We start from the raw sequence: 144,179 nt of genomic DNA on the forward strand, positions 1-144,179 counted from the left end.
GGCTTAGGCTGATGTATACACTGGGGCTGGCTGTAGCTGGGCTGATGTATGTATATACAGGGGCTGGGGGGCTGGCTGGGCTGATATATGTACAGGGGCTGTGGCTGTGCTGATGTATACAGGGGCTGGGGCTGGCTGGGCTGATGTATACAGGGGCTGGGGGCTGGCTGGACTGATGTATACAGGGGGTGGGGGCTGGCTGGGCTGATGTATATACAGGGGTTTTGAGTCTGGCTGTGGCTGATGTATATACAGAGGCTGGGGGTTGGCTGTGGCTTATGTATACAGGGGTTGGGGGCTGGCTGGGCTGATGTATATGCAGGGGCTGGGGACTGGCTGTGGTTGATGTATATACAGGTATGGGGCTCATTATACTGTGTGGAGTATTATTCAACCTGAATGACCATGGCTTGCCCCCCCTTGCTTTGATCCTGGGTACGCCCATGTATAGGGGACTCATAATGTATGTAAGGGGCTATGTGGGGGCTCATGCTTTATATAGGAGCTTATGTAGGGGCTTAAATTGTATGTGGGGTGTTACTTCTGGGCTCATACTCTATATAGGGGGACTCTAGGGGATTATACTGTGTATAGGGGGATATGTGCAGGCTTATTCTATATAGAGAGGGGCTGTGTGGGGCTCATACAGAATATAAAGAGACTGTGTGTGGGGGTCATACTTTATGTAGGGAGGCTATGTGGGGGCTTATTCTGTATGTAGAGGAGCTGTGGGAGGGCTCATACTGTATATAAAGGGGCTGTGGGGGGCCTCATAGTGTATATAAGGAGGCTGAGTGAGGCTCATGATGTATATAGGGAGGGTATGTGGGGAAACCCTTAAAAAATAGGTTTTAATTATTAATGTTTAAAACTATATTAATACAGTGCCTTGCGAAAGTATTCACTCCCTGGAACTTTTCAACCTTTTCCCACATATCATGCTTCAAATATAAAGATACCAATTGTAAATTTTGGTGAAGATGAAGAATCAACAAAAAGTGGAACACAATTGTGAAGTTGAACGAAATTTATTGGTCATTTTAAATTTTTGTGGAAATTCAAAAACTGAAAAGTGGGGCGTGCAATATTATTCGGCCCCTTTACTTTCAGTGCAGCAAACTCACTCCAGAAGTTCATTGTGGTTCTCTGAATGATCCAATGTCGTACTAAATGACTAATGATGATAAATATAATCCACCTGTGTGTAATCAAATCTTCGTATAAATGCACCTGCTCTGTGATAGTCTCAAGGTTCTGTTTGAAGCACCGAAGAGCATCATGAAGACCAAGGAACACAACAGGCAGGTCCGTGATACTGTTGTGGAGAAGTTTAAAGCCGGATTTGGATGCAAAATGATTTCCAAAACTTTAAACATCCCATCTGTGCACGCAATCATATTGAAATGGAAAGAGTATCATACCACTGCAAATCAACCAAGACAGGCCGCCCGTCTAAACTTTCATCTCAAACAAGGAGAAGACTGATCAGAGATGCAGCCAAGAGGCCCATGATCATTCTGGAAGGCTAGAGGCCGAAACGCGCGTTGGGGAGGGGTGACTATCCCTAGGCGATCAGAAATCTCAACCTTTTCTCCTTTTGTTTGCTTTTACCATAGAGGAAGAAGAAGAAAAGGTCAGCACTGTACTCGGAGAATTCCCTGCAAATTGGACTAGAACGAATCAGGCCATAGTGGTACCAGTTTTGACCTTTCCCCAACTGGTAGTGCAAGAAGAAGTGACTCAAGACCACCCTGAAAACCAGCAAGTAAAAGCAGCGGATGCCACACCAGCAGTGGAGCAAGAGAATCCTCGCCCTGCCAGTCGTGAATCTGTCATGCCCACGGTGAGTAGAAGTGGTCCTAGGAAATCTAGTATTCCTGTGCTATGCAGAACCACAAGTAGTGTAGCCAGTACAACACACACTACACCAGTAGTAGCTAACACAAGGCATCCAGTAAGGTACCCAACAACACCAGTGCTACGTAGGTATGTCTGCAGTACCCAAGGTATACCACCCCTAAGGTTTCGTATATAAATAAGTTTTGTGAATGGTAAACTGTAAATATGCAACTTTTCAAGCTTATGTGCCTACAGAGACTCTGTAAGAATGTTTTGAACAATCTCAGTTTGTTTTTGATGGACAATTGGGCCACTGGACTATGTGTGGCCAAAACTATCTTGTATACAGTTACCAACTGCTCAGGAAATGGACCATGGACATTGACGCATGGACTAATCGTCACAAGGACTCTTTTTGAGCTTTGGTTGTTGTAATTTTTCATTTTTGAAATCTTGTAACAGTTACAATTGTCCATTTGTTAATATGTTTTGCACATTTTCTTCAGTCCGGGAGTACTGAATTGCACTAGGGGGGAATGCATCCATTAGCCCTCTGTGTCTGTACTGTTACACACTTAACATTATGGCTGGTCCATACAATCAGAGCAACTGTTACCACCCACCTTTCGTGTCTACCTCTTTCCTCATAGACTGTAAGCTTGCGAGCAGGGCCCTCATTCCTCTTGGTATTTGTTATAATCTATTGTATGTGATTATTGTTATGCTGTAATGTCTATTGTCTGTACAAATCCCCTCTGAAATGTAAAGTGCTGCGGAATATGTCGGCGCTATAAAAATAAAATGTATTATTATTATTATTATTATTCTGGATGAACTGCAGAGATCTACAGCTGAGGTGGGACAGTCTGTCCATAGGACAACAATCAGTCGTGCACTGCACAAATCTGGCCTTTATGGAAAAGTGGCAAGAAGAAAGCCATTTCTCAAAGATATCCATAAAAAGTGTCGTTTAAAGTTTGCAACAAGCCACCTGGGAGACACACCAAACATGTGGAAGAAGGTGCTCTGGTCAGATGAAACTAAAATCAAACTTTTTGGCAACAATGCCAAACGATATGTTTGGCGTAAAGGCAACACAGCTCATCATCCTGAACACACCATCCCCATTGTCAAACATGGTGGTGGCAGCATCATGGTTTGGGCCTGCTTTTCTTCAGCAGGGACAGGGACAATGGTTAAAATTGATGGGAAGATGGATGGAGCCAAATACAGGACCATTCTTGAAGAAAATCTGTTGGAGTCTGCAAAAGACCTGAGACTAGGACGGAGATTTGTCTTCCAACAAGACAACGGTCCCAAACATAAAGAAAAATCTACAATGGAATGGTTCACAAATAAACTTATCCAGGTGTTAGAATGCCCAAGTCAAAGTCCAGACCTGAATCAAATCGAGAATCTGTCGAAAGAGCTGAAAACTGCTGTTCACAAACGATCTCCATCAAACCTCCCTGAGCTCGAGCTGTTTGCCAAGGAAGAATGGGCAAGAATTTCAGTCTCTCGATGTACAAAACTGATAGAAACATACCCCAAGCGACTTGCAGCTGTAATCGCAGCAAAAGGTGGCGCAACAAAGTATTAAGTTAAAGGGGCCGAATAATATTGCACGCCCCACTTTTCAGTTTTTGAATTTCCACAAAAATTTAAAATAACCAATAAATTTCGTTCAGCTTCATAATTGTGTCCCACTTGTTGATTCTTCACCAAAAATTTACATTTAGTATCTTTATGTTTGAAGCATGATATGTGGGAAAAGGTTGAAAAGTTCCACTGGGCCGAATACTTTCGCAAGGCACTGTATATATAATACTCTTATGATTCGGAAAACCATGCTGGGACAAAAGGATAAGGCATCTAACTCTGAAGAATCTTTCTTGAGATAAGTAATATCTAGGGGGATTTCTTTACATATGGTGGGTAACTTCCAGGAAGGGGTGCACCTTAGAGAATGCTTTTAGAGACCTCACATTTAATACGTATGTCATGTACTGTATATGTACTAGGAGCTGCTTATTGTATGACATTACAGTTTGTGCTATTTTTGCACGTTCATCAATATTTTTATGTGTGACTCCCAGTAGGATGGTATGCATCTACAGTATATACTTTGTATATACAGTAGCTATTGTCTAGCACAAGTGACATTAGAGCCTTCCAGGGACTGCAACATTGAGTAGGTACGCCATGTTGACTATTTAGGGTGCCAACCTCCACGGTTAGGTAGGCTAAAAGTTTTCTAGGGCCAACTAGGGTCTGTTAGCCATATAACTGGTTATCCCTGTACACACCGTTTATTGTTTAGCATTTTTGTGCATACAAATATAATTTTAAACAGTAATCATTAAAAGTTATTTTTTAGAAGTTTTTCTTTTTGGTATTTAATCTTGTGGTACCCAACATTATACAGCTCTGGCAAAAATTAAGAGACCACCACATCAAAACCCTGTCATGGGCAGCCCATTCTCCAGACCTGAACCCCATTCAAAACCTCTGGAATGTAATCAAGAGGAAGATCGATAGTCACAAGCCATCAACCAAAGAAGAACTGCTTAAATTTTTGCACCAGAAGCAGTGTGAAAGACTGGAGGCAAGCATGCCAAGACACATGAAAGCTGTGATTAAACATCATGGTTATTGCACAAAATATTGATTTCTGAACTCTTCCTGAGTTAAAACATTAGTATTGTTGTTTCTAAATGATTATGAACTTGTTTTCTTTGCATTATTTGAGGTCTGAAAGCACTTGTTTTTTTTCTTTGAGGCTATGTAGTACTCATTCTGTATATAGGGAGGCTGTGTGAGGGCTCATGATATATAGGGAGGCTTTCAGAGGGCTCATGATGCATATAGGGAGGCTTTGTAGGGCTCATGCTGTATATAGTGAGACTTTCAGAGGGCTCATGCTACATATAGGGAGGCTTTGTGGGGCTCATGCTATATATAGGGAGGCTGTGTGGGGGCTCATGCTATATAGAGGGGCTGTGTGGGGCTCATACTGTATATAAGGAGGCTTTCTGAGGGCTCATGCTGTATATAGAGAGGCTGTGTGGGGCTCATGCTGTCTAAAAGGAGGCTTTGTGGGGCTCATACTGAATATAGGAAGGCTTTGTGAGGACTCATGCTGTCTATATGAAGCTATGTGGGGCTCATACTGTATATAGGAAGGCTGTGTGGAGCTCATGCTGTATATAGGAAGGCTGTGTGGGGCTCATACTGTATATACGGAGGCTGTATGGGGCTCATGCTGTATATAGGGAGGCTGTGTGGGACTCATGCTGTATATAGGGAGGCTGTGTGGGACTCATGGTGTATATAGGGAGGCTGTGTGGGACTCATGCTGTATATAGGGAGGCTGTGTGGGACTCATGCTGTATATAGAGAGGCTGTGTGTGGACTCATACTGAATATGTGGGGATGTTGGGTTCATACGGTATATAGGGGATGTCGACATACTTATTTTGTCTCAACTTTAAGTGATGCAATTAATATAAGTATAAAATAATAATTATAGTTAATATTAATATTGAGCAGAATTCATTTCAGCCTATTGGTTTGGTTCTCCACAACAGTCACGGTTTCTCATGTGGCCCCTCAAGAAAATAAATTTCCCACTCCTACTCTAAACGGTAAAAAGTGAGAATGTGAGTAGCCAGAAGGTTTTCAGTAGGTGATATAACATAAGGAGTTTCTTACCAGTAAGACTTTCATCTGTATGTCTTGCTGTATATTTTGTGGTTGACAGATTAACCACATTGTTAAACAAGAAATAAAAAGGCAAAGCATTTTTTGGATTTGTCATCTTTAAGATGAGCAGAAAAGGAGTCAAATATTCTACAAATTCAGTGTACTTCAGAGTTTGTGCTCAGAAGATTCTGGTTCCAATCACTGGGATAGATGTGATCTTTTTTTCCCATGGATGAGAGGATCATTTTGAAGACTATTAAGAGTCCATGTTATGACTTGTAAAGGAGTGCTTGCATGAGAAGAAATAAATAACCCCTCACAATGTTTGTAGACATAAAGCAGAACTGATTGGACGTGACAGCACTGAGGAAACCTAAGAGCAGCGTGGAAGAATTGGACCAAGAGCTTATAGCTTCTGATAATAGACCAAGAACCAATGCTGTATTCCTAGGATAAGTGCAAAAAAGAATGGTAACACATAAAAAAAAACATCCTCAAATCGGATCGGGGGAATGCGTACAGGGGTTCATTGGTAATAGTTGAAAATGGATCCTGGTTCCTACGGGGAACCAGAAGGCACCAGAATGGACGCAATCAAACTGCCATAAAAATCGGAAATAGATCCGAGTGCAATTCTAGTACTGGCTGGTGGATCTCCTGACCTAAGTGTGACAGCTTCATGCATTTCTATGCAGCTCTGACGCTTGGGTCGAGAGAGCCACCTCAGTTCGTGCACTGCGTTCTGAACTTGCTCCAATTTATGCGGCCGTCGGACTGCGCCCAAACTGTAATGAGCTTTCAAGTTAAGGTGCTCACAGGCTTTAGTTAATGATAATTGATCATATCAATCAAAGTGAACATTCATCAGGTAAAGAATGAGGACGAAGAATTGCTGTAGCCAACTGGTTACTGACTATTTTTATTTGAAACGAAGTTGGGCATCTTTGATTTTTTTTTTTTGGCAAAAAGTCAAATGAAAGATCTTCCATTCATGGATGATCTTTTGTTGAAAGAATATTCTCAGAAAGATTATTTATTCATTGTCTGGTGTCATTGAACAAGGACTAAAATGTTGACCGCATCAACATAACAATTGATAACTAAACAAACGTTTATTCTATGATTGTTGAACCATCAAATTTCTTTGATAATTTATATGGCCACCTCTCCATCTCTGCAATTCAGTGTCATCCCACTGACTGTTGCTCTTGTCTATTAAGGCTTTTTTGCTTGGTGGTGCTGTAAGGAGGTGGCGGGAAACCTCAGTTGCCTTCCCTACACATTAAACTCATATGGCACCCTAATGGTTCCCTCAAGTTTTATGTGTAATGTATGTTTTATGTGTAATGTTTTATGTGTAATGTGTTTTACATAGTTACTTCATGGCTAGAAGGAGATAAAAAAAAAGGGGGCCGGTACAACAGGCTGACAGGGAAGGAATTTCCTGTTTCTGCAGCAGAGCCCAGGCAGGCTTGCCCAAGGCAGGACCTCTTCACTGCCAGGAGCAGAGGGTGCCCTGGTTAGGGGAAACAAGCTGCCATGGACTGTCAGGCAGTGTGGACGGGCCCTGGCATTGTGGATCGACCCCAAAAGGACTTTTGTGGTTCCCAGCCTGGATGGGAGCGGATGGGAGCTGTTGATACTATGCCATCTCAAGAAGTTGCAGGGACAGAGCAGGACGCATTATATTGATATAGTAAAGTTTTCCCATTGGAACAGAACAGTGTCTTCCTGAGAGTCCAAGTTGCTAGATTAAGCGTGTGATGGAGGTAAATGACTGTACCGCAGGACTGGGACTTATTTTGTTTGTTTGTGTGCAAGGGGCCGGGGTGCTCACTGACTGTGTTTTAGTAAACCACCCTGTGCCACCTTGCTACAGTGCTACATTTCCATGTTTTATGGAGTCAAAATAGACCGCTATATGGCACACCTGTGCCCTAATATGACTCTGATTTGATGCAAAACAATACAGAGATTTTTCTGTTAGATTCAGCAGAACAACATGATTCTGTTAAATGCTTAAAACATTAATGGGTTGTTCAGTTTTTTTTATTGAACGTGGGAATTAAAGGAATGTGATAAAGTGACAAAACACATTGTTATACTCACTCACCTCCCTAATTGTTCGAACACTGATGCTCTGCTAATCTTGGTGGTCTTTGTTAACTGTCCTGAAGTGATGATGTGTGGAGCTGCAGCTAATTCTTGTCCTCAGTGGTAATGCATGCGTATATATGAAACAAGACCACTGAGGATAGTGATTGGCTGCAGTAGTCATGAGTGCATGTGAGGATTTACCAGGTGAGTGTAAGTTATTTTGTTATTTCATCATATTCTCTGCTTTGACGATTTTTTTTTTTAAATCCCGGACAGCCTCTTCAAGGCAAGTTTCAAATGGCTAAATGTAACCACATTTTAGGGTCCATATTACAGTCACCTGGACCCCACATGGCTCCACTAAAACTTATACTAAACTACATTCTGCATTCAGTTCAATTGAATTCTGGTTGGTTGTTAAGTTAAAAAAAAATTTGTTTGTACTATGCTCAAATGCAGCACAAAGTTGTCACCCTTGCATTTTATAAAGTGAAATCAAGTGCAAATCCAGAATAAATCTGTAAAAGATAACATATGCCTTCTCAGCTGTGCATCTTTATTCCTACATCTCAATGGGACTCTGTAAAAACCCAGCTTACATGCATTGTACTATACTGCAGATCTGAGACAAATATGTAGTAGCAAATAAGTCTTAATTGTACATAAATTACATAGATGCTGCTTCCTGCGTTGGACAGGCCCACCAGAGGACTATATCATAGAATGGTAGAGTTGGAACGGGCCTCCAGGGTCATCGTGTCCAACCCCTACTCAATGCAGGATTCACTAAATCATCTCAGACAGATGTCTGTCCATCCTCTGAAGACTTCCATTGAAGGAGAACTCACCACATCTTATGGCAGCCTGTTCCATTCATTGATCACTCTGTCATAAAGTTTTTTTCTAATATCTAATCTGTATCTTCTCCCTTTCAGTTTCATCCCATTGCTTTTCGTGTTTCCATGTGCAAATGAGAATAAGGATGATCCCTCTACACTGTGACATCCCATCAGATATTTATAGATGGCTATTAAGTCTCCTCTTAGTCTTCTTTTTGTTATCTGAACATTCTCAGATCCTTTAATTGTTCCTCGTAGGACATACTTTGCAATCCGCTCACTATCCTGGTCGCTCTTCTCTGAACTTGCTCCAGTTTTTCAATGTCTTTTTTAATATGCCTGATTATTGATGTTTAAAGAGGCTGATAAGTTGGTTAGAACTTATAAAGGCCCCAAGATATGGCTCCCAGTTAGAGTGTGGTGTAATGATGGACACAGAGACTGACGGCAGAGTTACTTTTATATAGCTGATGAAGCAGGCAAGAATAGGAGTTAAAGTCACTGGACTAACTCAACATTATAGGTGAAGGGTTTTCTCCAAGTGGTTGGGAAAATGTTTCTTGGTTCACCCCTACCAGACCGGCCATAATAGTGCTAATTAGTTCTGGCGGTGAAGAGTATCATCTAGGTCAGGCACTGGACTGGATCTGTTAGTCAATTTGATTCAATGCACAATGATATACAGTAGGTTTACCATGTAGATAATAGTGGTCATGAGCTGGTTTGTTTAGCTAGAGGATGGAACCTCAGTACAACATTAAGCGCTTGCTGATAGATTGTTGTTTTTTTTGCCACGCGTTTTTCCCACAGAATAAAAAAGGAGCAATCTACAGTACCAGCTAAGTGAATGGATTTCTGAAGTCATATGCACACACTGCTTACTTTTTCCTCGCATAAGTGAACCTTCAAAGCATTTTTTCAAATCTGCAGCATGCCAATTATTTCAGCGTTTTTCACCCAGTCAAATAAATAGGAAGAAAACGCAAATAAAGATGCACCAAAAACAAATGCAGAAATGCAGTATTTTACAATGTTTTTCCTGACAAAACTCAGTTTTTTGCATCAGAAAGATCCACTGCAAGTACTAAATGTGTGCAAATACCCTTAGAGGTTAACATACTTAGTCCAAAAACATGAAACATTGGATTAATTTAATTCAACCTCTGTTATAAAGAAACACAACTGAGTTTTACTGTAGAATATGAACAGGTGCACACTATTAATACCACACCTACAAAGAAGAGATTACAAGTTTTTCATTAGATGTCAGTAGACTCACAAATAGTCTGCTAATGGTATTCATATGTTCACACATAAAACCCTGCGGAGCGTCCAATCCAAGCCGGAAAACTCTTCTTTACATTTCTATTAGAATTCTATTAAAATTTTTCAGATGCTTTTGCAGAGAAAACACACTTTCAGGCCAGTTCTCATAGTCAGGGCCATGATGTAAGCTTTTGTGGCTTGATACGTGACCAGATGCAGTTACTTAGAATTTTTCTGGTTCCTAAAAATAGGAGAGGATGTACACCGAAAGTGTGGAGGGGACTGAGGAGTACACAGAAGTCCATTAATTCACATAAATCTGTTATGATTTTTTTGTCTCTTGAGAACATTTGTTTATTGTAAGGTTTTATTTAGAAACAGTTATTTTTATCAGATAATTGATTCTGGGACATGATGGGGAACATACTCTACTCAAGTCATTTTGCAACACAAATCTTTCCAGTATGTAATCAAAATATACAAAGAGATTAAAAAATATAAGACTATGGTATTTCCTTTCCATTAACTTTCCATTGCAGTCTAAATTTCATGTGTGTGTGTGTGCTTGTGCCAGCTTTGACAATTTTTTTTTAAAAAAATGGATTCAATGTAAATGGTATATGCTGCAAAGCACATGCATATAACACTCTGAGGTCTCCTAGGACTGTATGCAACGCCTTTGAAGATCTTTTAAGCAAAAACAAAGCCTTAGTTTTGTCACAAGTGACCTCACTACCGAAACGGATGGTAAGTAACCTGTAGTAACCAAAAGCTTGTGTAATAACACAGTGCACCATCAATTGGATAACAGTCTAAAAATTATCCCTCTTAGTTTTTTGTGATCAGGTATGCTTTTCTGTTGCTGCCTGTAAATTCAGGTGAATGACTGAAACTTTCATCTACACTAAACCTAGTTTGACCTTGAATTTTACAAATGATGTACACAGGGGCCAGGACATAAGGAGGACCATCCATTTTTGTCTCACTGTCCCTGTCCATTCTATCAACTTTTAATGTTGTTTATTATGTCTACCATGGTGTACAGACCACAGGAAACATTGAGTCCTGATTCGATTCCTGGTTCTTTTACCCTCTCCAACCATATGATTTAATGATGAAAAATAACACCACAGCCTTTCTCAGATGCTTCATCGAGGGACACAGGAACCATGGTTTATATGCTGCCACCTGGTGCCTAACACTATGAATACATCTTAGAAGAAAAAAAGTTGATTCCTCCTCAACAGCCGGCACCCAACTATTCAGTTTAGCTTAGGCCTCTTTCATATTTCTGTTTTTTGACGTCAGTCAAAATCCGCCAATTTGTGAAAAAAGCCCCTTTTTTGGCGGATCCGCATAATTTTTCCCATAGACTTACATTAGCGGTGGATTTTGACTGACGGTCGTCCATTGCATCCGTTTTTGGACGGATCTGTTTGAATTTTAGCGTCTTCCAGATGGACCAGACGGACTCTGAAACGTTTTTTGGTAGCGGAGGACCGCTATTTGCAAATGCGCATGCCCGGAAGATTACCTCAGAGGAGCATTTTAACCCCGAATACCGTTCTGGAAGCGGCTGTAAAAAAGTCTCTCTCTCTCTCCAAACCGCGGTTCCTTTAAATTTCTGGAACTTTGCAACTTCGGCGGATCCGTCCTAAAAAGTGGTCCGCTGACATCCGTATGTTACAAAACGGAAGCGGATCCGTTTTTTAAACCTTTGGCGGATTTCAACTGACCTCAACCAACGGAAATGTGAACCAGGCCTTAGTATCACATTGGAGGTAGACACAGGTCTGTATTTCAGGCTGATTTTTGCCTATGGTTTATTTTCCTGCAAAAACTAACCTTTCTCTCTTATCCTTTAGGTTTGGTAAGAGAGCGGCATGGTGGTACTTTATTTCACCCCACTAAGCAACAAAGAGTACAGCCTGAAGTGGTCAGTCTGTATCCTCTTTTATCAAGGTGTCGGGGCTATTGTACCTTGTAGTAGTCATCAATCAAGTACCCAGCCAGATGGTCTTTTGATGGTCCTTTGCCTTCATCCAATCACATTTGGTTCCGACCTTCCTATAAATATAGGCTTTACCAAGTTATTAGCCAGAGGTAAGTGTTCACACTAGACAGTTAGGTTAGGGACCCATCCGATCCATGAGATTACCTTGACATTGGTGGATGGGCTCACATTTTTTTGGCCAAATTTTGTGCTAAGCATCTCATGTGTTTTTCCTAAATTTCAAAAGCCATTATACTATTCATACTTCATGTATTTCACATTGACATGCCTTAATGTTAATGCAATTGAGTGCAACTATTTCCTTATTTTGATATGTAAGCTGTTTTTTGGTATGCACTTGTTCAGATTAGTTCTTGATGTGCCGTCAGATTTTAATTATTTGTATGCTATTCTGACTGAGCACTCCGCCCTTCACCATGCTGTGGTTTTAATTACAGCCAATCACATTTGGTTCCGACCTATAATGCTGTAGATAAGCCCCCGGACCGACCTGCAAGAAAAGAAAAATAAGTTTTATTATACTCACCCGGGAGGGGGCAGTCCGGTGTGGTCCGGTCCGATGGGTGTCGCAAGTCCTGGTCCTGCTTCTCCCATCTTCTTGCGACGCCGTCCTCCTGATTGATTCATAGCTCCCTGGCATCGTGCTCCTGCACAGGGATACTTATCTGCCATGTTGAGGGCAGATCAAAGTACTGCATTGCGCAGGCGCTGGGAAAGGTGAGAGAGACCCAGCGCCTGCGCACTGCAGGAATCTGCTCTGCCCTCAAGAGGACAGAGAAGTACTCCTGAGCAGGAGCTCGATTCCGGGGAGCCATGAAGCAAGCAGGAGGGCGTCGTCGCAAGAAGATAGGAGGCACTGGACTGCACCGGACCGCCCCCCTAGGTGAGTATAACAAAACTTATTTTTCTTATCTTGCAGGTCAGATCAGGGGCTTATCTACAGCATTATAGAATGCTGTAGATAAGCCTTGAAATTCAGTGGCCACATCTTATAAAACAGCTGACAGGTTCCCTTTAAGTAGGTCCCTTGCTTTGGTTCTGTGTTGAGCTGGCTTTCCTTTCAGCTGCTCCTTCTATGTCCTTCTCATGGTGTTTTTTGTGTGGTCCAATGGTGGACAAGCACCCCTGGGTATGTTGTTCTATTGAGCACATCCCAACATCTCCAGGGCATTCCCTTCAGATCTCTGGGTTCTCTTTGGACCTTCATGGTTTGGAAGCTGCACTGCTTTTTTTTCTGGTCAATCCGGTGGAGCCGTGGCTCCCCTGGGTCTCTGGCGGGATTGGGTCTCTAATTTACTCCTCAGCTTCATTACAGCTTACCTGGCTCCCGGCAGACCACACTCTCCTTACCCCTCGGCCAAGCAGGCTCACGATGGCCTATCTCTCGCCTACTGGGTAGGCTCTACCCCTCCATCGCTGGCTGCACCATGCAGCTGTTAGGCCGCACTTCAACAAATTGAGGGCACCTCGCTGCCGGCATCTCCATAGTCGCTGTCTGGCCTATTCACAATCAATATCATGGCCTATCCGCGGACACCATGGTCGCCTATGTGTGGGCACCATTGTGATCAATCCTTAGGTACTGTGTGGCATCACCAGGAAGGCAGCGTTCCAGCCCAACCAAGAAGACAGCCAGCCTCACTATGCTGCAGCTTGGCCTCGCCACACCGCCGCCTGGACTCAGTTTGGTCTCCAGACCATCATCTAGCCTCAGATCACAATTTCTCTTTACAATGGTACACCAACACTGGCCATCTGTAGCTAGGCAAAGTCACTTTTCAGGACTAAGTAAGCTGTTGATCTGCTGGGTGACCAAAACTAGCGGTGCCCTAGCAGCTCTATCTCATCTGTCTTTATCGCTCCCATTGTTTCCTAACCTAACAAAGATCATGTTCACCAGCCGGCCCTTGTTACCCTCATGTAAATGCAGTTTTCCACCGGTTTAATCTCTGGCAACTTACACTACTGACACCCACTCACCCTTTGTCAATGCCCGCTCAGGAGCTGCCTACGGTCGAGAGCATACTGACCTCCTAAATGGCCAGTAGATCTGTGTCAGTTGGCAACCAAATTTTACACGATGACATTATCCTTGGTTACAGTCGTGAAGCATCTAACAATTTCTTTTCTAGTCCTGGTTTTCAGGCCACCTTCCAGAGTAAGTCATACGCACCAACTGAGGACGTACCGTTGGGCGAAGGTCGCAGAGAACTCTGCAACCCAGTTGCTACTCTGACTACCTCCTTGAGTGAGTCACACGTAAAAGCTGAGCCTTTTCAACCGGGCAAATCCTGGAAAAGTGCCTTGAAAAACGATTCATACCCTGTGAACTTTTTCACATTTTTTCACATTACACCCACAAAAATGTATTTCACTGGGATTTTATGTAATATACCAACACAAAGTAGTAAGTAATGAAGTGTAAAGGAAATGATAAATGCTTTCTAAATACTTAAATAATATAAACTTAAAAATTGTGTCGTGCATTTGTATTCAGCCCACCTGAGTCAATACTTTGTTTAACCACCTTACCTGCAATTACCGCTGCAAGTTTTTTGTGGTATGTCTCTACCAGCTTTGCACATCTAGAGGCTGAAAGTTTTGCCTATTCTTCTTAGCTAACTAGCTATAGCTCATTGAGATTGGATGGAGATGTCTGTGAACAGCAATTTTCAAGTCTTGTCACAGATTCTTAATGTGATTTAGGTTTGAACTTTGATTGGGCCATTCACACACATGAATATCCTTTGATCTAAACCATTCCATTGTAGATCTGGCAGTATGCTAAGGCTCATTTTATGGCGGGGATGGTGTTTTTAGGGTGATGTGCAGTGTTAGTTTTCCACCACACAATGTTTTGAATTTAGCCCAGAAAGTCCTACTTTGGTCTCATCTGACCAGAACACCTTCTTCCACCTGCTAACTGAGTCTTTTACATGGCTTTTTGAAAACTGCAAATGGGACTTCTTAAGGTTTGCTTTCAAAAATGGCTTTCTTTTTTGGCATGCTTCTATAAAGGCCAGATTTGTTGAGTACACGACTAATAGTTGTTCTGTGGATAGTTTCTCTCACATGAGCTGTAGATCTTTGCAGCTCCTCCAGAGTGACCATGCGCATGTTGGCTGCTTTTCTAATTAGTATACTCCTTGTTTAGGATGCCACTTTAGGTAGACATAGTCAGGTCATATCCTCTTAACACTCTGATCTTCTTGCCAGTGGGCTTCATTTTTTCAGGGCATCACACTAGACACATTGAATGACTATTGAAGCCTCCCCTAGTTTAGTACTTTGGTTTATTCCATATGCTATCTCGGTCTCCAAGGTGGTTTCCATCTTATTTTAGTCTTTTTTGTCTACAAGTTTTGATGGCTGGGTTAGAGAATACTAGGCATGTTTCCATCTTGTTACCTCCTATAGGAGTGATGACAAGGTTAATCTCTTTCGAGGCTTAAGGCATTTTGTCAGACAGATTGACTTTTTGTTCTGTTGCCTGCAGGGAGTTTGAAGATTTTATGTTTCTGATGGTCTCCCAAGAAACCTACCTCATCCACTAGAGTTTTCATGAGTAGGTGACAAGTTAACAGTCTCCTCTGAAGAAGGAAACCAAGGACAAGGACTGGTGGATCGCATCAGCTCTCGTGGACTGTATGACGGTACACACTGCTGTGGTTGCATTGCCTTGTTTTTGCTTTCAGGGTGGGCTGCCTGTTCACTACATTGCCGTTCTACTTTATTTTTTATTTTTACAAGGACCTCTGTACACCCGCCGAGTGCGGCTTTTCTTCCAAGTGGATGCAACTAAGAACTTTCCTGGACTGTGTAGGGGTCCGGATGGCAGGCTGGGGTGGTGGGTAGCGTGCTGTGGGTATTTAGGAGATGTGGCTGGTAGGCGGCGGAGGTGTGCTGTACTCACAGGGATGGGGGGGTGACCCGCTTCTTGGCGTCGACAGGCACGAGACAGAGACAGGAGATGTATTCAACAGGTTTTTCTTTTATTGGCCACCCATATGACGACCAGCACAATGCATGACAAATATTGCACACTGTTCTCCTCTTGCAGAACGGCCCGAGTACCTTCACTTATTTACTTCTTCAGCAGGCATATTTCATGGCTCTATCCACCGTGGCTGCCCTAGGCCAATCCACCACAGCGTTTCACCTTTCAAAGTCCACCGTACACCAGGCCCTCACAGGCCGTCTCTACCTGTGACCAATGTGCTGTCGGGTCACCCCCCGTGACCGTTTTCTACCGTCAGAAAGTCTCTGAGGGGTCTCCTCTGTGTGACAGACCCTGCTTCTTTGTGAGCTCCGCCTGCTGACTGAAGCTTCTAGAAGCTTACCTCAGTATTAATTCAGCCAGTCCAGGTAGCCCCACCCTCTGTCACCTGACGTCACTTTCGCCCAATCAGAGTCACCTTGACCTCTGGTAGTTATGTAACCTTCATATGACAGTTACTTAACCATTGCCATCGGTGCTCTCCAGTGACCTCTGATGGCGGACTGCCAAATGACACCTACTGTCAATCACTCTGTCTCCTATTACAGACAGAACCGTACCCAGCTCAACCTCCCCACAACTGCATATTGGTGAAAGGGAGCAATCGCCCTGATGAAGGGGAACTGAGCATTCCCTAAAGCGAGGCATCCGTGCCCTGTGACAGCACGCACCTTTCCAGTGCAGCCGTCCATCTTTCTTTTTGGTATCCAAGGACGCTGCTGGCCGGAGCGCCCCTGGCTCTACGCACACGACTTCTATCCTCCTTTCTGGTCTTGCTGCTTTGTCGTCAGCCTGCGGCTGCACCTCTCTTCGGATTCACGGACACAACTATCTCCTCAACGTCATTCATTTATGCAGTAGCAAAGTTATCTTACTGCTAATGTAATTCTGCATCACCAATGAAGAAAAGACAACACCTATACCAACAGTTACCTAGTGAAAGCGGCTAATACCACTTTCAATTTGTTCCTGGCAAGGAATACGGAGACAGTATATGCCATGGCTGTAAACACCTAGACTGACATTTTTTAAAAAAGATGTTAACCTCTGTTTACTGTCAAACTGACGTTTATTTCATAAATTATCAGCATGATTTTATTACGAAAAACTAAAAGACTGTTCATCCAGCTTTGTGTATACTAGTTATTTCCATATGGTACATGTGTTTGTATATATATATATATATATATATGGCTCTATTTGTTTTAGTGTTTAGCGTAACAGATTTTTTATTACCGTAAGTTCTTTAAGCTCGGTTCACAGAGTTTTGCACAGGTCTGTATATCTGTTTTGTTGCTTTACCACTTTTTGGGGGGCTATTGTATCTAATTCCATGTCTCCATTTTGGCTTTCCTGCAGGGTTATTTTTTTTTACTCTTAGTGATCTCTTACATCAGGTGAAGCTCTGAGTGGTGAATCTCACCAGTCACTCTCCTTCTCCTGCAAACAATGGTCTTGTGTTCAGCACCCTAGGACATTATTGCAAGAAAGCTTGCCTGATTGAGTAGATTACACAAGAAGGAAGACACGCAGCAAGTCAGCAGGATCTAAGAGCAACATGGCAGATGTGACAACCTACATGGTGAGCTGCAACATGTGCTACATGTTCACAGATCGACCAGAAGAAGAATCCAACTTCACCTGCCAGAAGTGTAGACTACTGGCCCTTTTAGAAGAAAAGGTGCGTGGTCTGGAAAAAAGAATTGCAACTTTGAAACTCATCAAAGAAAATGAAGACTTCCTAGACAGAACAGAAGCATCTCTACTGGTCACAGAAGGTGAAGAAAGTGTCAGAGAACCTCCAAAAGCAGACGAGTGGAAGCATGTGACCAAAAGAAGCAAGAAGACCATAGAGACATCACCAACCACACAACTGACAAACCGATACCAAGGCCTTACAGAGGATAATGATGGTACACTTAAGGATGAGGCACAACCAGCTAGCAAAGAAGAAAAGGGCACACAGCAACACCCAGAAGTGACAACAAAAAGTACAGCTAAGAAGCGAAGAAGAGTGGTAGTGGTGGGAGACTCACTACTGAGAGGCACAGAAGCAGCCATCTGCAGACCCGATATAACCGCAAGAGACTTATGCTGCCTCCCAGGTGCGAAGATCAAGGATGTGACTGATAGGATACCAAAGCTCATCAGTTCCAAGGACGTCCAACCATTTCTTCTGATACATGTTGGCACCAATGACACGGCAAGGAAGGACTTACCGACAATCTGCAAGGACTTTGAAGAGTTGAGGAAGAAAGTAAAGGAACTGGATGCACAGGTAGTTTTTTCTTCTATCCTTCCAGTAGACGGGCATGGCACCAGGAGATGGAACAGGATCCTTGATGCGAACAACTGGCTAAGACAATGGTGCAGACAACAAGGATTCGGATTCCTGGAATTACCTGGACTCCTCGCCAGAGACGGACTACACCTCAACAAACCTGGGAAACACATTCGCCGGAAGACTCGCTACACTCATCAGGAGAGCGTTAAACTAGAAGAAGAGGGAATGGGAAGAAAAACGTTAGACACGAACATGAAACCAGATATTATACTGATGAATGATATGAGGTGTGGCAAAGAAGATCCAAGACAACATACTCAGAAGGGAGGGAAGAACATTTCTAAAACAATCAACAGGGAGGAGATTGGAGCAAAGCAAAATTCTCTAAAATGCATGCTCGCAAACGCCAGAAGCCTGACAAACAAGATGGAAGAACTAGAAGCAGAAATATCTACAGGTAACTATGACATATTGGGAATAACCGAGACATGGTTAGATGAAAGCTATGACTGGGCAGTTAACTTACAGGGTTAAGGGCCTGTCACACTAAGCGATATCGCTAGCAATATCGCTATAACTTGTGACGTTATAGTGATATTGCTAGCGATATCGCTGTGTGTGATACTTACCTATGACCCGCTCCCCCGCTGGTTATCGCTGATCGCGCGAGAACATCCAGGACTGTTTTTCGTCATCAGCTTCCTGCGGCGCTTCCTGTGGAGAGACGAGCGATGAGCGTGGAGCCGGGCGGGAGGACGTCAGGATCGCCTGGTGTGACAGGTAAGTAGCGACCCCGGACCGCTGCGATGTCGCTAGTGCGATCTGCCTGTGTGGCAGCTCACTAGCGGCCACTTTAGCGATGCACCAGCGATCCTGACCAGGTTGTATCGCTGGTCAGGATCGCTGGTGCATCGCTAAGTGTAACAGTACCTTTACAGTCTGTTTAGAAAGGATCGTAAAAATTGGAGTGGAGGAGGGGTTTGTCTTTATGTAAAGTCTTGTCTAAAGTCCACTTTAAGGGAAGATATTAGCGAAGGGAATGAGGATGTCGAGTCCATATGGGTCGAAATACATGGAGGGAAAAATAGTAACAAAATTCTCTTTGGGGTCTGTTACAAACCCCCAAATATAACAGAAATCATGGAAAGTTTACTACTAAGGCAGAGAGATGAAGCTGCAACCCATAATGAGGTCCTTGTTATGGGGGACTTTAACTACCCGGATATTAACTGGGAAACAGAGACCTGCGAAACCCATAAAGGCAACAGGTTTCTGCTAATAGCCAAGAATAATTATCTTTCACAAATGGTGCAGAATCCAACCAGAGGAGCAGCACTTTTAGACCTAATACTATCTAACAGACCTGACAGAATAACAAATCTACAGGTTGTTGGGCATCTAGGAAATAGCGACCACAATATTGTACAGTTTCACTTGTCTTTTGCTAGGGGAACATGTCAGTGAGTCACAAAAACACTGAACTTTAGGAAGTCAAAGTTTGACCAGCTTAGAGATGCCCTTAATCTGGTTGACTGGGACAATGTCCTCAGAAATAAGAATACATAAAATAAATGGGAAATGTTTAAGAACATCCTTAATAGGCACTGTAAGCGGTTTATACCTGGTGGGAATAAAAGGACAAGAAATAGGAAAAACTCAATGTGGCTAAACAAAAAAGTAAGAGGGGAAATTAACAGTAAAAAGAAAGCATTTAAACTACTAAAGCAGGATGGCACCGTTGAAGCTCTAAAAAACTATAAGGAGAAAAATTCTTTATCTAAAAAAATAATTAAAGATGCCAAAAAGGAAACAGAGAATCACATTGCTAAGGAGAGTAAAACTAATCCCAAGCTGTTCTTCAACTATATCAATAGTAAAAGAATCAAAAGTGAAAGTGTAGGCCCATTAAAAAATTGTGCGGAAAGTGTGGTTGTAGATGATGAGGAAAAAGCTAATATATTAAACACCTTCTTCTCCACAGTATTCACGGTGGAAAATGAAACGCTAGGTGAAATGCCGAGAGACAAAGAAAACCCTATATTAAGGGTCACCAATCTAACCCAAGAAGAGGTGCAAAACCGGCTAAATAAGATTAAAATAGATAAATCTCCGGGTCCGGATGGCATACACCCACGAGTACTAAGAGAACTAAGTAATGTAATAGACAAACCATTATTTCTTATATTTAGAGACTCTATAGGGACGGGGTCTGTTCCACAGGACTGGCGCATATCAAATGTGGTGCCAATATTCAAAAAGGGCTCTAAAAGTGAACCTGGAAATTATAGGCCAGTAAGTCTAACCTCTATTGTTGGTAAAATATTTGAAGGGTTTCTGGGGGATGTTATTCTGGATTATCTCAATGAGAATAACTGTTTAACGCCATATCAGCATGGGTTTATGAGGAATCGCTCCTGTCAAACCAATCTAATCAGTTTTTATGAAGAGGTAAGCTATAGACTGGACCAAGGTGAGTCATTGGATGTGGTATATCTTGATTTTTCCAAAGCGTTTGATAACGTGCCACACAAGAGGTTGGTACACAAAATGAGAATGCTGGGTCTGGGGGAAAATGTGTGTAAATGGGTAAGTAACTTGCTTAGTGATAGAAAGCAGAGGGTGGTTATAAATGGTATATTCTCCAACTGGATCGCTGTGACCAGTGGGGTACCGCAGGGGTCGGTGTTGGGACCTATTCTCTTCAACATATTTATTAACGATCTGGTAGAAGGTTTGCACAGTAAAATATCGATATTTGCAGATGATACAAAACTATGTAAAGCAGTCAATACAAGAGAAGATAGTATTCTGCTACAGATGGATCTGGATAAGTTGGGAACTTGGGCCGAAAGGTGGCAGATGCAGTTTAACAGTGATAAATGTAAGGTTATACACATGGAAAGAAGGAATCAATATCACCATTACACACTGAACGGTAAACCACTGGGTAAATCTGACATGGAGAAGGACTTGGGGATCCTTGTTAATGATAAACTTACCTGGAGCAGCCAGTGCCAGGCAGCGGCTGCCAAGGCAAACAGGATCATGGGGTGCATTAAAAGAGGTCTGGATACACATGATGAGAGCATTATACTGCCTCTGTACAAATCTCTAGTTAGACCGCACATGGAGTACTGTGTACAGTTTTGGGCATCGGTGCTCGGGAAGGATATAATGGAACTAGAGTGGGTACAAAGGAGGGCAACAAAATTATTAAAGGGGATGGGGGAACTACAATACCCAGAGAGATTAGCAAAATTAGGATTATTTAGTCTAGAAAAAAGACGACTGAGGGGCGATCTAATAACCATGTATAAGTATATAAGGGGACAATACAAATTTCTCTCCGAGGATTTGTTTATACCAAGGAAGGTGAGGGTCACAAGGGGGCATTCTCTGCGCCTGGAGGAGAAAAGGTTTTTCCACCAACATAGAAGAGGATTCTTTACTGTTAGGGCAGTGAGAATCTGGAATTCCCTGCCTGAGGAGGTGGAGATGGCGAACTCAGTCGAAGGGTTCAAGAGAGGCCTGGATGTCTTCCTGGAGCGTAGCAATATTGTATCTTACAGTTATTGTTAGGTTCTTTAGAAGGACGTAGATCTGGGGATTTATTCTGACAGAATTTTATAGGCTGAACTGGATGGACTAATGTCTTTTTTCGGCCTTACTAACTATGTTACTATGTTACCCTCTTTTCTCCCTAGCATGTTCTCTGCCTTCCACCTTAATGAGGAGGTTACAATCCTTCTCTTAGGGTACCGTTACACTAAGCGATGCACCAGCGATCCTGACAATGATACAACCTGGTAAGGATCGCTGGTGCATCACTAAATGGTCGCTAGTAAGCTGTCAAACAGACAGATCTACTCACCGATGCAGCAGCGATCCATATAACGACCTCGGTGGTTGTTGGTATCTTGTCACACAGCGGCTATTCAGACGACTGCCACCTGCGTCCATGAGTTCTGCGTCGCCAACGAGGTCGCTCATTGGCGTCAAACACTGCGATACGCGCTGGCCAGCGGGACACCAGCGATCAAAAAGTGGCCTAGGCCATTCGAGCATGATCAGTGAGATCGCAGCGGGGGGCCCGGTCGCCGCTGCGTGTCACATGTAGCGAGATCGCTGTTGCGTCACAAAATCAGTGACGCTGCAGTGATCTCGCCATGTGAGACGGGGCCTTTAGGCACTTCACCTCTTATCTCCATGAGAGATTTTTACACAATCTGACCTAGTAAGAGATGTGTAGCTCTGTCTGTCTCTCACAGCTTCATTCAGAGTGACCTCGAAGGACACTGCGCACCATGAGGTGGTGGTACGTGTCTTGAAGTCAGGATATTGCGACCCTTCAACATGCCGTCATCAGTGAGGCCTAGACATGACCAGAAGTCCTGGGCTATAGTAAAGATGCCATAAATGCAGCGCGCTACTGTGGAAAAAAGAGGACTATATGGCAAGCAGCTGGGAGGCTGGAGAGGTACTTGTTTTTTACCAATGCTCACCTCATCACTCAACTCTCCGGGCTGCCTGGCTTCTTATCTATCATTTCTCTGCATAATCTCATATGGGACTCAAGACTTACCATCATGCCTTTTGATGAATCTGATATCTCATGGGGGAAACAGGTCAAGGCAGTAACATGGTTTTACAAACATGTACTCTTTTTTATCTTATAGAGGTATATTCTATTATTATATACTGTTTGTTATTACAATAGCTTTATCAAGCTATTAGTTTGCCTTTTCAAGCCTTAAGATGACTTATTAGAAAATAATAGGGCGTAACCTGCATTGAGTGGGGTCACCATTATGTAATTTTAGGGTGCTAACCTTTGCGAGTCAGGGAGGGGCAACTAGTATTAGGGTCTTATAGGCATAAAGTAGGTGCCCTTTCCCATTCCTACCCTATTGTTTTTTTAAGGGCATCTTCTTGCTCCCCGTCTTTATATGTATAGTTTTGTGGTGTTATTTGGTTGTTTTTAATGCGTCAATCTAATAAAGATCTGCAAATTTTTAAAGAAGTAATTTTTCTATTTCTATATATTTGGGGATTTTTAGATACCCTTATGTAGTTTATCCTATTTGCTCTGTGAATATATAGTTAAAGACCCCAAAAATTCCCATAAAGCAAATGTTTCAGAAGGTTTTCTGTGCATTACACTTGGTGTGGCCTGAAAAAGAGACATGACAATGTAATGAAGACTTACTGCATTATGGATTTTCTTGCAAGGGCAGCTTCCAAAAGTTGGCAATGATTGTACACTCTGTTCCACATGGATCATTGGGAAGGGAATATCTTCCTTCTATTGTACCCAGCACACAGAGCCGTTTTCAATCTACCGTATGTTGCATAAGACTGATTCATATAAATACAAATTAATTGTAAGCAGATTTATGGAAATATTGCAGTAGAAGTGAAGAGAGATGGCTAGCCAGATGCTAACTGTTACAGAGGAGAGAGGACCTTGTCCTTGAGGACTTTCATTCTGCGGGAGAATGGGAAAGAGACAGAAGGTGGGGGGTGCGGCAAATCGGGTGGTGGAGAGGCGGCAGCTCATGTTGTGGTGTAGAAGTCACATCTCCAACCACCACGCTCTCCAATTGACATCTCTTGAAATGCAACCGAAACGTCAAAATCTCTATCTTCAGTTCTAGACAATGCATGGGCTCCTTTTAAACGTCAGCAGCCAACCAGTTAAGTATTAGTAGATGAGGGCTTGCCAGAATCCTGCCCAGGAACACCAGGCTTGAGTTGTTGCGAGTCCTGTCCCCGTGAACTTCCACATAATCTTGCTCTGGCTCTTCTAGTCATGATTTCATCACAAAGATTTTGCCTTCGTAATACAGAGACAGAACACAAGACAGAGTACAACAGTGCCTAAGCGATCACTCTCTGCTACTCAGACTTTCTATCTGCACAGTGACTGTCTCTAGGTGGAAGATGATGATGGGTGGTAGTAGTTGGAGCATTTATCACAGTCATGAAGCTGCCATAACAACTTTAAACAAAATTCTTTTTACCGACACCCCCACTGTAAAATATGGCCCGTTAAAAAAAAAAAAAGCAACAGAGTGTTGTATATAACTCAAGTAACAGACAGGAAAACACTGGAATACCGGCCTAAAATCCCCAAACTTTAATCACACGGACGTATGAGGCGTGTCACAGATAAACCACACTGTAAAATATTTTTTTTATTGGATGCAAAAGAGTGCTGGCTATAACAAGAGTGACAGACTGGCTAAAAAAGGGAATTTAGGCCAAAAATGCCTCAATTTTTGAGACATGGATGTATGAGGTGTGTCACAGATATACCCCACTGTAAAATGTGGGCTGTTTTTTAAAATAATGCATCATAGTGCTGTATATAAGTCCAGTGACACCCTGGACCAAAAAAGAAAACAGCCGTAAACTGGCCAAACTTTGAGCACACACAGATATGAGCTGGCACGCAGTTATCACACCGAAAATGCGTGGTCTGTATTTTTATAATTTTTTTGCTAAATACTGCAGTGACATCTCCTGACAAAAAAATGAATCAGCCGTAAACTGGACAAACTTTGAGCATGCACATACATGAGCTGCACGGAGATACCACTACGGCAATTTTTTTTTAATTTTTCGGGGTAAATACTGCTGCATATAAGTCCAGTGACACCCTGGACCAAAAAACAAAACGGCCGTAAACTGGCCAAACTTTGAGCACACACAGATATGAGCTGGCATGCAGATACCACACCCAAAAATGTGTGGCCTGTTTTTTTTTTTACATTTTTTGGCATAATAGTGCTGTATATATATACAGTGCCAGACAGCAAAAAAAATGAATTTAGGCCTAAGAAGACCAAAATTTTAAGCAGATGGATGGATGAGGCGTGTCACAGATATAAAACACTGTAAAATATGTGGCCTGTCTGTATTTTTTGGGGGAGTTCAGCAAAATAGTGTCAAGAAATTGTGTAAGACACTCAAACAAAAAAAAATACTCAACCGTACCACATAAAAAAATAAATATTTCTCTACACACTCAAAAGGGATGTTTGGGACCCCTTTAAAATTTCTGTGCTAGGAAAAGGATCTGGCTGTATTGTGCAGTGTCAAAAAGCAAATGGAGGGGGGAAAAAAAAAGAACAGGGCTCTGGATTGCTTTGCAATAAAAAAATCTCTATTAGCTCTGGCCCAAAAAATTTTCAAAGTCAACTGCACCTGAGGCAAGGTATATAAGGCCAATATATCCCACAGGTAGCAGCAGCAGCACCAGAACACAGGACCCTCTTGATATATGCAATGATATGTATATACTGTACACACATACAGTGCCTGCAGGCCTTGCACTGATTTGTTTACAGCGACGTACACTACCCTGCCTGCCTAACACTGGAACCTATATACTCCGGAATTAGTCCTTAGATGGACTGTTGCTTTAGCTGGATGAGAGTATTTAGGATGGTAGACCCCACACTCACTAATAAATCCCCAATTCTGTCCCTATCAAGGCAGCAGCTTTCCCTACAGTATCTCAATCCGGAGCTGAATGCGGCAAGCAGGGCGGCGTCCGGTCTCTTATACCCCTGATGATGCTGTGCGGCCAGCCAATCACTGCACGACCACAACAAAGATGGCTGCAATGTTTCATTGCCTGGCAGACAATCCCTGCATCGTGATTGGTTCTGTAAAGTCTGCCAAAAAAGCTGGGTGAAGACCCGAGTTCCTGCCTAGTAATACCAGAAATGCTCGGTGCTCGCCGAGTACACAGAGTACAGTGATACTTAGGCGAGTAACGAGTAGTGGCGAACACGTTCGCTCATCACTATTAACCACCTTTCTTGAATCCAGTCTTTGCTTCACTCACCCCGGTCCTATAATCTCTGCTGTTTTCCACATTCAGCTTTGCAGATGGCCCAGCGTGATCCCATGGGATCATCTGCCTGGACCTATATAAGGCTCACCAAGACTCACACTTGTGTATTGATATTAAGACTTTTAGTTAGTTTGTACACAGTTCTCTGTCTGTGGTATCCAGGATGTCTCCTGGCTGCCTGTAGCTTCCAGTATCTCAGCTGCCTGTCTGCCTGTGGCTTCCAGTACCTCAGCTGTCTGCTTGTGGTTTCCAGTACCTCAGCTACCTACATGCCTGACTCTTCCAGTACTTCAGTTACCTGTCTGCCTGCAGCTCTCAGTACCTCAACTACTTGTCTGCCTGTAGGTTTCGGTAGCCCAGCTTCCTGTCTGTCTGTGGCTTCCATACCTCTGCTATCTGTCTGCGACTTCCAGTATCTCTACTACCCACGTCCCAAAAGCTTAACCTGCCTACTGCACTGATGCCCATGGCCGTGCACCCACCAGGACCTTGTGCTTGGAGAATTCACCTTTCCAGATGAACATAACAGGAATTCTAAAGTTTTGACTATTTTTTTTTTGCCGATTGTCTTTAATAGATGTATATAGCACTGTAAGATCTCACAGGGCTGTATCCAATCCCTTTAAAGCTTTTTAATGCAAATATAGCCTTAATAATATCAAAGTGACCTCAACATGTCTATGGGTAAACAGATGGTAACCTTTCCTCACTACTGTGCTGTCACACATTATCTGTCCCATTTCATCCAATGTTTTATGGCCTTTTCTCTTTCTTTCTCTATAGGTAAGCTGTGAGCTGTAACATCCTCTCACTATCCCTACTGCAATATCCTCCTCTGTGGCCTCCCTGATAACACACTTGCACATCTCCAATCCATCCTTAACTCTGCTGCACAACTAATCCACCTCTTTCCTACCTTCTCCTCCACTTCTCCCTGCTGCAAATCTCTTCACTGGCTCCCAATTCTCCAGTGTATCCAGTTCAAACTGCTAATACTGACCTACAAAGCCATACATAATCAATCTCCTCCACATATCTCTAAACTAATCTCCTGATGTCTCCCAACACGTCCTCCCAAGACGTCCTTCTCTCCTCCACACTTATATGTCCCTCGCTCAATTGCCTCCAAAACATCATTCCAATATCCCCCATCCCCTGGAATTCTATGCCCCAACACATCTGATTATCCAGCACATTCAGAACTTTCAGACGGAAAAAGTGACTGTACAAGAAAACTAACTGCTCCAGTAGCCCTCACCAACACCAGAGCTGCCGGAAACCCCCCAACCTACTGTCTCCTTCCCCATTACCCGGTAGAATGTAAGGACACAAGGACAGGGCCCTCTTCTCTCTATACCAGTCTGTCATTGTTAGTGTGTTTGCTGTAATTTATATTTGTATTTTGCATGTGACCCTTTCTCATGTGGAGCACCATGGAACCAATAGTCCTCTAAAAAAATACAGTGTGTCCATAAAGTCATGGTGCACTTTTGACCAGTCACTGGAAAGCAACAAAAAATGATAGAAATGTGAAATCTGCTCCACATAAAAGAAAAACTCTCCCAGTTTCATACCTATTCAGTGCAGTTCGATGTGGACTCCATTTGTTGCCCTACACACATCCAAACGATAGTGAAGTTCTTGCCACACACGGGTAAGGACCTCTGGTGTAACAGAGTGAATAGCGTCTGTGATTCTCTGATTTAAGTGATTAATGTCATTGATATGTTCAATGTACACATGTTGTTTCACATAAGCCCAAAAGTAAAAGTCTAAGGACGTCAGATCCGGGGATTGTGGTGGCCATGGCTGCAGACTTTCCTGTGACTGGTCAAAAGTGCACCATGACTTTATGGAAACACTGTATAAATAATAATATTCAGATTCAATCCAAAATGGCCTACACATTCCCTGCCTCAGCTTTTATATAGGATTTTATACTGTCTCCTGATAGGCTATCCTATACTATATGATGTTAGAATTGCAGGAGGAAGCCTGTCTGGCCACGTCCAATGTCATGTGAGCCTTCTCTGGTTGATGCAATCTTGTGCTGTCTGTAAAATGGCTGACACATCGGGTTCAGTGAATTTCTAAAAATTCTACACAAATGTTATTCTCATCTCAATTAATTTCCACAATACTCGAATTGTACCTAGTTCTCCAGTTATTCCCAACTATGTAGAAGTGTTTTTACTTTCAGGATACAATCCCAGAAAGGAAGACGACAATACAGGACGTATTTGTTGGTCCTCCTGAATGTATCATTTGTTGTCACATTATTGATTGTTTCCCAACATATTTATTCTGTTCAAAAGCAGAATTTAGAGGAAATGCCATTGTTTACTTGTTACACTTACAATGGCTATTCCCACGTGAAAGAAAAGCGCAGTTGTGGGACCCCAATTTAGGATCATGAGGGAGGAAACTGCTTTACAGGTTCCCAACCACAACTTGTCTGCCTGTCCGAATACTATTCCTGCTGTGCTAAAAACCACCCGTGGGTACCAGTCTCTTCCATTGTAGCAGATTGACCCCATTATTGCACAGACCAGTTGCCTATTGTGTACAGAATAATGGAGAACTGATAGAAAAAGTAAAACAGGAAAACATCACTTTTAATAACAATCATCCAAATTTAATCTTTTTTTTAAGAAATCCAGGTTACAAAAACAAAAAAAAATCATATCCAATCCACAGACACGTGCAAAAATAAGAATATTCTATAAATTGTTAATACAATTTTCAATATTAATTAAAATGCCACCTTAAAAATATGAAAAATATATACAATATACATAGGATATGCTACCACGGAATAACAAGATATTGTATTGCAATAAAGAGACCCTGAAATAAGTATATTTAACATAGAACAGTGTTAACGTATATTGACGGTTATCACTCTATAAATAAGTCATTTCTGACATCGGACATTAAATAAGTTATATATTGACCTTTGAGTTTATATGAAATGAATATACACAACTGTATTAAGTTAATGGAAAGTTTCCTTCCAGTTCACAGTGTAAGCTTCATGGGTCGATAATGTTGCCTGTTTAATTAGATCGTGAAAAATGGCCGCCCTCAAAACTACTAGTGATTGAATTCACTTCTATTTCAAGTAAGTAAAGGACAGAAAGCCAAAATTTGGAATTAGACAGGTAAAAAGTAGTCATCTAATTCGTGTGTTCCCACTATCATTGAGCTTGTCCAGGACTCCAAAAATATGGCTTGTTTTTCTTTATATTCAGCTGTAATTCCAAACAGAGCCTATGGCCAAGAGAGGCGTTGTTTATGGAAAAAAAAATTCTAATACTGGATAACATTTTCCCGGATCAGTATCAAATGGAAAGTTTATGAACCCTATTGTACTTTAATAAGGTTAGGATCTGTTGCCCAAAAAAATCTATTCATAACTAGAGGAACTGTACCAATTTAGCAAGTTGTCACCAATTTGCAGAATAACTTGCTGATTGATGAAGGTCCCATCACTGGACCCTCATCAATCTCAAGTATGAAGCTTTGAAGTGCCCCTTTTTAAAGTAGCGTTGACCACGCATTAACGCCACCGCTCCATTCTTTCTCCATTAAACTGCCAGAGATAGACAACCCCCAGCCATCAGAAAGTTATTACTTGAAAAAAACTTGCTAAATTGAGAGAAACCCTTTAATCTGTATTAGTTTAGTACAATAGCATTAATTTGATCCCTTTACTTCATTAGTGTTTTTCTTGTACCACTAATGGGGCTTGTCAGCTCTGTCTTGTGACTCATAAAGAAATATTAGTCTGACCATGAACAATCTAATCCACACAAATGGAAGGTTATGTGCTACAACACATTCCTGCAATTTCATGTTTTCCTTCTAGTAGAGCAAGGCAAGTGTCTGTAACAAAAAAAAGATAAGGAAAGCCATGAAAAGCCATTATTCATATTATTAAACCATTAAATCGACCCAAAATACTTAATCTATTTCAGACAGCAGATTACTAGGCTCGGGTCTAAGGACCTTTCGGCCTGAAATGCGTCAAATTGTGCTTAAAATGTTATGGCAACAAAAAAGTCCCCTTAGTGGTCATTTTTTCTCATAATGAAACTCTACAATTTAATTGTAAAAAGTGATTGTTACTTCTGATTGTTCATTGTCTGGTTCATAAAATCCATTCCAAATAGGAAACTCTGAATTGAAAGGAAAAGGGCTCTCCTGATCCAGATTCTCTAAAGCAAAGCGCAGCTTCAAAGAGTTTCTCTATCTCTGGAGGACCCACCATGTGCATACATTATGTGGGCAGCCCATTGTTTTAGTTCAGAACTCTGTAATGCTTAATTTCTCCTCCAGAGGTGCTGCAGGCAAATTAAACACAAGCTGCCATGCGTTTCCCATAGATTACAGCTGATTGCAAATAGTCCTAGAAGTGGGAAATCAACTTCCAATCAAGGGATCCTTCTAAAGGGGCAAAAACATATTTAAGCAAAGTTGGCAACCACCAACTTTTTTCTGGACCAACCAATTATCTTATGAGTTTAAGGTCCTTCTAACTGTTCCCCAACAAAAGATGTTGAGGGATAGAGCACTGAAACATGTAAAATTTCAATTCATAATCATTTGAGGTGTCTTACGCATCTCTCCACATTAGGAACACATATGCTCACCTGTACAGAGCATCCATATCTATGGTGGAGTTGGATCAGCCATGATTGTTCTGCTAATATTTATTCAAAGCATATGGGCGCCCTACTAGAAATGGATTGTTCAAAGTGGATGAGTCCCAAAACTATGGGCAGGGCACCCAACATATAATCATGTGTGGCTAGCCTTACTTTATTTAAGAGCCCTAAGCTTTTTACTAAAGCCATCTCAGATAGTCACCATGTGTATTTTTTTTTTCTTAAATCGGCAATATCCAGTACTTCCATCTTGAAATGGCACAAAAAACTCCATGTTGTCTCTATAGGTCACACATTCGGTGGAATCTCACCCACCTCTAGATACTACATTATCGCCACCCGAACATCACATTATGAGATCCATAGATCCTAGAGGTCTCCATTCTTGTGTTATACACCAGACCTCGAATGTTAGCGGTACAAACTTGAACTGATCGGGTACAGATCAGGGTCTTTCACTTCCAAAACCTACGTGCCCCATATTCAAACTTTCACAAGATTCCGCACATTTTTTTTAAGAGCTGGATGACAAAGTAGTTTATTTTAAGAAATGGGAAAAACATTAAGTCATGTCCCAAGTCTACAGATTTCTGAAGAATTCCATCTTGTGTGTCTACTCTGTTTCTGTTTTCTGTCAATCCCATTCTTCCTGTCCTCTTTTCCACAAATATTCTATTTAAGGATTTGTTTATTTTGGATAAGTGCCTTAACGAAATGAATCCGAAAACAAGCTCCGTGCAAGATATTTATAGGCTCCGCACCGTTCAGACAGCTCGGAAGCCTTAGCTCTCTTAAAGAAGATCTGTCAGAAATTGCTTTGATATCGGTATAGTGATGTCATCGCCTTCTTTAGTCCATGAAAATACAGAGAGGGAAAAACAAAGGATTAGGGCTGCATGGTAACTGACCAAACTGAGGTCTGTAAATTAGAGAACGATAATGGCGCATATCCTTTGAAAGTAGGAGACATTTTAGGCATGCGTTTACTTGTTTTCCATAAACATCTCCACTCTCATCCAAAGGCCGTGCCTAGAATAACATCTTAGTCCTATTTGGATGAAGTCCCTAACCAAACACAGCTTTTGGGCAAAAGTGGCACTGACCGTTTCCTAATATCTATCACTTCTTTAAACCTTTATCTATGCTTTAAATTTTGCGCAAACACATTAGATGAACATCGTCTGAATCCTCTTTTTTTTGGGACCTGCCGACCTTGTTATCTGACCCCTAAGAAGTGGAATGAAGGGTTTAGCATGCTGGATTTTAACATTCTTGATCCTTTCGCTATGATGGAAGATAAGCTACTCCCAGAGATGGGTGGCAGTGGTTTACTCCAAACATGCTTGCTTGTTTGAACTGAGCATTCATGAGTCTGGAAGAATCAGAAGGAATAGTTGCCAGCTAAGGCTGGGTTCATATGGGCAACACTCAACGTCCCAGTACAGATAGGTCCTGGTTCTCCTGACTTAAGTCAAACACTCGTTCAGGCTGGTTTTACAAGTCTGGACGGCCGTAGGTCTACTGACTTAATAGCCTTCTGTTTCAGTAGACCCACGGCCAGTCCGGGCAGGTGAAACTAGAAAAAATGTTTTTTATTGCCCACACAGCTAATGTGCCTATTATATTGTGTATGGCCACATTAAGAGACCACACGTGAAATGTTGGTCCAAAGTGACAAGTCCCATTAATTAAGCCCTAAATAATGCATTTCCATAATACAATATTTATGCGGGGGACATATATATGTGTGATTAGTCAATAATTTTATAGAGGGCCAGCCCTGATTGATAAAAAATAAAGTCAGGAAGGGAAAAGTTTTTTTCTTGTTTTTGGGAGGTTAAGAATATTGGGAAATAAGTCCAGAACTTTATTATTTTGGACCCAATTTTATTCTCTAGAATATAGAAACTCAGGAAAAAAAAGTTAAAAAGCAAAATCTTGCCTGAAGATATTTGTAGGCGTGCCATCATACTACAGTAAGGCTGAGTTCCCATGTCCAATAGTCATCGGTTTCAGTCAACTGATAAAAACAAAAAACTGTATACGTTTCAAACTGATTCAAAACCGATGCCTTAAAAACTGATCTGTTCACATTGAATTCAATGATTTAACAAACGTGTCCTACAGCAATCATTTCATCTAGGCAGGACAAAAAAAAAGATTGGTGATAAAAAATCAGTGGAAATAAATGAACGGATCAGTTTTGAGTGCGTCAGTTTCAAACCAATCAGTTTTTTTTTTCGTTCGTTTGTTTTTTGTTTTCGAGAGAATCGGGCCAATTATACAAATTCCACTCTAATCAAACTCTGATTAGAGTCCGATTAAAGTGTGATCTGAATGGATATGTGCACGGCCCCATAGAATAACATTGGTCCCAGTGCGATCCAATGTTTTGTCAGGTCACACTCGAACCGAAAGTAGGGCCATGTGCACGAGGACTTTACCTGATAATTACTGGACACGTGAGCTCAGCAGAAGAAGTTAGTCACACCTTTTATCTTCAGTGTATTACTCAGTGCATTGCCAAATATTTACTTTTAATTACATTTTATATTAAAATATTAATGACATTATGTACAATCATCTAAAATAAAAAAACATACAAAAGTATAGGTTATCCTTAAATATTTGCTGGCTTTTTACAATATAATAGTTCTCAGATACGACTACAGAGAATGCATATATGTACACTATAGACAGGCTTTTCAATCTGGAAATAACTATCGCCATTGAGGGGGGAAGAAAATTAAAAATCTCCTCTGAGTGGAGTTTGAGATATCGTCCACAGCATCCAAAGTATTGTCACAAATTGATTTGTTCCTTAGATGATCCAACCGAACAACTTTAGAAGAGTTTTTACCAATAACTTTGCCCTGTATGTAAAGATTCGAAGCGGTACATATGTACATTATACAAGTCTGCTGTTAGTATTTGGTGCATTGTTCCCGGTTGATCATTGTTCTATTGTGTCTCAAACGAAAGACGAGTAGAATAAGTTAATAATTCGATAAACGACAAATGTAGTTGCCGTCCAGGCTGAAGATCGCAGTTTTCTTACTTATGTGCTATATGCCATAATTATTTCCAGTATTGAATGGTTAGTGAATAAGCACCATTTACCAAGTTCAGCACCACTACACCATCTCAAACCCCAACTAAAGAAAAGTCCACCTAAATAAAGCCGTGATGCACACAACAAAAACAATGGTGGACTTCTGGTGACCTGTAGCTACATGTGGCCACCAAGTAGGTCTCCTATGACCACCTGATAAATAATCTTACAGAGCTGTCTTCCTTGGTGTCTGCCCAGTGATTGATCACATGGCCAACACCTTGTATGGGGTCCTAGGACATGAGACTCTAAACAGCATGATCAACCAACAGGAGATCAGCTGCTGCTTCCCAGTAAAATCCTTCACTTTTGAAGCCATACAAATATATACTATGATGCCAATATCTTATATGTATTTATACACAATCCCGGAAGACAACATGAAATCCTTTAATAAATATACCTTTTATACCCATACATTATAAACACTGTGATCCATTAACATCTTCTGGAGATCCGATTGACATTTCATAACCAGATGTGTTGCATTAGGGTCTGATGGAAGTTCTCCTGCCATGGTTTTGAGTGTCTGAACAATATATGCTGCCATGTATTTTAAAGCATTGAATAATTTAATAATATAGCTACGATTGCATAGAAATAATTGGCCAAATCCTCTCTAAATACACCACACCCATGACTTAATATTTCATTCAGATATCTATTTGCTGCCAGTTGAAAAATGAAAAAAAAAAAAATATATATATATATAACAATATGACCGGGTCCATAGCCTAAAAAAGGGTTCCATAATCCTACAATGGCTTCCATTCATCATAAGTGGTTCACCTTCAATTCTGGATCGTCTTCCTATACATAGCACTCCAAAGCAGATCCTCCTGACACTGTAATATAGCAGCTCAATCAGTAAGGTGCATTATAGCTACCAGGCAATCGACAATTCAATATTAATTCATATGGAAACCAAGATATTCAAAGTTGAAAAATTGTTCCATTGTTGTTTTTTTTACTTCGTATATTCCCATTAAATCATTAGAATTTTTCCATTTTCCAAACCTGAGATTTCAATTACATTTTTGGTACATGACGTCTGTCTTCAGACAAAATAAAGTAAAAGTAACCCTAACCCTTACAAAATGTGCCACAGATCTGGCCTAGGTTGACTAGACATGCTATGTTCCTCCTCAGTACTATATTCTACACTTGTGTACTGGAGTAAATCTGCTGAATAATCTTTGAACGTTATCTCTATCTTCCATATTTGGACTGTTTTTCTTTTTCCAAAAATATAAATGGCTTCCGATACAGTAGAGAATGATAAGAATGTGGTCTGCACTGGCGTGTAGCCACTGCTCCATACATCCGCAGCCATTTCTCCAGTCCTTCCAGGAAGTATATTCAGTACCTTTGATTTTCAATCACAATCTTTCAGAACAATGGGTTTGAGTCATTTTTTTATTGGGCTGTGCTACTTTCTGTTATATAATTTTCTTTTCTGTTTAGAGGTCCGTGATAAGTGACTTTTCCTACTACTATGTTCTCCTTTGATGGTAACGTCTTTGCTCTGAGACATGACGTCCCCGGTGAAGGTGTTGGTCGCTCTACACTCGTAGATTCCTGAGTCGGTTCGTGTCGCGTTCTGGATGACCGCGGTTAGAATCGTAGAATACTCAGTTGTGACTGCATTTCGGTGCTTACTGATGCTGTGGTTTACTGTTCGATTTCCGACTCTACTGCGTAAAATCCAACTGATGTTTGTGTAAAGATATTTGCTGACGGAACATGTTAGGGTCATGTTTTCACCTTCTTTTGCCAACCTGTCGGCGCTTATATGGAATCCATTGGGGACATCTGTAAGAGTTAAAAAAATGTATACATAAAACCCATGCAACATTCCGGTCAAATTTAATTAGTCGGCAATTTCTGCAGAATATGACATTAATACATGGTGGAGTATACAGGCAAATTTTACATCTGGCAATCTGCATTTGGTTTGGATTCAATTTCCTTGGATGAGTGTATATACTGTAATTTCAAGAGCAAAACAAGTCCCACAAAATCTGTGTTAAGAAGTCAATAGTCCTTTAAACGCTTTTGGCTGTACAGTTATACCTCCCAAACCCCTTTCCCTCAGACACATGTAGGTCCACTGAATGTTCTATGGGTAGAAGGGAATATGCAGCTGCAAGACCCCGATTTCTCCCATTTTGGTTGCAGGTTCAAGACCTTTGTGTTTCATGCTCAGTATATTTCTCCTCACTGATGCTGAACCGAGCTCAAAGCATATGGACAGACACATGGGCCTGTGTGAATCTTTTACTAAGGGCTATTTGGTTATTATGGGTAGAAAAGTCAGATTTTAAGTTGTCTTACACTTCCAATTAAAGGGGTTTTCTTATTTAAATTTTGTGTAGTCAATAAATTTGTATACTGATAAAATAATAAACTGAGCAGCATATATGAGGCACTGGCTGAAAGAACCTAGCCAGGTATGTTTGACTCTGAAACGCTGCGGCATCTCAGAGAAAAAACATACTATAAAGGAGTTGTCCGCTACTAGGACATCCCTTTCTTAAAGTAAATACTCAACTTTGTTTTTCAATACTCAACTCCCGTCCTGGTGCAGTTCCAGTGGTGCCAGCACTCGCTCTCCCCGAGGCTGCGATGCGGTGTTGTGATACGTGATGCCCGGCGCCCAATCGGTGCTGGCGTTATTGTCTCTGTCTTTGGAAAAACTGAACATGAAGAGGAAGTCTGGACTGCAGCTGATCCTCAGCTCCTCTTCATGTTCAGTTTGTCCGAAGGCGGAGACAATAACGCCAGCGTTGACTGGGTGCCAGGCATCATGTGTCACAACACCACATCGCAGCTCAGGGGAGAGTGAGTGCCAACACCGCAAGAATGGAGCTGGCACTGGAGTATAAGCTTTATTATTTTATCGGGGCCAAACATTTAGTTTAAGAAGGGGTTGTCCTGGTAGTGGAATACCCTTTTAAAAGCCGCCGGGGACCAAAATTGTGCTGTAAACTAGTCGGACAGGTGGTCCTGGATGCTTTTCTCTGCTGTCCTGGATTGACAGGTCTCTGCCATAGGCAGGGGACGGGAGGCAAAAGCTGCCGGAGACCCTCCTGTCGGGTGGCTCATGAAGACTGTTTTCCTCTGAAGCACTGTAGCATTTCAGAGTCAAACATACCTGGCTGGGTTCATACAGTCAGGGCCTAATACATGCTGCCCACGGATTGGGCAGCATGTATCTGCTCTCAGATTCACTTTAAAGCTCAGTTTGCTCGTTTATCCGTCTGTAAGCTAATGGTTTACAAAAGATTGAAACAAGACAACTCCTTTACCGTATCTATACTGCACCTTTGCATGGTTTCAGCCTTGGTATCTTTTCGTTCTGGCATTACATGCTTGGTAAATCTGATTTTTACATGCAAACCGCAAATGGTACACAACTTGCAAGTTTAGGAGCCAAAGTCTCTTAAGAGTATTGACCAAAGATGAAACACAATTGAACTGATTGTGAATGACACATCTACATAGGTGACTGGTCACCAGGAGACTTCATACACAATCTTTAGAATTTTCAAGTCTCGTGACCAGTGTTACTGTGTAGTCTTAGCCTTAAAGAGACCAGATCAAAAGTGGCCAATTGTTGCTCTTATATTATTCCCGCTGCTCCCGCATTGTCATTCTTTTTTTTTTTTTTTTTTTTAATCTGGCATATGATTCCAGATTTATGTGCCTTTTTATTTAGTCCTAATTTCAATGGTCTTTACCAAGAGATCGGAGGATTCTCTGTGTCTTTACACTACTCTGCATAATCATACATAACGGCACCTTAGTAAAGACCATAAAAAAACACTAAATAACCATAAAACAGATAAAAAAAAATACTCAGAGGAGCAGCAGGAATAAAATAACAACAAAAACTGGACACTTTTGATCTGGTGACAGACTTCTTTACACAGGTGCTCATTCACTGATGGTAAACTTATAAGTTAACAATGCAGTGGATTGAAAAGTGGACTCCAAAAGATATTAGAAAGTTCCATAACTTTTTCAGAGTGTCTAGACATTTTGGGGAATAAACAAAAAACCCTGTGAAGAACATTTTGGATGTATAGTGGAAGCTTCTGGATTCGGGACAAAGAACGTACAAAAAAAAAAAGAATCTATTTGCTCCAAGTTCCTACACCTTAAGCCTGAGATCAATGTGACGCTCAGCTGCACGGCCGCCACAGTGATATATAATAGTTTTATTTACTTAAGTGATTTGAAACTTCCTGTGGAATTCGCTCCCAGGTTTCCTGATGGAAGATGCTGTTTATCTTTGCCAAGGGCCACCAGGAATCTCAAAATAAAATGTAGTTTTGTGACATTGGGAAGCCAAGGAGATAAGGCTGCTCTGTTCCTGTTTCACCCTAGGTAATTGCAAACACACCCACAGTCCTGCTGTCTGCCAGCAATCGGACAAGAAAGGACCTTTCACAGGTTACTCCAGTTTGATGTACTTGGACCGCAGTGAATGCTTCAGACGGTGAACAATTTGGGCATGTTTTACCTCCCTGTCCCTATTGTGAGTCTTGACTTATACAACTCTCAGACAGATTGTTACATGACCACCTACAAAGGCACGTCCTGTAGCCCATGCTGAGGTAGAGGAGTGCAGTCAAAACATCAATATCCAGCGGAAAACAGCAATTTGGAGTCAAAAGGAAAACCTCCAACTATTGGTACCGAGTGGGAAAACATGCCGATGTGAGACGTGAAGCGCAAGAGCATCTCCTCCACGTCCAAATATATATTTTTTTAGGTCATCGTAAATTAGTCAATAATAAAAGTAATGAAATGCAAAAAAAAAATTGAACAAGATTAAATAGCTTCAGTAAATATTAGAATTTTGAAATCATAATAATATTAGGAAAGTGCAATGCGCTCTTACCAGAGACATAGAAATGTATATCTCTTCTTTCATTTCCTAATTTATTGGCGGCAGTGCAGGCATAGACACCAGAGACCGACGCATCATCTATGACAAGTGTCCCAGCGGTCTGAAAAAAAAGAAGAAAAAGTCAGATTCTACTCTATTAACTATTAAAGCATTTATTTTGCAAGTGTATGATTCAGTGTGCACAGTTAAAAGGATTGTCTGGTATTAGGATACAATTCTGCCGTCACTCTATGTGACTGTAGACTTGTGAATCCCCAAATCGCGTGCACTGCGAGTTGTGAGAACTCTCCGGTGCCGAGCAGGTAGTCCTGTGACCGCCAGTAGGTGTTATGCATACTTCCGGGCACATTCCAACTAGACATGCCTTGTCTCTCTCATGCCAATCTAGTCAGCACATGACCGCATGAAAAAATCTACCTACTTGCAATCACATACCCGCCGCACCAGCACCGGAGAGTCCTCACAGCTTGCAGTGCAGGCGATGTGAGGATTCACAAGTCTGCAGTCCCATTTTGGCTTACAAATACTGAGGTAAAAAAAACTCACCAAATTCTCAACATGTGCATGTGGCCTAAAAGGGGTATTCCTATAAACAAAGTGCACTTCAATCAATCGATCTTAATAATAATTGTGTTTAAATAAAATGTTCCTGTGTTGAGATAATCTTATAAATGTGCCCCTGCTGTGCACTGTGTAATGGCCGTGTCTGACCGTACAGGGACATGGTCTGATCATACCACAGCTCCTGGGCAGAGGAGGAAGCAAAAAAGAGTATACAGCCATTACAGCACAGGATCACAGCTGGTTAAAAAAATGTACCTCACACAAATTATCATCTGTGATCCTATACTGTCCTGTCTGTATACTCTTTTGCTTCCTCCCCTGCCCAGGAGCTGTGGTATGATCAGACCATGTCCCTGTACGGTCAGACACAGCCATTACACAGTGCACAGCAGGGGCACATTTATAAGATTATTTCAGCACAGGAACATTTTTTTTTTAACACATCCAATTTTGTAGTTTATTTTTATTCTACGATCGATTGATTATAATGCACCTTGTTTGTGGAAAAACCCCTTTAAATGTGTTTACAGGAGCCAGAGAAGGGCAGAGAGTGCACTGAACTGCTTGGCCACACCAGGGGTGCACCGAGTGACTGTGCTTGGTTTGAACAGTCATTGTGTGCTAATAGACTCCTTTAAGTTTCCTTCTTCTCGGGTTATCTCTACTTTAAAACCTATAATACGAGTTATTAGAAAAATATCTCAGTGCTACTATAAAGCCTAAGATTTGTGGTTATATGTAGTTATCTGACTCTTCTGTAAAACCGCTGCAGAAAACCTAAAGCGGCTTTTCCAAGTTTACATATACAATACAATAACTTGTATTCCAGACGGAAACAGTAAATAGAATAAAAGAAAAATACCGTAAATTAGATATTAGTAAAATAATCCTGTGCTATACAACAATGAAAGAGAGTATTAAAGGTGAATATATAAGAAAAACATAACAATGGTCGATCTACGTATAGTCACTGTCAGAGCATTAGCATGAAGCACGTTCATGGCGGGATTCACATTATGACCCTTAGAGTTCTAAACACGACACGTGGAAGAGAAGAAGGGAAGTACAGACGGTCGTTCTACGGATGACACACAATACACTTCTCGTCACGTACCCACTGGACACTAAAATTAGCCGAGGCGAAAAGTGAGAACATTGATACAGATATGAGACGTGCGAATATAAGTGTTTGGGGTGTGGGAACTTAGTCATGAAAGACAAGTGGAAGTTGATATATTAGAGGTAAGTACAACACTTGTGTCATTGACTGTTTCAATGATCCTCTCCATTTCGCAATGCGAGCCCAGAAATTACTAAGAGGAAATCTCAATAGCTGTCATTCCTGTAAGACCTTAATGAGTTAGTCATAATAGGACACATTTCTCATCCTTCACCTGCTCCAGTCCAAATTTTATTCTGGCACGGTAAACACAGAAAGGGTCAAAAATTCAAAGCAAATCATAGATATTTCCATCACCCAAAGGAATAAGACTAAGAATGAATATAGTACACTTAAGGAGGAAATGTTTACTCTCCCAATGTGCCTGTTTTTACAAATTTTTTGTATTTTCATGTCAAAGTGTTACTAGAGGAGGGAAACGAGGATTCCCTACATAGTAGGATGCTGGCCAATCAGTTTTTCAGGTTTTATGCAAAAGCTACGGGAAATGCTAACACCCAGGTATCAATTTATTCCTAAATTTACAGGCGGAATAATAGAAAAGACTCTGTCTAAATCTTTTGACCAAAGCTGTTTCTCCAAGTACAAGTTTACATAGATCTTAGAAGTTTTCTGATCATGATTGCAATTCAAAGCCTCAAAGGCAGGTATATAGGTTATAGGTAGAGATTCAAAGCAAAGCAAATTTGTGTTGAATTTTTAAGAATTCGCCAAATTTGGTGTGTTTGAACAATTTACAATTAGCTTTGCACGAATCATCTAAAATGACCTTCGGCATTTTACACATTGCAGAAGTTTCTATCTGTCAGAGAAGGATCTCACAACCTCGAGCAAGGCTGGGTAGCCATCAGATCACGTGATAGATCAGAACCAGTCTGAAGGGACTATCATAGCCTGTATAAAAGCAGCAGCAGGAAAGGCAGCAGCCAATTCCTGGTAATTTTAAATAGTTAGAGGGTGTCACGGCTCACAGGTGAGCCACAGAGATAGGGAGAGAATGCACACACTAATCCTCTTCACTACTATGCTGTCACACACTATCTATGAAACATATATGAACCCGCTCACCCTGAAAAAAGCTTCCAAAAGTGTCTGGTACAGAAACACCCCTCCTGCCCAGTGTACAAAAGCAGTAATCCAAGAAAAAGAGTTTTACAAGTAGTTTTCTTTAAAAATGTTTAGAAGCTTTATTCCAAAAGTAGTAAAAGTGACAATCCCAGGTACTTCCAAACACGATATGAATATTCCTACATGTTTCAGACTAAAACTATGTCCTTATTCATGGATGAAACTAGTAAGGAACATGTCTTGTTTTTCTATTTAAACAAGGAATGTTCCTAACTAGTTTAATACATGAATAAGGACATAGTTTTGGTCTGAAACGCGTTGGAAAAATTAATTTACTGTTTGACTGGACCTGGGATTGTCACTTTTACCACTTTTGGAATAAAGCTCATGAATATTTTTAATTTGGAAATCACTTGGAAAACTCTTTTTTTTTGGATTACCGCTTTTGAACAACGGGCAGGAGTTGTGTTTCCGCGCCGTACACCGTTGGAAGCCTCTTTCAGGGTGAGATAGATAATGTGTGACAGCACAGTAGTGAAGAGGATTAGTGTGTGAGGAAAGGAGAAGAGTGTCTTAAATATTTTAAGGGAAATTGGAGACTTTCCAGCACTTTTGATTCTGTGCAAATTGGTTTATTTCAAATCAAATTTCTTGCGAAAATTTTGCAAAGCTGGTGAATTCAAATTTGGAAAGATTCACTCATCTCTAGTTATAGGTAGGTGTGCATATTGAGTAATTAATTGGAAATAAAATAATTTTTTTTGTTTTATTACTTTCATTTGAAAAATAATCTCTATTAAATTAAATATATTGGTTTATTACCTTGTTTCTCCCCTCGATCAGACGTGTACGTTCTGTGATACTATAAATCTTATTTCCCATGCCAGTGCTGTTTTTTCCAACAATAAGAGGAATGAAACTATCAGAGTGAAAATCACACCTGTAAGAGAAGAAAAAAAAGAATAAGTCACACATTGTACATATATTTAGAATGGCTTGGTCAATGAGCAAGTTGTTTATTACTGAAAGGCTTCTTTCAAATAAAGGACCTTGTTTAAATGGTCACTTGTCATTTAACAAACTTTGTATGAATGAGTAATGCAAATAAATAACTAAATATCAACACAAATCCATATGAGAGGCTTTTTAATGTATGTTATCAAAGAAATAGGCTTATTTCTCCACTTATGAGCCACTCCCTGTACCCACCTTCGCCTCTTCAATTTGAGTTTTTCCCAAATTTCTAGGCTAATTACTGGGATCAGCTGGACGTGAAACTAGATGACATGTTCAATTACTCTATAGCACCACCACAGGGTAAACAAAGCATTACACATTCCTTGTGGAAACATTGGACTATTTGTTAATACAAAAATGTACCAAGTCCCTAGAGGGAAGCATTATTCTTTCTCCACATATGAGCCACTCCCCCTATCTCCATCTTCACCTCCTCAACTCATGATTCTCTGACAAACAGCTCAAATCTGTGTTTATCAAAGCAAGTTAGACTGCAGACACAGGTTCTTCAGAGGGGAATCTATGAACCCAAGATTCCATATTAGAATGTTACAAAAATGGGTCTTTTATACTAACAATCCTTTAAATAGAAAACTGTTTTCGGAGTAGTTGTTCTACACTAGTGTGGGCGAAGTAGAATCTATTCTATGCACCAAGGCTTCTCTGAAAATATACAGTATCTGGGTATTCACTGATGGAGGAGTGAGATTATTCTGATTCTTCAAGGTTCCCATTGCTTTATATGGGATACCTTCATATCTATAATGCTTGTGTTATTAGTATTTCTATGCATTCTTGCAAACTACTCTCATTCAGTTGTGACATTTTTATATCACCATATGTTGACTGCATTAAACTTTTGTAATAAGAAAAAAACTCCTGGATTTAACATTAAAAAGCATAAACAACAAAAATGTAAAAACTCTTTAAAAGCTAAAAGTACAAAATCAGAAATGGGAAGCACCGTAATAGAATTAGTGGAAGTGCAAGTCATATGGAAATTCACCCAGTGATTGCTCCTGAGAGTCATGTAGAAGCATAGTGATGTCACCAGGAAGAGTTGGTCTGAGATTGGCTTCACGTATGAGCAGAGTGAGCTGTTTTTTTCCAACACTGTCACACCAAACCATTAGTCAGCAGCAATCCAACTCAAGGTGTTAAATCCACCAAAGTTGATTTTACAAAGTCCTGACTATTGCCAGATCTCAGAAGGAGTGTGGTGGAACATTTCTAGGCTGAAGTTGGAACAGTGGCACCTACATGAGACCATGGTCATCGCTATGTCCTGATACCAAGTAATCCTTATGCCCAGAAACATTCCAGAGAGGTCATGACCTCCTACACAGTCTACCATATCTCCACCCATTCATTCCCAGAATTTAAGGCTGATCCACCCAGAAACCGTCACAAAAACTGCCACGCTAGAGTAAACTTAGATGGCTAGTGTGGAAAACAGGTAGTGACCATGCAAGGAGTTGGCAAACCTCCATGGAACCCTCAAAACCTCTTAGAAACATCCCAAAAAGCAGAACTTCTACAATTTACATTTGCAATATATAAGGACCATTTGTTAAGGCAACAGTAAGGCCATAACTAGAGTGGGTACATGGGCTGCCGTGGCATCGAGGCTCTGGAGGTCTATTTGGCCCCTATGAGAAGTCTAATACTTTTAAATACCCATGATGGAGAATTTCCATTGGGGCCCATGAGCTTCAAGTTAAGCCACTCGATAAGAGAAATGTGGGAAGTAAGACCTTACATTATGTTCCTCCTAGGTATCTTGCCTTGTCTTGAGTGTTTTATTAACTGGATTTTCATTTTTACATCCTAAACCATGGAAACACAACAATAATTTCACAAGTTATTGTCCTTGTAGATACATTATTGCTTTCCATTCCGAAAAGGTCAAGAAAGTAGCAGACCTCATTATACTTCGAAGGATGCCCAAGCCACCGAATTCCTTCCTTGATGCAAAGTCTTTCTTGGTTAAAAGTATTTTGAAAGGGAGGAAAGTGGCTTGGGATTTGGATTATTTATTCTTGACTTTCCGACAGCCTGTCCTTGACCAAAGTATTGTGTTTTTCTTTCTGTTTGCCATGAATGAGGAGGGATAGACTTTAACAGAAGTCATCATTTCTATTTTAATATTATAAACCAAGAAGGAGATGAGGAGGAGGAAGACGACCATAAATCTGGTAGTACACAGTAGCAGGAAGTCGAGAGCCCCTGCAATTATTTTTTCAAAGTTCTTCGAGCAATTCCACACTTCCACCAGGAATTCACGTGTTAACCCTCTGATGAGAAGGACACTGTGAATCTTCTAACTATTTGTTTTTTTTTTACTTATATAGTCCATAAAAAGCTGTTTGGTTCCATTGGACCTTATCATTGGACTGCGTTGGTTGGTCATAAATGTTATCCCTTGACTACAATACAGTGCGCTTTCTGGTTAGCTCTTCTTCGCTGCAAGAGTTAATGCATGATTGGGGGATATAACGCGACCCATAAGAATACATAAAGCTTTTAAGGAAGTAAATTGTGCCATGTTTGAAGATGCAAAGATAACAGCAGTGCTGGGAACGGTCTTGTATTGGGGAGGAAGCCAAACAAGAAGAGGAAAGCAGCATACGCTCCTGATTTCGCACAGGAAGCTCCGAACACCTCCTGCCAAAGGGAGATAAGACGGCTCCCATGGCCTATTCTGGACCAAGCCACTGTTATCAACCTTTAGCTGTAACACTGTCCTCGAGATACTTCACTCAGTTCACTCCCTGTGTTCTCAGCCATTTTTAAGAGCTGCTGCTGCCATTTCTAGAAAGCATGCCAAACACAATAGAACAATATAATTATAACTGCTGAATGAAAAGCTTTTCCGGGGTAAGCGTGTATTACATGACAATTGTATATAGTACTCGTGCGCCGTTATAAATGAGCTAAGTGATCGAGCCGTGGTGAACGAAACATAGTTCCCAATGATCGGCACGCTCAATATTATTCCTCCCACTAGGGATGTCAGTTAAAAACGCATACCACTTACTGTAAAAAAAAACCTCCTACCTGAGGCCGAAGGGACCCAATGTACAATCTACAAGAGCCCACAACATTTATAGGGCAAAAGGACCATTTGGGCTCCTTAATCTCCAAGACTGATACAACAGTTGCACCCACTACAGTTACACTCCTCCAAATACTTTTAGGAATAGATCCGTCAAGCGTATTGTGGTAAGCTGAATTCTTCTCGAATTTTTACAAAAACTCTGATTCATCCAAATAAGAATTTTTTACTATTTGATTTTTTGCACCATTTTGATGTTTTTTTAGAGGGATTGGAAGGGGTTATGAAACTTTTTTTTAAAAAACTAAACTCTCCCGGCCTTCATTTGTTCCGGCGCATCGAAGCGCTTTGATCTGGTCGTCTTCTGTGGTCCAGTTTTCATTCTACAATTTTTTTTAATGCATTCCTGCGCCTGGTCATCTATGGCGTATTCCTGCTCGTGGCATCTTTGGTGGATTCTCAGTTGACTAAGCCCCATATTAAGATGTCGCAAGGCCAAGAGTTACTGCAGGAAGTTGAAAAGATAGCGGGTTCTGGAAATCTCTGAAGATGGCCTAGTGAGCGGAGCTGCACGGTGGGAGAGGTAAGGCCTAAATGAGTATATATATTTTTGTAACTATAGTTATCATGTTATATGACCTGGAGAAACCCAAAGCATAATACATATTGGAGGTGCATCAAATTCCTTTGACACAAAGCAAATTTCCAGCACAAACTCGAGCAAATCTGCTATTACAATTTTTGCAGAATCGCTCATCACTACATTTAAGCATATGATCTGTTACAAAAGGGTATATATACAGTATATACATGTATATAATATGTGTATGTGTGTGTGTGTATATATATATATATATATATATATATATACAGTCCTAGGGATCTATCAGACAGATATACTTCTTGGCAAATGTATTTTATTACAATAATTTTATTATCTTTTTATTATATTATTTCATTCCTTTCATAAATTCTTCTTCATTGGACATTAGACCTTCATTAATTCGTATTTATTATTCTTTTTTGAATAATATTCATTATTATTTGTATTTATTTATTTTAGTAATATTCCATTATGGATTGAATAGGTATCTTATTTCTCAAACTTCAGGGTAAATGACCGTAGTTTCAGTACCGTAGACAGCCCCTTGCCTTATAAGAAATCACTTTCTTGCTAAACAAAGTACAACGCCATTTATTTATCATATTAAAATGATGCAATTATTAGAATATTCCTTTGCTCGGAAGAAAATATCTTCTATAATTAATGTTTTTTCCCATTTTTAGTGCCGAAATGGCCGTTTACGAATATAGCATTATTAGATATTAATTTCCTAATAAGAATATGTCATTATGTAATTCTTAAATTGGTCCAAAAGTTGCATATATATTTTTTCATAAATATACAATATATTATATATAAAATATAAATATATACATTTTTATAAAAATTTGCACTGCGTGAAGCTCTGTAAAAAAAAAAAAAGCTTTTTATTTTTTTACAAATACATAGAATTTCTGAAACGTTATTATTGATGACCTATCCTTAGGATAACATCAATGTCAGGTCAGTGTGAGATCTAATTCTAGGAATCCCACTGATTAGCTTGCTCAAGGGGCAGTAGCGCACAGCTCCATACATTGCCTAGTGGCCATGAATGGTACTGCAAGCTCCCTTACACTTGAATGAGACCTTGTCGTACCATTCATAGCCACTGCACAATTGCATCGTACTGGACCCCAGTTTTTCGTGAACAGTTGATCGATCAGCAGGCTGAGAGTCTGACACCCACTGTTCCAGTATTGATGATAGATTATAAGTATTAAATCCCCAGAAAACCCCTTTAGATTATAAGATTAATCACAGCTCCTACATTAGGGGCTTACTGCATCCGTGCATACAATGTATCTGGGTCATTTCCGATTTCCTGTGATTTCTCATGCACTGTACAGACCACCCTGTGCCATAAACAGCACCAAGTCATCTACTCACAGACTCTCAGGCCAAGGCCTTAGGAATTGGATTTTTTTTTTTATATACCTCTATATCTGTATTACTGGAACGCTCGCCCCGGTTAAACAAAGCAGATGTAATAACATTTTATTTCTAATATCTACTATTAGATCCCCGGGAGGCCTTTGGAAAATGAAATATTGTTTCCTGTTGTTGTAATTTTTTTGGTTTGTTTATACAATATTGGAAAAAAAGAACGATGATATAATTACAGGAGTTTTAGTTAAAAAATAAAAAAAATAATAAAACAACAAAAAAAATATTTTCTCAGCCGTACACATTAAAACCAGATGGGGAATTGGGCAAGGAAGTTTTATTTTTATTTTTTTCTTAACATCAAATTCCAGTCTGGATTGAAGGGCTTAATATTCCATTATAAGGCTTTGTCTGAGTAATTAGAAAAATAACCACAGCCAATCTCCATCTTGATCACAGGCAGCAGGGAACTTTACAAATATTTACTCAATACTGTAATTTCGTCAATATGTGTGTATGGTGGAGAATGCTTATTGTACCGTACCTTGGTTCTCAGGTCATAAAACCTCACATATGTCAGTGGCGCTTCACGATGTGGACCTCAACAGGAGACAAGACTTAATCAATTAAAATGGTTTTCCAGTGGGGAAATAATTTAGGAAACGAGCTCAAAGAAATATAAAAAATATCTAAACTAATCCATACTTGCCCTCATCGATGTTCTGAGGCTGACCAGGTCTCCTACAGATCTCTTCTTCCAGGTCCCATCTTAGCCAAATACAGGCAAAGGCAGGTTCTCGCTGCAGCTTGTCATTGACTAAGTGGGCATTTCCTATGTGTTGAGACTGGCACCAGAAAGTAGAGACCATTTTGGGACCCGGACAGCTTTGGAAGGGGAGAAGCGAGGGATTGGTAAAGTGACTATCACTTCTTTTGTTCTTTAGACAACGTAAGGAGGCTCTGTCAGTGTTCGTCTGGCAGTTCTAAAATGGCTACTACGAACAGACTTGGCGCAAGCTACTCCATTTCGCAGAGCCCTGGGGTAGCCCTGGCCATTACCCTTTAACATCTATACAGGAATTTGTATTTACACTGGGGTCTCTGGGCAAGGGCCACACACTTGGCTGCTTTTCGATGGCACAAAATGGCAATGGAGATAGTCAGGAAGCTGGGTCAAAACCAAAAGGGCGGCAATGTACAAAATCAATAAAAACCTGACATCCAATCAGGAAAACACAAATACAGCACAGGAGCAGAAACAACAGATCTAAACCAATGAAGCACAAAGCTATATCTGGCAGCTTCCAGCAGCAGGATGGAAGCTTTAGTAGGGTGTGGTGCTCTCCAATTGGCTGGAGCAGGGAGCTGATAACTCCAACTGCACAGCAAACACCCCCATACTGTCAGACTAGACAACACTGCAGGTCCCAGCCACCCAAATCTAAGTGCCTGGACAAAGTCTGGCATCCAGAGCTTATGGTTCCAACATCTCTTCTAACACCAGTGCCGCCCGCAGAATGAATACCTGGTGACAGAAGCAGACCTCACAGGAGCAGGTCCTACTGGAGGTGTGACCAACAACTCAAACACATGGATCTCATATCCATGTTGTACAAATCCATGTTATGCCATACATACACTGCTATCGACCTATACTCTACCTTCTTATATCTCCATCCATGTATGAAGCACACAAACATTCACACGAATCATGATATCATCCGCTAATAAAAAGGAAAATATGGGGCACCATATGCCAAAACACGGAGGCTTTGCAATTCTGTATTAAGGAGCTACATAGACTTGGATTTACGGTGTTGGATCAGTGAAGACAACTCAAGAGCTTAGATAGATTGTCCCACAAAGTGCTGCACTTGGTGTCTCCAACAACCCCATAGACACTCAATGGACAACCACTCCATTTAAACTGTTCCTCAACATAGCTGTGAAATGAGGAGAAATGGAGGCTCATAAATCCTCTTCTAATCATCAAAGGGGATCCTATCAGTGAAGGTCCCAGAGATCAGACGCTAATTGTCAGAATGATCCACACAAACTGGCACAATGGAAATGTAAAGGTGCCAATGAAATTGCTAATTTTGTATTCCAATCTATTTTCAAACTAGAAGTTGATGAAAGTATCTCCACAGATTCTTATAAATATCATTTATCTACCCACCTTGAGTCAAAGAGGTTTCGCATGCATGGATGCCACGTCCATGTAATTCTGGGCGGTGGAACTCCATATACTGTACATGTCAGTGTTTGCCTGCTGCCCAGTGTGTATGGCTGTGGTTCTAGAACTGTCATAGAATTCTCATAAATTCTCGGCTTTACTGTAAAATAGAAGAAAAATTGATCAGAACAGGAGCCCATTGACCAGTACCTTGAGTTGTGACAAAACAGAAAAGGGCAAGCAACGTACCGTTAACTATGAGGGTCATGGTAACATTTTTTACAAGATTCCACTGCTTCAGTTTCAACGACACTGTGTACTCTCCTGCATCTTCTTCAGCAACATCCTTTATAGTTAAGACATCATTGTGTATTATGTACCGCGCACACTTGTCTGCCGCCAATAAGTTATTTTTCCACCTATGAAAAAAAGGGGACAAATTTGGCAAAGCAGCCTAAACATTTCTCATATCAATTCATTTCACTGGTGATAAATCTTTATAGCCCACAGTGATGGGCTTTCGTGCTGAATGACATATTCTCAGATTATCCTTGTTGACATTCTTCAAGCTCTGTTGGTTTTTGATGTCAAAAACTGTACTACTATTCTTACCATAAAAAATGCTAAAATCTTTCATGTGTGAACATGCTTATACACTTTACACGTAAACCAGCTTACAGTCCAGCTCAGTTTTTTTGTTTTGCTGTAATCTCTTGTACTTTCTGAGCTAAGTATTCCATCTATTTAGCTTCCCATGGGTGTCTCAGTTGAGGTCCTGTCCTTATTCTGCCCTTATTCACATTGACGTTGTTTGACACAAAGCACAAACAGTCTGTCTCTATGATGAGGAACATGTTTGTGCTTCGGGGAGGCCTGTGGGCAGAGTTTTTCCTTGGCTTCTCTGGCCTAGAGCAGGAAGATAAGACTCTGCCTACAGTTCCGCCCTGGAGCACGGACATATCATTAACTGCAAACTTCTAACGCTGATTACACAAGAACCACAAGACCTAACACTGATTACACAAGAACCACAAGATGGATCTCTTCACCTCAGGTATCATTTTAAGCAGTTTAACACTGACAACCTGACAGTGTCTGTAGTTTACGTAGCAAAATCCCACTGACAGGTTTACTTTAATGACTGGAGAGGTTAAAAAAACTCAGATCAAATAGTTTTCATGCATTTCTACCATGCTCCTATGCCGAATGACTGAAAGGACAATGAAATTATAAAACACGATTGTACGCTGCATTGAGCATGTTGCACATGGATGTTATAAATTATCCTATTTCTTTAATACAAACATTATGTTTCTCTGTTCTACTACAAGAAAATACTCTATTAATAGCAGAGTTCAACCACCCAGGCGACCCTCATTTTACGGATAGAACTTACAAACTCCGAAAAAAAACATAACTATTTTTAGAACATGGAATTCGGAACATTTGTGAAAAATAAATGTCTTATTTTCACACAAATCCCCTTCTTAACCCCTAATAATTTGACCCCTGCGTTCATTGCATGGGAAATAACTCACGTGGATGACTAAGCATAAATTTAGATCCTTAGTCTTTTTTTTAGTGGGTCTATATACAGTCATGGCCAAAAGTATTGACACCCCTGCAATTCTGTCAGATAATATTCAGTTTCTTCCTGAAAATGATTGCAAACACAAATTCTTTGGTATTATTATCTTCATTTAATTTGTCTTAAATGAAAAAACACAAAAGAGAATGAAGCAAAAAGCAAAACATTGATCATTTCACACAAAACTCCAAAAATGGGCCGGACAAAAGTATTGGCACCCTCAGCCTAATACTTGGTTGCACAACCTTTAGCCAAAATAACTGCGACCAACCGCTTCCGGTAACCATCAATGAGTTTCTTACAATGCTCTGCTGGAATTTTAGACCATTCTTCTTTGGCAAACTACTCCAGGTCCCTGATATTTGAAGGGTGCCTTCTCCAAACTGCCATTTTTAGATCTCTCCACAGGTGTTCTATGGGATTCAGGTCTGGACTCATTGTTGGCCACCTTAGAAGTCTCCAGTGCTTTCTCTCAAACCATTTTCTAGTGCTTTTTGAAGTGTGTTTTGGGTCATTGTCCTGCTGGAAGACCCATGACCTCTGAGGTAGACCCAGCTTTCTCACACTGGGCCCTAAATTATGCTGCAAAATTTGTTGGTAGTCTTCTGACTTCATAATGCCATGCACATGGTCAAGCAGTCCAGTGCCAGAGGCAGCAAAGCAACCCCAAAACATCAGGGAACCTCCGCCATGTTTGACTGTAGGGACCGTGTACTTTTCTTTGAATGCCTCTTTTTTCTCCTGTAAACTCTATGTTGATGCTTTTGCCCTAAAAGCTCTACTTTTGTCTCATCTGACCAAAGAACATTCTTCCAAAATGTTTTAGGCTTTTTTAGGTAAGTTTTGGCAAACTCCAGCCTGGCTTTTTTATGTCTCGGGGTAAGAAGTGGAGTCTTCCTAGGTCTCCTACCATACAGTCCCTTTTCATTCAGATGTCGATGGATAGTACGGGTTGACACCGTTGTACCCTCGGACTGCAGGGCAGCTTGAACTTGTTTGGATGTTAGTGGAGGTTCTTTATCCAACATCCGCACAATCTTGCGTTGAAATCTCTTGTCAATTTTTCTTTTCCGGCCACATCTAGGGAGGTTAGCCACAGTGCCATGGGCTTTAAACTTCTTGATGACACTGCGCACGGTAGACACAGGAACATTCAGGTCTTTGGAGATGGACTTGTAGCCTTGAGATTGCTCATGCTTCCTCACAATTTGGTTTCTCAAGTCCTCAGACAGTTCTTTGGTCTTCTTTCTTTTCTCCATGCTCAATGTGGTACACACAAGGACACAGGACAGAGGATGAGTCAACTTTAATCCATGTCACCTGGCTGCAAGTGTGATTTAGTTATTGCCAACACCTGTTAGGTGCCACAGGTAAGTTACAGGTGCTGTTAATTACACAAACTAGAGAAGCATCACATGATTTTTCGCACAGTGCCAATACTTTTGTCCGCCCTCTTTTTTATGTTTGGTGTGGAATTATATCCAATTTGGCTTTAGGACAATTCTTTTTGTGTTTTTTCATTTAAGACAATTTAAATGAAGATAATAATACCAAAGAATTTGTGTTTGCAATCATTTTCAGTAAGAAACTGAGTATTATCTGACAGAATTGCAGGGGTGTCAATACTTTTGGCCATGACTGTATAACCATATTTGACACATTTTGTTCCTTTGGGCACAGGAATATCTCAAGGAATAGCTTCAAGACATTTCAGTTTTCCCTTGGTGAAACATAAAAGTTTCAATGGTTGACAAACCTAAGGTACGTAGTTTGTTGGCTTAAAGAATTTGTCTACTTTGAACAAGCCTCATTTCTTAGGGTTACAAGAAGGTAAGCTGATCACAAGACATTTTGATGTCGGGACCCCCAGCAATCAATTGTGGAGCCACGTGTTTTATTTCTCTACAGTGCCACTGCTGGTAAAACAAAGAATTACACAGTTGTAATTGAAATAAATAGGCTACACTGATATCCTGGGTCCTCCAGGAATTTTGTAATGTGTTAAACCTTGGAAAATAAAACCTGACAAACCCCCAAACTTTATGACAATTTAAAGGGGTTGTCTCATCTTATTAAATGGGTAAAATAGCAAAGTGCTAGTAAAACCAAAAACTATGGAATTTCCCTTTTACTAATGATCCTCCCCATTCTCAACAATGGAAGGGTTTTTTATTTTATTATTTAAAACTTGTTCCCTATTTTAATGGCCACCGCTACAATCTAACAGTGGTGACCAGTCTCCTAAGTAAGGAGCTTAGCACTTACAAGCTCTTTTTTATAGAGTTTGTAAGTGCTGCTCTGAAGCTTGCCAGGTCCCACCAACTTGAGTGTCCCTCTTCTGCTCCGGTGCTGCACATGCAAAGTACAGCATCAAAGAGTGCGCAGTTTGCTCACTGGCTCAAACTGTCAATCATCAGGAGTGCACTGCCCCACGGGAAGCAAGAATTCGGGAGATTGGGGAGTGTCATGCACCTAAAGACACAATATAAGATAAACACTTTAATATATAGTAATTAAGGGAGCTGGGAAGCAAAGGCACCAAAGTGGCAAAATCCCCTACAGACAGTTGTTAATGTGTCCTACAAATGCTTGAGATCCTTAAAGGAGTGGTCTGAATTACAACTTAATTTTCATCTTAAATCGCAATTTATTTAATACTATAATTTTGTCAGTTTTCTAATATACTTTGATTAAAAGTCCCTATCCTTCTCTACCTACACTATCTAACTTCTTTTCTTTATTTTTTTACAACTTCCTTTTTGGTGATGTTTCCTTTGAGAATCTCAGTGCATGCTGAGTGGTAACTGCTGCAGCCCCTGCCCCTTTCTTGAAATGAAGCGTCATCAGTGACACTTGTTTCAGGGGCTGGGTCCGTGCTCTCTCACTGTGTGATATGCACAAAGACAGTGCATTCTTTCACCAGCGCAAACCAGTAATAACAAGCTGGCAACAGAGGGTGTTGTAAGACGAACACCTGGCTTGTAGAAACCAGTGCTACCCCTGCAAGGGACGTCATTTGCAAGGACTGCACTGGTCTCCGCAAACCAGGTATTTGTCTTACAACACACACTGACAGTGCGCTCTCTCGCCAGCGCAGATCAGTAATAAGCTGGAAACAGAGGGCGTTGTAAGATGAACCCCCGGCTTGTAGAGACCAGCGCTGCCCCTGCTAGTGACGTCATTTGCAAGGACTGCACTGGTCTCCGCAAACCAGATATTCACCTTACAACACACACTGACAGTATGCTCTGTTTCCAACTCGGTACTACTAATCACTGCAAATTACACAGTGACAGAGCATGCACTAGCCCAGCCCCTGGAATAAGCATCACTGATGACACTTCATTTCAGGTAGGGGGTGGCGACTATACTGCAGACCACCCATTTAAGGTGGGATTATCTAACGATTCTCTGCCATAGTTTAGACTTCTTCTAATGTCCCACATGAGATAGAGTCCAGTACAATAAGGAGAAATGTGATTTTCCGAATAGAACTCATAAAGTCAAAGAAGGGAGTGGACAGGTAAGTATCTATGAACAATAAGGTTATTTTCCGAGATACTGATCCCTACAGACATCACGTTGGGCACAAGAGAGAACTTGCTATAAAGCCATGAAAAGTACATAAATTTCAATTATAAAAAGGGACAGGAAAAACATCATTAATTGTTCAGGACTAATAGAATGATGAGAACTGGAATACCTTCACTGTAGCAAAACCTTATGGGAAACACGAGTCCATGACCCTAGAGCATGATTAACATTTGATTGTCTTCCTCTACTATTTTAGGAACAGAAAGTATGGAGGCAATTCCCCTTCACTGTACTTGTTTTCCTAATTGGATCTGTCACGCAAACCTTTGTTCCAGGTTTCATACACCAGGCCGGTTGGGTGCCGCTCAGCTGCCGATAGCATTGTTTATTAAAGGTGTTTGCATCTTATTTTTCGATTTTTAAAATATTCCACCTTACTGCCAAGAACTGACTACAATAGTTCATTTAGGTACGCCACAAGAAGAATGGGTGCACAATACCAATGACGAAGGTTCAAGGGCTAAAAATAATCTTGATGAGTATTTCATCAATCGACTATTTTCACATTCCAGGGCTCCAAAGTGTCATGATGTTGTGTGTGAACTATGGCAAAATTATGGTTGGAAAGTGATATGAATTAGTTTCCTAAGGGGAATAACGTTGCAACCAACTGTGCGAGGCTCGGTGTACAGTTTGGTGTTATTTTTTACAATGCACTCCACTGGACGCATACGCTTGAGTTGCAAAAAACTGCATTCAGATGTATACATACTCAAGACATGGTTTAAAAAAATGTTCTTTTGAATACATTTTGTTAGAAGGGTTATCCAGGACTTTTTTTTTTTTTTACCATTGGCCCAAGAACTAACCGGCTAACTACCAGTCTCTTGTGCCCAGTGCCGATTTCTGCTGGTACGAATGGCAGCTACTCTTCTGCTATGCTCTGTTGACGGGGTGTCACTAGCAACATTATGCTGATTGACTGCTGGCTCCCCGCTGCTTAACCGCAGGGAGTCGGCTGACCACATGACGTCGGCAGTCACATCCTGTTGACAGAGCAGCCCAAAAGGTGAAGAGCTGCTTTGTTAAAGTGGAGCAGCTAAATCGCCGGCAGGAGCAGGAGTACTCAGTGACCAAAGTGAGCCAGTGCTGCGTAAAGAAGGGAGGTAGTTGCCTCTGTTAGCCTGTTAGTTTTTAGGCAGTGGTGTGGGCAGGGTTATACAGAGCTCAGCATTCAGAGAACTGCTAGATCTGCAGCAGAGAAAACAGGGGTTTCATAAAAACTAAAGCAAGCAGCCCCGTAATTGATGAATCGCTGGAATCAGGGTCTCTACCTCATGCTGCTGTCGGATAGGGCAGCAAAAACCAGATTCCCTTTAAGGCTGTCATAAGTCTGATTTTCTATAACTTTTTGCGAGTTCCGCTTGCTTTATGATTAAAGGGAACATTCAAAAATGAAAAAAAAAATGCATTCCATAAAAATATCTGGTACTTGTTACTGTGTGTTTTGTAGTTAGAATAGAAACTTGGCAAAGCGGCATTAGGAAAAAAGAGTTGAATCAGCATGTCCTACAACAGAAAAAAGCCCAAAGTGTAAATATAGTCTGGCAATCGCTGCTAAAGGACATGACTCATTGAAAGGAAAGCCCGAAGTGGTGTCTATTCATAAGCTACACTGGCAAAATTGCTCAATGTTACTGGGAAAATCGGGGTAACCCACCATGCCTGTGACATGATTACCAGAATACTACGAATTAGGGCTCATGTATGGCTGAGAAGAACCTATACGGTAGCATAAGGAGCTCAAAATGGAGCTGCAGGCATTCCACAAGCGACAGTATCCCAACAAACCTCCATATGGCATTGCATTATGGAGCATTATGGAGGCACACAGAGGTGCATTATGGCCAGACAGGTTTTTTTGGATGCTAAAGTTACTTAAAGGGATCTGTCGCCAGGTTTTTGCTACTTCATCCGAGAGCAGCATGACATAGAAAAAGAGACCCTGATTCCAATGATGTATCACTTAGTATACTGGGTATGCAAATTGTCTTTTCAGAGAGGAAGAGGACTAGAACTCTAGTTCTAGAGTTCGAGATTTTTAGTCCTCTTTTTCTCTAAAGAAGCAATTTGCATATTTAATTTCCTAGAAGAGCATTGTATGGTTTATGAGCCACCTCACACTGGCATGCCAGGCACGTCACTCTCCACAAGGTGAGTTTACTAGGTGCAGCAGTTGTGACACAATCAAAGTTAAATAGATGTAGCATGTTGCAGAGCTCAGAAAGCTAATCCCGCCCACACCACAGATTTCTGTGTACAATGTCTATTGAAAGTGAGCTGCTTATCGGGGAAGGGGGCGCGATCAGACCAAGGCTCCCCTTCGAGTCAGACCAGGGCTCACCTGAGCATCAGTCCCAGTAGTCATTATCTCCTGCTGATAAAACCTTCACTGTATAAAAACAACAGCACTCAGCCTAATAAGTGACGCATCCCTGAAATCAGTGTCTCAGCCCCTACCTCCTGCTGCCCTCAGATTACATAGCAAAAACCTGCTGACAGATTCCCTTTAATATTGGAATCCTCTACTTACCATGTAATTTCTGGAGGAGGAAATGCTCTCACTTTAACAGCAATGCGGTAAAATTTCTGACCCACCACAGCTTCTAATACACCTGTCCTTCGAGGTTTAACATTTATGTACGGAGCAGCTGCAAAATCAATACAGGAAAAATAACATTAAAAGTCAGTGGGGCACATTTCTTAAATAAAATGGGCTACGTAAAATACATTAGAAACATGATGCAAGGGCGTCATTTATAATCTTGCCTTACCACATGTAAGAAAGGCTGGAAAATGCAAGTTTGTGTTATCTGAGCTGAGAGGGAACATTTATCTAGCACAGGGATCTACAATTTTTTCTAAATCTGGATATTCCCTTTAAAATGCTTCACAGTTTATTACTTTAAAGGCTTTAGACATGTTTGACATCAAAAAAATAATTTTTTCGTATGTTACTTGTTCATTTGTTAATGAAATTACATTAAGCTACAGTCTACAATCTTCATTCCATCATTCATTTTCAGACCCCTGATGTGCAGTTTGTAGCCTGTTCCAAACTTCTGGGAGTGTCCCTCCAAGTAATACAGGCTGGATGTGAGATCTGTATGTATCGAGTGTGCTGCTGTCTACATTTGCATTCATGTATCGTGCTTTACTCCTTCACTATAGACTGTTTTCTCTGCTCTTCATAAAACCTTAGATACTTTATCCCCTCTCTCCAATGAAAATTTGTGTAAAACTCCCTTTTTTTCCCTTTTGCTAATTCTAACACTGCGAGAAGGGGGTGCATGCAGAGAGTGATCATTCAACTAGGGCTTACAGATCCTTTACAGTGGTGCAACATTATTACCTTTACCTTTTTAAGACTATTTTGAAAGCGGCTCAACTTTATAGATAGTTAGCTAATGAAAAAAAAAAAAAGACAATGTGCAAAAGTGTGCATAACCCTTAAATGAATGGCATGTAAAGGGAAACTGCCCAAAACCAAGGGCAGCTAGAATCAAAGCGCTTACAACCAGGTATATTTTACTCTGATGAGCTGTGGAGTTTCACAGGAAGCATAGTTTGCACCGGGCAGTGGGCTGCAGTCCCGTTGGCTTTTCCCCGCCCCACACTAGTTGATTGACAGGTCTCTCCCTATGTAAGCACATTGAAGAGACATGTCAATCAACCTCAGTGAGAAGGGAGAAGCCATCTGGGGGCTACATCAGACTAGTCCAGTTTCTCTATAGTCCTCGGTCCAGTAGGTTTTCGATCCAGCAGTGTTTCAGAGTTATACATACCTGAGTGCCATCACACAGCCAGGCTTTGATTCATGCTGCCCGCTGTTCGAGCAGCATGAATCTAATAACAGGGTCTCTTTAAATGGGGTATTCAGGAATCCCATGTAGACAAGTTATACACACCAGAAAAGCTGCAGGCAATGATACAATTATGTGTCTTTCACACATTACAGTGGCTGAGCATGTATTACATGGAGAGGAGAGGTCCACTAGAGCAAGAGCTCCTCTTTTGAGCAGCTCCATTCGAAAAGTTGATATAGGCAAAGTGTCTTTTTTTTAGTAAAATTTTTATTGCAACATTACAGAAGATCTCACCGTGAACACGAACTGTTGTATTGACGGATTTGGTTGACGGCCCATTTTTCGCAGTGCAGGTATACAAGCCTTGGTCAATGCTCCTTACTTTGTGAATAAATAACATGCTGAACACCACGGCTTCTGAGTCTAAAACAATCCTCTTTATTATGGAGCCCAGTCTACCAAATTTCTAGAAAAAAAAGGCGCTGCAGTTATAACCGTGCGTGGCGGGAATCTGCGTCATCACTGTACTCTATTTACAGACAGTAGGTTACATGTTCTTATATTGTTATGGTTATTTGCACACATTTGTTTCTTACATGTGGTTACTTTATAGCATTTGTTTTATATTGTTTTATATAGACATAAAAAAGATAAGGTGATATATTTTGTGTTTTCAAGGTTCAGATATTCTATTTCCACATTAGATGAAGACACTTCTTTTGGTTTGCACGTGGAAAAATATTGACACAGCGCTTTCACTTTGGGAAGGAAATGATGTGAACAATCCGTCCAGTGCACAGTAGTTGGGTCACGTCATCAGTGAGATCCTGACTAACCAGATATAAGGCCCTTTTACATTTAGCGATGCACCAGCGATCCGACCCAGTCAGGATCGCTGGTGCATCGCTAAATGATCGCTAGTGAGCTGTCACACAGGCAGATCTCACAGCGATGCAGCAGCGACGCAGCGAACGATACTCACCTTTCACACACAGCGATCCAGGCGTCCTCCCGCCCGCCTCCACGTGTCGCTCGTCGTCACAGCAGGAAGCTGACGATGAGAAATGGAGCCGGACATTCTCGCGCGATCAGCGATAACCAGCGGGGGAGCCGGTCGGAGGTAAGTATCACACATAGCGATATCGCTGTAACGTCACAAAATCGATGACGTTATAGCGATATCGCTAGCGATATCGCTATGTGTAAAACCCCCTTAAGTGATGGCTCCACACACAGTGATTTGGCTCCTAATAGACATCGCCTATATGCCCGAACCCAATTGTGCTATGCTGTATAATACTCATTGTACATTAAGAAAGTTATAGAATTTCCTATAAGCTTTTTTATTTGTGACTTTTGGGATCTCTTCTCGGAGTGATTCAATTGGAACCTTTTTTAATTTTTCAGGGTTTGTCCAGTCTTTAACTACAAGTCTGCAGTTACTCTACGTGACTGCAGACTTGTGGATCCTCACACTGTGTAAATTGTGGAATGTGAGGATTCTCTGGTGCCAGCACTGGGAGTATGTGATTTGCGTACATGCAGTTACGTGCCGACTAGATGGGCAAATGTATTGAGCTGTGGGGAAGGTGACTTGACGGACAGACGTGACTGGTAGAAGGAGGGGACGGTTTGTGCACAAGAGACGGAGATTGACAGGATAGGAGGGTGACAGCTAGGAAAGGTAGATAGGAGAGTACAGTACCGAGAAATGACCACAAGATCGCAGGGGGAGCAGCTTAGGACTTAACAGCAGCTTACGGCTTGAGAAACGCTTAGTCATGGGGGGCGGGGAGATAGGAACCCAGGAGGGGAGTTCCCGGTGAGAGAGGGGCTAAATAGAACTGGTTAGGGTTCCAGACAGGCAAGTCCTGGGAGGATCTCGGTAGAAGACAGCGAACAGAGAAGAGCTCGACCAGGAGGACTGACAGGAAAGAAGACAGTCAGGGGGGTTGGCCCTGACCCGACGGACCGCAGGACAGACGAGGCCCCAGGGGTACCGATTGGATGACGACCTTGGGCAGGTGAAGCGCTGGCGGTAGATTGGTCTAGGACAGCCCCAGCGAAAGATCCGCGAGGGATGTTACTTCAACTGGAGCAAAGGTGCAGGTACCCGGGCCTGGAGACAGAGAACTGTAAAGTGGCTGCGGTGCGTGGCTGTGGTCGTCAGAAGGACGAAGAATAAATCCGGAACTGTTACAACTGAAATCTGTCTCCGCCTCGTCCTTGCATCACCTGGTGTCTGTGTCATCCAGACAGGATAAGCAGTGGTCCACCCCCCAATCCCAGCCCCCTACCACAGAGCGAGGCCAGATACAGTCTAGTCAGAACATGGCTGGCGTTATGCAAAGTGCATAGTTGTGGTAACATGACCACCTGCTCCTGCCACTGGCACCGGAGAAACCTCACAGCGTGCAATACTCACAATATGAAAAGTCACAAGCCTGAAGTCATGTAGAGTTGCTTGATTGGACAACCCCTTTAAATGGAACATACCAGCACACAGAAGTAGTGTTATGTAGGCGGTTGTCTCTCCCCAAAAATTATATATTTTTTGTAGACATTCAATATGCCAGTAATGAGAAATCTAGCACAGACACCATATGCAAATCAACCTGGAAGTGCATTGGGGGCATGTGCATTGGGGGCATGTGGAAGTGTAAATACAAAGACACACCCCAGTGCACTTCCCGCCTGATTTGCATATGTCGTCTACACTAGACTTCTCATGCCTGGTGCAAGAGATATCTACAAAATCAAAATAATTTTTTGGTGGGGGAGACAAGCACCCATACAGCCATACCATGTTCAATATGAAAAACACAAGCTTTTCATAACAGTGAATAAGAATCTCTCCTTCTAATGTGCTGATCAACCCGGTGCACGGCTCATTACAGAAACAAACCAACCACCTGTTCACATCACCAGGACAGGTATAAGAAATTAGAGAAGCTCTCCTCCTCCTCCCATCAAAATGTTTATCCTTTTAATATATAGCACTGTGCACTTACAATTGCTCATTTTGCCATTCTACCCAGTAATTCTTCTCTTTTCCATTAGATCTATGACATTACGTGATTAATAACTGACTAGCTGAATCCTTCTAATTTTTATGGGAGGAGGAGGATGAATGCTTCTTTATGGTTCTTGCTAACCGACTCCAAGTAAAGACGTGGGAGACCACAAAGAATTGACAGTGGTATCTATTTGCTGAAACAGGCATACCCCTTCATGTACCTGCTATGGCTGCATTACCACAAGGCATCTGGTAGGACGCAGTAAAACATAATAGAGGTGGACGGTTGTGCATGCAGAAAAGATGGAAGTAAGTCTTTTCTTACCATTCCCGGATACGTCCACTCTAGTTCAGCTCTTGAATTCAGAGCCGTAGTCACCGTACAATTAATTGCCAGGGTGGCATTACGTAGCAGCCTGATGGAGCTCGGCACATTGAGCTGCATGTTATGGATTGCACTGGCTGCAAATAAAAAAATAACCATTACATGAACAGTATGAAAATAGAAATGACAGAAAAAAGAGCATACACAAAAGAGAAGGGGCACCATAGCAAGCAACAAACTGGACCATTTTAGTACAGGATTTTTCCATCCAGGACAGAGGGTAATGGTGCTTGCTTCTCCCTCTACAACTCTTTTGAGCTCAGCAGCAATCACTCACCCTTTGGTAATTGGCATCTATCTGCAAGTGTTTGCTATGGAAATTGAGAGCAGCATGATTTGGGGGCAAGAGAGCCTGATTCCAGTGATGGATCACTTACTGAACTCCTTGCTGTACTTTTGATAAAATCCCTGTTATCTCTGCTGTAGATGTAGCAGTGCTCAAATGCTGAGCTTTGTATAACCCTGCCCACACCACTGATTGGCAGTTTCCTCTGTACACTGTCAGCAAGCTGCCAATCAGTGATGGGGGCGGGGTTACACAGATTAGCTGGACTGACTAGCACATGACACCTAGTCCTCTAATGATAATCTCCTGCTGTGAAACACTGATTGTATTGAAACTACAGCAAGCTGCTGAGCAAGTGACACATCGTGTCAGGGGTTTTTACCCTCACATCATGCTGCTCTCAGATTAAAGAGCAAAAACCTGCTGATGAATTCCATTTAATGCCTCATGCAAGTGATAACTATTTTGTTCGATTCCCCATACACATGCACGCCCGACTTTACCAAGTGTTCATGTGTTGCTTATGGGTAAAGGGCAGAAAGGGCAGCCTATATCCCGGGGGAACATGAGGATGAAGAGTTTAAATTCAAACTCTCACTTGACACTGGGGAAAATCGGGAGGCCCCCATACACAGTAGATGGTCAGCCGGTCCCACCCAAATTGGCAGGTTTGGTCGCCTTTAATCCAATGTGTATCTGGGCCTTAAAGAGGTTCTTCGGAGAAATCAAGTTGTCTCCTACTCATAGGGTGGGTGACAATTTATTGATCTTTGGGGGTCCGACTGCTACAACCACCACTGATTGGCAGAATGGGGCACTTTTATCCCTATTAGAAAGGAGCGGTAATGTACCCGCCCATGCCGATAGGAAATAACTTGTTTTCCCAGGAAAATCCCTTTAAGCCTTCGATTCTCAATAGCAGAAACATGGATACACTTTAAGTAAAAAGAAAATGGGCAAAAACCAGGTGTAAATGTCACTCACATTGCTTATTGGTGAAGTACGATGAAGTTTGCAGGACTCCGTTGACTTTGGCTTCGCAACTTAATAGATCGAAAAACAAATACGTTGGGTTCTTAATAATGAAGCCTCTTTTGTTATCCCAAACAACGTTCTTCTTACCAGATAATATTAAATTTCCAAAGATCTAATGGGAACAAAGAGAAACTTGCTGACATATCATAAAACATCATGCAATTACTTCTACAGTGAAGATCTGAAAGAATGTTGTCAAGACAGAATCATCTTATGAATAACGTCTGTGCCGCCCCATGAACATCCAATTTAAGATGCCAGGCTCATGATTAATCGCTGGTATCCAAACATTACTCCAGTACTTGTATCTGGAGTTTTGTTCAAATGACCTTCTCCAAAAAAAAAAAAATTATTGCTCATAAACTAAAGTCCTATCATCAGCAAACTAATAATAAAGGAGGTAAAGCATTGAAGTGGCGGTACAGAATTAGAGAACTATGGCTGCATGTCTTCTATAAGAAACACCTGTCCATGTGTTGTGTCTGATATTCCAGCTCAGCTCCAATAAAGTGAATAAAACTGAGTTGCAATACTACACACGACCTGTGGACAAGTGAGGCGATGCACTTCTAGTACTGGAATGCATGGGCTATATCTATCAACATGACGACCTGCATACAATATGACTATCCAAAAGCGAATATCCACTAGTCAACATCATTTTGATTTTCAAGCTAAGTCCAAAATTGTGTATTAATAGATTTTATTTGTACATTTTTATAGTTGATATGGCTCTCCAAAAGACTTCTGAGTAACCTGTCATATTAAATATATATTTTTTTTTTACCTAGTGTAAATGCCGCTGTCTTTCTGAATCCGGCGTTGTTTTTCTTTTGTTCCTGCGCCTTTCCTTTCCTGAGATATGGCCCTTTCATTCCAGCAGATAAATTGAGTCTATATAGCCAAGTGGGTGTGTTCCTCAACTGTTTTGTGAGTGCTCTCTTGATGACCACACCCACATTAACATGCAGTGAAGAGGGGGCTCTATCTCAGGAACGGAGAGGCGCAGAAAGAAAAGAAAAACAACGCCAGATTCAGGAGAACAGCGGCATTTACACCAGGTAAATAAATTACATATTTATGGCAAATGACAGGCCCCCTTTAAATGGTATAATTCTGGGTGCCCGGAATATGTTCCTGGATGTATGTTCCTGGATGGAGCCCTCTGATATACAAGTCACCATTTCTAATTTTTTACTTATAGTAAGAGCATTTTTAATAAATAGGAGTCATAAATAGGCTCCATATAACTCATAATATGTTTGTATGGGACAAATCTTTAATTTATTTGCACTGGTAAAAATAGATGATAGATGAATCCCGAGGATCCCTGAGCTTGGACTTCCATCTTTCATTTTCAGACCATGAGAAGATTTCAGACTTTGAAAACAGAAAGTTCATCGTATCTTAGCAGTTGAGGGGCAAGAAAACCCTGGGCACCCAGTGCAACCCCTCTATAAATAGGCCGCTCCGTGAGGAGTGACATGCTTTTATTCCCAACTTGAGACAGTTTCCCGTGTAGTCTGTCAGTGGAAAAGACAGAAAAACTAAAAAAAGGTTTCTTTAGAAAATCTTGGAAATCCTAGACTTCCTAAACCTATAAACATGTATGGGAACCAACTCAAGTCTCAAGGTCTAATCTCCACCATCGTTACGTTTTCCACGCAAACAATTGCTTGTATACTTCCATAGGAATAACAAATCCTATTCTTAGAGCTTTTATCCGGTTATAAATAGAGTCCCGGCTGTTTTTACAGTTTTTCAAGAGTCTTCAATGATTTATAAATTGAGAAGCTCTCAAGTGGGTGCATCATATGGCCACCGCATGAGAGACCAAAGACCGTCCTTTAATTCTCTGCAAATATGCTGCCTGTGCATTTTATTACCTACTATGTTTCACAAGTTAAGGAAGCCATTGTGTTTGTGTCAGATGAAAAAAAAAAAATAAGAAAAAAAAAATAAGGATTTTTATTTTTTTACCATATTAGCTCCATTCAAGCTGATTGCATCTGCAGCTCATCCTGATTTATTGGCTGAGTCATCATAGAAAGATGACAGTTTGTGAAATAAATAATACATTTTTTACAATATAAACTGCATACATTATTAAATACATCGCTTACCCCTGAGAAGACTGGTGTACTTATTTTGAAAATCCATGTCAGAATGGCTGTGTAATCCTTACATTAAGATGAAGAGTAAACTAGCTCATGAGTCCAAGCATATTAAATTTATTGTCCGGCCTTAGGCTACGAGTCTGCAGTCACTCTATGTGACTGCAGACTTGTGAATCCTTTTATTTATTTTTTATTTTTTTCCTTTTATTTATTGTGGCAGGGATCGGGTGGTCAGGTGATTTGGATACTTCCGGCCACATTCCTACTAGACTGCGTCCTCCTTGCTCAATATATTTGCATTGAGCTAGGCTGTGCTCATCTAGTCGACATGTGACAGTATGTATGTAAATCGCCCACCGCTCCCAGTGCCGGCACGGGAAAGTCCTCACAGCGCACAGTGCACGTGACGTGAGAATTCACATGTCTGCAGTCACTTAGAGTGACTGCAGACTTGTAGCCCAAGGCAGGACAATCCCTTTAAGTGTCCACTCCTCCAGCCTGACTAACAGCTGCAACTTGTACTGATGAGTGTGCGATCTTAGCAGGGAGGAGGGACACTGAGGAGCTGTCAATCAGGCTGGAAGGGCAGATATTGAGTTAAACTTTTATAAAGGAGTATACAGCCATTCTGACCACAATATTCAAAGTAGATACAGCAGCCTCATCAGGTCTAAGAAATCTATTTAGTTTGCAGTAGGTACTGGGAAATGTGGCTACAAATCTGTGTTCAGTCAGAGCATTATTGCAATGTACAAAAGGGTGCTAAGTGCCTGGTGGGACCCAACATGGGATCAAACACCCATCAAGCACACATTTACAAGGTACTGAGATTCTGGTGCATGTCATCTACAAACCTGAAAATAGTAAGCTAACTAGACTAATAAGATCAGATTTCTCTATAATGGCCAGAGCTCTATATTTCTAATACAGATCAAAATCTCCCCTATAGACATTCAGTTATATGTAAAATTTTTGTCTGTACGCCGCCACCACTAGGGGGAGCTCAGGAACACTATAACATTTTTAGTAAGCTCTAGGTCTCCCCCTAGTTGTGGTTCCAGGTGGCGAAACCTTTATCATCTAGGGGATTTAAAAATCGTCATTAGAAAAATTAATCAAATGAAAAAAAATCTTTAAAAATTAATTAACGCAGAAATTTTAGGCCCAAATTGACTAAAATGCATTTCCATGCAATTCGTAATTACTTTACATAAGCAAAAAATTTAAGGGACGTTCAGAGTCTTTGAACTATAGGTAATTTGACAAGTCTGTGACTTATGAAAATGTTCTGTCAGGATCTAACATCCGCAGACTGATTTAATGTCTGTGAATAACATTTTCATCCCACTTCAAAACATAGAGAACAATGAAATCATCCTTTAAGATAAACTCGGAGACGATATCTGACAAACTCCAAATAGTGCTGCAAATGAATGACTGGGCATAAAGCTTTCCAAAGTTATCTAAAGTATCCAGGCACTAACAAATAGTTTTTCTTAAGGCCCCATTACACATAACGATGTCCCAGCGATCCCACCAACGATCCGACATGAATGGGATCGCTGGGACATTGTTAGGCCGATCGCTGGTGAGCTGTCACATAGACAGCCCCTCCAGCGATCAGGACCAGCGAGCAAGCTGGTTTCTAATGTAAACATCGGGTATCCAGGAGCCGCGGCTCTTGGATACCCGCTGTTTACCTTGGAAACCGGCGTACACGCTGGTCTCTCGCTGCAACACGCAGCAATGGGTGCAGGCCAGCAGGAGACCAGCGATCAAAAAATGGCCCAGGCCGATCGAGCACGATCAGCGATACCTGGCGGGGGGCCGTTCGCTGATCCCCGTCACACACACTGGCGAGATCGCTGTGGCGTCACAAAGTCAGCGATCTCGCTAGCGAGATTGCTGTGTGTGACAGGGCCTTTACAGGCAATTGATAAAAATCTGCCCCAAAATCTTAGATCTTCTTCAGATACCAAAGAATCATCTAATTCTTGATATCACCACCAGCTATGTGCAAGAAGTTAAAAAAAAGGTTTTACAAGTCCAAAACAGGTTTCCTGTTTTCCTCATGCAAAATTTATAAACTTGCTAAAATACTTTAACTTCTTGCAGTCCACCCAATAAATTAAACCATGGAGTTGGTCCACGTATCAATAAAAAAGTGCTGAGTATACAGTACAATCTAGGAAGCGCTAAGAAAGCATTCACCTCCAATCCAGTCGATCATGTGATCACGGATCAACTCTGCATTGCAAGCAAGAGGCTGAATTTGCCCTGTAACTAGAGTTAATACTTCATCCCAGGATACAGGGGAAATCAGCAGCAATGAAAATGTATTTAAATGTTTTATAACCTTACAATGCGTGACGCAAATGAAAAAATAAATAAAAAAGCAGTCCACAAAATTAAATAAAAGTAAATAAAAAAAGAAAACTACCGTTAGTCCGAATCATGTGTCCGATACATATAAACAATTGTTAAGAAAAAGGGAACGAAGCTTAAAGGGCCTGATTCATGAAAGCTTTTTCACCAGAATTCTGGCCTTAAAAGCTTTGAAATGTCACCAAATTTTTACGTAATGTGATGTTGCATCAAAATCTTGCAACTTTAGACTTTTTGCCTAAGTCTAACAAAATGGGTGGAGCTTTAGTAGGATGGGGGCCGAAGGGACTTGGTGATCCTTGCATGTTAAATTCATGACAAGTGGTGGCATTTGTCATACAGACCAGCACTATAACCAAATATTTTTTTGCTATCCTTCGTAGTTGTAAGAAAAAACAAATCTGGAAAATAGACATGTATTTCCATTTTTTTTCACTCTCACCCGATATGACATAAGTATTAGCCCCTTCATATCACAAAAAAAAGATTTGAATATCTGAACATTTTGGAGCTTTCCATGTAGGAATTTTTTTTTTACCTTTTCATGAAAGGGGGGATGTTTGCCTGGTCTTGAATTGGATATTTTTTTAAACTCCACATATTGCCCAATTTCAGTCCATTGTCACATTTTCCATAAATAGGAGCTTCTTTTGTAAGCTACAACACAGACAGTGAACTTCTATCCCCTTCTCCGTGTTAGCCATGATGAAGGAGGCTGGCTGTCAGGGTCAGATCGCTAACTAAGCCAGCTCCTATTTTCATCAAGGCAGAAGCAGAAAACAGGACAGAATGAGCTAATGAACCAAGAAGGTCACCTAGCTCCCTTCTTCATTATGGACTATGCAGATAAAGAGAAGGAGGATGGCTTAGTTACTGACTTGAATCAGACAGTCAGCCCCCTTCGTCATGCCACCGATACACAGAGAGGGAGCTCTTTACCTTGGCTGGACCATCACAACTTTCAGAGTTCTAGGACCTGAAATTAGACCACTTGCGCATATGTTTGCCTAGATTACATTTGGAATACAATATTGAGCTTTTTCATTTATTGGAGAAAAAAAATCAAATTCCATTCTTAGAGATTTTTTAAATAAAAGTGTCTCCATGTTGTACATTACCTGTTTTAATGTGACGGTGATATTGGGTGATGTAACCCGGCAAGGAATAACCAGCCTCTCTCCTTCGGTTATGCTAATTATTTGGGGTTCTCGGTCATGTATATCTACGAATGCAGTGTGCTCATCTGTAAAATATCCATTAAAATGATGATGAAAGCAACAGGAGAATTATACAATAGAGTTATCTATAAACCAATGGTTGGTTTTTTTTTCTCTGGTGCCTGAAAAATTCACGATCCCATTTCTTTTTAGGGATCTTTAGCTTGAGGAGGCACAAAGGTCTTTCTTCAACCACTACCGGTATTATAAATGGAACCTAATTAATGGCGGACACTGTTTTTAAAGAGTTGCGTCTTTGGCGTCTGTATATCATCACGACAATGAGTAGTATAATTAAAAGAACGCATGCATGTATATAAAATGCACATCTTAACACAATGAGTAGTTGTGAACAGAAAAAAATGATCCTGGTGAAGAAATCTAGAACTGATCCTATTGCAAAGATGACTACTCGAACGAGAGAAGAAAGTCATCAAGTTCAGTCCAATACTACAGAGAATAGTAAAATGCAGACGTCCTCTGATTGGTCGAGAGACAAGGGTGATGGGCGCACACCCTCACAAAAGCCAGGCTGATTGGTGACTGATATCAGCTCATCCGAACCTTAAGACAAAGAGAGGAAATTGCCAAGTAACACCAGAGAGGAAGTTCAGACTAAAACTATTCTATTTTAGTTACTTCTGAAAAATAGTGATTTTAGGCATTACAAAACCTTAAGTGTTCTTTTATGAAGTTTTTTTATGGGAGCAACTTTGATTGAACGTCTCCTTTAATTATTTTTCAGCAAAGACTGGTTACACGATCCATTAGTAAATAGCAAAATTAACTTTTGCGAAGCAGTCCTCGAAGAGAGCCACACATCTCTCACTATTTGGGGGGTCTTACTGGTGAGGCACCCCTTAATTGTTGTTGAGGTGCAGCACAAAAGTGATCATATGCTCCTTCAAATGTACCAATGCTATAAATGTTGGTTCTTGACCACTAATGAGTCCACACATCACACTTTCTTGGCTGGTGAGACGTCAAAAGTAAAAGACCAAGAAGCTATTGTATGAAGAATCCACTCAGATTGTACAAAAATCCCCAAAGACATTACTAACTTCTCAATGACCAAGCCCTATCATAGAATCTATGGCCAACTTCAAGAGAGTCCTAAAAAACATGCTAAATCACAGAGAAAATTGAACTTTCATGCCAATGCTGAAAGAGTTGGGCAGGTTGTCTAGTCCCAAGTTCTGACAGGTCCTTTTCCACTTTGTGATTGACAAGTCTGGCTCATGCTGCAAGAGGACCTTTGGGACCAGAGACCAAAGCTTAGCTTGTATCTGAAGATCAGGGCACCCCATAAGCTGGAAGCATATTAGTAAGTTGCATAAGTTACTAATTTAAGCACATTTAAAGGGGTTGGTGAGTAAGAATATACTGATACTCTATTGTTAGAATAGGTCATTGACCAGATTGGTTGAGGTCCAACACCAAGCACCCTCATCGGCGGCTAGATGTAAAAAGCAGCCGGAGCTAGTAACAGCTGATCGGAGGTGGTGCCGAATGATGGACCTCACTGATCTGATATTGATATCCTATCCTAAGGATAGATCATCAGTATATGCTGACTGGACAACCCATTTAATTGCAATTTTCTATTGTAGTACAACACCTTTAACACCGATAGATTCCAGTTTAAGACCCGAAAAATTGCAAGGTCCTAGTGCTATCCATACCACCAGTACATTCGGAAGGCTTGGACAACCAGTAATTCCCAGTGTTGGTCATTCTGGAGTCCTACTAGATGAAATCTTTGGAAATATTAATATTTAGTCCCGTACTCCACGCAAGGGAAGTTGTAGTCATAGTGTAAGTGGATTATTTCTAAAACAGTAACCATGGTATCTATATTATTATAACAGGCTGGTTCCAACAATGATTTCCTCCTATTTTATGGACGCTGAAGGACTTGTGGAAGGCCATTGAAAAACAAACTTATTTTCCAACGTTGGAAGATGTGTGGAGAGGTCAATAGTTCGATACTTTTAATCATCTGTAGAAATGATTACTACCTCTCCCAGAGGGACGTGGCCATTCATGTCATGAAATTAATATAACAATTCCAAACTGTGTAAGTGTTATAGATCAATTTCCTGTATTCTACCATAGCTAACACGAGAAGGTGGACAAATAGCCGCTCTGTAGACATAATGTCACCACTTGCTGCTGCCAGATCTTATAAAGACCCCATAGTCTCGAAAGTCTTAAACTTTTTAAGACTTATCATTCAATATTAAAAAGTAATTTACTTTAATGTTTCAGTTAAGTTTTGCTATGACTCAATAAGATATGACTCAAATTTAAATAGAAAATGCAGATCATCCATGGAAATTGTTCCATGAGATGCGAACAGGTGATGCAGCCTCAATGTACTCCTCCACTGGTCTTTGTGCCCAGGGAGTACAAATTTTTAATAAGCAACACAATGCATAATTATAGCCTTGCATTTTCATACTTGTGAGTCTTAGAGGATCATAAACAACCTCTGTTCAAATACCTTCTTGGGAAATATGACTGTAATAGTGGGTAACCCTTGCTTAGGACCACTTCTACTAGACAAGCAGAGAGCTACGACAAAGAGATAGTCCCACTCTGGAAGAGTCAACACATTGTAAGACAGTGGCTAATGAGGTAGGAACCCAAGAAAGTTCAACTTTGATGTCTTTAGTTTCCAACTTACAAACAGATCCAAAACTTTATCCTTTGGTTCACAGCTGGAACATCCATGTCAGTCCAAGGACACGGATGACTGCACCACCGTGTAATCCGTGGGTGCCGTAATGGTTTGCTCAAGTCTCTGGTGTGTGTTTAGTTTCACACAGCCAGCCCTGCACAGAGAGATAGAGGAAAAATATGGAAAGATTCTGGTACAACTATCCAGCGATAAAATGGATATCCATTTTATCGCTGGATGGTTGCGCCGGAATCTTTCCCATTTTTCGTCTACCTTCCTGTGATAACCAGTGGAAACGACACCCTCTGGAGGAACTCCGGGCCAAATTTCCAGCTACACATTCTCAGAGTGGTAAGCGCCTTCGTCCCTCTCCCTGCATCTCTCAGGCCTGCACAGAGCTCTTGCTCTGTTGCTTGCAAAACCCAATACTCACACACCCAAACCTTAGCCGAAAGTTTAAATGAGAATCTTGAACATGGACCACTCCTAAGGCCTGGAGCGGAGGGAGAGATCCGTCCCACTACCATCCTGCAGATCTCTCCAAAACTAACAGCCTGCCATTAGGTTTCCTTAAATCTTACTTGGTCCAATAGTTTGATCAAATCCACACTCTCTTTTATTTTGCATTGTAACCACAGCTGTAATTACAATGCTCTCAAGCGAGTTCAGTATGCTTCTATGCACATTCTGGGGGACACATAATGATCCTCATAAATGATTCCTCTCACTGCCCTACAACATTGATATATTACATTCAAGAGAAATATGTCATCTTCTACAGATATAGTTACCAGATCGATAGCTGATCGCTATTTTATTGGAATGATGGAACTTAAAGAGGACCTTTCTCTAGATCATATGTGTCCAGTTTTGGCTCTTATTTTATTCCCACTAGTCCGCTAAGTACGGTGTTTTTTTTTTTCATACATCTGCCATATGGTTTCAAAGATATGGTCTTTTTCATTTACTTCTAATTTTTATGTTCTAAGGGGGCGTGGATCACAGGGTAATAATGCAGACACATCCCCAGAGACTCCTACGAGCATCGCCTCCTTGGTAAAGACCCTTAAAAATACTACTCACTAAAAAGGTCCATATCTCTGGAACCGTATGATGGAACTTAAAATTCCAAAAACAGGTTACTCTTGGGAGCGGCGGGAATATAATAAGAACAAAAACTGGGCTCTTTTGACCTGGTGACAGATCCTCTTTAAATCACAAAACTTCAAATAATAAAAAGACCTGAAAATCGTCAAGTTTAAAAATCTCCCTTTTTCAAAACGGCCTAATCAGCATTAATGTAATTCAGAGAGTTGCTCATGTCGGCAGTGTGAGTAATTTGGTGAAAGCACATGGCTGCCAACGGGGAATTTACCGTACATTTCTGGCTTCAATGCAGAACTTTCAATAAATTATCAACTGTTCTACAACAGTCTGCATTACGCTATTGCAGTTCTAAGGAGGACAGTATTGTCGAAGGAACTCGTATTATAAGACGGTACATTTCTTGCCCTGCGTCTCCTAATAAACAAACGTATCATTTCCGTCAGATACAGACAGAAGACCTTGAGATATGTTATTACAGCAGGAACCGTTGGCGCCATCAAACACGAAGAGGTGAAGAATCTGCATCCTTCCACTCCAACAGCCAAATCATTGAAGCCAATGTTGTTTTCCAAGAATATATTTGAATCCAGGTTTACCTTAGGTCCATCATAATTTGGGCATGTACTAAGTTGATATAAGCCATTTGGATAACATCTGACATACTTATCCTCCCCAGTTTGTTACTTCCTGGTCCAAAGAGACTGACAAAGGGGCTGTCTGGCCCACAGGAAGTTGGGAGTTCCAGAGGATGAGGCAGGGGTACAAAAGTTCAGCCAAGCACTGTAATTTAGACATCGGCAGGCCAACAAGGAAACAATAGTTTGGAAAAGGGAGGAATGCCATGTTTGTAAAAAATGTGAAAAGAATGGAATTTTGAGAGTTTTTTTCTTCTAAATCCTATGATTTTACTATTCTGCATATCATGTCCCGCACAATTGAGGGGATTTCTAATCAGTAAGTGTTTTAAATATAAATTGAATTGTTAGTTATATAACTTAATATTTTAGTTTACATAGGTCACGTGCCCTCATCGTTGGATAGCTGCTTGATTCCGGGTCTCTGCTACTTCACTTCCAAACCAGTATTCGAAACAGCCACACAGGACATAATTTCCTGTACCGGCACATGACCAGAGTACTGTGTGAAGGGGGCTGGCTGACTGATTTTTTTCAATGGCAAAGTCAGCCTCCTTCCCTGTATAATGTTCATCTGTGACAATGAAGGAGGCTGGCTCTGTTTTGATCATGCGCCGACATACAAAAAAAATATCAACCTCAGGCGTGGGTGAAACGTGCAGAAGTGGTGACATGTTTCTATTATACTTTTCCTCTGATTGTTCCATTCTTGGTTTTGGCTTACAAACATTGATGTAAAATACTGACCAAATACTGAACATGTGAACATGGCCTCAGACTCAGACTAAAACATTGATGACCCGTCCTTAATCAGGAAATCAGAACGAGGGGGCTGAGGAGCTCCAGCTGTTTTGTCCCAACCTTTTCAGTGTTTATCCATGCACAGAACTCAGTCCGGCTCCATTGAGCTTCATGGATCTGACCTTAAACAACCAACGTTGGTAGCCTATCCTATCCAAAATAACTCGTTACAGTTTCGGGCATTTTATAGTACATTATTTTCACAATTTTTGCATAAAAATTAATTAAAAATTCAAATTAGTCAAAATATAACTGAACCTGAAATCACAATAAAATGTCCTTAGAACTACTTTATATTGACTGGTTCCATCAGTTTATTTAGCTCAATCAATCTGGCTCTTGAAGGAGGGTCAACGACTAGTTATTCAGTGATATAGCAATCCTCTGAGTTTTTGCAAAACCAACTGAACAATAATGGTGGTCACAGGGGTGGACCAAGAGGTACCAGCTCCAAAACAGCAAGGAGCTTCAGTCTTAGAAGAACTACTGGACTGCAAAGGGCTCATATATTGTTCTGCACAGAGGCCCTTTTCTGTCTTTGTCTGCCCCGGGGTGGTCATATACAAGGGTAGTACTAAGGCAGACCACCCTGTTGTTATGGTGCCCTTGGTGAGAGGGGGCAGAGATATGTCCCATCCTCCTTACTAAAAGGTTGTGAGAACACACTCTCCAAAAAAAGCTGAGTTTTGACAATTGGACAGAGCGTCATGAAACAAAATGGAGGAGGAAACAAGCACCAGACTCTTTTGTCCTGAGTAGAAAAAACAGCCCATTGATGTGAGGCCCATTTTGATTGTTGCCATTGGGACCCCTCTCTCCTATGTCACACCCCTGCTTTTTTTGGGAACACTATGGCTCTATTCATTCTGCATTGGGTTGCCATATCTGGCCTACAGACAAGGAATGAAGTGGTGATAGGATGGGATTAACCTCTTAGGAATCCATATTTCCAAGTGACTCTAACATTTTTTTTAACAAAATGAAGACCAAGAATATAAAAAATAACACAAGAGGCTGAGATGTACCTGAAATAAATATATAGATACCAGATGGGTTCGTGGATGAGGTAAAGTATTCATAGTGACAGGTGTAGAAGCCGGTGTCGCTGAGCTGAGCTTTGTGCAGTGTTACGTTCCTGCTGCAGGCCATCTTGGGGCTTCCTTGGCATGAATTATCGCTTATATGGAACCTTTTACTTTCTTTCCTGGAAGCAGCTGGGAATTTCCAGAAAACCGTTTGATCACCTCTGTAAAAACAAAAGATACGACAGACGGTTAAGAAAAAAAAAACAAATAAGCATTTCATTTTAGAAAAAAAAAAATTTTTTTGTGAACCTGAAGGACGACGTGACAAAAAAATCGGCTGTGATTATTACCGCAACTCACCGGCCACCTCAATGGCAAAGAAATAAGCAAGTGACTTTATAAAACTTGCAAATATTCCGACATGATTGGGTGTTTGCAATATTTTTTCAACAGGGAAGTCAATCATGAGGCATTGTGGTAATGTCAGATTTTCACTATAAATCTTGGTGCAACTCCTTGACGCCGAACCGTGGTGGCATAATGGATGTTTCCGTGGGACAATAGTCTATGGAAAACCTTACCCGTAAACCAATCACAGAACCGGTCTTACCTGCATGCAAGATGTAATGGCTGGCCGACTCGTACTACTAACTCTTTTCCCTTTATATTTAAAACAGGCGCTTTTAACTTGGAGCCAGAACTGTGACCTGCAAGATAAAGGACGTAATACTGAGAAAAGGATTTATTAGGAGCAAAGTATTAAATATAAGATTGCAGCAAATATGGTCAACGTTTTAAATTCAGAAGATCACGAAGAAGGTGCTGGTTCTGAAGTCCGGATCTGATTTGACTGTGAGTGAGTGGTTTCCATATTTCCGCATCATTGACCCAAACCAAAATCAATGGCGTCATTTACCGTAAGCCTATGAGCCTATTCGGTTGGGGTAAGGAGATCAATGGTGGATCTGGACATTGTAGTTTGTACTTGGACCGTGAATGTTGGAAGTGTGAAACCATCTGGTAATCCCTAACTAAATTGAAAATTTTAAGTGCTACCATCACTATACAGACATTTCAACATTTCATAGTGACACTACTACATCAACTAACCCACCATAGAAAAAAGCCTTAAAACTCTTGGTTCAGCTTAATTATTACCATCAGTTTAGTGGCATTGGAAGAATAAAGTACAAAATAGAAAAGGAAGAAATCCAAACTCAAGCTCTTCAGTTAAAAACATTAATTTATGGATAAAAAAGTTGCAATTCCCAGACCAGGATAATGTCCCAATGTCTTTCCAGACAACAGTCTTTAGTCATTGGTGTATCTTTTCCTTTTCTACATTCTTCCATGGGGCACTACAAACTTCCGTGCTTCAGACCTTCTTTCAGGTGAGCTAACTTTTAAATTTTTTGCTGCCAAAGTAGGTTTAGAAAACGTTTTATCCCAGTGCAGAGAGTCATGATTCCTAAGTAGAGATGAGCGAACCCGAACTTAAAAATTCGGGGTTCGTACCGCACACTTATTAGTCTCCGGGGCTAAACGCCAAAAACGGACTTCTTCCAGAAGTATGTTGCAATGTTCAGAGTTCCAAGGAAAGTCGAGAGAGAGGGTTTTCCAGACCAAAAGTTCGGGTCCCCATTGTTTTCAATAGGGTTTGGGGTTATGGTTCAAGTTCGGGCGCAATTCTGGTTCCCGAACCAAACTTTGAAATAATCCCTAATCATAAGTGTATCGTATGAAACAATAATGAACAGTATTGAACCAAGTCCTAGTGAGTTTTTATAATTTCCACTGTAAATTGCAGTTTCTGCTGATTGATCTAACTACAACATTTTAACACATAACATTTCTCTATATTGCATTACTGCTCTTGTATTGATCCTGAATTATGTATATTATAGATCATTCCTGTCGAGAGCTGCACTCACTTTTCCTCAGGTCGCTCATGTTGCTTGCTCAGTGTGTTTATGGAGATTGCAAGTCACTGGTAAAGTTTTGGAGGGGACATATGTTTCACTACACTTAATGGCGTCAGTGATATAAAACCCAGAGTATTTCCTCCAGCACACTAAGTGCAGTGAGGGGTTAAGCTAATTTGCATAATGGGCTGGCTTTTATGTGGACATCCATAGAGTGGGTGGGAGGATGTCCACCTTATCTCCATCCCAAGTGTGTTCTGGGGCTAAAGTAGCTGGCCTCCAAAGTCAGCAGTGTTCAGTGTCTGAAGAGGGACACTCCAGGAAAGTGTTTGTGCCTGTGTTAAAGGACCTGAACCGTGGACATTGCTGACCCTGAGCGGGCTGATCCCTGCTAGAACGACTGTGTTTTGTTTTGCTGTTTTGCCCAGAGGGCCATGTTTACTTTTTTCCAGCTTGGTTTATGCTGCACTTAATAAACTAAGGACATTCTTAAAGAGATAGTGTTCCGTTTCTACCTCTGTATCTAGCCGAGTGAGCTTATCTACAACAATAGCTAAAGAAAAAATGACACGCCAAACTATTGATAAGTTTGATGACTAGAGTTGAGCGACTTTAGTCGGATCGGGTTTCATGAAACAAAATTTGTTTCAGATGAAACTGGAAATAAAAGTCGGCATTGAGTGAATGAATGTCACTCGCTCAATGCCGACTTTTATTTCCCATTGACTTGCATTGGGGTTGGGTTTCGGACGAAACTCCGACTTCTTTTGCCCTAGTCAGACCAGTTTCATCTGAAACAAATTTTGTTTCATGAAACCCGATCCGACTAAAGTCGCTCAACTCTATTGATGACTGTTACCATCAGCAGTCCCAATATTGTAAACTCAGTTTTGGATTAGATAAAGACCTGTAACACAGTATTAGGACAAGATGAGTAATGTTACTCATTACTAATACAGACCTTCTCTCTGTCAAACTTTGACTTCACAAGTCACAACACCATCCCAACACCATATACTTTTGGTTGTAGTACAATTCTCACGAGTATGTCACGTTCTCCTGGGGGATCTATGTATTGTGAATAGCAGATCTTCCATTTAGCCTGTGTGTTTGTGTCCCTTATTAAATAGATTTGGTTCATTTTGGTGCTGAAGACGCTTTCTATGCTGGTCAGAAACATGCAGCTCCATTTCAGCTGCTTCTGATCTGGTCATTACCTCTACCTATAAAACCTGGCAAGACCTTCTTTTTCTTGCCAGTGAAAGCTTTGCCTCCTAGCTCCTTGGAGACGCTGTGCTGAATTGGAGATTGTTGTTGCTATTGAGATACTTGCGTGCTGTTTTGGGGTGTATGCTTTCCTTATTGTCCTCACTGTCCTATTTCCATTTGGTTGGTACATTCCTATCCTTCCCCATTTACCTCTCAACTTTTGGTGAGTGTTTTGTATGTTAGTTGATTTTTGTTATCCCTGTTTGTCTTATGTGTTTATACACTAGCATTTCTGTCCCAGGCCTCAAGGAAGAGAGGGAGGGGAGAGCTTAGGGAACAACAGGAGAATGAGTAAGGCTGGTGGCCCAAACCTCCTCACCTTTAGAGGTGTCTTCGAGAGCAGGGATAGTTAAGGTCCCAGTCCCAGGGATAGTTCATGGCCCCTTTCCCTAATCACAAACAGTCACTTCGCAATAATTCTTTACTAGATAATCACACAGTTGTTATAGAAGTTCTATAAGAAAACCACATCAAAATTAGCGTTAAGATGACCATACACAAGAGATGACGGTCAGGTGAAGCTGCTGATTTAGGTGTATAGGGGCACCCTGACTATCCCCTGCAGCAACTCATAGGAGAGAGAAGGAAAGAGCAGATTAAGTGCAACGTTTCCGATCCTTTTGTTCTCAAGGTGGCACAGAAATATGCATAAGACTGGAAAATGATTTATAAGGCATTTTCCTTATGAATGAATTAAAACATCGTGTGCCTAATCCATTTCTCTGTAGTAATCAGAAGTTGAAACAGATGGACTTGGCCCACCAAGATCTTGCTGTATATTTACCTAGAGTGTCCCTAGTATGGGAATAAATTCTATACGTACCGATATCATCAGAGGGTGAAGCTTCATTAGGGGCACAGGGAAAATTACTGTCTCACAAGGCCCAAAGCCTCTCCATGAAGTGGCATAGCATAGTTTGCTAGTGCCTATGGCAAGGCAAGTATTGCCTCCCCATACAGGGTGGTCAACTTGACTTTTTATTTTTTCTGGACAGCTTATAAAAAAAATCACAGACAGACAATATGTTTTACGTACACATTGGAAAACCATAATAAATCATTATGATTATAAATGATCCATGTCCACAGCCAATAATTCTGACATGAAGACATCAGTTTCATCCACTGTTAACTGTAAAATGATGATGATTATCTTCAAAATAATTTGTAGACATTTTTTTCAGCTTAAAAAAAAATCATCAACATTTTAATTTTTTTTTACGAACCGGGCAAAAATGTGCCCTATTCTTACGGATGGTCCTAGAATTTCTGAATGGTTGGCAATCCTGCCTGTCCCCATAACCCAGTAACCCACTTTTGAGTGGTGGAGCTGCTCTCATACATCTAAATCAGACTGTATTTGCATAATTTTAACGCTGATACAGTTCAAAGTAGCGATTGCTCAGAGATCAGGGCACCTTAGCCAGTAGCCTGTGGCATGTGCAAGGCCCTGGATCTTCTTTCTTAGGCTATGTGCACACGGTGCGGATTTTGCTGCGTTTCCGCAGCGGTTTTGGCCATGCGGAAGCGCAGCAGTTCCGCAGACCAAGTACAGTACAATGAAACCCTATGGGTTTTCAAAAACGCTGTGCTGACGGTGCGGTTTTTTCCGCGCGGTTTTGCTGCGGTTTACAAACCGCAGCATGTCAATTGTTTGGGCGGTTTCCGCAGCGGTTTCACAACTTTAACATAGTAGAGGTGTGAAACCACAGGGCAAAACCGCAGACCAAACCGCAGGTTACTTTACCTGCGGTTTTACCTGCGGTTCCGCGAGGAAAAAACCGCAGGTGAATCTGCAGCGTGTGCACATAGCCTTAGGGCCCCGTCACACATAGCGATCTCCCCTGCCGGTATCACTGATCGCTGTAGGAAACCGCTGGACATTTCTTTTGTCGCTGGCCAGCATGCATCGCTGCGTGTGACAGGCGGGAGACAAGCGATCTGCTGGTAACTAACGTACACATCGGGTATCTAAGTGACGCACGTCCCTTGGATACCCGATGTGTACCTTAGTTACCAGCTCCCTGCATCAGCGCGCTGGTAACTAACGTGCACAGCGACGCCGGGCGCTGGGCGTCGCTGTGCTGATCGCTGGTGAAGCTGTCTGTTTGACAGCTCACCAGCGATCATGTAGCGACTCACCAGCAATCCTGACACGTTGATATCGTTGTCGGAATCGCTGGTGAGTCGCTATGTGTGACTCCAGCTTTAGTGTCGCAAAATTTCAAGAAAAAAGAAGCAAAGGAAATAAACACAGTAGAACTTTACTTTTTTTTTACTTTCAAAATTTTGAGCCCCTAATAGTGATGAGCGAACGTGCTCGGAAAACGTGTTATCTGTGCATGCTTGGGTGTTATCCAAGTATCTTCGGCGTGCTTGTATAATATTTTCGAGACCCTGTGGTTGCATGGTTCGTGGCTGTTGGACAGCCACAACACATGCGGGGGATTCTTTAACAAACAGGTAATCCCGGCATGTGTCTAACAGCCATGAATCATGCACCTGTGGGGACTTGAACATATTATTCGAGCACACACAAGATACTCAGATAACACCCAAGCATGCTCGGACAACTCGTTATCCGAGCATGCTCGCTCATTACTAGTCCCTAAGGATTTTGCACCCAGGGCGAGCACCATTGTGCCCTCCAATCCTACGCCATGGCCTCCATTACAATAGGAGATATCATAAATGGCACCCGGATAGTGGGGTCTGTTACAAATTTTGACTAGTACGCTTGAAGCAACAAGTTACGTAGCTGACTGGTGAAGCTTTTTAAAAGGCAAAATAAATGTACGATGACATAATATGGCATGATCCCAATATGACGTAACTTCTGCTGCCATATTCCTAGTCAGAAACGTGACCCCGAACTCTCATATAAACAGAGATCTAACGCTGCGTTGTACACTGGAGCCGCGTCCTTCATGCAGTCTGCGGATTGTAGCTTGCGGGATCCTGACGTTACATATACAGTGTTCCAGAAGACAGATGAGAACGGTTCCTGCAGCGTGTCCATCCATGGCGCACGTTACCACTCCACATAATTGGCCATTAGGAAAGAGATTAGCAGGGAATCTGGGTAGCGTGTGATGCCGGCTTGTCAAGATCAAAGCAGCCAAAAAATCCTAATACTAAATGAAAACAGCACTGGTGGATTTGCTGAGCTTCGCTCACATGAATGAGATGTTCAGGGAACATCTGGAGCCCCGAACCGTGCTGAAAACCCCGGGAACTCACAGCAGTCACAAGGTGCACAGCGTAAATGTGACTGTGGCTTCTACAAAGTACCCTATTGGGTCAGCCGCATTCAGGACATACGGCGTAGGCTGCTTTTATACAGAGCACATGCACAATTATTCCCTACACGGATGGATTCCTGCACTCATACACTGTGGCAAACCCCCATGACAAAAGTGAGATTTCTGCATGTTATGCATTTTGCAAGCAAATGATGGCACATTGTAGAAAGTTCTACTCTATGAGATGTATTAGGCATGTACCTGGACCTGGCTTCTGGACATAACAATGGATTCTCAGACACAACAAGCATAGATTTTGAGAAAAAGTAGGGATATCCAGCTGTTTTTTGTATTTAAAAAAACTCAAAATATTTTTATAAATGGAAATCAATAGAAAAATAAATGTGAGTGATTTTCCTACATGTTTTGGACTGAATCTCAGTCCTTACGCATTGATCCATGAGTAAGGACTGAGAGCAGGGCCGGACTGGCCATCTGGCAATTCTGGCAAATGCCAGAAGGGCCTGTCTGGTCGTGGGCTGCCTTGTCTGCTACATTGTTAACAGAATCAGTGTTCTCAAGACACCCATAATGTTGAGAGTTTTGATGAAGCACAAAGTTGCTGACTCCGTCACTTACCCTTGTGTCATGATCCATGCTGGATCATGACAGATAAAAGCACTAGTAACCTTTTTTTTCCTCACTGTGTGGTTTTAGTTCTAGTTTTGCCCCCGGTGGCCGTTAGGGTCATTGCACTTGATGTTTTCTTTGCTTTGCCTTTTGCCCCCGGTGGTCACTGGGGTTATAGCAGTTTTTGGCCCCTGATCATTTGACCATTCCCTTTTCCTATATGGGGTCACATGGTCTATGAGCAGGTGTTGGTGATAGCGTCTTTTTCGGATTCCAACCACGGTGAAGGGAGCAGCTGGCTAAGGTGTGAAGCCACTGCAGAAACCTGGTGAACTTAGCAGCAGGCTTGAAGGTTGGAGCCACTGCTGAAACTGGTGTTGAACTCTGGCTGACCGGTGTCCGCAGCAGAGTGAGATGGTGAAGGTGGCAGCTGGCACTGAGGTGTCGAGCCACTGCAAAAACTTAATCCGGTGATGCACTCTGCTGCCTGGTGCTGCAGCAGAGCAAGATAAGTCTTTTTGGTGTTTCCCCTGTTTGTATTTTTCCCTGGTGTGTATTAGAACAGTGGTGGGGCCAGTGCCTGCACCACCCAGCTCCCTAGCAAGGGATAGGTGTAGGGTGTGCTAGTGTGACAGGTATCCTGATCGGCGCCCGGTGCGGAACCGGCCTAGGGATCGTTAGGAGTGGAGGGACACTGACTCAGGGGAGTGCAGGAGGTCTCCACGTCCCCATTCCCTATCGCAGGGCCCACCGTTGTCACTGTTGCCCCTTTCCCCGTGTCTTGCTGTTTCAGTTACCGGCCTGCGGGTCATGTCACACAGGACAGTTACACGTGCCTTGTCTTGTTGTTTCAGTTACCGATCTGCGGGTCGTGTCACACAAGACGGGTCCATGTGACACCTAGTAGGCCACGGGTATTGTTAGAAATATTGGTCTTGTAGTAAATATTGCTCTCTATCCAGTGTAATATTAGTTATATATCCAATGGTGCTTGGGGATAGTGACAGCATGGGCCTGTGTGATTTCAAATGCCAAGGCTGAATTTCAGTCCCAGTCCGTACCTGACTGAGAGTCAGTCCAAGACATGTAGGAAAAGAAAGAGCTCACATTATTATTTTCTATAATACTGTGAATGTACCATTTTTACTCAATTCAACTAAAACATTTTTATTTTATTTTTAACCAAAAAAAATCTGGATATCCTGACCTTTTCCTATTGCTACCCTACCACCGAGCAGGAGAGGTTTTTCAACCGAGCTGAGGATTTTCTGGCGACTTCAACAAGGGTGAGCTGGATCACATTCTCTTATTTATAGGTCTTGAGAAGCAATCTATTAGAACTTGTGGAATTTGGAGAAAATATTTGCAGAAATCCACATATAAAACCCACACCTAAGAGCAGCGATTCCTTTATTGTGATGATCAGTCACAATGGGCTTGCACCGATCAAACAAAACAACCTTTCTTAAGGGGGTTCTCCTGGAATTTAATATCAATGACCTATACTGATAACAGGTCATCAATATTAGATTAGTGAGGGTCCGACTCCTGGTACCACTACAGATGAGCTGATTGAAGGGGCCACGGCAGAAGTGGCACAGTGCCAATGTATGGCAATGCGGAGTTGCCATGAATGATACTGCAAGCTCTCTCCTAGATGCAGCACCATTCACTGCTATGAATGATGGATGGAGAAATTATGTTCTCCGTCTTCTCCACACCTGTGATACGATTCTCTTATGCGTGAGGATCGCATCACGCTAAGGTGATGCTCGGATCAAACATAGTTTAATTCCAATGACATTAGCATAATTGGCCCAAGATAATCGCCGGCTGTTTGACCCCGGCCTTACAGTCTCTGAAAGCTACCTGAAGTATGAACCATTTTCCAAAAGAGCAGATAGTAGAAGCATTAGTAGCACTCAGTCTAAATGATCTACTATAAACAGTAACATACCAAGAAAAGATGTCACAAAGGGCCAAAACATGGAAACCAATGTCCAAGGCGCAAATCTCAAACTGATGTGTCCTAACCATCTTGTAAGGATATGCGCACATGACGTCTTTCAGACACCAGTGTACTCGCTGAGTTTTGCAAGCAGAAAATGCTTAAGGAAAATGTCCCCATTGTTTTTCCTGAAGTATATTTTTTGGCTTCTTCTTGGTCTTTTCTTAAGGAGTTTTTTTTCCTTCTTGCATGTACAAAATAGCGGAAGCCGCCTAAAGAATGGTTAGGTCACTCCATTCAACCACTTTGTGGCTTTTGCAAGTCGTTTTTACATCTAAAGAGAAAATGACTATTCTCTTTACTGTTTCTTTAGCGCTTTTTCAGGAGGGTTACGCCTGAAAAAGACGTCGTGCGCACAAACTCCCGATAAGACCATGAGAAAGTGTTCAGGAATCTGTTTACTGCTGATAAAGTTCTGTCATTAATTACATGCAGGACTGACACCGAGGATCTCACAAACAGCAGAGGATGTTTAATTACAAGAGCAAAGAATTAGCTCATCTCACAACCATGAAATGATCTGGTGTAAATGGTCCACGCTAAGCTAACCCAGGTCAGAGGTGAACTCTACACTGAAGCAGGGTTAGCCAATTAGGACACAAACAATTTCTCCCTATAAAAGCAGAAACCTCTAATTGCTTGTTTACACATATCTGAAATATTTAAAGGGGTTGTCCAGCCTTGGAGTACAAGCCTGCAGTCAATCTTTGTGAGACTTGTGAATCCTCGCAGCTTTCACACTGTGCGCTGTGAGGATTGTCTGGTGCCAGCAGTGGACAGTCATGTGACTACAAGTGTGCCATTTGCATTGAGCCAGGTCGCACACGTCTAGCTGGCACTTGACCAGATATATGCAATTCACTCCTGGCATCGACGCGGTGGAGTGCACATACTCACATGACATCCAAATCACAGTGGCTAATGTAGAAGTGTGTGCATGTCAAGCTGTGCCCATGTAAACTGTGTACATGTGAAGCTGTGCCCATGTAGGGAAGTGTGTGCATGTCAAGCTGTGCCCATGTAGAAGTGTGTGCATGTCAAGCTGTGCCCATGTAGAAGTGTGTGCATGTCAAGCTGTGCCCATGTAGAAGTGTGTGCATGTCAAGCTGTGCCCATGTAAACAGTGTACATGTGAAGCTGTGCACATGTAGGGAAGTGGACTGGACAGCGGGTACCTGCATGCCGGGTCCGGAATTGAAGAGGCTGCGTCTCCTGTCCCTGGGAGGAAGCAGGAGAGAGAAGGAGCTTCCTGGAGTGACAGGAGGGTGGGGAGACCCGGATAAGCACATGCAGGAGGGCATGGCTAGTAAGAGGAAGCACATGAAAAGGAAGGGTCCAGCGCCAACGGAGGGCAACGCGCAGGAAAGTTGTCATGATCCAGTGTTGGATCTGGCGGTATTAAATGCATTAAGTGAACTTTTTTTCCTTTGGTTCCAAAGTGTGTCGTGATAGCCCCCGGTGGCCATTAGAATTATCACACGTGGTGTTGTTTATTCTAAGTTGCCCGGTGGTGGGGAATGGTATCGCACCTTAGGTTTAGGTTAATGTTCACTTAATTATGGATCAGGTGTTACACCCTATAAAGGTGTGCTAAGGGTGTTTAATCACGGCCTGTGATATTGTGAGATTGTTTTCACTCTGGGGGAGAGCCTGGAGGAAGGATGGAGCTGGTGAGGAGTCCTGCGCAGCTTAGCCAGGGGGGACATGTTTCAGCTATGGTGTCTGGACGAAGGGCTGGCATGGCGTGGTGGGGTCGCAGTGATGGTGTCAGCGGGAAGTGTCTGCATGGACTGGTGGAGTGGCGACTATGGAGAGTGGCACTCACCATGTGGGACTTGGCTGCTGAGCTGGACTCAAGCATGCTTGACTTCGTGTCAGAAGCTGAACTCATCCTTGGGACTCTGGTACTAAGCAGCTGCAACTGGTGGTGGACTCTGCTCCGAGGCTGCACTAAGGTGAAGGATCCTGTTATGGTGATGGATCCAGGTGGAGGAGAAGATGCACGCAGGTGGTGGGCTCTGTTGCTAGGAGCGTACGCAACAGAGCAAAGCTAAGTGGTGTTTCCCCTGTATTGTCTCTTTCCCTCATGTGTGTTATTAGTGCAGTGGTGGGATTAGTCTCCGCACCGACCTATTCCCTAGTGAGGGTTTAGGTTCAGGGCGAGCTAGGGCGTTGAGGTACGCGTGCGGCGCCCGGTGCGAAACCGGCATAGGGAACGTTAGGAGTGCAGGGACACTGGCTCAGGGGAGCTTAGGAGGTCTCCACGTCCCCCATTCCCTATTGCAGGGCCCACCATTGTTGATGTTTCCCAGGTCCCCCTTATTATTTAAATTCGCCGTACTGGAGGCGGGGTTTCCAGATTTTATGTATAACGTGTAATTCCCAAATTCGCCAGGTGGAGGCGGCGTATCCACCTACACGTTTTATTGTTTAAATGCGCCCCACTGGAGGCGGTGTTTCCAGGGTCACGTGTGTTATGGGTTCGCCTTGCGGAAACATCTGCGTCCAGACACACGTGACCATGACAAAAGTGGTGAGGAGTGCGCACGGTTTCCCCCTCCCTCGCCAGAATGTACCGGGGCAGTGACAGGCAATGTTGCACCTGATGAGAGAGACAGAGACAGGGACCACTGTGCAGAGTTTAGAGCTGTGTGAAGCCGGGCCAGAGAGTGCAGAGCCGTGTGAAGCCGAGCCACAGAGTGCAGAGCCGTGTGAAGCCGGGCCAGAGAGTGCAGAGCCGTGTGAAGCCGGGCCAGAGAGTGCAGAGCCGTGTGAAGCTGGGCCAGAGAGTGCAGAGCCGTGTGAAGCCGAGCCACAGAGTGCAGAGCCATGTGGAGCCGGGCCAGAGAGCGCAGAGCCGTGTGAAGCCAAGCAAGAGAGTGCAGAGCCGAGTAAAGCCAGGCCAGAGAGTGCAGAGCCGTGCACACGGAGCAGTGCCACACGGACCAGCATCCGCCGTCACCTGCCACCAACAGCAGGGACCAGGGAGAGCGGGACAAACAGGGTGTGTCCAGTGACTGCCAGAGTACTGGGTGCTGTGCCCTACGCAACCGTGAATACTGCGCACATGCTGCACAAGAGAGACTGTATACCAGACTGATACTTGTGCCCTGACTGGGTCAGTAGATAGTTGCCCTGACATTTTGGTCCGGACTTTACTAGTGGAAATAACAGAGAGGCCACTTTTGGCCCATACAGGACTGTGGCCCATGCCTTTAATTAATCACGATAATATATATGAATGGACAAGGGGCAGTGGAATGTGCTGGAGACCGACCACTGTCACCAGAAGATGGACCAACGTCTACAGCGACCTCCAGGAGGAGGCGTAGTGCCCGCCGTTGTCGGCACTATTGAGTACGCAGCAGAATCTGCAGAGTCAGGACTACCTGATATACCTGTTACACAAATTGTCGTGTATTTGTACTGTTATTATTGTGCTGTGCCTTTAATACCATTTAACTCTTTTATCTCCCTGTGTGAAATAATATCCCCTTTAAATAAACCTGTTAACCCCTGCTCTGCCCGCGACCCATCACTGCATCCCGCGTTCTTGCTTGATATCTTACACAAATATAAAACTGTGTGTCAAGCTGTGTGAATGTAATACTGTGTGCATGTCAAGTTGTGCCCATGTAAAACTGTGTGCATATCAAGCTGTGTGCATGTTAAAGTGTGCGCATGTAAACCTGTGCTCAAGTAAAACTGACCATACACCATCTGCAGTAATCACCTGACAGCTATTCCTCCTCATCTCCCGCCTACATGTTACTTGCTGAGGTTGGCCAAGAACGCATGTGCTCTTAATGGGATGACAAAATACAGAGGAAAAGCAACATGAAAGTCAGAAGAATTCCAACATGATTGAAGCTCCGCCGGCACTCGGTCCGGAGCGCTCAGCTGCAGTGTGACCCCGGCCTTAATCAGATTCCCCAGCATTACTGACTGACAGCGGCACAATGATCTCCATGGTCAGTAATGGACTGTACATGTTGCTGGTGACAAAGTCGGATCTCCAAGTTCTTATTATTAGGAATATGGCTACAGCCTCTTCAGAAAGGAACAGGGCAGGAAGTCTAAGGCCACCTATTGGAAGTAGCAATCCTAAAAGTGGATGTTAACCCTTCCCTTTATCTGCAAATGAAGTTTCTGGTTTGGCTTCTTATCTTAAAGGGGTTGTCCAACTTTGGGGACTTTTTTTTCATTATGTAAATGCAAGAAATTACAGCATAAAATAATTTTAGATATTGGGTTTCATTAAAAATTTGTCACCATTTGCCTCCTGTAGCCTCCACCAGCAGCCATTTTACGGACTGTAGTTCTGTATGGAAAGCTGCGCTAAGAGCAGGAGGAGAACCTGTTATACCTGCATAATAGTCACTGTCCCCTTCACATCTGACAAAGTAGAGATAATAATGCAGACCCCGCTCTCTCATTCTGCAGCAGGCAATAGACAGTGTAATACAGCGGCTGTAGGAAGCTAATGGTGCACAATTTTTAAATAATTTTTAGCCCCAATTACATGCAAGTAAGAGAAAAAATGGCCACAAAGGTGGAAACCCCCTTTAAGTCATGTTGCAACGCCATTTGAAGGGTTAGTATCAACTTTAAGGATTGCTATATCCAATGGGTGGCACTAGAGTTTGTGTCTTCTTCCTCTCTGCAGTAGGTTATTTGCATATTTAAATTCCCAGGGAGCACTGCACTGCTTGGCTTATAAGCCTCGGCGTGCCAACCTAGCGCTCTCCTCAATGCCAAACTTTGAAAGATGATCATTCATAGTCAATGGCTGTCGGCTGAATGCTCGATCTGAGTCTTCAGCCTTGTGTGCTCAACGGGGAGAGTGGAGAAAGATAGACAAATCTGGCAGCAGCCTATCTCTCGAAGAACTAAAGAGTCAGGTATTTAATATCAAACCAACTAGCCCTTATCTCCCCCCAATATGATTTGATATGTGAAAGTTGGGAGGCCTCCATACAAACCGGGGATGTCTGCCGATCCTGTCACTATCAGCAACTTTGGCTAATTTTAATAATGTATATGGGGGTCTTGAAGTACCAAACCTGGCATCACTTACACGGAAAGATAACCGTGAACAAGCGTTCCTAGGATAGGTGATAATAACTTTTTTATCGGTGAGGTTCTGACCACTAGGACTCACACTGGATGGTCGATCCCAATTAGAAAGGAGCGGCAGTGAGCATGTACGACCTGCAACCCATTCATTCCCTATGGGGCTGCCAAGCTCTGCACTTGGCTTTTTCTGGCAGCTCCTTAGAGAATGAATAGAGTCGAACCTGCTGTATTATTTTGCAATGGGGATAAATGCGGGTCCTAGCAGTGGGATTCCCACTGATCAGTAATCTATGACCTGTTGGGGCGATAGGTGATGAGATAACTCATTTTCACTAGACAACACCTTTATGTACCCTTAAGTCCAGAGAAGGATCCTTTGGTTATGGATCTGTCTGGTCTTGTAGGTCCTGGCTACTAGTTGTTACCAACAGAGGGTAATAGGTACCAGTTCCTTTATAAAGAAGAATACCCCAAAAAGCAGACACCATCTCTGCCTACTTCTTCTTGATGTTCTTCTATCAACGCATATAACAGTACCCAAAAAATGCAGACTACAGTGTGATGTTGTATTCTTTGGTATGTACATGTATCACAGTGTCCTAAATAATTATGTGGCAATCTCCTCACTCATACTGTGGATTGATGACCATCTATCACTGGCTCATCTCTCACCACCATGCCAGATCCAAGATAAAGTAGAAATGGGGTCATTGTTTTCCACCAATTATTCTGGTCCTTCCATTAACTGACTCCTTGGTTATCATTACAGCAATTGTATCACTATTACACCCCGTTCATATCTAATAAACACATTTGGGCTAGGCTTTTTCAAATGAAGGGAGGTAAAAGGTTTTTCATGGAAAATCGCTCCGTATCTTACACCTACTAAACTGCATAGGTGCCATGAGCAACATACCAAATAATGGATCCAGAAAAACTAGCGCTGAGAAATCATTAAGGCGAGGATATGACTTCAGTCCTAATATTACTTTTTCGTTGTGCTTTTCAAACAGGCAGAACATGAGTAAATCATGACACCAAGGATATAATGTTCAGTCCCAGACATACATACAATCAATAATTCAATCTCCCGACACTGGAGAATCCATGGAAAGTGACTGCAGACTTGTAGCCTATGGCTGGAAAACCTCTTTAATTAACGGTAAAGGCAGGATTCAACTGAATATCTTAATACTTTTTTCTGCATACATTGTATTATCTCGCTAAGGGTGTCATCCAGCAAACAACAGTGCTCACCTATGCAAAGTACTGATCACGATAGCTGTATGATCACAGGGGGTCTAACTGCTGACATGAGGAAAGCAACATGAAAATCCAATATGTCTGAAGCCTATGCACTAAAGACAATTTTAGAACTGTGTCAGCATTTCATAGACACACTACATAGTCCACAATAATGTCACGTGGACCCGTCCTGTGTGACGCGACCAGCAGGCCGGTAACTAGGACAACAAGACGCGGCATGTGATACTGTCCTGTGTGACATGGCTCGCAGGCCGGTAACTAAAACAACCAGATAAGGGGTAGGGAATCAGTTACAACGGTTGGCCCTGCAATAGGGAAAGGGTACGTGGAGGCCTCCTGCACTCCCCTGAGTCAGTGTCCCTAACGCTCCTAACGTTCCCTATGCCAGTTCCGCACCGGGCGCCAATCACGAACCTGTCGCCCTAGCACACCCTACACCTATCCCTTGCTAGGGAGCTGGGTGGCGCAGGCACTGGCCCCACCGCTGTACTAATACACACTAAGGAAAAACACAAACAGGGAAACACATATCTTAGCTTTACTCTGTTGCACTTGCTCCTGGCAACAGAGTCCACCACCAGAATGCAGCTCTCCTCCTGAATCGCTGCTACCAAGCTCTGTCAGAGCTACAAGGAAATCCCCTATGATGCCTTCCACACCAGGGCTAAGACAGTGCTGCAAGGAACGCTCTCAGCTCCTTCCTCCACCAAGGATGGTTGAAATGAACACTATCACCAACACTGATTGCAACACCTGTGACTCTTTTATAGCAGAGCCAGCAATCACACCTGTATTATAATCATGTGCACTTAACTAAAGAAACAAGAGTGCAATGATGCTCACCACCGCCGGCGGCAAACTTAGAACAAACGACACCACAGTGCAATAATCCTAATGGCCAACGGGGGCAAAAACCAACCTTAAGCACAGGTTAGGAAAAAAAAAAAGGTTATCTGTGCTTTATATCAGTCCTGATTCAGCATGGATCATGACACATAAATGATCACTAGCCTTCAGAGAGAACCACCACAATTGTATTTCAGTGTCTTTTCTGTCTCTAAGTTTGGATAATTGATGACTAATCTACCTCTCTGCTCACTACTTCTCTGCTTCTACTCTCGCAAATCTTTTCATTTTCTCCAAATTTCACAATGGATACAGGTTAAACTACTAACATTGACCTACAAAGCCGTCTCCTCTGTATATCTCCAAACTAATCTCCCGATATCTTCCTACAAATATTTTCCGGTTCTCCCAAGATCTCCTTCTCTCCTCCACACTTGTATGTTCTTCACCCAATTGCCTCCAAGACATCTTCTGAGTATTCCCCATCCTCTGCAACTCTGTGGCCCAACATGTCCGATTATCCACCAAATTTCAAATAGAACTTGAAAATCCATCTCTTCATGAAAGCTTACAGCCTGCAATTACCTTGTGGTCACCTCACCACCACCAGAGCTGTCACCTCACCACCACCTGAGCTGTCACTTTACCACCACCAGAGCTGTCACCTCACCACCACCGGAGGTGTCACCTCACCACCACTGGAGCTGTCACCTCACCAGCACCACCAAAGGAGCTGTCACCTCCTCCACCGTAGCTGTCACCTCTACCTGAGCTGTCACCTCAACACCACAGAGATGTTACCTCACCACCACCGGAGTTGTCACCCTACCACCACCGGAGTTGTCACCTCAACACCACTGGAGCTGTCACTTCACTGCCACTGGAGCTGTCATCTCACCACCACTGGAGCCGCCGCAACCCCCAACCCTACTGTCTCCATCCCCATTACCCTGTAGACCGTAAGCCTGCAAGGGCAGTGTATGTAACCCCTTTTCACATGTACAGCACCATGGAATCAATGCTGCTCTAAAATAAATAATATTCCCCACTCATCTAATGCAAAATTCCTTGTACTTTTCCTGGGCAAAGTCTCAATATTGGCCATATCAGCGGTTTGTAAATTCTGTGTATTGATAAAAAGGGTACTGTAGGTGAACTCATTTCTGAAATTAATGCGTCATCTCCATTGTCTTTGTGGTTTTGTCATATATATATGCATTTAGTTCTGCTTTTATATTTCCTATTAGACCTCATTTCTTGGTATTGCCGTATTACATACTATACTAGAATTACTCCTACATTTACTTGCTGGGTCTATAGCAATGTGCTGAAATCATCTTCAACCGCCCCCAAGTTTCCTGGTTCTGTAAGTAGGGGGAACATTTCAAGAAATCATTGGTAACATCACCCACACTCATTATGTTCCTGGGAATTTCCCATTTTAAGTAATTACTGAGTTACAGGTAATAATGCAGATATTGTCCCCCATACACATTATACTAATGTCGGCCAAACCCGCTGACTGTCTAATGTGTATGGGAGCCCTGGACTGAGGATTATTAGGGGAGTTAAAGGGAGTCTGCCGCCCAAAAATGAATTTTAAATGGGCTATTCAGTTTTGCAGAGGACTTAGTCCCTATAACAACCATACCTGCTACCAGTATGAGAAAATAACTTTTAATTCTTACGTAAATGAAGGAGCTACCATTCACCTTTGGCATAGCCAACAGTTTGGTACACCGTTACGCCTCCTCATTTGCATATTGGGGACCTTCCCTTGCTTCTGATTGGCAATGCCCTCTTCCCAGAGTGAGCACTGTCTGAATGCTACCGGTGTGTGTATGCGCGCTACCGGTGTGTGTGCATATGCGCGCTGCTGGTGTGCGTGCGCATGCGCAGTGCCTGGGCGTGACCGCGTGCACACTCAGTGGTTGAGTGGTTACACTAACACACCCAAAAGTGCAAAGAGCAGCTTTGGAGAACTCCTCTCTCAAGCCACTCAATACACTGCCAAGTGTCTTAGTGTAGCGAGCAGCGACAGTAGAAAGAAGACAGGGAAGAGAACGTGGCCGAGGACAGGCAATGTCAGCTCACATGCACACACACACGGGCAGCATTCTGATAACGCTCACTAATGGAAGCGACCAATCAGAAGTGGGGGAAGGCAAATGCAAATGAGGAGATGTAGCGGTACGCCAAATGCTTGGCCACACCCAGGGTGAACCGTAGCTCCTTCACTTAAATTAAAAGTTATTTTCTCGGGCGCTGTACTAGTTATAGGTACATTACTACCAGGGTTTTTATAAGGGCTAAGTGCCGTCCATCACTGTATAAGTCACGTAAAATACAATTTGGGAGTGCTGGACTCCCTTTAAGGATCCGGCATGTCCGATTTCAGACTGCCGATGATTTTGTTCTACCTGAGAAAAACTGCAAACAGATGTCTGGAGTTTTCCCAAGGCGAAAAAGCTGGACTGGAAGGACAACAACAATTATCTGAGGTGTATGAGGGGCTTTATTCACTAAAGTGCACCATTTATGATCAATCCAATGCTAACCTTATCTTGTTATGTTAAATTAGGTTGATAGGACCAATGATAACTTCCACCAAGCTTTTGAATATGACATTCATTGGTAACTTAAAAGATGTAGATACATTCAGAAGATTTATTTTTTTTTTTACTTTAATTCAGGTATTTTTTTGTCTAATATCATTGGAATTCAGTTTCATTACAAGTTTTACATGGTTTGCCTTCTGCAGCCTTTGTGTTGCATTGTCTATTGCTGGCTGTATTATGAGTTAACTGAGAATCCATCAGTATGAAAGTTGAGTTGAGATTTGCAGTCATAAAATCAGCTGTTAGAAGCTGATAAGGAAGATAAGAATTATATGCTTACTGTCATAACAGACTCGCTGACGGATTCATAGTTAACTCATTCTGCAGCCAGCAATGGGCAGTGCAACACAGACTATAAAAGTCAAACCGTGCAAAATTTTTGAGGCCCAATTTAACAAAAAATACATCCATTCAAGCAAGAACAAAAATGCCTTCTTAGTTGTCCATAACCTTTAATGCAAAAGTACAAAGGGTGAATATAAATTTTATGTTGTTCTACTGCTCAGCGCTTGCACTAAAAACATAAAGTTCCAGATTTCATGTGAAGACAGCAGCTTTGGAAACAAAAGCACAGTCAGAAATAAAGACACCATGGACATAACTAGGGTATCTGGATGGGAGCCAACTTTGGTTGGACCTAAGTTCTCACAACATGTGAACTGAACATTGGAAATGTCAGTCTTAAAGGGGATGTCCAGGCTTGGGGTTCAAGTCTGCAGTCATTATATGTGATTGATTGTAGACTTGTGAATTTTCACAGCTCCTCCATTGCTTGGGCAGGGAGCAGGTGAGCACATGACCGCAAGTACGCAATTTCCACTCATGCGGTCACTTGCCGAATAGACGTGTGCTGCCTCACTAAGTACAAGTGTATTGAATGAGGAAAGAGATGTCTAGTCTGAATGTGGCTGGAAGTATGCATATCGCATACTTACAGTCACATCACAGTCCGTTCTCAGCGTCGGCACCGGCGCCGCTACAAGGTTTCACAAGTGTGCAGTCAGATAGAGTAACTGGTAGACTTGAACCCCAAGCTTGGGGGTCCCATCACATTCTACATGAAGAGTGTATTTCCACTAGAGCGGCAAATCTATGCGGCAACCTCACCCAAAGGAGAATGCTCTCCTTTTGGGGTGAAATTGCCGCACAGATTTGCCGCTTTCATGGATCGAACCCTAAGCAAATTTGTCTACTTGGTCAACTGAACGTCAGAACCTATAGAACTACTCAAGAAGAAATTGTGGACCCATCGACAAGTCTTTTACTTGGATCGAATAACATGAAAAGAGTGAAATGTTCAACACAAATAACAGACAAGAAAGTTCTGAAATGGAGTTTCCACAAAGCGATAAGTGTAAAGTAGGTGGGAAGTTTGATTTCCTACTTCTCCTTTACCGAGGAAGGTGAGTTCCCGACATTACATAAAAGTATCATGGAGTGCTAGAGGAAACCAAAGGGGAAACACACAGGGGACAAAGAGCAATGCACTCAGGTAAGAGGAAGGAGATGGACTATTTATAGGTGGGGGACTGGGAAGAACACAGCTAAGGATATGGGAAAGTCATTTCCTTTCGATATCAGGAAAAAGCCTATTTAAGGTAATTAGGAAAAATAGGGATGTCCACTTACGTAGGAGAGACAGGAACAGAGGAGAAGTCGGGACAGACTGTGACAAGAAGAGAGCTGAGGTATAATGGCAGGAATCAGAGGTGCGGCTGGATGTAGAGACTTTCTGCAACTCACTGGTGGAAACCTAAGCAAAAGTGGTCAATGGCAAAAATATGAGGTTATGTTGTGGCTTTATCATGTCTGTTTTGTCTGGTTGATATACTCTCTAGAAGACTGGATCGCACGTTACCAGCATTGTGTTTTTCTACTTTTAAGATACAAATGTTTCACACAATCCAAAAAGAAATTTAAAAAATATAGGGATCTAGTGTACAGGACTGGAGCGGGTGTGCTGGGTGCCAGAAGGGTGCAAATAAGTATCTCTGCCTTGATCAAGACTTTTTATACAAATCTACCGCAATAAACTGAAAAGCAAGAAAATAAATAGCAGTGAAGATATAAACATGTTGTTAACAAAGTAACAAATAATCATAAATAATGCGACCCCTAGGGCTCTGATACAGACCTGTTCTATACAACCCTGCCTTTTTTGGATGGCTAGGCTATAACAAGGCACCATATGATAGTGTATGGGCGTCTATGGGTCCATGCCGGCTGCTTGGCCATGTGCAAGGACCCAAAAGGATATATACGATATTTGCTTTTCCTCCAGTCTAAATCTAAAAATTCAACTGTAAATCCAAATCAACCTAAAATGTTAGACTTAAAGAAGTCCAAGACGTGAGCTATGGGACTCTTTATTTTCTTCTGTCTTCTATTCTTCACACCCATTGATCTATACATGCCATATAGGTCAGGTTTGCGATAAAAGATGTGGAGGAACAAAAGAACACAAAATAGGGTGACCCTATTAAACGAGGATAAAAAAATGTATAGAATTAGTGGTGCTCACCTAGGGGGTTTGAGTGGTAAACACTGGTTAAAATATATCAGAATTATGGGCAGTAGACATGTGTCACTTGTAAGTATAATGATTTATTATGGCTTTCCAATGTGTTCGTAAAAAAAATATCATCTGTGTGTGATTTTTTGATGAGCTGTCCAGAAAAAATGAAAAGTCAAGTTGGCAACACAGAAGGAATGCGTTGGGCATACTCCCAACTTATATGTATGATGGGAGGCTCAGACGTGATGTGAACAGAGGTTTAGATCAGTGGTGTCTGACCTGTGGTCTCCAGCTCTTTCCACCAACTGTCAGAGCACGTTGGGAGATGTTTTTTGAAAACTACTGGCAAGGTGTCTATCAGAGACCACTCCTTTGGAAAGCATAATTCAAGGTCTGTAGGCAAGTGACTTAAGTTTTTGTCATATTCCTTTTAGGAAAACTGAATAGTCAGAAAGTACATATTTGTCTGTATTTACTTGGCACCTGTAGCAAATAACCTACCACAGGGAGATGATCTAATAGACCAGGCAAAAAGGTACCTTACAGCTCACTGAACTCCATGAACTAATGCCATGGAATGAACCACAATGTTCCCTTTGACTGAGCAAACTGTAACACATCCAGCTAGATAGAAAGCCTGGTCTGTGAGCTGTATGGAGCCAGAAAAAGAGTTTTCTCATGGTTACAAAATAAGAACATAGGTTACGATGAACCAAAAGCACAAACGGGGCTGTTAGGAAGATTGGCTTGTGACTGAGTCATAACTGGAAACATCTCCTCGGCTTTGTGTCTGGCATTGTGCTGTGTGTGCATGGATGCTGGTTGGATAATTGTAGCACATGCTTTGGAATAAACACATCCAGAGTTGGGCTTTTCCAGGGCTCATAAAGATTTGCATCTAGATAGCTCCACACTTTGGGTACATTGTTTCTATCACATTTTGGCACAGTAAGCCGATGTCTTCAATGGAAATGTAAACAGACTAATCTATACCGATACACTCAGCTTCCTCTAAATCAAAGCTGCTTATCTGGCCAAGCAGACAGTAACTTTAAGATGGATGTAATAAGGAATTGTCTCGTCACGCCACTGCATTGTTCAATGACAATATGCATTCCTGGAAAAAGGAGCCGGAGGATATTTCACTCTAAATTACCCTGGCCAAGGCAGAATCCCTGAATTACGCAGAAGCTGGGGTGCATGCCTCAGTAGACCTCCTAAACCTACAAACAGCCTAATATGTAGTGATATGGGACCAAAGCAGTTTGCAAACATCATCACCGTCTCCATCGGGGCTTACAATGTACATTCCCTATCAGTATGCCTTTGACGTGTGGGAGGGAACCGGAGAATCCAGAAGAAACCCACACAAATGGTGGGATTTGAACCCCACCGATTCAAAGCAACAGTGCTAACCAATGAGCCACCGGGACCCCCTTAAGAGTGGTCTCCATCCTGGGGTCCTCTAACAATGATAGTGGTAGTAGTTTCAGAATAGTTGGAGAGCCACGTGTTAAGGACAATTTATATAGTTTGGTTCAGTCTTTAGGTTGGGATTGCGTTGTGTGTGGCACCTAGATATCATTGCAATGTAATAGGACTTACTTTTTGGAGTTACTGTATATAGGGGACAGGACATGGTAAGCAGTAAGATTATCATTTGTATTAAAAATGGTGGGATAATGTGACCACCAACAAGAATGATGATGATAATAATAATACACATAGTCATCATTGCAACCATCATCTTCATCACATCGCAAACAGTTTAATGAGACCATCCACAATCTCAGGGTAACGACAAAATAAGTTGATATCATTATTGGAAGTAGAATCGACGCCTTCGAAATGTGGTGCTGGAGAAGGATGCTATCAATGCAATGGATGGCAGGAAGAACAAACAAATCAATTTTGGAACAAATCAAGCCAGACATGTCACTCGAAGCAAGGATCACCAAGCTACAATTTGCCTACTTTTGCTACATTATACGAAGAGAGCAATCACTGAAGAAGGACATCATGTTCGAAAGAGTAGAAGGAACAAGATGAAGAGGAAGATGAACAACCCAATGGCTTGATACTACCAAGATAATGGTGGAGAAGACCCTGGTGGGCCTATGTGGACTTACACAAGATCAGTCTTCCCACAGTTCATCAAACAAGGCGCCATGGCTCGTGATCGAGCCAAAGGCCGTTATAAAAAAAATAATTATTGATAACTAGAACTATTGAAGAGGAGCACCGGAGTCTGAACAAGTGTGACACGTAAGGATCAACATCTGTGTGCCACAGAAATGTACCCGGAGGATTCTCCAGTATGTAGCATATTACAACACTGACCCAAAATCAAGTCATTGGCGTCTCAGGCGTCTTGTTCGTGAGTTTAGAGATGTTCTAGGAAACTAATAAGAGTAAATGATTAAATCTGATCTGTCCCTTTCAAGCTAAAGACGTAAATTTCTGCGATCTATGATATAATTAATGTATTTGAGAACTTAACAGCGTCTCCACCAATTTTAAGATGATCTTACGTATTTATTGCCTTTTTTGTTTAAATAATTTTTTCTAGTTCTCCAGTCTTTTTCAAAGCACTGTACAGGATGTCAATTTTGCCATTTGGTCCTAGGATCAGTTGTGGTCTTCTGTATGATGTCTACTCCCAGAAGCTCTGGGATTGACACTTTCCCAATGCATCTTACTGGCTTGTACTGGCTCCCGAAGATTGTGACTTTCTGGTAATCTACTACAAGTAGTACTTGATAGAACAATCTCTAAAAAGGTCAGGAATGATGAATTTGCCTGGAAAGCCAGTATGGCTTTATTATAGACAGCAGAATAATAAATTAGGTAGAATAGATAACGTCAAGCATTTATTTTAGTTCATAGTACTCCATTTGTAGATTAAATAATATGCAAAAATTACGAATACGTCTGATCCTTCCATAACTGTGATATATGCGCCACTCAAAACTATTTTCTGTTCTCCTGTGTGGATTACTCTGTTGTCCTACGCTTGAAATATTCAATGTTTCTAACGCAATCGAATGGCAAAAAACATCATTCGTTGGCGATAAACAGATCCATCCTGATCGGTCACAGCGATAAATCATAGTAGATGAAATAAAAAGACAATTCCCAAGAGACTTATTCAGCCATAAAGTAAAATTGCTTTTATAGGATGGATGTTGATCTTTAGACAGTTTCACAAATTTATTCTAGATCCAGAGTGTAAAAGAAGCGACTCGCACGGTGCGTTGGAGTTACGCCGATCTTGGCACATCATGAGTCACAAGTAAAAACTGCGACCAAGTTTAGGCTCATGCTGCAAGTCATCATAGTACGTATCCAGAATCAGACTATTCAACAAACCCAGCATCATACAAGGTCACATACCCAGAATCAGACAATAAAACAGCAAATCTAGAATAATAGCCTATAATATATACAGTATAATACAATGAAAAGTAAATTAGAATCATAACATCTCCAGAATCACATTGTATTCTACATCCAGAATCATACTTCATAATGTATCCAGAATATTACGCTGTATTATATAACCTAGAATCCTTCTATATAACATGTACAGAATCATAAATAGCACAATCAGAATTATGCTAGGTAATGTATCCTGAGTCATATTATAAACTGTACCCAGAATTATACTATGTGGTATATTCAGAATCATACCGCATAATATGTCCTGTATGACACCCGGGAAAATATCCAGAATGATACCATTTAATGTGTCCAGAATCATATATACTATACCCAGAATCATACAAGGTAATGTATTAATGTATCCAGAGTCACACAATGTAATATATTCTGAATCCGTCTACCTAATATATCACATATAACATCCTGTAATATATCAAGAATTATATCATGTATCTAGAAGCAATGTCAAGTATCCAGAAACATGCTCTATATAACATTTCCATGTAAGTTATCCAGAATGATACAATGTAATTGTTCTGAAATCATACCATTAAATTATCCAAACTTTTTCAAGCTACTGATCAATCCTCAATCCAAGTTTAGGTAACAAATGAGCCATTTTATGGAGCCGCCATGCACAGATTACACCTTTCCTGAAATCTTACAGAAAAGCATGCTTTATCTAGAAGTTCAGCATCTGGTAAAGGTTGTCCATAGTTAGTCCAAAAAAAAGTCATTAAAATATAAGAAAAAATAGATATATACAAGTGATAAACTGGGCCCATCTTCCTCCCCACCATGTCCTGACAGAGGTCCTCTCATACATGGGATTCATTAATGGAGCTGTCAGATGTAGAGGAGTGCACCTACCTGTCAGCATCAGGCATCCAAACACCAAGCACAGCATTGCCACAGTGACACAGCTTAACATCTCTGTCCTAGATCCCACAATCTGCAGGGCTAATGGCAATGATGAAGCCAAGGATGAGCCTCCAGTAAGAAGTGTCCTCCCTGGTCCCCACACTGGCAGTGATGAAAGTTTATCCTGCAGCCCAGAGCTGTCCAGCAAGTGTGAGAGCTCCTCTCTCCTCAGCAGCTTCCTGCCAAGTGACTGCTAACAGCAGTGTGTCCTTAGCTGCAGAGTGGGAAGGAATATCCTGAAGGACAAAGTGCTGGAACCCCAGGGAGATATCCATTCATTATGTGCAGCCAAAGTCTCACACCCCTGATATAACCTCTTCTAACTGATGGCATCAGCAACCACTCCCTGCCCATGACATCACTGAGCCCTGGTATAAAGGCAGCTGGTCCTACCACATGCAGGCAGTAACTGGTCACAGCTGCAGGGACCACAGCTCTCAGTCACGTCTGCATCCTACAGCCATGGACCCCACACCCATAGATCCCACAGCCAAGGATCCCAGATTCATGGATCCTACAGCCATGGATTCCATAGTCAGGGATCCCACAGCCATATATCCCACAGCCTGGGATCCCATAGCCATAGCCATGGATCCCACAGAAAATGATCCTACAGCCAGGGATCCTACAGCCAGGGATCCCACAGCCATGGATCCCACAGCCAAGGATCCCAGATTCATGGATCCTACAGCCATGGATTCCACAGCCAGGGTTCCCAAAGCCAGGGATCCCACAGCTATAGCCATGGATCCCACAGCCATGGATGCCATAGCCATGAATCCCACAGAAATTGATCCCACAGCCATGGATCCTACAGCCAGGAATCCCACAGCCATGGATCCCACAGCCAAGGATCCCAGATTCATGGATCCTACAGCCATGGATTCCACAGCCAGGGTTCCCACAGCCAGGGATCCCACAGCTATAGCCATGGATCCCACAGCCATAGTCATTGATCCCACAGAAATTGATCCCACAGCCATGGATCCTACAGTCAGGGATCCCGCAGCCATGGATCCCACAGCCAAGGATCCCAGAACCATGGATCCTACAGCCATAGATCCCACAGCCAGGGATCCCACAGCCATAGATCCCACAGCCATAGTTCCCACATCCAGGAATCACACAGCCATAGTTCCCACAGCCAGGGATCTCACAGTCAGGGATCTCACAGCTATGGTTCCGCTGGAGGAGCATTGTTTCATTTACAGCTGATTAGTGTCATAGGCACAAAGCAAACTCTATACAAGAAATTTGGAGTACCCTGCAGGCACTGAGCGCTTACAGAATAGCCCTTACCCCATAGCCTGCTGTTAGAATAGGATCGGCTCACTTCACATTATTTATTTTCCAATAGATATTTGTTTTTATTTCACCTATAAACTACAATGTTTCTATAGTGGGCGATACAATTAACCAAATGTTATGTTTCTATATTTTTGTGTATATTATGTAGATGGGACGTGTATAAAAAAAAAGCTGTGCAGGGAGGAAGTGGAGTAAAAGATACTATAAAAGGATAAAATATATAAAAATTGATAGATAGAGATATATGGGATAAATCAATAGATATGAGATAGATAGATAATAGATAGATATGGGATAGATAATAGATAGATGATAGATAGATAGATAGATATGGGATAGGTAGATACATACATAGATATGGGATAGATAGATATGAGATAGATAGATAGATAGATAGATAGATAGATAGATAGATATGGGATAGATAGATAGATAGATAGATAGATAGATATGGGATAGATAGATATGGGATAGATAGATAGATAGATATGGGATAGATAGATATGGGATAGATAGATAGATAGATAGATAGATAGATAGATAGATAGATATGGGATAGATATATAGATACATATGGGATAGATAGATAGATAGATAGATAGATAGATAGATAGATAGATAGATATGGGATAGATATGAGATAGATAGATAGATAGATAGATAGATAGATAGATAGATAGACAGATAGATAGATATGGAATAGATAGATGGATAGATAGATAAATAGATAGAACCTGTTAAGTTTGGGTTTTCCCAAATCTGCGTATTACCTCCTTGAATGGAGTAAAGGTGACTATGGTTGGTCTCAGCTACATTTATTGTCAGTGGGATAGCCAGAAATAGCCAAGCGCTGCATCTTATTCCTGCAGTCTTATAGACATTGCACGGAGCGGCAGTCAAGCATGCACACCTCCACTACATTTAATACGATGCTCTGTATAGACCCATTCTCCGGGCTCTGAGGCTTGATTTTCAGGTTTGCTAGGTCCCTCCCCACTCTCACCCTAATCCAATGGTCCCCAACCTTTCTCACCTTCAGAGCCAGATTTAGCTCTGAAAGATGGTCGCAAGCCACATTACTGATATAATGGCAGACCAAGCTAAAGGTACTGTCACACTTAGCGATGCACCAGCGATCCCGACCAGTGATATGACGCGGTCAGGATCGCTGGTGCATCGCTAAGTGGTCGCTAGTGAGCTGCCAAACAGGCAGATCTCACCAGCGACATCGCTGGGGACGGGGGTCGCTACTTACCTGTCAGACGCGGCGATCCTGACATCCTCCCGCCCGCATCCACGCTCGTCGCTCGTCTCTCCACAGGAAGCGCCGCAGGAAGCTGACGGCGAGAAACGGTCCAGGACGTTCTCGCGCGATCAGCGATAACCAGCAGGGGAGCCGGTCGTAGGTAAGTATCACACACAGCGATATCGCTAGCATTATCGCTATAACGTCACAAGTTATAGCGAAATTGCTAGCGATATCGCTTAGTGTGACAGGCCCTTAACCCACAGAAATCACACCAAGATGGTGTACCCCCATCCCATCCTTTATAGGCAGTATTCTTGCATACTGTTTCACTTGTGAGGTTGCAGGTACGCGGGATGCAGTGACGAGCAGGAGGCAGAACAAGAGTTAAAGGGTTTATTACAGGGGATACTCCACGCAAGGAGACAATGGGTTACTAGGGGAGTAAAATTGAGTATTATATCGGGGTAAGAACAATTGTTCATGAAACGGGTAAACTTATCAGTCTGTTGGTTTCCGGGCTGTGAAGGCTTGAAATCCCACGATGGCTCCGCAAGTGACGCGTGAAGCCTCTGGAGCGGTCCTGAAGAAAGTTGAGGAACAGTCTCCCAACAAAAGCGGCATATCCTGGCTCTCCTAGGCGAGGCCCTGCATTCCCGGGGCGACAAACGTGATGTGGCATTGTTTGTGGTACCGCCGGAGTGTGACTCAGTTCAGCAGTGGAGGCGGGGGTGAACCTACCCAGCTCTGTGCGATTCACCAGGTCACTAGGACGCGTGCCTGCGGCAATCAGCTGAACGATACGGGATGGATTCTCGGTGACGGGTGAGTGGGCACACAGCTACTTGTTGCTCACAGTCAGTGTGAGCATAGGCCAGGAAACTACAGCACAGGCCTGAACTATTGCGACACTCCAAGGAGATTGAATCAACCTTCTCCTGCTGCACACTCTGTCTTCCCGCCAAGTGTCCCACTTTTCCGCGCACTGTCCCTTTTATGCCTGACACGTCCTCTACTGTTGAGTGCAAAGGTCTGTCCGGGTCAGAAAGCTTTTACCCCGGCAACAATGGTGACAGCCCCAACTGTTCCGGAACCGACGCAAGAGAGGTACCACTGGCCCGGTCCAGCTTCCTACATCCCCCTCTCCTTTTGCTCGCCATTCCACGGGCGAGTGTTCTTGTAAAAGACATTGGCAATCTTCTTTTTCCCTGGACAACTCACTGCCAAATAAATTGGTCCTGATTGTATCGGTTGGGGGGTATTCTGGCTGTTGTTTGTTCTGAGCGCAGTAAGTCAGAAGGAGTAACCGAGTTGCCTTGGGTGGGCGAGTTAGGTTGCATAAGTGAGGGCAGGAGCGCGTCTGTTTCAACTGGGACCGACTCCTCGGGAACTTCAGGTACCTGTCCCTCCCGTAGATCTTCGGATGGCTGTTCAGGGCTTTCTTCCTCTTCACAATCTACTACGACTGGTGGGGGTACTTCAGGAGCATCTTGCACCTCTTCCACTTGGTCAGGGTCTCTTGTCAGACAGGGCTGAAGAATATTCCGGTGAACTATATGAGTGGCAGAGTCCTCTCTCTTCAGGCTGAATTTCGTAGAAGGGCCCTTCAGAGTTGATTTGCCGTTTCACCCGATATGGGTTTCTCTTCCACCTTTTCTCCTGTTTATCTCGAGTATGTTTTTCCCGAACTAGTACATGGTCCTCTGCTTGGAGATCTGTCCCCCGCAGAGGAGTTCTTTGTACATGCTCCAAGTCCTGAAATCTGGTCCGCACCAGGCGGTGCAAAGTCTGTAGATGATGACGATGTTCTCGGACCCAGGTGGACATCCTCATCCGTGGGTATTCCTCCTCTGGATCCAGCTCCAGCTCGGTGATCTCTTTCCCTGAATGGTCAAATAGCAAAGTATATGGAGTATAACCAGTAGTTCGATGTGTTCGGTTGTTGTACACCCATACTAACTCAGCTACAAACTCGGGCCATTGGGCCTTCTGCTGTTCTTCCAGTGTTTTCAGCATTTGAATTAGGGTGCAGTTGAACCATTCACAGGCCCCATTTCCCTTAGGATAATACGGCGTTGTGCGAGACTTCTCGATCTGGTACAGATGGTGTAACTCTTCCATCACTTTCCCTAGAAAACAGGCCCCCTGGTCGGAGTGAATTCGCATTGGTCAGCTGTTATGATTGAGTCACCGTAGGAGGCAAAAACAGAAATGCTAGCTAAGTCCAGAAAACCAGAGCAGTTGGCAACTATCAGATTGCAGACCCCTGAACCTATCAACACAACTAGCAGTAGCCGTGGGGGGTTCCTACGATGACCTAGACCTCTCGATCACAGCCGGAGAGATACATAGGCCTAAAGAAGAAGAGGGGAAATCTAACTGCCCCAGAGCAGACCCCAAAGCAATAGGCAGCCCCCCACATATAATGACGGTGAAGCAAGATGAAAACACTTACACAGACAGAAAGACAGGCTGAGCAAAGACGGGGCCCAAAACTACCTAGATAGGAACGGATAGGAAGGCTGCTGTCTGCAATCTGCCAAAACCCTATCAGAGACAAAAGCCAACAAGCTGATATAAAAATGGCCCTGAAGCAACTAAGCTTCAAAAACTAAATCAGCACTCAGGTACTTTCAGAAGACAGAGCTAACGGAACACTGCACACTCCAGCAGGGAGTGGCAGAATCCAAAAAGCAAGAAAATCCAAAACAAATCTTAAATGCAAAAAGGCAAAACAGAAAACTTAGCTTTAGGAGAGCAGGAATCAGACTGGTGTCCAAGAGTCCACAGAGAAATCACCCGCAGGGCAGAAAGGGCGTAGGCTGCCTTAAATCCAGTCAGTGACTCCACTCAGCCAATCGTCTTCATTAGTCCCAGGTGCCTGATAATCAGGCTCACTACCTTCTTTCACTAGAATAGGGAGTTCCCCAGGCCTCAGTGACGGAGGGGAAAATGAACTCACAACAGTCAGCCATACACTTGAATGAAATTATTACAGATGGCATGCGCGGCGGATTCAGCAGCCTGATCACGTGTTGGGGTCACAACAGCGAACTTTGTTAAGTGGTCCGTCATTACCAGACAATGCTCGTACCCTTGATGAGCTGGCCCAATAGTCAGGTAGTCTATCATCAGCACCTCCAGAGGAGCAGAAGTCATAATGGTTTGTGTGGGAGCTCTCTGCTCTGGTGGTTTCGCCAATTCACAACTTCTGCATATCCTACAGGTCTCTTCCATTATGGCCTTCAGTCGAGGATGATAAACTAATCTTTGTAACCCCTGATAGGTTTTCTCTTGGCCAAAGTGTGCTCCCCTTTCATGCGACTCTGTGGCCACCTTGGATAACAGCGTCTCTGGAATTACCACTTTCCAGGTGACACCCAGTTCCCGTTGAAGTTGGACCTTCCAATGCAGCAGTCCATTTCTCATTTGGAGTTTTTCCCACTGTCAAAAAATCCACAGAGTCTCTGGAGACAGGGTATCTTTCTTTCTCTGACTGGGAAGTTGCTTAGACATTACCCACTGTCTCAGTTGAGCAAGTTCCCCATCTTCCTGTTGTAACCGAACCTACTCATCACGGGATCTTCCCGAGACACCCACTCAGGCCAACACTTGTACCTGCTCCTGCGTAGCTTCCACCGTCCTGGCAGATTCTTGGAACTTGGAAATCTCCTCATCTTCTAATTCCTCATCTCGGCTGTGTCCAGGTTTCTCATGTTTCACTCTGGATAAGGCGTCAACATGAGTATTCTCAGCTCCTCTCTTGTAGGCGATTTTATATTGAAACTTTGCCATCCTAGCCACCCATCGTTGCTCCAGAGCTCCTAGTTTCACATTTTCCAGATGGGCCAAAGGGTTATTATCGGTGCGCACCAGTACTTCAGACCCAGATAGGTATTCGGCGAACTTCTCCGTCATAGCCCACACCAACGCCAGCAGATCTAGCTTGAAGGAACTGTAATTGTTGGTATTTCGTTCAGAATCATGAAGGGACCGACTTGAATAAGCGATCACCCTCTCTCTCCCGTCCTACATCTGCGACAACACAGCCCCCAGTCCATGCAAGCTTCCGTCAGTGTGGAGAATGAATGGTTGAGAGAAGTCCACATAAGCCAACACGGGTGCTTCAGTCAACGCCTTCTTCAGATCTTGAAATGCCTTTTCCTGAAGGTCCCCCATTGGATAGTCCGGTTCTTGGCACCTTAGGGCACTCCCTTTAAAAGCTCTAACAGCGGGTCCACTATGCAGGTAAAATTCCTCACGAAATGTCGATAATACCCTGTCAGCCCCAAGAACGCTCGGACGTCTTTCACGGTCATCGGGGTAGGCCAAACCTGCACTGCAGCAATTTTCTCTGGCCACGGTTTCACCCCTTCAGCAGAGACAACATGACCCAGATACTTGATTTGAGTGATTTGAGTGAGAAACAGATGACATTTCAGAGGCTTCACTTTTAAACCGTGTCTTTGAAGGCGGCTCAACACCTGTTCCAGTCTTTGTAGATGGTCATGCAACGAAGCGGCATAAACAATGATGTCATCTAAATAGATGAGCGTGGCTTCAAAGTTCAAGTCACCTAAACACCTCTCCATCAACCGTTGAAAAGTTCCAAGGGCGTTGGCCAAACCGAACAGCATCCAGTTGAATTCATATAGTCCCATGGGGAGTATGAAGGTGATCTTTGCCTGATCCTGCTCAGACATCGGCATTTACCAGTAGCCATTGGCTAGATACAACGATTAAAAGAATTTGGCGTTTCGTAGTGCAGACAAGGATTCTTCAATGCTGGACAACGGATAGGAATCTCGCATGCTGCAGGCATTGAGTTTGCGATAGTCTACACAAAAACGTAGTGCACCATCCTTCTTTCGCACTAGCACGATGGGGGTGGCCCACGGACTTTGACTCTCCCTTATGACACCTTTCTGCAGCATCTGAGTTAGCATACCTTTCACTTCTTGATATAGTTGCGGTGGACTTTGTCGGTACCGCTCTCTTATGGGTGCGGAATTTCCAGTCGGAATCTCATGTGTAATTGCTGTAGTGCAGCCGAAATCATCCTCATAACATGAAAACACATCCTGATATCATCTCAGTAGAGCTTCCACCTGCTGGATCTGTAGCTGTGTAAGGTCTGCCAGCTTGGCCCACATCTGTTCTAATATACAACACCCCTCTCGTATATGCTGGGGTTCTGGTGTCAGAGACGTATCTACAGCCACGGTCCTGTTTCACCATCAGTTGCACGGCCTGGGGTGATATCAATTCTTCTGGTATGCCCAGAATCCGTGCCACTTCACTTCTGGGAGACAGCGTGATGCTACCTTCTCCCAAATTGACCCAGTGTACAGGGACCGTCTCGTTGTGTACAATGGCTAGCATTCACGCCACAAGGAGCCCTGGGGGTAATTGTTCCGTAGTAGCTAGCTCGATCTGTATCTCAACTCCTTCCAGAGGGGTACAAGCCTGCACAGACAGGGTAAGCACAGTTTGTCCTGGTGGCAAAAGGAGTTTAGCAGAGGCTGGGACAATCACCTTTCCCAACGTCCCTCCATCTCTGGAGGATGCCTGAGCTTGAGCCATGCGGATTAACTGTTGGAATATTCTCCTTTGGGGAGTTTGTGGGCTCCACTGCTTCAGGGTAACATCTGAAGGCTCATTGATGAGGAGACTCCCGAATTCCTTCAGTACGTTCAGCCCCAGGGTGACGTCATGTCCATTACCTGCTTCCCCAATGGACAACACCACACCCTTCCGACCCAGGTCTTTGCCGCAGATGGTTATTTGCATCCAGACTGGGATGGGAAAGTCATTGGCAGCTGTCAATTTTATCACTAGGCCCCACTCAGGCCGCATTTCCTCAGGAAAGTGTCGCCTGAAGTAGGTTTCCGGCATCGTAGTCACCTGCGAACCAGTATCCACCAGACAACGTACTGCTCGACCGTCCATTTCGACCCAGACAAGAGGGCATGTAGAAACTAAATTTGTGGGACTTCTGATACACCTTCATGACTGTTCAGACTCCGGGCAGCATCCCCCAGACTCGGAGCCCTCTGGTTTAACTGACAATTATAACATGTGAGGGGTCTCTCTCAATGAAACATCCTTGTCTCACGACGAGGTTCAGGGCTATCTCTGCCCCCTGGCAGATTTGAGGTACCTACTGACTTCTTCTTTGCATCAGCCAACTCTCCACGTCTCTCCAAGAAGAGTTAGTCAACCTTCTCCTGCTGCGCACTCTGTCTTCCCGCCAAGTGACCCGCTTTCCCCTGCACCGTCCCTTTTATCCCTGACACGCCCCCTACTGTTGAGTGCAAAGGTCTGTCCGGGTCAGAAAGCTTTCGCCCCGGCAACAATGGTGACAGCCCCGACAATTCCAGAACCGACGTAAGAGAGGTACCACCGGCCCGGTCCATCTTCCTACACAATCGCCTCTCTGACGGGCAGTATCATCTTATATCCAGCTTGCCATAATTTTCCCCCTGCCAGTATATGCACATCCCGATCTGGCATCTAGGGGTGAGGCTACTCACAAACATCACCATCTGGAGACCTTCTCTTCATTGTTATTTTCTAGACCTGGTGCTAATGCACCAAGCTGGTAGGCAGCCATGAGCTACACATCACGGGCCTACAAGCAATACGTTGCTCCCAAGCCACAGATCGGGGATCCCTTTCCTTATCAATAATTTCTGATTTTGGAAAACCTTTGTTTAATTTCCCCTGTGGTTTCCATTCTTTGTGGTCAGTATCTCTGGCTGATAGAAGGAGATCCCAAATGGGACATACTGAAATGTCACTATGGGACAAACAATCCCTTTAAGCAGTATCATGAGATCTCTAGCACTATTTTATCCTGGTGTTCCCTTTAATTTTTTTTCTGGTATTTATTTTTTCGCTGGAGGATTTTACATCAAATTCATCACAATGAAGGTGCGTAATGTTTGATATAAATTCAGCAATATTTTTCTCTTTTGCCACTATTTGAAGAATATGGCGCACAACCTTTTCAATAAGCTTTAAAATGGAACATGTTAGTCTTACAACTGTGCAAAAAAATAGACAGATTTGTTGTTTCGCCAGGGCACTGGAGTGCATTTGCCTCCAAATTTTGTGATGTTTCAAAAACATTTGGATTATGAAAACAACACTCATATTGCCTAGCAAAGCAAAAATAATCACAACGAAAGACAAAGTGATCATGAAAATTATGCAAAAGCCATGAATGAATTTGGTACAAACATAAAAATGCCTAAAAGAACAAACTTTTAATTAAAAATAAACAATACAGTCAAAATTAAAGCAGGATGGTTCAGTGGTTAGCACTGGTGCTTTTCAGCGCTGGGGTCCTGGGTTCAACTGTTACCAAGGACAACATCTGCAAGGATTTTGTATGTTCTCCCCGTGTTTGCGTGGGTTTCCTCCGGGTTTTCTGGTTTCCTCCCACACTCCATAGATATACTGATAGGGTAATTAGTTTGTGAGACCCATTTTAATTTGTGACGGTGATGTCTGTAAAGGGCTGCAGAATACGATGGCAATATATAAGTCATTAAAATATAAAAATATTATATACCGTATATAATGTATATATAATTAAAGTCTTACTGTAATCAAATATACGGTACCTTCCCTAAACAACTGCTATTTGTTACTCATCATAGTAATAATTTTCTAAACATGTCCTTCTCTGAAAGGGATCTTTCAGCATAAGGATAAAAAAGCTGCAAAGTAGTTTGTACTGTATCTAAGGCTATGTGCACACGGTGCGGATTCTGCTACGGATCCGCAGAGTTTCAGGCTCTGCGGGTCTGCAGCAGATTTAGGTGCGTTGTACAGTACCATTGTTTACAATGGTAATCTGAAAAACGCTGGGCACATGCTGCGGATTTTTCCGTTCGGATTTGCTGCGGGTTCAAATCTGCAGCATGTCAATTCTTTGTGCGGATTCCGCAGCGGTTTCACACCTTCTCAATTGTAGAGGTGTGAAACCGCAGGGCTAAACCACAGGCTAATCCACAGGTAAACCACAGGTACTTTGACCTGAGAATTTACCTGCGGATTTTTCCAAATCCACGCAGAAAAATCCGCAGGACCTAAATCTACGTGTGCACATAGCCTAAATAGTCAAGGGGGCGGTCTTGGTCTGTTCCAGAATCATGCAGTCCTAACATTACAATGCAGAAACAACCAGTGCGGTGCAACTTACTTGTTTGCCAATGCGCCGCATGTCACTGGAGTTGCCTTGTAATGCCAAGACTGCATATGACTCTGGACCCCTTAACTCTGCAGATAGCGAACGCTACTCTATGATTTTTTTTCTATTTATTTTACTGATAGACATCATCATCACTGTCCCCATTGGGGCTCACAATGTAAATTCCCTATCAAGAACAATATTTTTTCCCTTTGTAGCCTAATAGCTCGTCATAATGCACAATTCCACTTGCTGTAAGTGTTAATCACAGTTTACTGCATTGTTCGAAATTTGTGATGTAATATATGATCTGGGCAGTAGAGGGCAGCAGCAAGAGGCTGGAGTTGGAGAAGATTTTTTTCTTGTTTTGACGGTTGGACAGCATTTGGGAGGAGTCTAAGGAGATTCCAGGTGGAAATGAAGCTGCGGATCCTTGGAGAAAGTCTGGATAAGGTGGTGCGACTCTGGATCTCTTCTTGATGTCTCTGGGATGTGTTGTTCGGTTTAACATGAGCTGACTCAGTGAGGACAACCAAGTACACATCATCTTGGGCTACATCATATGAGGCCGTATTTCCAATGACATCGGAAAGCCCTGCATTGAAGAGATTGGCATTCCCTAAGAGCTTTAAGATGGTGCTTCTGATTATTTGAGACTCAGTCCAGCGAGAACCCTTCTACTTCAGTTTGAAGATGTATCGGTAGCATCTGACATCTGAATATATATGTACATATATAAATAGCCTTATAGAGGTCCAGTTAGTTAATAGAAAAGGCCTCTTCTGTAAGAGGCACTTCAAAAACAGTACTGGCACAGCACTGTCATTTTATTGATTTATGCATTAAAAGGGTTAATCTTGTTGTATTTTTGTTGTATTTTTCTTGCATATAACTGTTAATTCTGTTTAAGTGTACCTGTGTATACCTTTAGTCGGTGTTATTGAGAGTAACTGCTAACTTATACACTGTTTACGTACCAACCTTTCCTTTGTTTCATAAACTGGGTAGTAAATATTCATGGGAGAAGTGGGTCCATTCGACATATGACCCATCACCCTGACAGAAGGGGTGGTAAAAACTGAGACATCCAACAAACATCGCTTTGTTTAGGTCACCAGAGGAGATAAAGGACCGGACGGCCCCAACATGGCCTGATCCACTCACAAGGACAACCTTGTCCAAACCAGGACCAAACCCGAGAACACCTGAACACTCTGTACCCCGGGCCCCCAATATGTTGGAGGTGCCGAGAAAGAGGGCATGTCTCCTGGAACTGCCCCCAACGCAGACAATGGAGGGTAGAGTGCGAGCCAGGACATTTAAACAAGGATCCCCTCCATTGGCAGGGCGCTCTGGTGGAAACGCCCTATGTAGGCAAGGCCTGAAATGCCCTAAGAACTTGGTGTCCAGAAGTTCAGAGATGGACATACTGATTGAAGTCAAGACCATGCACAGCCTAGTAGATACAGGAGCCGAAGTCTCCACAAGGACACTAGAGTACTTCGAGACTAGTTTTGGTACAGAGAAAGTGTAGAAATGGATTCAACGATTTGTATACTGTCCTCAGCTGGAGCAGACTGTCAGAGAAGTCTGCCAGCAATGCAGAGCTTGCGAACTGACGAAGACACCGGAACAGAGATTGCCGACTCAAGTTATCCAGTGAACAGCACCCCTGGAGATCTTGATGATCAATTATCTACTGGTCGGGCCTGCCGCAGCACGGCTGCAGTACTGTTTAGTAATGACGGATCACTTTTCAAAGTTTGTGACCAAACTGCAGAGACGGCGACTAAGGTTGTGCGTAGACACTTCATTCAGTTATGCGGTATCCCAGTATTTGTGAAAATATCATAGGACAACTGATAAAGTTATTGTGCTTTATCGTGTATCTACAGAAAAGATCTAGCCCCCTCAAGGTATGTAAATCAAAGAATACAATTTCACAATTTGATTATCTTGATCTGCAGACCTTAATGAGTTGTCCAGGTTTGGCACGATAATCTGCAGTCACTCTATGTGACTGCAGACTTCTGAATCCTTACTGTGTGCACTGTCAGGATCCTCCAATGCAATATGCATACTCCTGACCACATTCTGACTAGACATGTGCTGCCTTGTTCAATACAAATGGATTGAATGAGGCTGAACACGTCTAGTCATAACGTGGCAGGAAATATGCATATCACACACTTGCGGTCGCGTAATTGCCCAGTCTTGCCTCGACACCTGCACTGGTGAGTCGTGACAGCAGTCGCTATGCACAATGTGAGGATTCACATGTCTACATTCACATACAATTACTGCAGACTTTCGTGCCAAACCAGGGCAACCACTTAAAAGCAACGCTCTTTCGAATAGGAAGAGGTGTTCACAATGCGGGATAATGCTCACCTAAGTCTTCAAAATATATTTATTTTAACAGATGTGTTGGGGATATGATTTGTGGCATTTACATAAGACACCCAGGGCCTATGAAACTCTAACTTGTGTAAAATAACTATAAACATGTTACCATTAAATATGATGATGATGATGATGATGATGGCGAAAAAAAAGAAAACCTTCTCTGGTATTGAAGGCCAAAGATGTCCGCCACCATGTGTCCTACTGGGGCAAACAATGGCCACTACAATCATTATAAAGTTTAGTTAAGCTAATTAGGCCATACACAGGGTAACAGAGAAGCGATGAGGCACGAGCGACCTGAAAGACCTTTGACTTTTGTTCCGTCCCACGTAGACTCTTGTTGCTCTTTGCAATGTATTTAGCAGGATAGGGGTTAATTACATAGGAACTAAGTGTCAGCGACCAATTTCCATTCATTTCATTGTGTCCATAGCTGCAAGACAAGAGCTAATAAATGTACATATATAGCCAGTAAACGGCCGCACCTAACTATCTGCAAACCTTTATTTTTAGTGTTTGCTAATCGTACTCACTTCTGAAGGCCTTTAAGTCTCGGTTTCCCGGTGTGGATTAGTAATAAAATGGGAAGAGCACGATCCAAGCTAATTTCTAGCCCAGAAAGGAAACGCTGTTTCCTGTATTGTACTAGCTGGTGCCAACAAGACGGACACAGAGTTCTATTGTCCTCCAAACAATCCCATGGTGGGGAGAGATCCTTGAGAAAATCCACCTTCCTACAGAATAGGCTTTTGAAGTCCATGAAGAGGGTGACATGTGTGATACTTTCTGTGTGACATGAAATACATGAACTCTGGGCATAGGGAGGAAAGACCCCTATGGCTAAGATTATCTTGATTGGCTTAACTGATCGGGTATTGACTATCATGGCAGGGGGCATGTGGATAACCCTTTGTGTGCTGGGCTTATTCAATTAAATGTCATCCCTCCATGGCTGTTATATTTTAATGAGCATACTGAGCACAATGGAATATGGATTGTAAAATAATAAGTGATGTCATCTTGGAAGTAAGAGGAAGAAAATGAAGCCAGACAGGGCAGACATCTTTGTTATGTAGAATCTGGTTGCCAACAATGAGCTTAAAACCCCCCTAATACATATTGGATAGCTGTTTGCCGACATCTCTCTCTACAGAGTCTCCCATACACCGAAAGGCTTGTCTAAATGCTACTGTAATCTCTATGAGAGAACCGCTACCCAGAGGCTACTAATCTCCACAGAACAAAAGGATCGTCCATTGGAAATTCGGCTTGCTGGATCCCAATATCACGTGTCGTGGGAAAGCTGGGAAGCTCCCATATATCTTATGCTGTCTACCAATTTCGAAATTATTGGCCGGTACAACATGACGCGGTCACTTCCGGGACCTCTGCGTTCCACCGTTTGGAACGCAGTATGACTAAATCCAGTGCTTGCATCCCACTGTGTGGAATGCAAGAGTACAATATCCGGGAATTCCGGAAGTATACCAGTGACCATGGATGATGCTGCGATCAATCATATATATATGATTAGCAGTCTCTGAAGCCCCCAATCTGATGTAAATACTGTTGCAGGTGATTATGGATGACGTTACACGCCAAGGGTGGGCCATACCCTGGGAAACAGGTACAAAAATGGGGCTCTGACTGCGGGCTACTAAGGATTCACCCAGGCAGTGACACAGATAGTCAAACTAGTTAATAGGTACCCGACCACTGTGGGGTTCCATTATGTAGATGGACACATAATTTAAAGTATATTTCTTGCCCCTTGTACCACTAGCTTCTATTTAATACTAGATGATGGCCCGATTCTAACGCATCGGGTATTCTAGAATATGTATGCAGTTTATTTTTGAAGATTTAATAATAATGCAGTAATGCACCCCCCAATCCTGACATGTATGGTTCTCTCACCCCCAATCCTTATATGTATGGTTCTCTCACCACCCATCCTGACATGCATGCAACCCCTCAACCCCCTATACTGGTATGCATGGTCCCCTGACCCCCCAATCCTGGAATGCATGGTTCTCTCACCCCCCAATCCTGGTATGCATGATCCTCTCGCCCCTCTTTCCTGGTATGCATGGTCCTCTTACCACCCTTTCGGGGTATGGATGGTCCCCTCACCCCCCAATTCTGGTATGCATGGTCCCCTCACCCCCCTATCCTGGTATGCATGGTCCCCTCACCCCCCTTTCTTGGTATGCATGGTCCCCTCACCCCCCCTTTGCTGGTATGCATGGTCCTCTCACACCCAAATCCTGGTATGTATGCTCACCGTCACCCCCCTTTCCTGGTATGCATGGTCCCCTCACCCCCCAATCCTTGTATGCATGATATCCTCACCCCCCCTTTCATGGTATGCATTGTCTCCTCACCCCCCTATCCTGGTATGCATGGTCCCCTCACCCCCCTTTCCTGATATGCATGGTCCTTAATCTTATGGCACATTACGGTCCCTGACCTACAATTCTGATGTACGATTATGTCTTCTTACGGGAAGAGGCTTTTTTATGTAGACAACCCATGTCCATCTGCCCTATCTTCAGGGCTGTGGAGTCGGTAAGCCAAACCTCCGACTCTGACTCTGACTCCTAAGTTTCCCTGACTTCCGACCCCACAGCACTGGTCACTACTGAGCATGTACATAAAGTGCAGCACAGATTCATCTCAACTACAGTAAAAGCCGTGATCCTTAGATCAGGAACAGAACAAACATTTATAGGACATTTCATAACTTTCCCAAATTATTATGAAATCTTTTGCAGCACATCCTGCATTGTACTACTGCATCCAATGTGTTATCTATTTTAGGAGTCGGAGTCGCTCCATTTTATACCGACTCCAACTCCATCAAATGGACACCGACTCCACGACTCTGAAGCCCTGCTTACCATGGCTTATACATGTCAAAGAGGTGGGTTCCCCACTTAGGAATCCCCTCTATGAGCCAGAACGGAGACACACTCTGTAGGAACAAGCTTTCGTTGCATTACATAGATGACTAATCCTTTGAGTGCATTTTACCTACATTTCAGATGATGGCTGTAGGTGCCGGGATCAAGACTCGAAGGCAATAGCGGATGCCGTCAGGAATGCATTCTGAAAGGGCTTCTCTTAACAATTCCACAAATATTGCAAACATGGATTCCTCTTGCAAACGAAAAATCGAATCACATAAAGAAGGTTAATCTACTTCAAAGTGTATGTGTATGAGAAATTATTCTGTGAGCCCAACATGGTACATGTCTCACTGTCCATGGTCACAATCTGGGCACTATGGTGCTGAACGCTGACACCATATAAACAAATGGGAAATAAATAAGAGATGCCCACAATTATTTTGGCTGCTAATCTAATGAATTCATTGTAATTTTTTACAATATATATATATATTTGCACTAGCTGAAGAACCTTTACACAAAGTCGACATTTCTTGGTGTGTTGAAAGATGGAATGAAATCCATGACCCAAGGGCTCGAAAACAACAGTACAAACCACTGGTCACCAGGTCACCCAATTATCTCCAAAAATAGAAGACTAAAACAAAACAGTCCAAAAACTTAGTTCTACATGACTTCCCCTAAAAATGCTAGCAGGTGGTAGGAACATTAGACTGCAGGTTCATTATGAATCAGCTTTCTACCAGGAGGAATTATATGTTGGGATTCATAAAATATCTGCAAGCAAAATATAATAATGAAGGAAACAAATCCATGCATTGTATCTTCGCCCACCCACCTCCAGGATCAATTATTCAGCCATCTGTTTAACCAGTTAGTTGATTTCAATAATTGATGTCCCTAAATGTAGTTTTTTTTTCATCTAAACTCTTAAAATACTTACACATATACTTCCAAGTGCATACCTGATACATCCAAAAATATAGCTGTGCTTTAAAGAGGCTCTACCACCAGATTTCATAATACAAACTGCATGCGTTATTAAGATCTCTTAGACCCGATGAGGCTGTTGTACTTACTTTGAAAATCTATCTCAGAATGGCAATAAAATCTTTTTTACAAGTTTTCATGACTGAGATTAATCATTTTTTGAGTCCAGGTACCGATAGACTCATATAGCTGGTCTCCTACTGCCATTCAATATCTAATTAAACGTGCCATGCGGTTCGAAGATAATAATGCCATATATTGCCATGCAGGAAAAAATGTAAAGGGGTTTTCAAAATTTAAAGTATTGAAAACGTAAGGCATTGAATGTCAGATCATGGGAGTTTGACACCTGGCACCACCGCTGTTTTCAATTACGTCTGTTCACTACTAGTGATGAGCGAGTATACTCGTTGCTCGGGTGTCCTCTGAGTAATTTGTAGTGCTTGGAGATTTAGTTTTTGTCGTCTCAGCTGCATGATTTGCGGCTGCTGGACATCCTGAATACATGTGAGGAATGCCTGTTTTTTAAGCAATCCCCTCATGTATTCAACCTGTCTAGGTCGCAAATCATGCAGCTGCGATGACAAAAACTAAATCTCCGAGCACTACAAAACACTCGGAGATCACCCGAGCATGCTCAGGGAAAACCGAGCAACGAGTATACTTGCTCTTCACTATTCACTACACTTCTCTGGTAGTATTTACCCTGGAGTAAGTATATAAGTAAATACTAGTAATACATTTAAATAATATGGGGTACTTATTTAACACTATTTTGATTTAAAAAAAGTGTAAAATCCATCCCACCGCAACAAGGTGTACCCAATAGAGACAGTCCAATCCTATCTCTAGTATTAAAACTTTACTGTAATGGGGCCATGTCAGTGGTCACCTGGCAGCTCTAAGAAGGCTACCCCGAACAGGTGTGGTAATAGCAGGTACGCAGGATGCAGTGACGAGACGAAAGACAGATATGACTTTAAACGTTAACTTTTATAGATAAATGCCGTTAGGGCTATTGTTACGCAACCAACAGAATAACAGTAGTTGTCCTCGCAGGGAGCCAAAACACATAAACAAGGATTGGGAGAACACGACTAATCCGGCAAAGACCGGTCACTATATTGCCGCGGAATGGCCGACTACGGGTCCTTAGTCACTATGTATCACTTATCCGTCCTGACGTCCCTCGGCGTTCGGTTCCACAGGGTGTCTGCGTCGCAGCCACTGGGCCCAGCCACTGAAGATCTGGCGTAGTCTTCGGACGTTCCGACGCCCAGGAGGAGCAGGGGAAAAACAGGCCCGTGGAGAGTTCTTTAGCGGGATGTCCCCAGCGGAGGCAGCAGGATACCTCCTGGGAGTGGGAGAGTGGAGGCCGCAACTCCCTGACAGGGACTGGCAGCGGCGGTGATAAGTGGTGGTTGATAGGCCACAGGCGCAGTCTGAGGCCGCACTGGAGGATCCGCAGCGGGCACAGGCCCAGTCTCTACCGGGGACTGGAGTGGGGCAGTGGCAGCTGCGGGCAGCAAAGGAGGAGTCACCGCTGTGGTCGAAAGAGAAGTGGCAATGGCTGTGGGCAGCAGCGAGGAGGCCGCAGCTGCGAGCTGGAGTGAGACAGCATCGGCCGCGGATGACTGCGAGTAGGCTGCAGCCAAGAGCTGGAGTGAGGCAGCAGTCTTCTTTTGTCGATAAGCTCGGCGCTATCTCCCTGCGGTCCACCGAGAGTCTCCCTCCTGTCGCAGTATTCCTCTTGGGTAGCTGCTCGTGGCTCTCCCTCTCTGGCCCTCTCCAAGTCTCCATCTCCTTCTCCCTCGTTCTGCTGACACACCCAGTCTGGCCCTCTCCGCCCCTCTTCTCTGGACTCCTCCCCCAACTGCCCTGTCAGTCTCAGCAGTCCATTCTCTAGTTCTGACACCCTGGAAACAGATACCCCAGGAACCTGGAAGACGGTTCCCTCGGTTCCGGCCCGGGTACTCGGCGGAGGCCTCCCCTCCTACAATAAAGTCAATAAGAAGCTAAATTGGAGTGCCCAGTGTCAGGCAGCTGCCACCAAAGCAAATATGGGATGCATTAGAAGAGGTCTGGGGACACGAGATGAAAACATAATTCTCCCTCTGTACAAATCACTCGTCAGACCACACTTGGAGTATTGTGTGCAGAAAGGTTATCAAAATTAGGTCTATTTACTCTAGAAAAGAGAAGACTTAGGGGAGACCTAATATATATGTACAAGTGTATCAGAGGGCAATACAGAGATCTCTCCAATGAACTGTTTGTACCAAGGACTGTGACAAGAACAAGGGGGCATTCTCTTTATTTGGAGGAAAGACAATTTCTGCACCAGCATAGAAGAGGGTTCTTCACGGTAAGAGCAGTGAGGCTCTGGATTCTCTTCCTGAGGAAGTGGTGATGGCCAACTCACTGAATGAATTTAAGAAAGGAATGGATGCTTTTCTTGTAAGTAACAGTATAGAAGGTTACGAATAGCAGAATATTATAGGTAGATGGTTGACCCAGCTTAGGGGAAGGATTTTTTTTGCCTTCCCCAGGATCAACAATGCAGAACAGCTGCACTAAAAATAGGCTGAACTAGATGGACATAAGGTCTTCCTTCAGCCTTCAAAACTATGTTACTATGTTACACAGGCTTGGTACAAGCTGCTCCTTTGTTGCCCTGGTGTTGCTTTGCCTTTCACCTTTTAACCCTGGATGTGGTCTTAAACATGTGCCCCTGGCTAGGGCCATGGAGTCACCTGCTGTTTGGTGGTGAAAACTGTATAGTCAGGTAACTGAGAAAAATCAAAGAGGGGAGAAAAGGTACAAAATCTTCATCAAAAAGCAAAGTCAATAAACAAGCCGAGGTCAAAACATAATACAAAACAGGAGCAGAAACCACAGACCTTAGCTAGGAAACCACAAAGCTATATCTGGCAGCTTCCAGCAGTAAGCTGGAAGCTTTAGTAGGGTGTGATGCTTTCTAATTGGCTGGAGCAGGGAGCTGCTAACATCAGCTGGACAGCGCACATACCTATACTTTTAGACTCGATGGCACTGTAGATCCCAGCCACCCTAACCTTAGTGGCTGGACAGAGCCTGCGCCATCCAGAGATTCTGGTTCTGACAAATCCTCTATCACCAGCACTGCCCACAGAGTGAATACAGTGGAACCTGGCTATAGAAGCAGAAGTCACAGGAGCAGGTTCTGGTAATGTGATACTTACCTTTTGTCAATCAACCTCATTGTAGATAAGGGCTGAGCTGGACAGTTCACATACCCGTCGATGGCTAGTTACAGTTGTGGCCAAAAGTGTGGAATTATATCCAATTTGGCTTTAGGACAATTTTTGTGTTTTTTCATTTAAGACAAATTAAATGAAGATAATAATACCAAAGAATTTGTGTTTGCAATCATTTTCAGGAAGAAACTGAGTATTATCTGACAGAATTTCAGGGGTGTCAATACTTTTGGCCACAACTGTATATTGATGAAATTCCTATCTCAAAAAGGCAGAACCACACCCATTTGTACAAAGTACAAGAAATTACAGCAAAACCAAAAAAATGAGCCAGAGCATAAGTTGTTATATGTGCAATGTGTAAGACCACGTTCACACTGAAACCATTTTACAGACAAAACTCAAGAAAAAAATCAACCACATGAGCATGTACCGTGTTGTTAGTAAATAAACAGATGAATAGTAATAGTACATGTAAATAACATAGGGTGCTTAGTTAACGCTATTTTGTTCAAAAAAGCGTACAAGCCATCCCACCGTGACAAGTTGTAGCCAATAGGGATGCCCCTATCCTGTCTCTAGTATTAAAACCTTACCTTGTGTCAGCCAACCTCATTGTAGATAAGGGCAAAGTAGGACAGAAGTCTGACTGTTCAGAAACTTGTCCAAGGAAAGCTGCATAGTTGAAATGCCTTGCTTAAAAAGGAGGAGCCAAACTCCTGTTTGTGCGAAGTACAAAAAACTACAGCAAAATCAAAGAAATGAGCCGGAATAGGACAGCTAAGTTGGGGTGAAGTGGTGTCCATGATGTATTATGTACAATAGATGTCAATCAAACTGGTATAACAAAGTTGTGTACAGCGATAACTGGTATAGCTCACCCAGGACAGTGGTGACTAATGTAGCAGAGCTGAAACCATGATGACTGATGCAGTAGAGTTGGAACAGTGATGACTGATGTAGCAGAACTGGAATAGTGATGACTGATGTAGCGGAAATGAAACAGTAATGACTGACGTAGCAGAACTGGTCAAGCTATTACTGATGTAGCAGAGTTGTAGTAGCAGAATCTAAATATCCTAGGAATTCTGGCATTACGGAGTTGCTGGACTTCAACTACCCGAATACACTGGGCTAAATGGCGCAGTTCAGTAGAATCACAGGAGTTAGAACAGATAAGATCAGCCGATAAGGAGAGGGGATGCACGTTCGCTGCTGGAACAAGGAGAGGTGCGTAACACCAACATTCGCAGTCAAAAGGCAAAAAATAGCATACTGTACATTTTGTCAATTATAATATACCTAGTGTGTAATATTTAATTGATATTGTCATTTTACATATCTATACAAGTCTGTTGAACAAGAAGACATGAGGCTGGAACTAAGACATTTAGTTTCAAAGAAGGGAAACAAATTTATGTTCTTGGAATTTTTACTTTTAGGTACATAAATAACAACATATTCAGTTCTTGTCTTACATAACTACGTGTGAATGTCCTACTCCCCCATCCCCCCGCTCTCCTATTTCCCTCTTACCCTTCATCCTTCCCTTTCCCATAAACTTCTTATAATGTAAAAACAAACAATGACAAACAGTGGACTTCAAAGTATTGTTACCATTTTCATACACAGTTCTCAGATGTCTTCTGTGATCAAGCGATAAATCAAAAAGCTCAACACTGGAAAAATAATAATTAAGGAGAATATTCACAAATCTCCAGGCCGCACCCAAATTATAGCCACAAGAACCATAGCTACAACTGTGTACATTGGGAAAGAAATAAAGGCCTTACATTTTCTGTGTCCAAATTTTTGTCAGGTAAGACAGATTTTTTTTTTTTTTAATTTGGAGGAAATCATATAATTTTGTACTGTGAGGACTTGTCAGCAAAGTGACACTTTTTATAAATGAGTCCCATTGTATCACCCGAGTATCCTGTTTTTTAACTGTCAAGTTTGTATGAGCTCCATCGTGCAAACATTTACAGAATAACACAACGGGAAGCGTTGTGGTGGGGGGAGGCGGTATTGTTGGCGTTTCACAATTTTGAAAACTGTCACATAGATATGAATCATCACATAAAGACAATAGAAAGTGACCAATGATTTTTACTAATTTTTTCTTCTTATAGTTCAAGGAGTTTGTGATTAGTTACATCGTACACATTTCCCTATTTGCTGAAATTAATTTCACTTTCTGTACCCAACATTACTACATAATACAGTATAGTGATTGCTGGCATCCTTGTAAATAAAGCTAAGGGGTAGGGATGAGCGGATCCGTGGATGTTCGGGTTCGTTGGCTTTGGTGGAACTGTAGTCCAAAGTTCGGTTTGGGCATCAGAACTTGACCGCGAATGCAAACCCAATAGTAGTCAATGGGAACTCGAACCTTGGGGCTGTAAAATGGTTGCAAACAGGTTTTAGAAAGGGCTAAGGGGAAGAGAAAGGAAGCAATATGGGGTAAGGCAGTCTGAGCCCTAAGTCATGCAGTAGTCACTTCTGCCTTTTTATGACTCCGCTGGCTGTGATTCTGTGGGTCATCTACCTGTCTCTGCCCCACAAGTGGAAGATACTGAGTGCACTGATGCCCGACTACTAGAGATGAGCGACTTTGCCTTTTTTCGGGTCGAGTCGGGTTTCACAAAAGTCGGGTCGAACGAAATCGGCCGATTATCGTGAAAAGTCGAAGGCCGACTGAAACACGAAACCCAATGCAAGTCAATGGGGAAGCAAAGTCGGCAGTGAGTGGAGGACAGGTAACACACTTACAGTGCCCTTTTGAATGCCAAAAACATCAATTCTTATTACTGAAGCATTTCAACCTTAATTTACTTCATAATACTAGTTACGCACTGAAAAATGGGGGTTATTTGGCTAAATTTGTGGGGGGTAGAGCTGGCTCCAGGTTTTCATGTGCCCTGGGCCAAAGAGCGCCCCTTTAACACATAGCACAACTCATGATGCTCCGATACGGCAGAGAAATAGCGGTATAGTACAATGAAAAATACTTCACTTTTTACATCTCATGACTGATATCCATCTTAAATTCTCCAATAGCTCCAAAAACGGACAGTATATTACTCCATACAGAATTATGGGCACCGCATAGTGCGCTATACAGAGTAATGAGGCCCATATATTTCTCCATACAGAATCATTGGTCCCATATAATGTTTGAAACAGTATATGATGTTTGATGAGCTCCACATAATGCTACAGTATATGTTGGTCCCCATGGATGAAGCTGCACTGTCTTATGGGCCCAAATAATGCACCATATATAATGGGCCCCATTTCTAATGCTCTAGTGTATAATGGGCCCTGTAAATGCTGCTCCAGTGTCTGATGTCCACCTTTGGAATGCTCCAGTGTATGGTGGGCCCCATATATCATTCTCCAGAGTATAGTGCTCCCCAAAAATTGCTGTCCCAACATTGAAAACAATCAAATAAGTCTCCTCGCTAGGGAATCCCTGTACTAGTCTGGGCGTACAGACGTGATGTCATTGCGCTCTCTGATCAGAATATCAGGAAACGCGGAAGACGTCATGGCTGTGGAGCAGGGTGAGGTAAATATTTCAACTTTGCAAGTGCTGTGATACTGAGCAAGCAGGGGGGGCCCACTAGTTGGCGACAGCACTGGCCCAGGGCCCCTCATAGTACGGCGGTGTGTCTGACGGCAGGTGTACACCCCCACCGTCAGAGACACTTGATTGCACTATGAGGGACCCTGTGCCAGTGCCCGCACCCAAGAGTCGGCCCACCCACATGTCCAGGGCAACGGCACTCGCACGGTTGCGTGCGCTAGGTGGTGACCCCGGCCATGGGGGGAGGAGGCAGCCCAGTTAGGGAGGTTTACAAAATGGCATATGTTGATGTGGGACATTCACCTGCTGCTAAAGTGAAATTGGTCAAGTCCCAGGAAGAAGAGGACCAAAGAAAGCCATTTTTCTGGCAACCTATGTGTCATCAGGGTAAGGTGTGACAAAATCCTTGGAAACCCGTGCATGGTTCATTTTAATGAAGGTTAGATCATCCACATTTTGGGTCGAGAGACGGGTCCTTTTTTCTGTCAGGATTGATCCAGCAGCACTGAAGACTCTTTCTGATAGCACACTTGCAGCTGGGCAAGCGAGCTCCTGTAAGACATATTGTGCCAATTCAGGCCAGGGGTCCAGTTTAGCGGCCCAATAGTCAAATGGGAATGACCTGTGAGGGAGAACATCGATATGGGACGAGAAGTAGTTAGTAACCATAGTTGACAAGTGCTGTCTCCTGTCACTTTCAATCGATGCAGTATTACCAGTCGTGTGAGCGGGACTTGAAAAATCAGTCCACAACATGTTCATGAAACCCCTGTCTCCAACGCCACTTCTGATGTGTGCACCACCAACACCTCTTCCAAGCTGCCCCCGGCCCCTACGGCTCGTGTGAGAACCATCACTGCTGCTGTATGCTGGGAATGCCTCACCCAACAGGTTTACCAGAGTTGCTTGTTTGTTAGCCAATATTAGGTCAAGGTTCTCCTGTGGTATGATGTTTTGGAATTTGCCTTTATAGTGTGGATCCAGGATGCTGGCCAACCAGTAGTCGTCATCGTTCATCTTTTTGGCAATGCGGGGGTCCCTTTTTAGGATCTGCAAGGCATAATCTGACATGTGGGCCAATGTTCCCAGTGTCAGTGATGCACTGCGAGTGCTGGTTGGAGGAGCACTTTCTGGCAAATCCACATCCCTCCAGTCACGCACAAACCCTGTGCCAGACCTTGCCATGCCAACATTTTCTCTTGCCCCACGAGAAGCATCCTCCTCCCCTAAATAATCATCCTCATCATCCTCCTCCTCCTCCTCTTCTTCTTCTTCCTCCACCTCGTCCAGGAGAGTTCCCGGAGCAGACAATGGCTGACTGTCATCAAGGCTTCCCTCCTCCTCTTCCTCATCATCCTCGGCTGCAGACGCCTGCTCCTTAATGTGCGTCAAAGTTTGCATGAGCAGACGCATAAGTGAGATGCTCATGCTTATGATGGCGTCATCTGCGCTTACCAGCCATGTGCATTCCTCAAAACACTGAAGGACTTTACAGAGGTCTTTCAGCTTCGACCACTGCACACCTGTCAACTCCATGTCTGCCCTCAAAGTGTCTGTCCGTGTATCCTCCCACAAATGCATTACGGCCTGCCTCTGTTCGCACAGCCGCTCAACCATGTGCAGGGTGGAGTTCCACCTTGTTGGTACGTCGATAATTAGGCGGTGCTTGGGAAGGTGGAGCAATTGCTGCAGCTTCTGCATATAACTGGAGTGTACCGGCGACCGGCGGATGTGCGAGCACAGTCTTTGGACCTTCTGGAGCAGGCCTGTTAACTCCGGATAATTATTGAGGAAGCACTGCACCACCAGGTTCAAGGTGTGAGCCAAGCAAGGTATGTGTCTGCGTTTTGAAAGGGCTATGGCTGCCACAAAATTACGGCCATTATCACTAACTACCTTGCCTGCCTCAAGATGTAGACTGCCCAGCCATGACTCAGTTTGTCGCTGAAAGTAGTCGGCCAGTACCTCCGCGGTGTGTCTGTCGCCCAAACATATCATCTTCAACATAGCCTGCTGACGCTTTCCACTAGCTGATCGATAGGGGGACACCTCGGGTGCAACACTGGCAGCTGCGGATGGAGTGCACGTGCGACTGCGTTCTGTGGACGAGCTTTCGCTTCTGGAGGAGTAAGAAGAGGAGGGTCGAACGCCTACAGCCAACTGTTTCCTATACCATGGGCTAGGCAGCACTGTCCCACCACCGCTGTCCCCTGTGGACCCTGCATCCACCACATTAACCCAGTGTGCAGTGATGGACACGTAACGGCCCTGGCCATGCCTACTGGACCATGCATCAGTTGTGAGGTGCACCTTTCCACTCACTGATTGCTTGAGTGCATGTACAATGTGGTCTTTCACATGAAGGTGGAGGGCTGGGATGGCTTTGCGAGAAAAGAAGTGGCGACTGGGTAGGTCATAGCGTGGTACTGCGTAGGTCATGAGTTCGCGGAAAGCTGGGCTTTCAACCAACCGATAGGGCATTATCTCTAACGAGATTAGTTTGGCAATGTGGGCGTTCAAACCGAGTGTACGCAGATGAGAGGATGAGTACTTTCTTGTCCTACCCATAGTCTCTGGTAGGGTGAGCTGGACTTGAGAGCTGCATATGGTCGAACTAGCGGTGGACATGGCGGACTGAGAGAGGGTTGATGATGGTGATGGAGTTGGTGTTCTTTCTGATGGCCTAGATTAAGTCTTTAATTGCAATAACAGTGTGAATCCCTGACTGATTTGCCCTTGCGACGACAACTCAACATTTGCTGCTGGTGGTGTGCTAACCGGTGGGCTTACAGTGGGGGAAACAATGTAGTGTTGCTGACTACCTTCTTTGGGAGCAGTTGCACATGTGGTACGTGAGTTTTGGTAGTCCGTCCACGCTTGCAAGTGCATGGTGGTTAAATGTCTTAGCATGCAACTGGTATTCAAATTTCTCAGATTTTTCCCTCGGCTAAAGGTCTTTGCGCACTTCTTACATATAACCTTTGTCTGATCATTAGGATTTTGTTCAAAAAAGTGCCACACTGCACTGTTCCTACTATGGAAGACATTTTGAGGCCTTGCACGCTGTGCTACTTTGACCGTCTGGCCAAGCTGTCCTGCAACTCTTTCGGTTTTTGTAACCTGTTTTTGGACTGCTCTGGGCCTGCCAGATAACATCTGTTGCAATGTCGATGCCCGCTGCGGATGCTCCTCCTCCTCTTCTGAGCTATTGGCAGCGGCACCCTCTTCCCCCAATGGATGCCAATCTGGGTCAACAACTGGGTCATCCATCACCTCCTCTTCAATGTCATGTGCACCTTCCTCTGTGTCACCGTGTATGGTGTGTTATGATTGAGTCACCGTAGGAGGCAAAAACAGAAATGCTAGCTAAGTCCAGAAAACCAGAGAGAATCATAGAATCATAGAATCATAGAATGGTAGAGTTGGAAGGGACCTCCTGGGCCATCTGGTCCAACCCCCTGCTCAAAGCAGGATTCGCTAAATCATCCCAGTTAGATGTCTGTCCAGCCTCTGTTTGAAGACTTCCATTGAAGGAGAACTCACCACTTCTCGTGGCAGCCTGTTCCACTCATTGATCACTCTAACTGTCAAAAAGTTTTTTCTAATATCTAATCTGTGTCTCCTCCCATTCAGCTTCATCCCATTGCTTCTAGTCTTTCCTTGTGCAAATGAGAATAAAGTTGATCCTTCTACAATGTGACAGCCCTTTAGATATTTGTAGACAGCTATTAAGTCTCCTCTCAGTCTTCTCTTTTGCAAACTAAACATTCCCAAATCCTGCAACCTTTCCTCATAAGACAGGGTTTGCAGACCGGTCACCATTCTGGTCGCTCTTTTCTGAACTTGCTCCAGTTTGTTGATGTCTTTTTTAAAATGTGGTGCCCAAAATTGGACACAATATTCCAGATGAGGTCTGACCAAAGAGGAGTAGAGGGAAATAATTACTTCACGTGATCTAGACTGTATGCTTCTGTTAATACATCCTAGAATTGCATTTGCCTTTTTTGCTGCTGCATCACACTGTTGACTCATATTCAGTCTGTCATCTATTAGTATACCCAAGTCTTTTTCACATGTGCTGTCACTTAGCCCTATTCCTCCCATTCTATATATGCTTTTTTCATTTTTATTGCCCAGATGTAGTACTTTGCATTTCTCCCTGTTAAAAACCATTCTGTTAGTTGCTGCCCACTTCTCCAGTTTATTTAAATCTTTATGAATCCTCTCTCTCTCTTCTCTAGTATTAGCTATCCCTCCTAGCTTTGTGTCATCAGCAAATTTAATCAGTTTACCCTCAATTCCTTCATCTAAATCGTTGATAAAGATGTTGAACAATACAGGGCCCAGGACAGAGCCCTGTGGTACCCCACTTGAGACATTCTTCCAACTGGATGTGCAGCCATTTACGACCACTCTTTGGGTCCGATCACTAAGCCAGTTATGAATCCACCTAACAGTTGCCTTGTCCATTCCATACTTAGTCATTTTTTCAATAAGGATTGTATGAGAGACTTTGTCAAATGCTTTGCTGAAGTCAAGATATACTATATCTACAGCATTTCCTTGATCCACCCAATCAGTAATACCGTCATAGAAGGAAATTAAATTAGTCTGACATGACTTATTAGTTACAAACCCATGCTGACTCTGTTTAATCACTTCATTCTTATCCAGGTATTGACATACATGTTGTTTAATAATTTGTTCAAAGATCTTTCCTGGTATAGAAGTCAGACTCACCGGCCTATAGTTGCCTGGGTCCACCTTCTTCCCCTTTTTGAAGATAGGAACAACATTTGCTCTTCTCCAGTCTTCTGGCACTTCTCCTGTTCTCCAAGAATTTTCAAAGATTATGGAGAGGGGTTCAAAAATTTCTTCTGCTATCTCCTTCAGTACTCTGGGGTGTAATTCATCTCTTGCAAGCCTCAATTCATTTTCAGCTTTAGATAATCTGATTTGTGCCCTGCAGGTTCTGCAGACAGCATTATATTCTTCTTTAGATATGCCTCCCTCTTTCCATTTTATAAACATTTTTTTCTTCCTTTTTAGCATGTGCTTAAGTTCTGTGTTCATCCATCCTGGTTTCCTTAAATGCTTCCTATTCTTCCCTCTTTTCGGAATTGTTAACAACTGTGCTTTGAGAATTTCATTTTTCAAGATTTCCCATCCTTCCTGGACATTTTTGTCTTTAAGGATATCCAGCCATTGGATCCCTCCAATTCTCTTTCTGAATCCCTTAAAATCTGCCTTTCTGAAATCTAACCTTGACGTCTGAGTCTTCACAGGTCTTCCGCCTCTAGTTATCCAAAATTCTAAAATAGCATGGTCGCTACCTCCTAGGGTCCCAGCCACTTTTACCTCCTCAACCATTTCCTCCCTGTTTATAAGGATTAGATCCAAGGTAGCAGTTCCCCTTGTTTTCTCCTTTACCTTTTGGAAGATAAAGTTGTCAGCAAGAGAGGATAAGAATTTCCTTGACCTGTTAGTTTTGCCTGAGAGAGATTCCCAACAAATGTCTGGATAGTTGAAATCTCCCATGACAACTATGTCATATTTTTTGGAGAACTTGGCCATTTGATGCATAAAGAGTTCATCCATATCTTCAGCTTGCACAGGCGGCCTGTAGTAAATGCCTACAATGGTGTCCTTTCCATTGTTCTGTCCTTGTATTGTAGAGGTTGGCAGCTATCAGATTGCAGACCCCTGAACCTATCAACACAACTAGCAGTAGCCGTGGGGGGTTCCTACGATGCCCTAGACCCCTCAATCACAGCCGGAGGACTAAATAGCCAAAAAGACAGAAAGGGAAATCTAAACTGCCCCAGAGCAGACCCCAAAGCAAAAGGCAGCCCCCCACATATAATGACGGTGAAGCAAGAGGAAAGAACACAACACAGACAGAAAGATAGACTGAGCAAAGACGGGGCCCAAGCTAACTAGATAGGAAAGGACAGGAAGGCTGCTGTCTGCAATCCGTGAAAAACCCTATGAAAATAAGAGCCAACAGACTGACAGTGAAAAAGGCCCTGAAGACGCTAGGCTTCAAAAAGACTATGTCAGTACTCAGGAATATTCTGAAGAAAGAGCAACAGGCAAAAGGAGATTCAGCTCACCCCAGCAGGGAATGGAAGAATCCAGAAAAGCAAGGCAAACAAAAAACAAAACACAAATGCTAAAAGGCAAAGCAGAAAACTTAGCTTTAGAGGAGCAGGAATCAGACTGGTCTCCTAGAAGTCCACAGAGAAATCACCGGCAGGGCAGAAGGGCGTCGGCAGCCTTATATCCAGTCCATGACTCCACTCAGCCAGTCATCATCATTAGGCTCAGGTGCCTGATAATCAGGCTCATTAACTTCCTTTACCAGAATAGGGAGTTCACCAGACCTCAGTGACGAAGGGGAAAATGAACTCACAACAGTACCTCCCCCTTGAGGAGGGGTCACCGAACCCTCAACCACGCCACCAGGGCGATCAGGGTGAGCCCGATGAAAAGCACGCACCAATCTTTTGGCATGAATATCAGAGGCAGAGACCCAGGAATTATTCTCCTGACCATAACCCTTCCACTTAACCAAATACTGGAGTCTCCGTCTAGCCAGACGGGAATCCAGTATTTTCTCCACCTCATATTCCATGTTACCTTCAACCAATACAGGGTCCGGAGGTGCCACCCCAGGAACAACTGGTTCAACAAACCTCTTCAACAAGGACTTATGGAACACATTATGGATTTTAAATGTGACAGGAAGAGACCGGATTAATAATCTCCAAAATCTTGTAAGGTCCAATAAATCTAGGCTTAAACTTAGGAGAAGCCACCTTCATAGCAATATTTTTTGATGATAACCACACCATATCACCAATCTTAAACTGGGCACCAATGGTGCTATGTCGATTGGAAAACCGCTGAGCCTTTTCCAGGGAGAGAGATAACTTATCCACCACTTGGTCCCAGATCTGGTGCATTCTCTCCACCACAGTGTCAACACCTGGGCAGGCAGAAGGCTCCACCTGCCCTGAAGAAAATCGAGGATGAAACCCAAAGTTACAAAAAAAAGGTGACATCAAAGTGGCAGAACTAGCTCTATTATTTAAAGCAAATTCGGCCAAGGGCAAAAATGAAACCCAATCATCCTGATCAGCGGAAATAAAACATCTCAAATACGACTCCAAGGTCTGGTTTGTTCTCTCTGTCTGCCCATTGGTCTGAGGGTGAAAAGCAGAGGAGAAGGACAACTGAATTCCCAGCTTGGAACATAAAGTCCTCCAAAATCTAGACACAAACTGAACTCCTCTGTCAGATACAATGTTCTCAGGAATCCCGTGCAAGCGAACCACCTGTTGCAAAAACAGGGGCACCAACTAAGAGGAAGATGGCAAATTAGGGAGTGGTACAAGATGAACCATCTTAGAGAACCTATCATAAATCACCCAAATAACAGTCATTCTTTGAGAGACCGGCATATCAGAGATGAAATCCATTGAAATATGGGTCCATGGCCTCCAGGGGACCGGCAAAGGCATCAACAACCCACTAGAGCGAGAATAAGATTTAGACCGGGAGCAAGTCCCACAGGACTTGCACAAAATTCCTAACATCATGCGACAAGGTGGGCCACCAAAAAGAGCGACTCAGCAGATCTCTAGTACCAAAAAGACCTGGATGACCAGCCAATGCAGAGCAATGAACTTCAGACATCACTCTCTTCTTCCACTGGTCAGGAAAATACAACTTTCCACTGGGACAACGCTCAGGTTTGTCCTCCTGGAACTCTTGCAGAGCAAGTCTCAAATCGGGCGAGATGGCAGAAAGAACTACCCCTTCGCCTAAGATGGTAGCAGGCTTGGTCACCACAGGAGAATCAGCAAATAAGCTCCTAGAGAGGGCGTCTGCCTTGACATTCTTAGTTCCAGGAAGAAAAGAGACCACAAAATCAAAACGTGTAAAAAACAAGGCCCACCTAGCCTGTCTAGGGTTCAAGCGTTTAGCCGACTCTAGGTAAATCAAATTCTTGTGGTCAGTGAGGACCACAACTTGATGTTTAGCTCCCTCCAACCAATGTCTCCACTCCTCAAATGCCCATTTCATGGCCAACAGTTTCCGATTCCCCACATCATAGTTACGTTCAGATGGAGAGAACTTTCGGGAAAAGAAAGCACAGGGATTCATTTTAGATGTTACAGGATCCTTTTGGGACAAAACAGCTCCTGCACCAATCTCAGAAGCATCCACCTCTACCTGGAACGGGAGTGAGACATCAGGTTGCCGCTAAACCGGGGCGGAGGTAAATCTTCGCTTCAGCTCCTGAAAGGAAGCAACAGCCTCCGAAGACCAATTCAACACATCAGCACCCTTCTTAGTCAGATCAGTCAATGGCTTGGCAATACTAGAAAATTTTGCTATAAATTTCCGATAAAAATTAGCAAAACCCAAAAACTTCTGGAGGGCCTTCAAAGAAGTGGGCTGAACCCAATCATAAATGGCCTGTACCTTGGCCGGGTCCATTTCAATAGTTGACGGAGACAAAATAAATCCCAAAAATGAAATCCTCTGTACTCCAAAAAGGCATTTCGATCCTTTGACATACAGGGAATTCTCCCTCAAGATCCGGAACACAGTCCGAATATGTTCCACATGAGAATCCCAATCCTTGGAGAAGATCAAAATATCATCCAGATAGATAATCAAAAATTTATCGACAAAGTCTCGGAAAATATTGTTCATGAAGCACTGGAAGACAGAAGGGGCATTAGTGAGCCCAAAAGGCATCACCAGGTACTCAAAATGTCCCTCCGGAGTATTAAACGCCGTCTTCCATTCATCCCCCTGCTTAATGCGGATAAGATTATACGCCCCCTTGAGGTCAAGCTTGGTAAACCAGCAAGCACCTCTAACTCTAAAGAATAGATCCGAAATCAGGGGTAACGGATACTGATATTTAATAGTAATTTTGTTGAGGGCACGATAATCAATACAAGGCCTTAAAGAACCATCCTTTTTGGCCACAAAAAAACCCGGCACCTAAGGGTGAAGAGGATGGTCTAATATGACCCTTCTCCAACGCCTCCTTAATATAGGACCGCATAGCCTCGTGCTCGGGTACAGATAAATTGAAGAGCCGACCCTTGGGAAATTTACACCCCGGGCTCAGTTCAATTGCACAGTCATAACTCCTATGAGGAGGCAAGGACGCAGACTCATTCTCACTAAATACATCATAAAAGTCCGCCAAATAGTCAGGAACATCATGCGACTGAGGAGAGGTGGAAAAAACGGAGCCTCACTAAAGGCACACCGACAACCCCAACTCACCACAGACACAGATTTCCAATCCAAAACTGGATTATGAATTTGCAACCAGGGAAATCCCAGAACAATGGCATCATGCAGACCATGCAACACCAAAAATCTGCAATTTTCTTGATGGTCTGGGGTGACCCGCATGACCACCTGGGTCCAAAACTGAGGTTTATTTTTCGCCAAAGGAGTAGCATCAATCCCCCTCAAAAGGATAGGCGTCTGCAGAGGTGTCATCGGAAATCCACAACGTTTAGCACAATCCAAGTCCATTAGGTTTAGCGCTGCTCCCGAATCCACAAAAGCCTTGGCGGAAAATGTGGACAGGGAGCAGCTCAGAGTAATTGCCAGAAGAAACGTAGGTTGAACACCACCAACAGAAAACGTGTGTGCAAAGCGTTTCTCTCGTTTAGGACAAACAAAAATAATATGCGAGGCATCTCCACAGAAAAAACACAGCTTATTACGCCTTCTGAACTCCTGACATTGCGCCTTAGACAAAACTCTATCACATTGCATAGGTTCAGGCGTCTGTTCAACCGGTGGCAACACCTCTCATGCAATCCTGCGTTCACGTAAACGCCGATCAACCTGAATGGCTAATGACATAGAATCGTCCAGACCAGAGGGAACAGGAAATCCCACCATAGTATCTTTTACGGCTTCTAACAAACCCTTCCGAAAGAGAGCAGCCAAGGCATTATCATTCCAGGTAGTAAGGACTGCCCACTTTCTGAACTTTTGACAGTACAACTCTGCAGAATCTCGACCCTGGTTCAATGCCAACAGGGTCTTTTCAGCCTGATCAATAGCATTAGGTTCGTCATACAACAACCCCAAGGCTTGAAAGAATGCGTCCACATTAGTCAGACTAGGATCATCAGGTTTCAAAGAAAACGCCCAATCCTGGGGATCGCCGCGCAGCAAAGAGATGACAATTTTAACCTGCTGCGCGGAGCTCCCTGACGAGTTAGGCTTCAAGGCAAAAAATAATTTACAATTATTTTTGAAACTCAAAAATTTAGATCGATCCCCAAAAAATACATCAGGTGTAGGGATCTTTGGTTCAACAGCATGCGAACGAGCAAGGTAGGCGGAAATTCCCCACACTTCCGCAGCAAGCTGCTCCACACGATCAGACAATTGCTTTATCTCCATTGAGAGAAAAAAAATTCCCCCTACGGCCTCCGAGATATAGAGGAAAGAATATACACACTTTTTTTTTTTTTTTTAAACACAATTCTTTCCTGCTATTGAGTACCCTAGGATCTGCGGTATGGCGGGTGATTCTGTTATGATTGAGTCACCGTAGGAGGCAAAAACAGAAATGCTAGCTAAGTCCAGAAAACCAGAGAGGTTGGCAGCTATCGGATTGCAGACCCCTGAACCTATCAACACAACTAGCAGTAGCCGTGGGGGGTTCCTACGATGCCCTAGACCCCTCGATCACAGCCGGAGGACTAAATAGCCAAAAAGACAGAAAGGGAAATCTAAACTGCCCCAGAGCAGACCCCAAAGCAAAAGGCAGCCCCCCACATATAATGACGGTGAAGCAAGAGGAAAGAACACAACACAGACAGAAAGATAGACTGAGCAAAGACGGGGCCCAAGCTAACTAGATAGGAAAGGACAGGAAGGCTGCTGTCTGCAATCCGTGAAAAACCCTATGAAAATAAGAGCCAACAGACTGACAGTGAAAAAGGCCCTGAAGACGCTAGGCTTCAAAAAGACTATGTCAGTACTCAGGAATATTCTGAAGAAAGAGCAACAGGCAAAAGGAGATCCAGCTCACCCCAACAGGGAATGGAAGAATCCAGAAAAGCAAGGCAAACAAAAAACAAAACACAAATGCTAAAAGGCAAAGCAGAAAACTTAGCTTTAGAGGAGCAGGAATCAGACTGGTCTCCTAGAAGTCCACAGAGAAATCACCGGCAGGGCAGAAGGGCGTCGGCAGCCTTATATCCAGTCCGTGACTCCACTCAGCCAGTCATCATCATTAGGCTCAGGTGCCTGATAATCAGGCTCATTAACTTCCTTTACCAGAATAGGGAGTTCACCAGACCTCAGTGACGAAGGGGAAAATGAACTCACAACAATGGTGGTATAGTATGCGGCAAGGGGCACCTGAGTTTCATCAGGGTCAGATTCTGCCTCAGCACACTGTGAGGACAATGTAGTGCTCTGAGTGAATGTACCAGCAGAATCATCTATCAGTGGCTGTGCATCAGTGCACTCCATGTCAGATTCATCTTGGCCTGGGTAATTCATGATTTGACTTGATAACCCAGGCATGGTATGTGAAAACAGCTCCATGGAGTAATCTGTAGTGTGGCCTGCCGCATCCTTCAATTTTGGTTGGGGTGAAGGACACAAGGAAAGGTGTGGTTCATGACCATGAGCCTCCAATGACTACTCAGTGCTTTTATTTTTTAAAACTTCAGAAGAGGAGGCGATAGAGCTGGAGGCTGAGTCAGCAATGTAAGCCAAAACTTGTTCTTGAAGCTCCGGCTTTAAAAGCGGTTTACCTACTCCCAGAAAAGGGAGCCTTCGAGGCCTTGTGGAGCCATGATGACGCAGGCTCAACACCTCCTGCATTTGGTGCTATTTTGCTTTTGCCACTACCAGCAGATCCACCACCAACACCATCATTACCAGCTGCCAATCCCCGCCCACTTCCACGGACTCTTCCATCACACTTCCTCATTTTTGGGGAAAAATGTACCCAAAAAACCACCAACTATATGGTACTGTAAAACAAGGTACAAGGTGTATATAGGAGTGGGGATAATTTGAATCTCTCTAGACTTCAGGACACAGTTGGATTCTGTCAGGCCCTGTTTATATTACACCGCAATGTGACAGGCAGATTCTGGATGGTGCAAGAAAGGTGTATAGAGGACTGGGAAGAATTGGAATCTCTCTAGACTTCAGGACACATTTGGATTCTGTCAGGCCCTGTTTATATTACACTGCAATGTGACAGGCAGATTCTGGATGGTGTAAGAAAGGTGTATAGAGGACTGTGGAGAATTTGAATCTCTCTAGACTTCAGGACACAGTTGGATTCTGTCAGGCCCTGTTTATATTACACCGCAATGTGACAGGCAGAAATTGCCTAGTGTATAACAAGCTACAAGGTGTATATAGAATTGGGCAGAATTGAAATCTCCCTAGAGTGTAGGTCTGTAAGAATGGACAAACTCCTCGACTTTTCCTTACAGAGTCACACACGTAGATAGCTTCAATTTGGCCGTGATAACAGCCGTTACACGGTACTGAGAGAGGAGCGTGCACATACAGTTTTAAAAAAGACATCAACAAACTGGAGCAAGTTCAGAAAAGAGCGACCAGAATGGTGACCGGTCTGCAAACCCTGTCTTATGAGGAAAGGTTGCAGGATTTGGGAATGTTTAGTTTGCAAAAGAGAAGACTGAGAGGAGACTTAATAGCTGTCTACAAATATCTAAAGGGCTGTCACATTGTAGAAGGATCAACTTTATTCTCATTTGCAAAAGGAAAGACTAGAAGCAATGGGATGAAGCTGAATGGGAGGAGACACAGATTAGATATTAGAAAAAACTTTTTGACAGTTAGAGTGATCAATGAGTGGAACAGGCTGCCACGAGAAGTGGTGAGTTCTCCTTCAATGGAAGTCTTCAAACAGAGGCTGGACAGACATCTAACTGGGATGATTTAGCGAATCCTGCTTTGAGCAGGGGGTTGGACCAGATGGCCCAGGAGGTCCCTTCCAACTCTACGATTCTATGATTCTATGATTCTATGTATACACTGCTGTACGGTGTATGTAAAATTGTCAAGCTCCGTGTTTTTGTATACGGACTGACACACGTTGTCTCTCTCTAGTTTTGAATGTAATCAAACAGCAAATATGCTAAACTGTTTGAAAAGCGGACAAAACTATAAGGTGTAGGTCTGTAAGAACGGACAAACTCCTCGACTTTTCCTTACAGAGTCACACACGTAGATAGCTTCAATTTGGCCGTGATAACAGCTGTTACACGGTACTGTGTGAGGAGCGTACACCACTGTACGGTGTGTGAAAAAATGAATGCTCACTACCTCACCAGGACAAAACAATACAATTTGGATTGCTTTTACAAAAGCAGTTTGAACACCAGTGTGCACACCAGAGTGAACACAGCAATGCAGCTAGCCTTAAAAGGCAGGCTAATCACCACCAGCGCTGCTGCACAAAAGCAAAAATCTTCACCTTTCACTGCACAGTAACTACAGTGAAAAGCGCTAGCAGCAGAGGCAGTTTTTTTTTCTTCTTGCCTTCCTAACGCTCTCCCTACAGAACCAGCAGCTGCAGCAGCTCTCCCTTTTCTGAGATCAGCATGAGTAACATGGCGGTCGGCGTCCCCGCCCTTTTATACCCACTGTGACGCCACACAAAGCAAGCCAATCACTTGCATGCCCTTCTCCAAGATGGTGGTGACCGCTGCCTATGTTATCACGTTGCCCACAGTGTTCGTTCTTCCTGATTGGCTGAAAAACGGCACAAAAGCATCTTTTCAAATGCGACTTTGGCGCGATGGTCACCGACCTCGTGGCTGACCTCACGCTAAGGTCGGGTTTCGTTTCATGAAACCCGACTTTGGCGAAAGTCGGCGACTTTTGAATTTTTTCCACCTGTTTCACTCAACTCTACCGACTACTTGTTCTATTTGAGTATGAGTATGGGGTAAAGGTAGTGCAAAAGGACAGCGGACCACTGCAGCACATCACAGAATGAAACACAGGTGCCAACTACTGCTGCATTCTGCTGTGTGCCGACTGGCAAGGAGGACAGGAGTGAGGACTGGGTGGAAGATCAAGGTGGGGATTATTATTATTTATTTTTATAGCACTATTGATTCCATGGTGCTGTACATGAGGAGGTGTTACATAGAAAAAACAAATAGAAATTACAATGAGCAAACTAGTAGAGGAGAGAGAGGTGGAATAGTTGGGTAGCAGAGTTAAGGAAAGACTGCAGAGGTGCAATATGGGATGATGAGGTCCTAGACCCCACATGAAATCAAGGCCATCCGAGTGAAGTGAGCAGTTTGGAGGAAAAGGTAGTGGTCATGCTGTCCCAGCTGCACAGCAAAAGAGGGAGCAGGATCCAAAAGGAAAGTGGCCGACCTCTAGCCAGTACATTGGCTGCTACTGACCACCGCGCCGATGAACTGAGGACACCAAAGCCAGCTCAAAGGAGCTCCTTGACAATACAAGAGTGGTTTGCATGCTGTAGCGGCAGTGACTGAAGCAAGGAATAAATGTTCTTAACCTGAGCACCACCTGCATGACGAGGCATCTGAATGCAAAGAATGAGCTTCAGCGGAGTACACACCTGAAAAATAACAGGAAAGATCTGAGCCTCCTTCTACTCCCTCTTCTACTGCAGTCTCGGCCTCTTCCCAGCTGCAACTACTTTTCCAGGTAGGCCATCCAGGGCTGCCACTAGGAATTTTGGGGACCCATACTGGCAAAATTTTTGGGGCCCCCTTGAGACTCCGCTCAGGCTCCACCCCTCGAACTGTCCACAGTCAAAAGATTTTTTTTGTTCACTATGATTCGTCCCGTCAGACCATGTGATCGGAAGGGCTGGACATTTAGAGGCACATTTCACTGTGTTGGCCACGCCCCCTAAGGAAGCAATCTGTTTGTGACATGTACGCCAGGGACAGCCTGCTGGCGCACTCCCTTGACTGCAGGAATGGGTGTACCTTGAAACTTATTCCATGACTATATCCATTCTTTTGAACCTTGGCCTCTTTGTTTATTTGATATGCATTTGTGGCATTGTTTCTCCTCATTTGACATCCACGTTACTTTATTATTATTTTTTACCCATTTGGTAGATGGCCGATGGGGACAATCTCTGCTGCATTCCCCCTTTAAAAACATTATGATAATGATGGAGGTTCTTTTCCCCTATATTCTCGTATTACTGCATTGTATTTTTGGTGCACATATATTTGCAACTCCACTCAGACACAGTATGTCCGTTTCATTGGAACTGGTTGTCTTATTATCATAGTTGGCCAGTGTGTTCTGGCTTGGATGATTGATTACCCACTATATATTTTACTCATCTGTGCGGTCCGGTTGGCACTTTTTCTTTGGGCATATGGTCATTGTACCTTTTTATTCTCATTCACCCACTTACTTTGTGTATTTTAATATGCTCTGTCGTGCTTTAGTGTCTTTTTGTACTTTAATAAAATTTGCTATATTTAGTAGTTTTGACTCAGGTCCTCTTTTTGTTTATTGATTATGTGAGTCTGGTCTACAAACTAATTGTCTTGGGTCTTATTTGCATATAACTGCACTACGATTAATCATGCTTTTTTTGGAGAGGTTTTTGTGTTTAGATTTTTTAAGCCGCCACCACGACAAGATAGACTCTTTTGGCCAAGCTCTACTCTACTCTATCCTATGAATCATTTGTTAAAATATCCAATACAATTTAGGTATATTTTTATTTATTTTTCAATTTTTAAAATGAGCAATAATATCACATACAGGGATCAAATACCACCGCACCATGACCAGACACCATATTACCAAAACATAGTGACTTAAAATACCACATACAAGGAACAAATACCGCCACACCATGCCCAGACCACATATTACAACTACACTGAACAAATAATATCACATACAAGGGAAAAATACCACCGCACCATGTCCAGACCACATATTACCACCACATGATGACCAATAATACCACACACAAGGATCAAATACCACCACATCATGACCAGACCACATATTACAGCCAGATAGTGACCAAATAATAGCACATACAAGGAACAGTACTGCCACACCATGGCCGGACAACATATTACCACGATATAGTGACTGAATACTACAGTACTGATCAGTAATAAAAAGGCACATACTAAGAGGCTGAGAGAGAGACCACTCTCTCCAGTCCCACAAGCTCGCTGCCTCGGGGATATCCTTGACACTGATCTCTCTTTCAAACCACATATCCAAGCCCTTTCCACTTCCTGCTGACTTCAACTCAAAAATATTTCATGGATCCGTACATTCCTCAACTCAGAATCTGCAAGAACCCTAGTCCATGCCCTCATCATCTCCCGCCTTGACTACTGCAACCTCCTGCTCTGTGGCCTTCCTACTAACACTCTCGCAGCCCTCCAATCTATTCTAAACCTTGCTGCCTGACTAATCCACGTGTCACCCCGCTATTCCCCAGCATTTCCCCACTGTCAATCCTTGCGCTGTCTCCCCATTACCCAAAGACTCCAGTTCAAAACCCTAACCATGACATACAAAGCCATCCACAACCTGAGTCCCCCATACATCTGTGACCTCGTCTCCCAGTACTTACCTGCATGCAACCTTCGATCCTCAGAAGATCTCCTTCTCTACTCCCCTCTTATCTCCTCTTCCCACAATCGCTTACAAGATTTCTCCCGCACATCACCCCTACTCTTGAACTCTCTACCACAACATATCAGATTCTCGCCTACCATCAAAACCTTCAAGAAGAACCTGAAGACCTACCTCTTCCGACAAGCCTACAGCCTGCAGTAACCGCCAAACTGCTGCATAACCAGCTCCACCCTCGCCTACTGTATCCTCACCCATCCCTTGTAGATTGTGAGCCCTCACGGGCAGGGTCCTCTCTCTTCCTGTACCAGTTGTGACTTGTATTGTTTAAGATTACTGTACTTGTATTTATTATGTATACCCCCTCACATGTAAAGCGCCATGGAATAAATGGTGCTATAATAATAATAAATAATAATAATATCTCCATAAGTGCCATTATACACAGGAGATCTGTACTTAGTATGCAGTGTCTGTGTACAGGTAATACAGTGATCACCGGTGACATTATACACAGGAGTTCTGTATATAGTACATAATGTAAAGGTAATACAGTGATCACTGGTGACATTGTACACAGGACCACTGTACATAGTATACAGTGTATAGTGTCAGTGTACAGGTAACACACTGGCTCCCCATTGACATCTCTAGGTGAAGTACTTCATCTTTGTTTTTAATCTTCATCCAGCACAGACTGCCATCACTTCTTCCAACCAGGGCTCAACTCTGTAGGAAATAACACAGTTATCTAGATCAGGGTTCCCCAACTCCAGTCCTCAAGGCCCACCAACAGATCATGTTTTCAGGATTTCCTTTGTATTGCACAGGTGAAGCAATTATCACCTGAGCAATGCTAAGGAAATCCTGAAACATGATCTGTTGGTGGGCCTTGAAGACTGGAGTTGGGGACCACTGATCTAGAGCACTGCTTTCAGAACACATTATTTATTTTTAAATTCTAAACTACACCAGATGAAGAAAATCCAATCGACACGAAGAATTCATCCATTATAAGTTTATGCTTAGAACATACAACACTGCCCTTCACCTCTCCAAACAAACCTATTTCAACACCCTCATCACCTCACTGTCCAATAACCCGAAACGTCTCTTTGACACTTTTCATTCTCTACTCAACCCAAGAGTACAGGCCCCAACCACGGAGCTCCGAACTGACGATCTGGCCAATTACTTCAAAGAAAAAATTGACCAGATCCAACAGGAAATTATCTCCCAACCACCTCATACCATGCACTGTCCTCCCTCCCCCACTGCATCTAGCTCAATCTCTGATTTTGAACCAGTCACAGAAGAAGAAGTAAGCAGGCTCCTTGCATCTTCTCACCCAACCACTTGCATCAGTGACCCATTTTCGTCATATCTCCTCCAGTCCCTTTCCCCTGCTGTCGCCCCTCATCTAACTAAAATATTTAACCTCTCTCTCTCTTCTGGTATCTTTCCCTCCTCATTTAAGTATGCCATCATACATCCACTACTTAAAAAACCATCCCTCGACCAAAACTGTGCCGCAACTATAGACCTGTCTCTAATCTTCCCTTCATCTCTAAACTCCTGGAACGCCTGGTCCACTCCCGTCTTATCCACTATCTCTCTGATAACTCTCTTCTCGACCCTCTCCAATCCGGTTTCCGCTCCTAACGCTCTACTGAAACTGCCCTCACTAAAGTCTCTAATGATCTACTAACAGCTAAATCAAATGGTCATTACTCCATGCTAATTCTCTTGGATATCTCTGCAGCATTCGACACTGTGGATCATCAGCTCCTCCTCACATTGCTCCGTTCCATTGGCCTCAAGGATACCGTTCTCTCCTGGTTCTCTTCCTATCTCTCTGACCGCTCCTTTACTGTATCTTTTGCCGGTTCCTCCTCCTCTCACCTTCCCCTTACTGTTGGGGTTCCTCAAGGATCGGTTCTAGGCCCCCTCCTCTTCTCCTTGTACACTGCCCCTATTGGTCAAACAATCAGTAGATTTGGTTTCCAGTACCATCTCTATGCTGATGTGCGCTACCAGACCATCACTCCTCACAAGTTGTGTAGTTAATACATTTATTTCCCTACGCGTTTCAAAGTTAAAAACTTCTTCCTCAGGGGATGATATGTACATATCATCCCCTGAGGAAGAAGTTTTTAACTTTGAAACGCGTAGGGAAATAAATGTATTAACTACACAACTTGTGAGGAGTGATGGTCTGGTAGCGCACGTTTAATCCATAAAAATTCCTTCCTTGAATCTGAAGATTTATGGCCACGGCGTGGTCATTTGGATGTGCAGCAAGCTGACCTTGTTCCTTTATGCCTGTTACTCTCCTGCAGAGGGTGAGTATAAACCATTGACTTATATCTGTGTTTTCTCGGGTAAGACCCTATTGCGCTCTTTTTCTTTCAGTTTCTACTATCTCTATGCTGATGACACCCAATTATACGCTTCTTCTCCTGACATCACGCCAGCCTTTCTAGAAAACACCGGCGATTGTCTAAACGCTGTGTCTAATATCATGTCTTCACTATATCTGAAACTGAACCTGTCAAA

At 42.9% G+C, this 144,179-nt stretch overlaps 1 protein-coding gene across 1 annotated transcript; it reads right to left on the minus strand.

The window, feature by feature from the left end:
• Positions 1 to 34,623: 34,623 nt before the first annotated feature.
• Positions 34,624 to 101,271, minus strand: FLT1 (fms related receptor tyrosine kinase 1). Its single transcript, XM_073583148.1, has 13 exons — positions 101,024 to 101,271; positions 75,931 to 76,027; positions 75,321 to 75,541; positions 68,974 to 69,098; positions 63,303 to 63,465; positions 61,973 to 62,109; positions 58,926 to 59,097; positions 57,359 to 57,476; positions 49,893 to 50,062; positions 49,647 to 49,803; positions 42,228 to 42,345; positions 38,585 to 38,693; positions 34,624 to 35,490 (listed from the first exon to the last, which is right to left on the minus strand). Exons 1-13 carry the CDS (start codon positions 101,082 to 101,084, stop codon positions 35,108 to 35,110), a joined length of 2,031 nt encoding a protein of 676 aa, XP_073439249.1. The 5' UTR covers positions 101,085 to 101,271; the 3' UTR covers positions 34,624 to 35,107.
• Positions 101,272 to 144,179: the final 42,908 nt, after the last annotated feature.

This window comes from Dendrobates tinctorius, unplaced genomic scaffold, assembly GCF_039654945.1.
Source record: "Dendrobates tinctorius isolate UK_male_01 unplaced genomic scaffold, ASM3965494v1 ptg000075l, whole genome shotgun sequence".
Lineage (NCBI taxonomy): Eukaryota > Metazoa > Chordata > Amphibia > Anura > Dendrobatidae > Dendrobates > Dendrobates tinctorius.

Excerpts from the sequence above, each read along its gene's own strand:
- FLT1 (XM_073583148.1), bottom strand. The coding sequence starts at position 101,084 with ATGTTAAGCTGTGTCACTGTGGCAATGCTGTGCTTGGTGTTTGGATGC. Across the intron at positions 57,477-58,925 it reads TACAACAGTTCGTGTTCACG|CTGCTCCGTACATAAATGTT; the intron begins GTGAGATCTTCT and ends TTGATTTTGCAG. Across the intron at positions 50,063-57,358 it reads CCTCCTCCAGAAATTACATG|GTGGAAAAATAACTTATTGG; the intron begins GTAAGTAGAGGA and ends TTTTTTTCATAG.